Source organism: Neomonachus schauinslandi, chromosome X (genome assembly GCF_002201575.2).
Source record: "Neomonachus schauinslandi chromosome X, ASM220157v2, whole genome shotgun sequence".
Classification (NCBI taxonomy): domain Eukaryota; kingdom Metazoa; phylum Chordata; class Mammalia; order Carnivora; family Phocidae; genus Neomonachus; species Neomonachus schauinslandi.
In genome coordinates, this window is record NC_058419.1 from 33,732,315 (window position 1) to 33,876,493 (window position 144,179).

A 144,179-nucleotide genomic window follows, 5' to 3' on the forward strand; every position below is an offset into this window, starting at 1 on the left:
ACTGTTGAAAATGCAATTTCCACAGGGCTGGCTTCTTGTCATTTAGCTTGGAAGTGTCCTCCTCAGACTTTCCCCCTATTCTGTAACATGGCACCCTGTTGATTTCTTCATAGTTCATCTCAATGTGACATTTTAGTTTGTGTTTATAATACTTCTAGACTAGTTTGTAAGATTTCCTTATGTCGGGGATCTTAATATAGCTCATTACTTTACCTTCTTTAGGTAACACAGTACCTAGCATCTAGTAGGGGCTCAATAAAAATTTGAGTTATGAGTAAATCAATTTAATTAATATCTCCAGCTAGCTAAATTAAATGACTCCCTGAACCTCTACTTCCTATTCACTGAGCTTGACCAATTTCAACTCATCATTCAAATACAGGATTTCTCAGGTTTCTCTTTGCCACACCACCCCATTAGTTTACGCTCCCTCCTATACATTCTCATACTGTGTTTTTTTTTTAAGTTTTTATTAAAATTCCAGTTAACATGGGGCAGCTGGGTGGCACAGTCGGTTAAGCCACTGCCTTCGGCTCAGGTCATGATCCCAGGGTCCTGGGATCGAACCCCACATCGGGCTCCCAGCACAGCGGGGAGCCTGCTTCTCTCTCTCCCTCTGCCTGCTGCTCTCCCTGCTTGTGCTCTCTCTCTGTGTCAAATAAATATAATCTTTTAAAAAAAAATTCCAGTTAACATGCACTATAATATTAGTTTCAGGTGTATAATATGATTCAGCAATTCCATACACACTGTGCTTATCACAGCAAGTGCACTCTTTATTCCCCATCGCCTTTTAACCCATCCCCCCCCCCACCTCCCCTCTGGTAACCATCAGTTTGTTCTCTATATTCTGTTTTGTGGTTTCTCTCTCTTTTTTCCCCTTTGCTCATTTGTTTTGTTTCCTAAATTCCACATATGAATGAAGTCATAAGGTATTTGTATTTTTATGACTGACTTATTTTGCTTAGCATAATTCTTGCTCCATGCACGTTGTTGCAAATGGCAAGATTTCATTCTTTTTTATGGTTGAGTAATATTCCATTGTATATATACCATATCTTCCTTACCCATTCATCAGTTGATGGACACATGGACTGTTTCTGTAACGTGACTATTGCAGATAATGCTGCTATAAATATCAGGGTGCATGTATTCCTTTGAATTAGTTTTTGTATTCTTTGGATAAGAACCTAATAGTACAATTGCTGGATTATAGGGTAGTTCTATTTTTAACTTTTTGAGGAACTTCCATACTTTTTCCAGACTGGGTGCACCAGTTTGCATTCCCACCAACAGTGCAAGAGGGCTTTCCTTTTTACACATCCTCACCAGCACCTGTTTTTTTCTTGTGTTGTTGATTTTAGATTCTGAGAGGTGTGAGGTGGTATCTGATTGTAGTATTGATTTGTATTTCACTGATGATGATAGATGTTGAGCATCTTTTCATGTGTCTGTTAGCCATCTAGATGTCTTCTTTTGGAAAAATGTCTATTCATGTTTTCGGCCTATTTATTTTTTTATTTCAGAGAGGGACAGAGGGAGAGGGACAGAGAGAGAATCTTAAGCAAGCTCCACACCCAGCAGAGAGCTCAATGTGGGGCTCGATCTCACAACCCTGAATTCATAACCTGAGCCAAAATCAAAAGTTGTATGCTTAACTGACTGAGCCATCCAGGCACCCCTTCTGCCTATTTTTTAATTGGATTATTCATTTTTTTAGATATTGAGTTTTATAAGTTCTTTGTATGTTCTTTTAAAAAGGATTGTTTTGTTCTTCTGAATGTCTTTAAGTTTATGTATGTATGTATGTATGTATGTATGTAATCTCTACACCCAACATGGGGCTTGAACTCATGACCTTGAGATCAAGAGTCACATGCTCTTCTGACTGAGCCAGCCAAGAGACCCAGTTGTTTTTGTTTTTTTTTTAAAGATTTTTATTTGTTTATTTGACAGAGAGAGAGAACAAGCAGGGGAAGCTGCAGGCAGAGGGAGAGGGAGAAGCAGGCTTCCCGCGGAGCAGGGAGCCTGATGCGGGGCTCGATCCCAAGACCCTGGGATCCTGACCTGAGCTGAAGTCAGATGCTTAACCGACTAAGCCACCCAGGTGCCCCAAGACCCAGTTTTTTATATATTTTGGATACTAACCCTTTATCAGATAAGTCATTTGCAAATATCTTCTCCCATTCCAGAGATTGCTATTTAGTTTTGTTGATTGTTACCTTCACTGTGCAGAAGCTTTTTATCTTGATAAACTCCCAATAGTTCATTTTTGCTTTTCTTTCCCTTGCCTCAGAGTACATATTTAGAAAGAAGTTCTTATGGCCGATGTCAAAGAGGTTACTGCCTCTGTTCTCCTATAAGATTTTTATGATTTCACGTCTCCCATTTAGGTCTTTATTATATTTTGAATTTCTTTTTGTTTATGGTGTAAGAAAGTGGTCAGTTTCATTCTTTTGCATGTTGCTGTCCAGTTTTCTCAACACCATTTGTTGAAGAGACTTTTTCCCATTGGATATTCTTTCCTGCTTTGTCAGTGATTAATTGACCATATAATTTTGGGTTCATTTCTGGGTTTTCTATATTGTTCTATTGATCTATATGTCCATATTTGTGCCAGCACCATACTGTTTTGAAAACTACAGGTTTGTAATATAACTTGAAGTTCGGAATTGTGATGCCTCCAGCTTTGGTTTTCTTTTTCAACATTCCTCTGGCTCTTCAGGGTCTTTTTTGATTCCATACAAATTTTAAGATTGTTCTCCCTCTGTGTAAAATGCTGGTGGTGATTTCACAGGGATTGCATTATTGCTTTGGGTAGAATACATAATATAGTAAAACAATATTTGTTCTTCCAATCCATGAGCATGGAATGTCTTTCCATTTCTTTGTGTCATCTTCAATTCCTTTTTTTTTTTTTTTTTAAGAATTTTTGATTCATTCATTTGAGACAGAGAGATAGAGAGAGAGTAGGAGCAGTGGGGAGAGACAGAGGAAGAGGGAGAAGCCGACTCCCTGCTCAGCAGGGAGCCCAACATGGGGCTCAATCCCAGGACCTGGAGATCATGACCTGAGTCGAAGGCAGACGCTTAACCGTCTGAGCCACCCAGGCGCCCCGACACCTTATGTGTTTTGATTGGAATGTTTAGTCCATTTACCTTCAAAGTAATTATTGATAGAAATGTATTTATTGCCATCTTAGTACTTGTTTTGTGATCGTTTCTGGAGATTTTCTCTGGTCCTTTCTTTTATTTATTTATTTATTTATTTATTTATTCTTATGTTAATCCCCATACATTACATCATTAGTTTTAGATGAAGTGTTCCATGATTCATTGTTTGTGCCTAACACCCAGTGCTCCATGCAGAATGTGCCCTCCTCAATACCCACCACCAGGCTCACCCATCCTCCCACCCCCCTCCCCTCTAGAACCCTCAGTTTGTTTTTCAGAGTCCATCGTCTCTCATGGTTCGTCTACCCCTCCGATTTCCCCCGCTTCATTCTTCCCCTCCCGCTACCTTCTTCTTCTTCTTTTTTTTTCTTAACATATATTGCATTATTTGTTGCAGAGGTACAGATCTAAGATTCAACAGTCTTGCACAATTCACAGCGCTTACCAGAGCACATACCCTCCCCAGTGTCTATCACCCAGTCACACCATCCCTCCCACCCCACCCCCCACTCCAGCAACCCTCAGTTTGTTTCCTGCGATTAAGAATTCCTCATATCAGTGAGATCATATGATACATGTCTTTCTCTGTTTGACTTATTTCACTCAACATAATACCCTCCAGTTCCATCCACGTCGTTGCAAATGGCAAGATCTCATTCCTTTTGATGGCTGCATAATATTCCATTGTATATATGTACCACATCTTCTTTATCCATTCATCTGTTGATGGACATCTTGGCTCTTTCCACAGTTTGGCTATTGTGGACATTGCTGCTATAAACATCGGGGTGCACGTACCCCTTCGGATCCCTACTTTTGTATCTTTGGGGTAAACACCCAGTAGTGCAATTGCTGGATCATATGGTAGCTCCATTTTCAAATTTTTGAGGAACCTCCATACAGTTTTCCAGAGTGGCTGCACCAGCTTGCATTCCCACCAACAGTGTAGGAGGGTTCCCCTTTCTCCGCATCCCCGCCAACATCTGTCGTTTCCTGACTTGTTAATTTTAGCCATTCTGACTGGTGGAGGTGGTATCTCATTGAGGTTTTGATTTGGATTTCCCTGTCTCTGGTCCTTTCTTGTCTGTCACTGTTGGTCTTTCCTTTGCTCTCAAAGAGTCCCCTTTAATATTACTTAGGGGGCTGGTTTAAATGATTTTTTTTTTTAAAGATTTTATTTATTTATTTGAGAGAGAGAGAATGAGAGAGAGCAAGCACATGAGAGGGGGGAGGGTCAGAGGGAGAAGCTGACTCCCTGCCGAGCAGGGAGCCCGATGCGGGACTCGATCCAGGGACTCCAGGATCATGACCTGAGCCGAAGGCAGTCGCTTAACCAACTGAGCCACCCAGGCGCCCGGGGGCTGGTTTAATGGTCACAAACTCGTTTTAGTTTTTGTTTGTCTAGGAAACTCTTCATCTCTCCTATTCTGAATGATAGCCTTGCTAGATAGAGGATTCCTGGCTGCAGATTTTTCCTATTTAGCACTTGGAATATATCATGCCACTTTCTTCTGACTTGCCAAGTTTCTGTTGAATTTACTCCTGCTAGCCTTACGGGTTGTTCCTTGTAATTTAAGGACTTCTTTTGTCTTGGTGCTTTTGAGATTTTTTTTTCTTTATCACTATTTTGCAAATTTAATCACAGTATGTCTTTTTTTTTTTTTTTTTTTTTTTGGCCTGCTTTTATTGATTTTGGTGGGAGTTCTCTGTGCCTCCTGGATCTGGATGTCTGTTTCCTTCCCCATATAAGGGACATTTTCAGGTATTGTTTTTGCAATAAATTTTTGTCCCCTTTTCTCTCCTTCTTCTGGACTCCTATAATATGAATGTTATTACATTTGAAAGAGTCACTGAGTTCCCTAAATCTATTCTCATGTTGCATAATTGTTCTTTCTCTCTTTAGTTCGTGTCATTATTTTCCATTATTTTGTTTTCTATGTCACTATGAGACCTGTCACCACCTCCACTGGAACTGAGGCCCTGCAAAACTCTCTGGTTGGGAGATGTGGTATGGGCAGGAGTTTGTGCTGGTCTTCTGGGAGATGGGTCTGTTCAGGTGAGATTGAGGCAAGTGTGACTGAGAAAGACAGTGTTTTGTTCCCCCCTCCAGAGTGCAAGGAGGTGGGGCTTAGAGTAAGCAAGTTCAGCAGCCAGTGTCTGTGCTTTGCTGCCTCCCACAGGTGGCTCTGTATTTATGCTAAGGGGTGGGGGAGGGAAATGGCACCAGCCAACTCCTTTGTTCTGGGAGAGGTTTCTCTGTGAACACTGCCTGTCAGGGATATGCTCAGAGAAGAGGAAATAATCTCCCCACTGTGTGCTACCAGGTTGTTTCCCTGCCTTCTTTCCAAGAGCAGCACAGTACCCTCTGGGCTCTATCCCAGCCAACCCCCTTGACCTTTAAAACTCCAGATGTTGGGGTGCCTGGGTGGCTCAGTCGTTAAGCATCTGCCTTCAGCTCGGGTCATGATCCCAGGGTCCTGGGATCGAGCCCCGCATCAGGCTCCCTGCTCCGCGGGAAGCCTGTTTCTCCCTCTCCCCCTGCTTGTGTTCTCTCTCTCGCTGTGTTTCCCTGTCAAATAAATAAAATCTTAAAAAAAAAAAAAACAAAAAAAACCCCCTCCAGATGTTAAGCCCCACTGGTTGCAAGCACTCAGGAAGTTTAGTCTCTCTTGTTTTCCTAGCCAATGGCTTTGGGGGAATGTTCTTGTGTGTTGCCCTGTGTGCTCCTCTCTCTCTGTCCCTTCTCAGCGACCACACTCTCTCCCCTCCACAACACCCTCAATCTGTTTCTCCCCTAAACCAGGTCTCTGCACTTCCCATCTTCTTCATTGTGGCCTCTCCTTTCCCTTTAGTTATGAAGTTTGTTCTGTCAGTCTTCAGGTCAATTTCTGTATTATTTAGGATGATTTGATAGTTACCTAGTTGTGATTGTGGGACAATATGAGCCTAGGCTGTGAAAAAATAGTGAATCTTGGGAACTATACCTAGATCATTTATCATACTTCATAGATGGATCCACTTTATATATTCACAGGTCAAAAGTTTTTCATTAAGTTCTATAAAATTTTTAGGTAGTTGTTAACTTTTTACTTGTGTGAAAATAAAGAACTAACTCATAGTCAAATGGAGAGCATTTTTGAGAGGGATGGAGGAAGAAAAGAGGGAGCAACGGAAGAGAAGAGGGGAGAGAGGATGGAATTCTGAGGAGATATTTAGAAAATTGATGAACTGTAATCTTGGACAAAGAATATTAATTTGTTTCCATCCTGCCTAAATTATTTCTGAAAATTTTGAACAAAGTGTTTTCTGAAGATTGGCATTTCCAATGATTTAAATAATTATGACAGCAGATTTTTCTTGATTTTTTTTTAAACTTTTACACAAAATTTTAATGTATGCCCACTTTGAACTTAAAGTAGTTAATAAAATGAACTGTAACTGGTGGAATTTGTTTTCTGGTAGAGAGAATTCTGGAATCTGTAAAACATGGGGCTGGAACGTCAGGAGAAATAGCTCCAAGCTTCCAGTGAGCATTGATGTCTGTCACTGAGTGAGATGAAGGAAAATATAATCACAGAATGATAAGTAGAAAAGGAGTAATTACTAATAATTTTTGTCATTTGATTAAAAACGTGAGTAAGTTTCTCTTTTGACCTATTTGACAGATTATCGTTTAACAAGATTAAGTTGTGATTAAATAGATATGATCAAGCATGTATCTACATTTGATTTTAACTTGGAAGCTTGGTGAACCATCAGCGAAGTTGTGTTTTGTTCACTTCCTCTTCATTAAAATAGTGCATTCTATAAGCAATTGAATGTAGATATTCTATTCAAAAATATTAACCAGTGGTGATATAGTTTGCAGGTGATGTGATAAAAGTTGTTTGATTGCAAAGGGGCAAATTTATTTTCTTACTGCAAAATAGTGGTGCCAGAGCAGAAATATTACTTAGCTTTGTCCTGTAGTTATGTTTAAAATGCCTTATATTTATCATGTTTTTAAATGTGTTGTGATTGGGGAAATATTGTGTTTTTATAAAGACACATTCTTTCTTAAAGATTTATTTATTTATTTTAGGTAGAGAGAGAGAACGGGGGGAGGGGCAGAGGGAGAGGGAGAGAGAAACTTAAGCAGACTCTGCCTTGAGCACAGAGCCTGACGTGGGGGTTGATCTCATGATCCTGAGATCACAACCTGAGCTGAAACCAAGAGTCAGCTGGTTAACTGACTGCACCACCCAGGTGCTACAAAACAAATTCTTTAGAAAAGGAAGGATTATTAGCCAAAATGGAATTCTCAGACCTGCTTTTGATTACAGGGACAAACTTGGAAGGCAGAGAATTTATCATTGTAACACAATGACAATAATCATTTATTTTTCTTCATATAGAGAGGATATTTTTTCAACACCATGTACTAAGTCATCCGTTATTTTTCCTTTGGTTTGTGGTGCCATCTTTATTTTTTTTAATTCTCATATAAAGGTGTGTCCAGCTCTGAGCTATTTTGTTATATAGGGTTTATTTGACTGTTGCAACAATATTATGGTTTTTTAAAAAGTAAAAATAGTTATTATGGCTCTTTGTTCATCTTTTGTTAAGGTTGAAATATCAGTTTGTGGATTTATTATAATGTGTAAATTTTTAGTACATTTATTTACTTTCTTAAAAAATAAACTACCATTTTAGTTGAGATTACATGGAATTGAAATATTAGAATGGTATTTTTTTTAAATTATATTTTTACTTGGTTATTGCTGACATGGTAAAATGCTATTCATTTTGTATCTGGAAATTTTGCTTAAGTCTTCTTAGTCTCAATGACTTGCTTATTCTACTGATTATCTTATGAAAATGATCGTATCATTTTCAAATAATAGTTTTTAGGTCTGTCCCTAATCCTTAAACCTCTTATTTCTTTGTAACATTGGCCAGAAGCTGCAATACTATGTTATACTATGGTGATAGCTGGATACTTCGTCCTCATTTTCGTCTTACCAGAAATGAATTAATGTTATTCCATTAAGTCTAATATTTTCTGTAAGTTTTTGAACATTTATCAAGTATTCTAGTTTTCTAGACTTTTAATAATAATCATAAATAGATGTCCGACCATACTGAATATTTTTTGCATCGATTGTAATTTAATCCAATAGTCTATTATATGGCAATTTACATTAATAGATTTTCTGATGTTGATTCAATCATGTATTGGTGAGATAAGTCCTTTTTGATAACAATTGTTTTAATACCTCATATTTCATTTGGCTGCCCTGGTATTAACCCATGGTCATATATACCTGCTCTCATTACTATAATATTATTGTCTCAAGGAAATGCAGAGTAGAGGCAAAACCAAAACATAAATCTCTTTTTTTCCCTAACTATTCCTTTTACTGCTGCATCCAGGTAACTTTTGTACTAGACTTCAACTCCATGTACCCTCCCACATATATCAGTTTCTGTCTTCACAGGGGGTTTTCAAGGACTTTTATTATTTATTTATTTTTAAAGATTTTATTTATTTGTCTGACACAGAGAGAGAGCACAAGCACGGGGAGAAGCAGAGGTAGGGGAAGAAGCAGGCTCCCTCCTGAGCAGGGAGCCTGATGCGGGGCCCAGTCCCAGGACCCTGGGATCATGACCTGGGCCGAAGGCAGACGCTTAACTGACTGAGCCACCATCTCAAGGATTTTTAAATTACTTTCTTGGGCCTGTGTTTTCCTCTCTAGTTTCTCTAGAATTAATTTCAGGGAAGAAGTTAGTAATTGTGCTAATTCTCCATCATTGACAGAATCTTTAGAAATCTTGCTTAGGTATTTATATATAAACTGCTATTGAGCCAGATTCTCTTTCTCCGTATTTGTACAATTTAGTTTTTGAACCTTTATAGTTTTTCTCCACATATTTAATCTTGTTAGTTGTCAGACGTTTCCAAAATATTTTTGAGTCTTTATTCTGCAATCTAGCATATTAGCAGTTATCCCCTCCAAATTTCATAAGCATACCATTTATGTCTCCACCTAAGTCTTTACTCTAAAGATTGTGTTCTTCAGTATTTTATCAATGTATTCTGGTTGAGACCTTATTCACTAATGATAACACTATCAAAGTAGTTTGTGAACTAGCTATGAACAGTTCCAAAATCATCTAGGCCAGTGCTTCTCAAACTTTAATGTGCATACAAATTACCTAGGAATCTTGATAAAATGCAGATTCTGATTCACTAGGTCTGGGGAGGAGCCTGAAATTTTGCATTTCTAACAAGCTTTTATGTGAGGTTGATGCTTTGAACAGTGAGGACCTAGGACCATTTTTCAATCTCAGTGAAAATAGTCATAAACAGGTCTATAAATAACTTTTTCAGGAATAACATATATTATGAATAAGGTTTTTTTCCTGATTTCCCTACCTGGTAAGACCAATAAAAATAAATTTTCCATAAACCACCAGAAGAAGCTGCCTGTTAGTCTCTGTATGTTGCCCGGTCTTCTTTCTTTCTTTTTTTTTTTTTAAAGATTTTATTTATTTGAGAGAGAGCAAGAACATGAGAGGGGGGAGGGTCAGAGGGAGAAGCAGACTCCCCGCCGAGCAGGGAGCCCGATGCGGGACTCGATCCAGGGACTCCAGGATCATGACCTGAGCTGAAGGCAGTCGCTTAACCAACTGAGCCACCCAGGTGCCCTGCCCGGTGTTTTGAAAACACTGTTTTGAAGATGCAGTGTTTGGTAACAATGATAGTAGTAATGAGTCTTATTTTGGACCAGCAAGGTTTCTGCCAGGTTTTTAACATACTCTCAACTTAGAACAAAATACTTAGAAACTCTCATTCACTTTCCATCTATTTACCTGCATGTTTCTAGGCTCCTGGTTATGATGGAAATGTGGAGGAATGCTTGATATACAGATAAGATTTATTAAAAATCTTCTAGATAGGGCGCCTGGGTGGCTCAGATGGTTAAGCGTCTGCCTTCGGCTCAGGTCATGATCTCAGGGTCCTGGGATCGAGTCCCGCATTGGGCTCCCTGCTCCTTGGGAGCCTGCTTCTCCCTCTGCCTCTCTCTCTCTCTCTCTCTCTCTCTGTCTGTCATGAATAAATAAAAAAAAAAAATCTTCTAGATAATGGTAAGTAGGTGCTTCTAATGTGTTTTAGGGTACTTATAAGCAGTTTCCACATATTTTAGACATCCCATGCAGGGCTATTTTTACTTAGCTTAATTTATTTCAATTATTTATGATAAAATATTTGTTAAGAAAATAATAGAACAAGCAAAATTTTGTCTGGCATGTTAGTATCAGTGCGATCCAGATATTTTATTGAGATTTAAATGTTTAGATCAGTACTTCAGGATATGTGTTTCTGGGGCACCTGGGTGGCTCTGTCGGTTAAGCATTCCACTCTTAATTTTGGCTCAAGTCATGATCCCAGGGTTGTGAGATTGAGCCCCATGTTGGGCTCTGCACTAGGTGTGGAGCCTGCTTAAGATTCTCTCTCTCCCTCTCCCTCTGCCCCTGCCCGCCTCTGAAAAAAGATATCTGTTTCCTATGTTATTATAAATGAAATGACATGAGAACCACCCACCTCCTGAAAGTAATTAAGAGTGCTGGGTTAAAATATATATATATTGCTGCAGACATTACTGAGCTGATAATTAGGAAGCTATAAGTACTAATCAGCCTGAGGGTTTCTGACAAAATTTGTTTTGACAGTTGCATAGGGCTTGGGGACAGGAGATAAAACCTGAGATTTTCCCACGTTTGCATTTGAAAAAGATAATGTGACATGAAACTAGGACTTCAGAGGGTTTTTTGATGTACAAAAGAGTACAAGGAAACTTGCCTTGCTTGACTTTGACATTGAGTGAAAAGCAAAAAAAAAAAAAAAAAAAAATCTCCCCTAAGTATAGCGTTACATTAACTATCCCCAGCATGGGTTTATTACTTACTACATATTTTTTGTGTGTGTGTATATTTCACAAACCTCACACATAGAATTTAATGAAAGTGTACCCAGATTGGTAGTGTTTCCAGCTGACCGACCAAAGCATAAGCGAATCTCCTCTGGAGGAGTGCATCTTCAACCTCAAATTCCCATAGGCAGGATTCTGTAGAATATGAGCTCACCATTAAATTTCAGAACATCCCACAAAAAACCAAAGGCTCAGCAGAGATAATAGAAAAAAGACTAAGACATGAAAAGACCTTATTGGGTGACTCAGTCGTTACGCATCTGCATTTGGCTCAGGTCATGATCCTGGGGTCCTGGGATGGAGCCCTGTACTGGGCTCCCTGCTCTGTGGGAAGCCTGCTTCTCCGTCTCCCACTCCCCCTGCTTGTGTTGCCTCTTTCGCTGTGTCTCTCTCTGTCAAATAAATAAATAAATAAATAAGATCTTTTTAAAAAAGACTTTTTTTAAAAAAGATCTTATTTATTTATTTATTTTAGAGAGGGGTGGGTGAGGTGCACAGGTCGAGGGAAAGAGAGAATCCAAAGCAGACTCCCTGGTTAGCATGGGTCTCACATGGGGCGCGATCTCATGACCCTGAGTTCACGACCTGAGTCGAAACCAAGAGTCAGACACTCAACCAACAGAGCCACCCAGGCGCTCTAAGGAAATGAAAAGGCTTTATACATAGACTAAAAATAAAACGTTCGAAAATGTTTAAAAAGTTAAAAACGAAATGGACAGGGTAAAAGACAAGAGGCTATGAGATGAAGCATACTTTTTAAGATAAAATTATCTAGAAATTAAACTTATAATAACCAAATTTAAAGACTTAGTGATCAGATTTTGGAGCATATTGGAGGCATCTGAAGAGAGAATTAATGAAGAAATTACTGGAAATTCATCATAGTGAGACAAAGAGAAATTAAGAAATGGAAGATAAAAGGGAGAAGATCTGATATTAGTGTAATGGGCCTTCCAAAAGGAGACGTAAAAGAAAGTGGGTGAGAGGAAGAAACATTTGAATAGATGAAACCTGAAATTTTGCAAAATGGAAGAAAGACAACAATTCTTAAAGAGCCCAGCGCATCTCAGTTAAAATAAAATGGATCAGGGATGCCTGGGTGGCTCAGTCAGTTAAGCGTCTGCCTTTGGCTCGGGTTATGGTCTCAGGGTCCTGGGAACCAGCCCCTGCATTGCGCTCCCTGCTCAGCAGAGCGTCTGCTTCTCCCTCTCCCTCTGTTCCTCCCCCTGCTTGTGCTCTCTCTCTCTCAAATAAATAAAATCTTTTTAAAAAATTCCATAAAGTAGAAGTAAAAAGGGGGAAAAACATGGGGCTAGAGATCAGGTTATTTTCCTTCTGCCAAAAGTACTTCCTTTAAAATTTCCATTGACATGACTCAATGGATAGTAAATAATCTTAGTTGTTATGTGTTTATAAATACTATTTTGTCCTAGCCTTTTAAAAGATGGTCTCACTGACTGTACAGTTCTTAGTTGATAATGATTTTCTATCAGATACTGAAGATATTATTCTACTGCCTTCTAGCTTTCATTGTTGTATTACGGAAAAAAGCAATAAACCTAATCACTGATGCTTTGTAGCTCTTTTCACTCTAGGTGTTTTCTCTTTTGCTCTTCCTCCGATGTTCTATATATTACCACAAGGTTTGTAAGTGTAGATCTCTTTTTATTTTTTTAATTTTTTAAAAGATTTTATTTTTTTATTTGTCAGAGAGAGTGTACAAGGACGGGGAGCGGCAGGCAGAGCAGGCAGAGCTGGGAGAGGGACAAGCACGCTCCCTACTGAGCAGGGAGCCCAACGTGGACAAGAGCTTGAATCCATGTGAAAAGTACCCTTAAAGGTAACTACATGGATATGTAAAATTTAGTGTAAATGCAATTTTGTTTGTAATTCTTCTATCTGATTTTAAAGACTCCTGCCTTTATTAAAGCAATAATTATAAACCTACACTGATGGGTTTATAATCTGTAAAGATATAATTAGTATTACAACAATAGAACAAAGGATGGGGGGAAGAAAGAATATTGGAGCAATGTTTTTGAATACTATTGAAATTAAGTTGGTATTAATCTGAACTAGATTGTTTAAAGGTTTGATGTCGCTAACTCCCATGACAACCACTAAGAAAATAATTTAAATAGATGAACAGAAACAAGGGAATTAAAATGATACACTAGAAAATATGGAACAGGAAGAAAAAAGTGAAGAATAGAAGAACCAAAAATACATAAGGCATGGAAAGAATTTCATTTATATTCATAAATACAAAAGCACAAGAAGATTTCCCTTCATACCCACTAGGATGGCTATAACCTAAAGGACAGACAGTAACAAGTATTGGTGCAGATATGGAGAAATTAGAACCCTTGTATATTGCTGGCTGGAATGTAAAGTACTGCAGATGCTTTGGAAAACAGTCTGATAGTTCTTCAAATGGCTAAACATAGAATTAGTATATGACCTAGAAATTCCACTCTTAAATATATACCCAAGAAAAATGAAAACATGTCCACACAAAACCTTGCACATGGATGTTTATAGCAACATTATTTATAATAACACCAAAGCAGAAGCAATCCAGAGGTCCATTCAAAGATGAATGATTGAGCAAAAGGTTGTATATTCATACAATGTGATGTTATTAGGCAATGAAAAGAAATGAACTGATCTATCCCACGACATGGGATAAATCTTGAAAACATGCCAAGAAGGCAGTCACAAAAGATCAAACATTATATGATTCCAATTATATGAAATAGGCAGAATAGGCATATGTTTTTTTCTCCAAGTTTTTATTTAAATTCCAGTTAGTTAACATACAGTGTAATATTGGTTTGAGGTGTAGATTTAGCAATTCATCACTTACATAAAACACCCATTACTCATCACAACAAACACCCTCCTTAATCCCCATCACCTATTTAACCCATGCCCCCACCCATCTACCCTCAGGTAACCCTCAGTTTGTTCTCTACAGTTAAGTCTGTTTCCTGCTTTGCCTCTCTTTCCCACCCCCCTGCTATGTTCATCTGTTTTGTTTCTTAAGTTACACATATTATTGAAATTTTATGGTATTTGTTTTTCTCTGATTGACTTATTTCACTTAGCATTATATTCTCTTGCTCCATCCTTGTTGTTGCAAAGGGCAAGATTTCATTCTTTTTGATGGCCGAGTAATATTCCATCGTGTATATATCTTCATTATCCATTCATCAGTGGATGGACCTTTGGGCTATTTCCATAACTTGGCTATTGTTGATAATGCTGCTGTGAACATAAGGGTACATGTATTTCTTTGAATTAGCATTCCTGTATTCTTTGGGTAAGTACCTAGTAATGCAATTGCTGGATCATAAGGTAGCTCTATTTTTAACTTCTTGAGGAACCTCCATACTGTTTCCCAGAGTAGCTGCACCAGTTTTTATGTTCACCAACAGTGTAAGAGGATTCCCCTTTTTCCACATCCTCAGGAACAGCTGTTGTTTCTTGTGTTTTTGATTTTAGATTCTGAGAGGTGTGAGGTGGTATCTCATTGTAGTATTGATTTGCATTTCCCCGGTGATGAGTCATGTTGAGCATCTTTTTGTGTGTCTGCTGGCCATCTGGATGTCTTCTTTGGAAAAATGTCTATTCATGCCTTCTGCCCATTTTTAACTGGATTATTTGTTTTTTGGGTGTTGAGTTTGATAAGTTCTTTATAGATTTTGGATACTAACCCTTTATCAGATATGTCATTTGCAAATATCTTCTCCCATTCCATAGGTTGTCCTTTAGTTTTGTTGATTGTTTTCTTCACTGTGCAGAACTTTTTATCTTGATGAAGTCCCAATAGTTCATTTCTGCTTTTGTTTCTCTTGCCTCAGGAAGCATATCTCGAGAGACGTTACTATGGCCAGTGTCAGAGAAATTACTGCCTGTGTTCTCTAGGATTTTGATGGTTTCTTATCTCACATTTAGATCTTTAATCCATTTTGAATTTCTTTTTGTGTATGGTTTAAGAAAGCGGTCCAGTTTTCCCTACACTATTTGTTGAAGGGATTTTTTTTTTCATTGTCTTGCTTTTTTTAAGATTAGTTGACCATATAGTTGTGGGTTCATTTCTGGATTTTCTGTTCTGTTCCATTGATCTACATGTCTGTTTTTGTGCCAGTACCATATTGTCTTGATCACTACAGGTTTATAATATAACTTGAAGTCTGGAATTGTGATGCCGTCAGCTTTGCTTTTCTTTTTTCTTTCTTTCTTTCTTTCTTTCTTTCTTTCTTTCTTTCTCTCTCTCTCTCTCTCTCTCTCTCTCTTTCTTTTTTAAAATTTTATTTATTCATTTCACAGAGAGAGCACACACAAGCGGGAGAGGGAGAGGGAGAAGCAGGCTCCCCACTGAGTAGGGAGCCCGATGCGGGCTCAATCCCAGTTCCCCAGGATCATGACCTGACCCAAAGACAGATGCTTAATCAATTGAGCCACCCAGGCACCCTGCTTTTCTTTTTCAAGAATGCTTTGGTTATTCAGGGTCTTTTGTGGTTTCATACAGATTTTAGGATTGTTTTTGCTCTGTGAAAAAATGCTGGTGGTATTTTGATAGGGATTACATTCACTGTGTAGATTGCTTTGGGTAATATAGACATTTTAAAAATATTTGTTCTTCCCATCCATGAGTACAGAATATTTTTCATTTCTTTGTGTCATCTTCAATTTCTTTCATCAGTGTTTTATAGTTGTCAGAATATAGGTCTTTTACCTCTTTGATTAAGTTTATTCTTAGATATCTTACAGTTTTTGGTGTAATCGTAAATAGGATTGTTTTCCTAATTTCTCTTTCTGCTGCTTCATTATTGGTATATAGAAATGCAACAGACTTCTGTACATTGATTTTGTATCCTGCAACTTTACTGAATTCGTGTATCTGTTGTATGGATTTTTTTGGTGGAGTCCTTTGGGTTTTTTATACAGAGTATCATGTTGTTTACAAATAGTGAATGTTTGACTTCTTCCTTGCTGATTTGGATGCCTTTTATTTCTTTTTGTTGCCTGATTGATGAGGCTAGGCCTTCCAGTACTATGTTAAATACCAGTGGTGAGAGTGCACATCCCTGTCTTGTTCCTGACCATAGAGGAAAAGCTCTCAGTGTTTCCCCAGTGAGGTTGATATTAACTGTGACTTTTTCATAGATGGCCTTTATGATGTTTAGTTATGTTCCCTCTATCCCTACTTTGTTGAGGGTTTTTATCATGAATGGATGTTGTACGTTGTCAAATGCTTTTTCTGTATCAGAATAGGCAAATCTATATAGAGATAACATAGATTAGTAGTTCCTTTTTTTAAAAAAAAGATCTAATTTTTAAAAATTAATTAATTAATTAATTAATTTATTTGAGACAGAGAGAATGAGAGAGAGCATGAGAGGGAGGAGGGTCAGAGGGAGAAGCAGACTCCCCGCCGAGCAGGGAGCCCGATGCGGGACTCGATCCCGGGACTCCAGGATCATGACCTGAGCCGAAGGCAGTCGCTTAACCAACTGAGCCACCCAGGCGCCCCGATTTAATTTTTTAAAAAAACATTTTATTTATTTGCCAGAGAGATAGAGAGATCACAAGCAAGGGGAGTGGCAAGCAGAGGGAGAGGGAGAATCAGACTCCTTGCTGAGCAAGAAGCTGGATGTGGAACTCCATCCCAGGACCCTGGGATCCTGACCCGAGCTGAAGGCAGACACTTAACAGACGGAGCCACTCAGGCTCCCCAGATCATCATTGATATTTTAACATGTCTTTCTCAGTGTTTAATTCATCAAGAAAACCAAAAATCAGCAAGGGTAAAGATTATAACAGCACAATTAATATATTTGATTAAATACACTTTTATGTAAAAACTAAATATATTGCCCTAAGCACGTGTTAGCCCAGAAAACATGGGAGTTGATACTGACAACAGAGGATTGAGGTGATAGACCATGAAATCTAAATTTAATAGGGAATAAAAGCAAAGAGACAATGGAAAGTTTATATGGATGAAGCAGATGGGCTTGTGAGACAGTGGTTAAAGAACTGCTATCTTGAGATTGGTAGAGTGAGAATTCTGAAACCATCATCAAGTGGCATGGTGACCAAATTTAATTAAGAGGTAATTAGTCCTGTGTGACTACAAGGTCCAGAGTGTTGCCGTGGAAGTGTCCAGCTGAAATGAGGTAGAAGTCATGGGAGATGGAGATTAAGGTATTAAAAGTCCAGAATGATGGGTATATCATTAACATAGATGTGAAATACCTTAGGATGTCAGGACATGAATGGAAAAGAATAGTGAATTGTGAGTCAGATCTCTTGAATGGAGGAACATTAGTAGGATTTGGTAGTTCCTCTACCAAGGAAGGTATGGTTAGAGCTGGATGGCATAAACCAATGTTTTCATAGGCAATAAAATAAGATTTTTACAGATGTGTGCGGCTCTAAAAGTAGTATGGAATGAAGAGGACAGTGATCCCATTACTTGATCCAAAGCTACATTTAATGTGGGAGAAATAGCAGCTTCTACTTGATGGTATGGCAAGAGAAGCGTTTTCCAGAGATAAAGCTGTTTAAATTAAGGTTAGAGAAAGTTACAGGCAGTGAAAGGAGCTTAAATTATAGCACAGTTTGTTAAAATGTAGTGGAGGTTTAAAAGATATAATGTAGAGGTAAGAGATAAGGAGATCAGTGGTAGATTTAACTGGGGGAAAGAAACAATAGAAGGAGAACAGACAGATGAATGAATTTACATTCTGGGAGCTGATAAGGATGTGTAGATTAAGCTGCTTGACAGTTATAAGAAATGCTGGTTTTTCTCTAGTGGCTGGCAGTGAACAGGTGTAGGTCCACTATACTTCTGAGAAGATTTGAGTATTTGCTGGATTCAAGGGAAGAAGTTATTATCTGCCTTGAATTCTTGGGGATCTGGCTCATAGCTCCAAAGATTCCCAGAGTAGATATGAGGTTCCCATTACCAACCTACTTGTCATTTCATTAAGTCTTTTGAAGAGTCCAGGCTAGACGTTCTACAGAATGGCCCACATTCTGGATTTATTTGCATGTTAACTTATGATTAGTTTCAGGTAAAATATCTAGCAAGACGATCACATGAGTGGTGTGTATAATTCCCACAGCAGCACATCAGGAGGCACATCATATCAAGCCATTCCACTATTGTTGTGCTCAAGCTTGACCACTTGGTTAATGTGGTAGCCACCAGATCTCCATTGCAAAGTACTGTTTTCCCTTTGATCCAATCAGCCATAGCTTGAGGGTGAAGAGGATCATATGGTATAGACCTTGGTGATACATACTCAGGAGAGATGTGAGAAACGGATAATAAGCAAGGACTAGTATACACATATAATCCACGTATGATATAAATTGTTAAGAGCTGTAAGAGAAGTGCTTATAGGAACATAAAAGAGGGTGCACTTATTTCTGTGTTTTTAGAGTGGGGATGGTGGTTATGGAGGAAATGAAGGGAAAGCTGTGGGGCAAAGTTGGTATTTGAGAGTTTGATCTTTAAAGATGAGTCAATTGGTGGGTGAAGGTGGTGAGGGCATCCCAGGCAGAGAGAATAAATACAAGGGAACAAAAACTGAAAACAGGGACCTGAATTACATGGTTCAGCTGGGAGAAAGGTAAACAAAATAAAAATATCAATCAATCAATAAAATAAATCTATCCATCCATCTATACTGTTAGCATATAAGATGTATGGAAATGAGTGGCTGGAGATGAGGTTAGAAAGGTAGACGAGGGGCGCCTGGGTGTCTCAGTCATTAAGCGTCTGCCTTCGGCTCAGGTCATGATCCCAGGGTCCTGGGATCGAGCCCCGCATCGGGCTCCCTGCTCCGTGGGAAGCCTGCTTTGCTTCTCCCTCTCCCATTCCCCCTGCTTGTGTTCCCTCTCGCTGTCTCTCTCTCTGTCAAATAAATAAATAAAATCTTAAAAAAAAAAAAACATTTCCCTCATTATGGTCATGATCTGTGCCTTCCAAGAATAATATGTGCAGCATTTTAACAAGGGCAGAGAAGACGTTGGTAACATCTCTATTTTCATTAATTTTTAAGTCATGACATGTAAACAAAGATGTTTGTCTTATATATTCCTAGGAAAGTATGATAAGAAATCTTTAAACCCTTTATCAAAAGGTTGATAATTTTGAAAGTATTTTTAAACAAAATGATAAATTTATGACACTTGAAATAAAGCATCAAGATTTCTAGGATGCTCAGGAGTTTCAAGGCGTGGGTGTTGTTTTCCCCTCTAATCCAAAGCAAGTTCTTTCTTTTGGAAATAACACTGCCAATTTCCTCTTTGTTTAATTTAGGTTATATTGTGTAATGATCAGGGTTTTTAACTTAGTCTTCCCAGATGTATTTTGTTTTAGTGTTCTCTCTCTGGACTGTCTCCTCATTTTTTCTGGTGTAAAGATTGTCTGATATAATTTTGATGCTGAATGTTACTTGAGGTGAAAAAAAACCCTGAAAATCAAAGCACTCTGATGGGAAAAAGAGAAAGCCATCTACCTATTTGCCTGTACTTCACATTTTCTTTTCTTCTTTAAAGATTTTATTTATTTATTTGACAGAGACACAGCGAGAGAGGGAACACAAGCAGGGGCAGATGGAGAGGGAGAAGCAGGCTTCCCGCTGAGCAGGGAGCCTGATGCGGGGCTCGATTCCAGGACCCTGGGATCATGACCTGAGCTGAAGGCAGATGCTTAACGACTGAGCCAACCAGGCGCCCCTTCACATTTTCTTTTTACTTGACTTTCTACTCTGGACTACCTCCTCTATTTTGTGGAATTCAGAAATTTCACACTCTTTATCTTCCAATCTGCTAGATCAACTGTGTCTGAATTAGGAATTAAAGAACAGAGATTAGGAAAGGAAGTATAAAATAGAATGGAATCTGCAGGAAAAGAAAAACAAAGGGAACCAGAACACCTGGAAAGGGACTTAATAAAATTTATGAAGCAAACATTTACCTTCTATTATTCTTGTTCAGCCTTTCTCCCCACCTCTATCATCCTTCTTTTTGTTCTTTCATCCTCTTCCTTCCTAGCCTCATTTTCCTTTCTATACAGCCTTGCCCTTTGCTACCTTTATTTCCTCGAAGATTAATGGACACATCTAAAAGTATTCTCACAGGCATTTGCATTTTACTAAAAGGCTGTTACAAACTAGAATTAATTCTAGGCCCAAGAATGAATTCCTAATGGTTTAATGGAATTGGCTTCACCATTTGTTTAAGTGTGTTCTTTGTGGCACTACTTCCATACTTCTCACTTATATATCTGCTTCCCTCCCAAATCTCATTCTCCTAGCTACCCTAGTCTGGCCAGGTTTTCTACGTGTTCAGTTCCCAGAAAATATTAGTACTTTCACCAGGATGCTATTGGATATGTGTATGAGGAGGAGAGTGGACAATCTCTAAATGTACACATACATACAAATATATGTTATAATTCCAGTCTATGAGGAATGAAGACTGTCAATGCAAACAGCAACATAGGAAGTTCTCTCACAGGGGACATCTGCTTGACCACTGCCTTCAGGAAAAGAGGATTTTACCTATTTTAGGAAACTCTTCTACCTATGATCACTTAGTTGCTAGCTTATTGGATTGTCTTCCAGTGAAATACAATTATTAGATCTGTGATACAGGCTTGAAAATAAGCTTTTTTTCTTTTTCTTTTTAGTTCAGAAACTAGTAAGTCTCCATTTCTCTCTCTCTCTTTATATCTGTGTGTGTGCGTGTGCGTGTGTGTGTGTGTTTGTATTCCCTTTGAATTGGCTTTTCTCCTCTTTCAGGGGAGCAGTGTGTGTAGGGGCCGATACTTACGCTTTATTGTTCTAGGGAACTGTAGGAGGCAGCCAAGATGATCTTGGGAAATATGGGAGGGAAAAGAGGACACATAGAAGCTTAATTCGTTTAAGACCATCCTGATCTTAAATATGGACTGGAAAAAAAAAGGGAAAAAAGAAAATATAAACCTTGCCAATTCGTGAGGAAATCATCTCTTTTAGTATGATACTCTACGATCCCTTTGGAAAAGAACAGGTTGTGTGAAAAAAAGTACAGATGGGACTATAATAAATTTGAAGATATGTAAACACAGTCATCTGGTTGTGAATCTTTTCTCTGATAGCAGGAGTGTGAATATGTTCCCCCAGCCTTTCTTAAACTTGATTCCCTATGCATTACGATATTGTTGTCTTTCTTATGTCTCTTTAAAAATCAACTGCAGGCTGATAGCTATTTACCAGTTTCTGTTCTCCACCTTCTTCCTGTGTACACAGCTACATTATATTTCCTAGCTTTTCTTGCAGTTAGGTTAGGCCATCTGGGTAAGTTCTCTCCAATGGAATGGGAGTAGAAGTTACAGGTGTCAATTCCAGGACTTTTCCATAGAATATCCACACATGTACTTCGAAGCTTCATTTGCTTCCCCATAAGAAGGAATGATGGTAACCAAAGCAACACTGGAATCTACATGTTGGGAAAATGAAAAGTCTGGGGCGCCTGGGTGGCTCAGTTGGTTGAACATCTGCCTTTGGCTCAAGTCATGATCCCAGGGTCCTGGAATGGATCCCGAGGCCTGCATTAGGTTCCCTGCTCAGTGGAGAGCCTGTCTCTCTCTTTCCCTCTGCCTGACACTCCCCTTATTTGTGTGCTCTCTCTGTCAAATTAAAATAAACATCTTTAAAAAAAAAATGAAAAGGTTCTCTGATGACCTGAATACCCACTCTGTATTGTTACATGAACAAGAATTAAGCCTTTGTTGCATTTGAACCATTACATGTATGTATTTACAGTTCAATCAACTCTACTACATTGTAGTAGGAGAGTACTGTATCTCCCCAAAATCCAGCACAATGCTGAGTAGGTACTCAATAAATAATGGTTGAATGAATGAACCCCTACACTAGCCCATTCATGAAAGATCTCCCAGGAGGTATAATTATCATGGAACACTAAGCTGCAAAATTCCCCCATCTGTATGTAATTTCATCCATTTTATGTGATAATTGATATTCAGCTATTAAGCACTTACTGAATGCCATGTTTTAACTCTCAAAACATCCTGATGAGATGATATTACTTCCATTTAACACATGACGGAACAAGTTCAGAGAATTAAGCCACTTTCCCAAGACCATACAGCTCCTAAATGGCTCAGCTCAGATTCAAATTTAAGCCTATTTGACTTCAAAGCTCTTTCCATTAAATCATGCTTCCTTAAATATGTTTCATTTAATACACCATATTTGTTGTTTAGATTTGTAATCTTGAGAATATAATATGATTCAGAGCCAAGTGTAATCACTTGGAATTTAGTAAATCTCTGAATAAAATAATAACACATGAGCTATGTAATCTTAGCCAATTAATAGAACCATTTGATTAGTCTGGTAATCAGCTTATGACCACCTCTTATACTCTTTCTCCCTAAGTGATCTTTAAAATTACGGAGTTGGGGCACCTAGTTGGCTCAGATGTTTGTGTTTGCCTTCAGCTCAGGTCATGATCCCAGGGTCCAGAGATCAAGCCCGGCATCGGGCCCGGGCTCCTTGCTCCACAGGGAGCCTGCTTCTCCCTCTCTCTCTCTGCCTGCCGCTCCTCCTGCTTGTGCTCTCTCTCTCTCTGTCTAATAAATAAATTAAAAAAATAAAATTACGGAGTAAATATAGTAAAAGGTCAGCTACAACAAGTGAAGATTGAATTTGAGACACCATGGTTAAATGATTTTCTGGTTAGGGATCAGAAAGCAACAGAAAGCATTTTTCATTTTAGTCCTTTCTGGAAAATCTTTCAAAATTTAGAAATTAAAAAAAAAAAAATTAGAAATTCAGTATGTTGGATAGACTGGTGCAGTGGTATCCCAAACTAGAGAGATGTACTCTAGGGATTGTCTCAGATGGATATTCGGGTTGAGTATACATATAAGAATGTCTGTGTTTTATTAATCAAAAATAAAAAGGGTGTCTGGGTGGCTCAGTCATTTGGGTGTCTGACTCTTTTTTTTTTTTAAAGATTCTATTTATTGGGGCGCCTGGGTGGTTCAGTTGGTTAAGCGGCTGCCTTTAGCTCAGGTCATGATCCCAGGGTCCTGGGATCGAGCCCCGCATCGGGCTCCCTGCTCTGCGGGAAGCCTGCTTCTCCCTCTCCCACTCCCCCGGCTTGTGTTCCCTCTCTCGCTCTCTCTCTCTCTGTCAAATAAATAAAATAAATCTTAAAAAAAAAGAAATTGACAGTATTCTTTTTCAACCACACTATTAGTTTAAATACAAAACAAAAGAAAAATAAATACAAACAAAACAAATTCAAAAACCATGATGATCTAGTCAGACCTGCTAAAATGTCCTACAAAGTTCAAAATTAACAAGAAGACTTTGACATACCAATTTATATCCTGTAGAGTATCAGTAAACTTCACCCTAAACATGTTTCGTGCCTTAAGATATTAGCTAATTATGACACTACACATGTATAATTTGTAAATAAACACTTCTACCAAGAGCGTACATTCAAAATAAGAAAACCCCATAGAATTTATTATCTACAATGTTGGGAGACCAATGTCTTAACATAATCCCTTATATTACTGTGTTGGCAATATTTACATATCTGTTTTCTAAACTAAATACTAATTCCCTTGAGGGAAGAGGGGCTGTGTATTATGTTTGTATCTACAGTATGTAGCTCTTGGTTTTGCAGTGGTAGGTGCTCAGAATCTGCTAAATGGAAATAGAGATTTGTAACCAACATTAAATGAGTTCTTTTACTAAATACATAGTTTTTGGTCATACGATCTTAAAATATGCTATTTTATTTTTCTCCCCTAGAAAATGGGGTGAATACTTCCTGTTCTACCTATTTCAGTGGTTTCTTATGAAACTCACATACAAAAATAAAGATAAGGATGCCTGGATGGCTCAGTGGGTTAAGCATCTGCCTTTTGGCTCAGGTCATTATCCCAGGGTCCTGGGATGGAGTTCTGCATTAGGCTCCTTGCTCAGCCTGCTTCTCCCTCTTCCATGCTGCTCCCCCTGCTTGTGCTCTCTCTCTTTCTCTCTCTGACAAATAAATAAATAAAATCTTTTAACTAATAAAGATAAATTTTAAAGCCATGTATACCTTTGATGTGTTCATATTATTTTTCAAATATAAACTACTTTGGAAGCTTAGTATTATAAAAAAGCTAAGAAAAGGAAATGACAGAAGAGAAAAATGTTAACGAGGTCTTGACAATTAAAACAAATGCCTTTTAATGTGTTTAGCCCTTGGAATGCTGACACTTTCCTCCAATTGTTCAAAGTAATTGTTTCGATGAACATGCTGTAAAAGTTACAGAAGTTTCAGAAAGGAGAAAAGGAGATGTAAGCATTGCTTTGCCTACCATTTCCAAATGCCTCCTATAATAGTGTCAGCATTACCTTTGTTTTTTTTTCATCAATTCTACTTAAAAATAACTCATTTCAAGATAAGAAATGAAAGTGGAAAGCACAAAAGACAAATCAGTGGGGCAGCTTCCCTGTTCTGTTTGAGAACTCATTTCCTGAGAATGTGAAGGTACAATCACAGAAGGCAAGTCTAATATTTCAGTTCTATTTTGTTAAGTAAGGTAACCAAATACCTTTCTGTGCATGTGTGAGAAAATGCACTATAGCCGTTTAATGAAACCAGGGAGATGTGGCACCTTGGGAGAAAGATCTCAGGTTTTTGGGGGGCGCCTGGGTGGCTCAGTTGTTAAGCGTCTGCCTTCGGCTCAGGTCATGATCCCAGGGTCCTGGGTTCGAGCCCCGCATCGGGCTCCCCGCTCCACGGGAAACCTGCTTCTCCCTCTCCCACTCCCCCTGCTTGTGTTCCCTGTCACTCTGTCTCCCTCTCTGTCAAATAAATAAATAAAATCTTAAAAAAATAAATAAAATCTTAGGTTTTTAATAGGTGGGGATCCCCAAACCAGGAATAAAAGGAGTGAGGCTTATATGGAGTGAGGCTGACTTATCCTGTCTGATCAACGTTAAGGTTCATGAGGGGCCCCTGGGTGGCTCAGTGGGTTAAGCATCTGCCTTTGGCTCAGGTCATGATCCCAGAGTCCTTGGAATGGAGCCCCATGTTGGGCTCCCTGCTCAGCAGGGAGTCTACTTCTCCCTCTCTGCCCCTCTCCCTGCTCCTCTCTCTTGCTCACTCTCTGTCTCAAATAAATAAAATCTTTAAAAAAAAAAAAGTTAAGGTTCATGACAGATCCAGTTGAAATATTTCCTAATTATGCTCTGACATCACCTTTTGACTTTTTCCTGAACATTTTTGTATTCTCTTCAGTTCTGCACAAACCACTTGCTGTCCTACCACCTCACAAATCAGTCCATGGTTGTCTTCATTTTATTTTCGCATTCATTCTGCTGTTCTCCTTTACTCTTTTTGCTTCTTGCATGTGTGCCCTTGTCTATGTGTTTATAAACAATACATGTAATTTGTATATGATTATATATCTCTATATAAATGATGATAAAGTACAACTTCTGAGCACTGAATAAATGTTTTGAAGTAGGTAAACAAAAGCAGTATCTAATAATTGCAGTTGGATGAATGATACTGGCTATTTTCAACTTAGTGATTTAGCTGATGATTGATGTCTTCATTACTCTACTAAAATAGCATGTCAGAGTGCCAGTGTGTATACTAGCTATCCCTCATATGGATTATTCAACACATTCATTCATTTAAAATATATTTATTAAGCACTTAAAGTGTGTCAGGTACTGTTTCAGTACTTTGGTGTCATCAGTGAATGAAATAGACAAAAATATATTCTGCATAGAGCTTACAGTCTAGAGGAGAGAGACAAGCAATAAATGACAGAATAACCAACTATGTAACTAAATAAGTACATGATACAGTATATTAGGATTAGAAGGAAATACATGCTTTGTAAAATACAGAAATAGTAGGTGTACTGGGGGGTATGGATTGGTACAGGTTGAAATTCTAAATGGAGTGACCACAGTATAGGTCTTATTGAGGAGATATTGGAGAACCTGAAGGAGCAAGTCACCTACTGAACCAGACTGATTTAGGGCTCCTCAAATCTTATTACAAAGGTGATTCATATTCTGCCTATGTATAGGGTTGGTCCCAATTGTAAGCCACACCAGGGTTAAATTCAGAGGGCACCATTCCCTTCTTTTGTCAGGAGTCTGATTCAGTAATAGAAGACAGAAACCTTAGAGAGGCATTTGTTCTCATGCTATTGTGTAATATATAGGAAGACAGCTCTTAAATTGGCAATACCTTCATACATACCAAGGGTTCAAGTTTCAGATATATAGCATATGGCAATTAGACCATAAAAATGCACCTTGGTATGCACTATGTAAAACTTCACTAAATGAAGTGGTCTGGAAATGAGGAGTCTCTAGTGCTCAGCCAAAATATTTCTCTGGTGACATAAGAATTGGGGAGCCAAGAACCGCATCACTCACTCCAGATTTCTGGCTTCCTCCCAGGAGTCTAAACATTTGTTTCCTGAGAAATACCACTTGAATAATTTCTTGGCTTCTGGACAGGAATACCACAAAGCTAAAATTGCATTGCCCTTATTTTATTTTGTGAGCTAGAGTCAGGACTTTAAAATTTTTTAAAATTTGTATTTGTACTGTGATAATAAAGTTATATTTTGGATAATCTGGGTAATATTTCTTAATATTATTCTGGGAGATAAAAAATTTAGGGAGGAAGCAGATTCCATAGGCCCCATGGGAATTCTGAATACATTCTAAAGAGTTTCAGAGTAGAAAACAAAAAGAGAAACTCATGGTCACCTGGGTGGCTCAGTTAGTTGGGTGCCTGCCTTTGGCTTGGGTCTGGTCCTGGGGTCCTGGGATCAAGCCCCTGCTGAGCAGGGAGCCTGCTTCTCGCTCTCCCCTGCTCGTGCTCTCTCCCTCACTATCTCTCTCTCAAATAAATAAAATCTTTAAAAAGAAAAAAAGAAACTCAAATCCAGGCAAACTTTACCAGAATCCTGAAGAAACAAATACATCACAGGTTATAAGAAATGTGCTCTGAGGGGAATGTTGAAGGAATAGTATGCATTAAGAGAAGCCTTGTGGATAATTTAATAATTGTCTTAAAATGTCAATGACTCAGATGCAGAGGATAGTCAATAAATATTCTCTTTATTCTTAGATGACTAAGTAGACTTAAGAGAGGCCATGGGAGATCTTAGTTAGCCGTGAGGAGGAATCATGATTGTGAAACACTGGAAATGGTTCCTAAGGAAAGTTGTGGAATCTTTTCTAGAGAGGTTTATAAATAGGAAAAATTCTCATCTGTCTCATGGTTTGAGTGTAGCAGCAAGACCTAGCGATCCTAAGGTTTCTTCTGTAGTATTACATTTGGTACATCAGCTTTATTGGAATCATGTTGTCTGTATATAATGTTGGAATGTACTGGCATGATTTGCATTTAAACTATTGGTTAAATAATATTAAAAATATATATGTTCTATAAACAAATTATAACCTTTAGTAGTTTCCTCTCATTTCCAAATATTATATCATGACAGTCTGAGTAATATCTCAGTATGTTTCTTTCTCCTGAGTAATAATTATTTCAGTGATGATTGGTATTAATATTACCCATTCTTCTTAAAAAGAGGGAAAATAATGTGAACTATGCCAGTCTACTCAAGTTCTGTTACCTTAAACATTTTGTAAAATGATAGAGCATTTATTTGAATAATTTCCTTTCCACAGGTATCATCAGGAGGTTACCACATTTAGTTTTCTTTTCCTATAAGTTCATTTGCTTTTAACCCATATTACTCTCCTTACATAGGGCTTGTAAGACAATTCACAAGAAGTGGCTGGATCTCACACACATTTGGGAAGGTAAGTTTTAATTTTCTTAAAACTTGTTTTAAAAAGTTGTATAAAATAAATTTATTTGTAATGAAGAAAATTTTATTTCAAACTATTTTTCAGACTAGTTAGAGCTGGATATATCTTTGAAGGTCATCAAGCTTATTTTACTGTTGAGGGAACAAATCCTGAGAAAAGGAAGTTTGTATCCAATGTAAGAGTGATAGCATCAAGGCTAAATCTCAGGTCCCCTAACTAATAGTCTAGTGCTTTTTGCAACACACATCACTAAATCTTTCTCTGTTTTGGTGGTTATTTAGTGGTTATTTGGTGAAATGAGTATGTACATGTCTGTTAGGGTTAAGAATCTGTTGGTCCATAGAAGTGTGACAGCCATGTGAAAGTGTAGGAGCGGAAAAAATTTCCCTTCTTCCTTTGGCTGGTCTAATAATCAAATTGACATAAGGCAGGTTAACAGGAGAAAAATAAATTTCATTTGTTCCATTTAATGGAGCCCCATTAAAATCTGAAGCCCAGAAGGTAGTGAGGTTATTGAAGCTTCTATATAACATGCTATGAAGAGGCAGGGTTCTGGGGACACGCAGGTAAGGAAGACCACTCACAGGAAGGCAGATGAGATGTTTGGAAAACAAAGGTTGCCCTGTTATGCAAAGTTTCTTGGGTATCTCTGTTAATAGCACTCTTCCTGGTATAGGCTCCCTTTCCAGTGTAAATTAAGGCAGTTGATGGGGGTGGTAAGAGCTTCACCTGCATCTGCTGGGTTTTGATTGTCTTCAGCTCAAAATAATCCTCATGCCAAAGTGACATATTTTGGGGTGGTAAATTCTGCTCCCCTTCAGTCCAGTGTTTGAAACTTCAAATAAGAAATTTCACAATCTAGTAGTTCAGTTGATAGATTCTTGCACGTCTCATTATACCAGTCTCAGTCTTGAGAATAGTTCGGTTCAGTTAAAAGGTTTTGTCTCATTTCAGGAGGTGGTCTTGCAGGTGGGCTCTCAAGGTTAGGCTTATATTGTGCAAGCAGTCAGGTAATAGGAGGAATTTCTGTGGAAAGAAAAGAAAAAGGTTAATGGTTTGAGCCAATTATAAACCCAGTGTCAGTCCTGAAAGCTGCCAGGCCAGATTTCTAGACGTCCGGCTCAAAGCATTTTCAGAATGAGTGAGTGCAGACAGTGCCAATCTGACAGATTTTCCTGGTTTGCAGTTTGAATGTCTTTAATGATGTCATCTGGTAAACTTTCTGAGTCGTGCACACAGCAACAGGCATAAGGAAGATTGTCTAAACATGAGCTATTGTGGTGATTTCTCTGAAGTTTACATCAAGTCATCTAGTTTCAGTTTGAGGGCTTCAGGAAAAGGGGCAGTACTGGGTACCAATGGTTCCAGGTCAAAAGGATGAGAAAAAATTGCAAATGTTAGTTAGCATATTTGTAACCAGATATTTAAAGAAACATTCAGGATCCAGTCCAGTTTAAAGATAAATAATAAAATTTCAAAGACAATTAATAGAACTAGAATCTGTTATCTACACGTATGTACTATAGTTTCTACTGAAACAAAATATTTCTCTCTACAGTTACCCCCATTTCTACCCAAGATAATTATGGTATAACTAATTTGCTAAAATAAGTCTAGTCTTTTTAAATTTGGCCTGATTATTTATATAAGTACAGGAAGAATAGTGATTGATCATTATAGGCCCTTTTAAATCTGCTCTGCTGGAACTTTTCATAAGGACTCTCAGATTGAACTTTTAAAAGCCTCTTGAGATGGGGCGCCTGGGTGGCTCAGTCCTTAAGTGTCTGCCTTCAGCTCAGGTCATCATCCCAGGGTCCTGGGATGGAGCCCCGCGTCTGGCTCCCTGCTCAGTGGGAAGCCTGCTTCTCCCTCTCTCACTCCCCCTGCTTAAGTTCCTTCTCTCGCTGTGTTTCTCTCCGTCAAATAAATAAATAAAATCTTTAAAAAACAACAAAACAAAAAAAGCCTCTTGAGGCTAGTAAGCCAAGCCAAGGACTTGCCATCAGAATTCACCTGCAATACCTATAGATTTGGGTAATTTCCTCTCTTTTTTGAGGTCCCCAAAATATCCTGAGGTTCCTGTAGCTGCCAGAAAGTGACTTTCCTTACTTCCCTGGTTAGGCCTATGGGAACCCTGTAAGCAAGTACCAGGCTGTTTTTCAAGGGGCTTTGTTGACTCCATGAAGTCAAGCTTAGTTCCTTAAAGCTGTCTAGAATATCTGATTCCTTATATTCTCAAATCTGACATTGCAGTCAAAGCCTTGGTAATATAACCAATGTTTACAGTTGTGTCCTGTCACAAAGAGTACAGATTCTTACTGAACTTTTGCAGATAAATATATTAACATGAAAATAAGAAGACTCACTAAGAGTTTCCAAATTCTGGAGGGATCAGGTAGGGAGAAAAAGTAACTGTTTCATTTTTGTTTACAAAGGTACACTTTACCAAGTTGCTCTAAGTCGTAGGTACCTTAGGAGAAAAAGTTTCCTTAAATCTGGAAAAACAAAACATTAAAGAACCAGCAGTATTTCAAATAAAAAGTCATACAAATTGTAATCATCATCAGTTCATTCGGGCCCATGTAATTAATTCTTGTTTTGCTTGGATCCACTTTTTTCCATTAGTTTTGCAAGATTCTTACCCTGTTCAGTTTTATGACCTAAAAATTATCAGAAACATGTGCTTGCCAGAGTCCTTTCCATAAATTTCCATGAAGATGAAGCACTTAAGCTGATGTGTAGGGGACATGAATTCTTTGTGGTGGGTGTCCAGGATGCATTCATAAAGGACATTGCATAGGAAGGTCTAAAGCTGGCAGCACCTGATTACGGTGTCCTGGAAAGTAGGAGGAATTATAAAGGGCAACAAAGCAAGTCTTAGCTCTTGTTTCAGGTGCTTCTGCTAGATACATTTCCTGGCTTTTAGTATTTACATGAGTGATCTTTGTACTTTGGGCTTGGAGATCAGGTTGGAGTGCTCTCTGTAAATCTTATGAAGACAGGGGAGTTTAAGAGGCAGCTAAGAGTTTAAGGAATTTGCTGAGGCAATGAGGCTGGATTTTGATAGGGGGGGATTTTAGACCAGGGGTCCAGAGATACAAAAGATCTTCTGGAGTGTCAGGGACAGGGAGTAGGGGATTTTAAAAGTTTATATAAGAGGGCAGCCACTGAGGATTCCTTTGTTGTTGCCAGCTGTAGGGTGGAATAATTTTCTTTCATCCCTTCTAGTTTCTTTGATTGGTCTAATAATCAAATTGACCAGTGGCTCAGTCGGTTAAAGGTCTGACTTCGACTCAGGCCATGATTCCAAGAGTCCTGGGATTGAGCCCCTCGTAATGCTCCCTGCTCTTTGGGGAGTCTGCTTCTCCCTCTGCTCCTCCCCCCACTCGTGCTCTTTCTTTCACTCTCTCTCTCTCTCAAATAAATAAATAAAATATATATAAAAAAAGAGATTAACAGGAGAAAAACAAATTTCATATGTATGGGAGCCCCATAAAAATATAAGACCTAAAGGGCAGCCAGATAATTGAGGCTTATAAGACATCCTGAGCCAAGGAAAGGGATAGGGGCCTGGGGATACAAAACGAAGGCAGGCCATTCACCAGAAGATGAGAGATTTTTGGAAAACAAAGGTTGCCCTGTTATGCAGATAAGTTTCTTAGGAAAAAAGGTATCTCTGCTAATAGTTCTCTTCCTGGTTCAGGCTCCCTTTCAAATGTAAAGTTAGGCAGTTGATGGGGAGTAAAAGGCTTTTTCTAAATCTGCAGTTAAAAAAAAAAATCAGCCTAAAATAAATCCTTATGCCAAAGAAGCATATTTTAGGGTGGCAAATTGTTTCACCTCAAAAGTGGGAGACGATTCAAAAGAATTTGTTCTTTTTTTAAAAGCTTTTATTTAAATTCCAGTTAGTTAACATACAGTGTACTATTAGTTTCACATTTACAATATAGTACAGTATCATAATTCAACACTTCCATACAACACCCAGTGCTCATCACAAGTGCACTCCTTAATCCCCATCACCCATTTCCCCCCATCCCTCACCCACCTCCCCTCTGGTGACCATCATTTTCTTCTCTATAGTTAAGAATCTGTTTCCTGGTTTGCCTTTCTCTCTCTTTTTTTCCCATTGCTCCTTTGTTTTGTTTCTTAAATTCCACATATGAGTGAGATCATATGGTATTTGCCTTTCTCTGACTGACTTATTTCACTTAGCATTATACTGTCTAGCACTATCATGTCTTTACAAATGTCGAGATTTCATTCTTTTTTTTATGGCTGAGTAATATTCATATATATATCTTCTTTATCCATTGATCAATTGATGGATACTTAGGCTGTTTCCATGATTTGGCTAATGTTAATAATGCTGCTATAAACATCGGGGTGCATGTATTCCTTTGAATTAATATTTTTGTATTCTTTGGATAAATAACTAGTAGTGCAATTGCTAGATCATAGGGTAGTTCTACTTTTAACCTTCATATTGTTTTCCACACTGGTTGCACCAGTTTGCATTGTACCACCAGCAGTACAAGAGAGTTCCCGTTTCTATACATTCTTGCCAACACGTCTTGTTTCTTGCGTTGTTGATTTTAGACATTCTGACAGGTGTGAAGGGATATCTCATTGTAGTTTTGATTTGCATTTCCCTGATGATGAGTGATGTTGAGCATCTTTTCATGTGTCTGTTGGCCATCTGTATATCTTCTTTGGAGAAATGTCTCTTTATGTCTTCCGCCCATTTTTTAATTGGATTATTTGTTTTTGGGTTATTGAGTTGTATCAATTCTTTTTTCTTCTTTTTTTAAGGCTTTTATTTATTTGAGAGAGAGAGACAGAGAGCGAGCAAGAATGAGTGGGGAGAGGGGCAAAGGGAGAGGGAAAAGCAGACTCCCCACTGAGCATGGAGCCCAACATGAGGCTCGGTCCCTTGACCCCGAGATCATGACCGGAGCTGAAGTCAGATGCTAATCCACTGAGCCACCCAGGCGCCCCTCAGTTCTTTATGTATTTTGGATACTAACCCTTTATCAGCTATGTCCTTTGCAAATATCTTCTCCCATTCTGTAGGTTGCCTTTTAGGTTTGTTGAGTGTTTCCTTCTCTGTGCAGGAGATTTTTATTTTGATGTAGTCCCAATAGTTCATTTTTGCTTTTGTTTCCCTTGCCTCAGGAGACATATCTAGAAAGAAGTTGCTATGGCCAAAGTCAAAGAAGTTACTGCCTGTGTTCTCTTCTATGAGTTTTATGGCTTCAGGTCTCACATTTAGGTCTTTAATCCATTTTGAGTTTATTTTTCTGTATGGTGTAAGAAAGTGGTCTAGTTTCATTCTTTTGCATGTTGCTGTCCAGTTTTCCCAACACCATTTGTTGAAGAGACTATCTTTTTCCTATTGGATATTCTTTCCTGCTTTGTTGAAGATCAATTGACTACATAATTTGGGGGTTATTTCTGGGTTTTCTGTTCTGTTCCATTGATCTATGGGTCTATTTTTTTTTGCCGGTACCATACTGTTTTGTTTACTACAGCTTTGTAATATAACTTGAAGTCTGGAATTGTGATGCCTCTAGCTTTGCTTTTCTTTTTCAAGATTGCTTTGGCTATTTGGTGTCTTTGTGGTTCCATACAAATGTTAGGATTGTTTGTTCTAGCTCTGCAAAGAATGTTGTTGGTATTTTGATGCAGATTGCAGTAAATGTGTAGTTTGCTTTAGGTGGTATAGATATTTTGACGATATTTGTTCTTCCAATCCATGAGCATAGAATATCTTTCCATTTCTTTGTGTTATCTTCAATTTTTTCATTAGTGTTTTATAGTTTTTGGAGTGTACGTTTTTCACCTCTTTAGTGATATGTTTGGATTTCTTTCTCTTTATTCTTTGTATATTTATTAGTGGTTATTAATATATGGTTACAATTAGGTTTGTATGTAACCTGTTATGCATGTAGCAGTCTGTATTAAGTTGATGGTCTTTCAGCTTGAACCCATTCTTCTCTCCTCCCTATGTTTTAGATATATATTTTTATATTTTATATCCTTTTTTGTGAGTTCTTTGGCTGATTTTTTTACAGAAATATTCATTTTTACTGCTTTTGTGTTTCCTGCATTTATACTGTCACTTTTGGTCTTTCTTTTCCACTCAGAGTCCCTTTTAATATTTCTTGCAGGACTGGTTTAGTGGTAATGAACTCCTTTAGTTCTTGTTTTTCTGGGAAACTCTTTCTCTCTTCTTCTATTCTGAGTGACAGTCTTGCTGGATAGAGTATTCTTGGCTGTAGATTTTTTCCATTCAGCACATTGAATATTCATGTCACTTCCTTCGGGTTTGGAAAGTTTCTGTTTAAAAATGTCCTGCTTGGGGGTGCCTGGGTGGATCAGTCGGTTAAATGTCTGCCTTCGGCTCAGGTCATGACCTCAGGGTCCTAGGATGGAGCCTTACGTTGGGTTCCCTGTTCAGTGGGGAGTCTGCTTGTCCTTCTCCCTCTGCCCCTTACCCCCCGCTCATGCTCTCTCTCTTAAATAAATAAGTAAAATCTTTATTTATTTATTTTTTAAGAATTCCCCTTTATTTATTTATTTTTAAGATTTTATTTATTTATTTGACAGAGAGAGACAGCAAGAGAGGGAACACGAGCAGGGGGAGTGGGAGAGGAGAAGCAAGACTCCTGCTGAGCAGGGAGCCCGATGTGGGGCTCAATTTCAGGAGCCCGGGATCATGACCTGAGCCGAAGGCAGACGCTTAACAACTGAGCCACCCAGGCGCCCCATAAATAAAATCTTAAGAAAAAAAATGTCCTGCTAGCTTTATGGGTTTTTCCTTTATAATTTAAGGACTTTTTTTGTTTTGCAGCTTTTGAGATTTTTTTTTTCTTTATCAGTATACTTGGCAAATTTAATTGCAATATGTCTTGCTATGGGCCTACTTTTGTTGATTTTGATGGGAGTTCTCTGTGCCTCCTGAATCTGGATGTCTGTTTCCTTCCCCAGATTAGGGAAGTTTTCAGCTATTGTTTCTTCAAATAAATATTCTGCCTTCTATTCTCTCTTCTTCTTCTGGGACTCCTATACGTGAATGTTATTACACTTGATGGAGTCACTGAGTTCCCCAAGTCTATTTTCATTTTGCATAATTCTTTTTTCTCTCTTTTGTTCATCTTCATTGTTTTCCATTACCTTGTCATCTAGGTCATTAATTCGTTCCTCTGTTTCTTCCAGCCTGCTGTTCGTTACATCAAGCCTGTTTCTAATATCATTTATTTCACTCTTCATCTCTGATTGATTCTTTTTAAACTTTTTTATCTCTGTGGTAAGGGTTTCACTGATGTCTTCTATTCTTTTCTGAAGCCCAGTGTGTATCCTTATGATAGTTGCCTTAAATTCTCCATCAGGCATGTTACTTATATCTATTTTGCTTAGATCTCTGGCTTGACCTTACCTTGTTCTTTCATTTGGGATAAACTTCTTTGTTTTCTCTTTTTGTCTACGTCTCTGCCTTCTTCTCTGTTAGAAAAGCTAGTTATATTAAAAAAAAAAAAAAAGAAAAGAAAAGCCAGTTATGTCTCTTGTTCCTGAAAGTAATGGCCTTATGAAGAAGAGGTCATGTAGTGCCCAGGGCCCAGCACTTCAGGCATTATCTTCAGTGTGTCTGCATGAGCTCTGCTGTTGTGTTCTGGCTGCTCTACCCTTCAGGCCAGTCATCTGCAGAGGCTCTCCTTACCTGATGGGGCAGTGTTTGTTCCCTGGCCTGCATGTGGCGAGTTTTAACTAGGTGTGCTCTGGTCTGCTTGTGAAATGAGACCTGACACCACCTGCACCAGAACTAAGGCCCTGCAGAACTCTCTGGTTGGGAGATGTGTTGTAGGCAGGAATTTGCACTGGTCTTCTGGGTGAAGGGCCTGGCCCGCTGGGACTGAGGCAAGTGTAACTGAGAAAGGCAGTTCCCCTGGAGCACAAGAAGGTGGGGCTTAGTGTAAGCGATTTCGGCAGCCAGTGTCTGTGCTTTGCTGCTTCCCACAGGTAGCTCTGTGTTTATGCTGAGGAGTGGGGAAGGGAAATGGCACCACTTAGCTCCTTTGTTCTGGGAGAGGGGTCTCCATGTGAATGCTGCCTTTTAGGGACATGCTCAGAAAAGAGCAAATAATCTCCCCACTGTGTTCCCTAGACACTCCTCAGATTGCTGTTTCCACGCTGTGTGCCCCTGGCTTGTTTTTCCTGCCTTCTCTCCAAGAGCAGCATTGTGCCCTGTGGGCTCTATCCTGGTCAACCCCACTGAACTTTAAAACACCAGGCTTTAAGCCCTGCTGGTTGGAAGAACTCATGAAATTCAACCCCTCTCATTTTCCAAGCCAATAGCTATGTGGAAATGTTCTCCTTGTGTGATCCCCTGTGTGCTCCTCTCTCTCTCTCTCTCTCTCTCACCCTTCTCTGTGACCATGGTTCCCTCCCTTCCACAGCAGCCAGAATCCATTTGTCCCCTAAATCACCTCTCTGCCTTTCCTACCTTGTCTGATGTGGCCTTTTCTCTCCCTTTAGTTGTGGAGTTTGTTCTGTAGTCTTCAGGTTGATTTCTGAGGTATTTAGGATGATTTGATAGTTATCTAGTTATATTCACGGGACAAGGTAAGCCTAGGGTCCTCCTACTCCACTGCCATCTTCCTCCTCCCAAAAGAGTATGTTCTTTAAAGAGGAGGGACACAGGAAGGGTGCCATCGTAGAGGGAGACTCATACAGAAGGTATGTTTTGTGATTTTAGAGATGATATTTTTCTTCTTGGGCTCTTCCAGAATAAAGGGTGAGGAGAAAGGAGAAGTACTAATTTGCCACTTATGGAAATAGAAACAAATGGTTAGTATTATGGGAATTTTCCTCATGTTATATATCATAGACAATAGTTAAGAAATTAAATGTGGCATGTATTGGTCACAACAAAATCCCACTAAACTTTATGTAACAGAATGTTAATAGCTATCAAATTTTTTTTCCCTAAAGTGTCCATAGTAAGCAGTATCTATGTAGCTTTGAATTAGATTCTGTCTGTGTCATTAAGTATTTGAGTGACATAGCAAATAAGCATTGTCAAGCAGTGTGGCAGTGTAAAAGATTCATGGCTATGTGGAAGGCCAATATCACTGATCCATTAAATGAAGGAAAAAGCAGCCCAAATTTATACACAATCAAGCTACTTTGTCCAAAATAAAAACCATGTTTGCTGGACCCATATCAAGTTTTGCTTTCCCAGATCTCAAGTCCTCCCTCATAGTTTTCCTCCTTCTGACCCATCTTTCTGGCCCCACCAGATATGCATTGTATGTTAGATAAATAAAAATATATTTTATTTCCTCAAGAAGCTCACAGTCCAGGTCAGGGAAGTAGAGAAATAGAGACAATTATGATGCATTCTACTTAATACTATGATAGCAGAAAGAATTTTTCTGTATGTGTCTATGGAAACTCAGGCTATGTGTTTCAGTGAGGGGATGATGTCTGAGTGGAGTTTTGAATGATAAATAGGAAGATCTCATTATCTCCTCTTTGGATTATTGAAAGTTTTACTAACTGAACGTCTTGCCATCATGCTTGCCCTACTACATTTTGATGGAGCTCCCAGTTGAAAGGCAGTGAAGCATAAGAAATTCTTTGTGTATTTGGGGAAATGCCAAATGTTTGGGATGGCTATACTGAGGGGTGAAAAGATCCAAGTCAAGAAGATAAGCAGAGGCTCAACCCTGAGGTGCCTTGTATACCATGAACCCTATAGTGTTGAAATTGAAGTGCAGTAGAATATGTTGCAAGTGGAAGAATAACTACGTCCAACCTGCATTTTGATCTTGTGACTGCTAAGTAAAGAATGGGTTGGAGGGAGGGTAAGCATGGTGGCAGGAAGCCCAGTTCAGCGTCATCATGAAGATGATGACATCCTCAGCTAGGGCAATGGTGGTGGGAATAGAGGGAGATGGACAGATTGAGAAGTAGTTAGGAATTACTGTTGACAGAATTTGGTGTTAGATTGATTGTGGTGGATGAAATGTGGGGAGAGAACTAGGATTATCTTTTTTTTTTTTAAGATTTTATTTATTTCAACTGAGAGAGACAGCGAGAGAGGGAACACAAGCAGGGGGAGTGGGAGAGGGAGAAGCAGGCTTCCCGCCGAGCAGGGAGCCCGATGCAAAGCTCGATCCCAGGACCCCGGGATCATGACCTGAACTGAAGGCAGATGCTTAACCAATTGAGCTCCCCAGGCGTCCCAGAAAACAGATTGTTATATAGGCTTATAAATGACCTTGATTAGATCATCTCTTCATTCAGGTCCTTGATTTTCTTGGCTATAAAAAGAGGGTGTTAGACTAGAGTTTTTAGATTTGTTTCAGCATTACCAGTTTCAGTTCCTGTGAACATACTTATTGATGTCTGAGAATAGGAATATCAGTTCTCATGATATGATTAATAAATATGTTATCTTGATAGTTGTTGAATCTGAATAATGGATACATTTGATGTCATTTAGCTATTTCTACTTTTATGTAGGTTTGAATATTTTTATAAAATAGCAAATTTAGGGGGCGGCTGGGTGGCTTAGTCGTTAAGCATCTGCCTTCAGCTCAGGTCATGATCCCAGCGTCCTGGGATCGAGCCCCGCATCGGGCTCCCTGCTCCGCGGGAAGCCTGCTTCTCCCTCTCCCACTCCCCCTGCTTGTGTTCCCTCTCTCGCTGTGTCTCTCTCTGTCAAATAAATAAAATCTTTAAAAATAAATAAATAAATAAAATGGCAAATTTAGAAATATAATTGATTAACAAAATGCTTGATAGCAGATACTACATTCAAATTGGTCTTGTGAAGTCTATTTTCTGTCTATGCTGTTTTCTTCCATTGTTCTCTGAAATATTTACACAAAATAGCCGTCCTTATGAATATTCCAGGGCAGTTTTCTTCAGCTTTTAGATAACTGTGCTGAGTTAGACCAGATTAAAAAAATTCCCCATCAGATTTTCGAGGTAAAGATATTCATTGATCAGGAAACTAGCAAAAGTTTTTTACAAGTATGATATAATTTATATTGATTTGGCTCTCTCATAAGATGTAATTTATTTTTATTTTTATTTTTTTATTTTTTTTTTAAAGATTTTATTTATTTGACAGAGAGAGACACAGCGAGAGAGGGAACACAAGCAGGAGGAGTGGAAGGAGGAGAAGCAGGCTTCCTGCAGAGCAGGGAGCCCGATGCAGGGCTTGATCCCAGGACCCTGGGATCATGCCCCGAGCCAAAGGCAGACGCTTAACGACTGAGCCACCCAGGTGCCCCCATAACATGTAATTTAGATCAGCTTAATTATCTGTAACTCATTCTTAAACCAGGCTGATTTTTTTCCCTTGCCACTCTACACATTACCATGCCATTTCTGGAGGTTAGTATGGTAGACTACATTGTAGCTAAGAAAGTGTCTTTTAATGTTAAACAATCCTGGGTTCGAATCCCTATTTCAGGGGCACCTGGGTGGCTCAGTCAGTTAAGTGTCTGCCTTCAGCTCGGGTCATGATCTCCAGGTCCTGGGATCGAGCCCCTAGTTGGGCTTCCTGCTCAGTGGGGAGTCTGCTTCTCTCTCTCCCTCTGCCCCTCCCCACTGCTCATTCTCTCTCAAATAAATAAAAAAACCTTTAAAAAAAATCCCTATTTTTAGCTGTTCCTCAAATGTGAGATATTGAGAAAGGTAAAAGAATAAAACATTAAGTAATATCACTGGCACTTTAATGAAAATTTATTTCTATATTATTTAGGGTACAAGGTAAGTTGCTGTAATCAAGAGACATCAAAATATTATGGCTCAAAGGTGGGCAGGCAGCACTGCTGCAGGTCATCCACGGCCCAGAATCCTTCTACCTTGTTGCTTTGCCATCTCTTAGTATGTTGACTTTGTCTCTGTGGTCAGATATGGTCCCTACTGTCATGTCTGTGGGATAGCCTACTGGTTGAGTGAGGGGACAGAAGGAAGAGGACAAGAAATTTTCTTGTCAAAACATGATCCAAAGGTTGCACATATCACTGTACTTGCATATCATCCTCTAAATTTCTGTCATATCTTCATATCAAACTGCAAAGGAGTCTGGAAAATGCAGTCTTTGATTGGGAGGCTGTGTATACAGCTAAATTTCATACGTTTCAGTTACTAAAAGGAAGAATAGGAGAATGGATCCTGAGGAAAAATTAGCAATCTCTGCCACAGTGTATCAGACAACTTTATCTTGATAAGCTTCCTGAAAGACCTAGGCCTTTCCAAATAGGTGGGCTAGTTAATGCATAAAGAAACAGTTATAAAGAAGGTTGACTTGTCAGGGGTGTTTTCTGACATCAAGCAATTATCCAGTCTCAGATTCTGTGACACCAACTGGGTATCCTACCATTCAATTCAATTCTGACATTATACATGTAGTTATATTACACGTGCTATACTACATTATACATGTAGTTAACAAATACCCCACAGGATAAGGGCCCAGTCCCACAAGACTATCCCTAATTCAGATGCCAACTAAAAGTCCTCGTACTTCTGACTAACCAGTGATAAATTCAGTAGTTCCCATGACCCCTCTCAAGTTTGATAATTCACTAGAACAACTCAGGAAAATACTTTACTTACTGTTACATGTTTATTATAAAGGATACAACTCAGGCATAGCCAAACGGAAAAGATGCTTAGGGCAAGGTGTGTGTGTGTGTGTGTGTGTGTGTGTGTGTGTATAGGAGTGATGCATCTTGAGGAGCTTCCATGCTTCCATTCTCTCTCCAGTCATGTCACCTTCCTAGTACGTCCATGTGTTAACCAATGTGAAAGCTCTGTGCACCTGGCTGTTTAGGCATTTTTATGGAAGCTTTATTCTAAGGCATGGACCTGGTCCACCTAGCTTTTATTTCTCTTGAATTTTTGACTTCTGGAAAGTAACTTAACCTATTGAAACCTGAATGATATCCATTTATAAAACTGAAATAGTATCTACTTAGCTATCTCAGGGAGATAAATGGATAAAATAAAGTAATACCTATGTTCCTGCTAGAGAGGCCGGGGATAGCACTTGTCTACCTAGGTCCATCCTAGCTGATTAAATCATTGACCATTGGTGATTGAACTCATCTTCCAGTTCCTCTCCCCTCCCAGGAGGTCGGGGATGGGGAGAGGAGGGGTTGGGGCTGATAGTTCCTACCCTCTAATCACATGATGGATTCCTCTGCCAACTGACCCCCATCCTGAAGCTATCTAGGAGCTCGTCAATAGTTACCTCATTAGCATAAACTCAGGTATGGGTTGAAAGGGGCTCATTTTGAATAACAAAAGATACTTCTGTCACTCAGGAATTTCTAAGGGTTTTAGGAGCTCTGTGCCAGGAACTGGAGACAAAGACCAAATATATTTTTTTATTATACCACAATTTGACATCAGGAGCAAGAGTGACCCCCAAAACCATGTCTGCCTGAAGATACCCTTCTCATCCCAAAGCAGATAGAATGAGTGTTCTCTTATCTGAGCTCCTTAGCTGCCAATGATTCTGTAGATTCTGTCATGGTATGCTGTTCTTATCACACTGTACTATAATTATTCAGTAGCTTCTAGTTTCTATAGCTCTAACTAGAATTGAGCTACATGAGATAGTATTAAACTCACCTTTGTACCCCCAGCATCTAGCACAGTGCTTGGCACATCGTTGCTCTGTAAACGGTTGAATGAATGTGAGTGAATAGAAAGCAGAGTCTGGCACTGCTAACCCCGGTGTTCTGTAGGTCTGTGTTTAAGCCTCTTTGGTGTTAATCTGGGGACTGGATCATGATGTTGCTAATTGCATTTTTCAGCTCTTGTGGGTTTCCTGAGAATCTCAGCCCTGGTATTCTGCTGTTGAATCCATGGTAGTCTGGAGGGGAATTTAGGATTCATAAATTACTTGGTTTCAGAATAAAAAGACTGGAATTCAGGGAAAGCAAGCAGTCAAGATGACTTTTGTCTCACAGAGTGTGTTCTTTATTAAACACTCCTTTTCTGTACAATATGCGAAGCCTACCAGATTTTTAGGTCAGTTTTCCAGGGGTATCATGTGAAAAGAAAAGCTCTCGGGACATTATAAGTTTGACATTTGCCTGAATGTTTAAAAACTGTTCTCAAATCCAATAATTTTGTTAAGAGCCCTGTGTGTGTGTGTGTGTGTGTGTGTGTGCATATAAACTAAATAGTCAGCAGTTATTTTATTTTTATTTTTTTAATATTTATTTTTCTTGTTTTTGCTTATTTAGTGTCCTTTAAACTTACAAAGGAAATAACACTTTGGGGCACTAAATACTGACTTTGCTGATTGCTTCATTTGTGCAGCAGTTTAGGAATACCCATTTCCTGTTTTGATGGCCTACAGAATAGGAGTTAATATAGCTTTACACAGAGATATCATGATCCCTGCTAGTCAACTAGTTCAGCTACTGAGGTATCAGAGAGAATTCTAGCAGTAGTGTGACTCTGTAGGAAAAGCACTGGGCTAGGTGTCAGGCCCACCTACATTTTATTTCTCTTGAATTTTTGACTTCTGGAAGGTAACAACCTATTGAAACTTGAGGGATATCCATTTGTAAAACTAAATAGTATTTACTTAGCTATCTCAGGGGGATAATGGATAAAATACAGTACTATGTTCCTGCTGGAAAAGCCAGGGATAGTACTTGTGTACCTGAGGTCTGTCCAAGTTTCACTTCATGGTGTCAGGCTAGGAAGTCTCAGTTCTTACACAACTGTAGCCCAGTGAGAGCCATTCTCTTTTAGCAGGTAGAAGTCTGGAAATAGCCTAGTGTGTGCTATGCCTCTGGAATTGATTTGGGCCGCCGGGAAACTTTGTAACCATCAGGTTTTAGCCTTTGTTTCTTACCCCACCATCTGCTGTTGGCTGTTTAATTAGACTTTGGCTCCCATATGGAAGCTCAATTCTCTGTATCTCTGTTGAAATTAGGGCCCAGGCGTAAATCTTTTTGCCTAGTTTCTGTGGGCCCCCTTCCAGAACTGAGTGTTGATTGCTTGCAGAATCGTTTGTATTATCTTGCCCAATTCTCCCATAAGAGTGACTTGATCCCCACCATCCTGAAGAACTTCCCCACCCTGAGGCTTTGATATAACTCTTCATTTCATGCCCCCTGGGTGACACTGACCCTGGCCTGCATCGAATGTTGGTTTATATTGTTTTGATTTTGGACTAACTTCCAGCTAGTGAGGGACTGCTCCAATTAGTCTTATCTAGCCTCCTTTCTCTGCACCAATCAGGTTTACTCCAAAATTCTCTTTATTAGGAGTTGCAACATGCCTTGTATCTGGAACAGAGTAATGGATGCTAAGGTACAAGCACACAATTATCATTGGCAACTTCTATTGGTATCAGTGGAAAGCCATCAAATAGGACTTTTAGTATATTAAAATAAATTGTCTTTTTTAAAAAAGATTATTTATTTGAGAGAGAGAGAGAATATGGCAAGCAGGGGGAGGGGCAGAGAGGGAGGGAGAGGGACAAGTAGATTCCTCACTGAGTGCAGAGCCTAACTCCGGGCTCAATCTCATAACCCTGAAATTATGACCTGAGCTGACATCAAGAGTCAGACGCTTAACCAACTGAGCCACCCAGGTGCCCCGGGTTGTCTTTTTAATGTCGTTATCTTTTTAATGTCGTTATCTTCACACCATGAAACAAAGCTTAGCCTATGTTTTCACTGATTAAGCTATAAAATCAGGGTAGAAGTTCAAATTTAATGAAATTTAACATCGGAGATATGGTGCATTATTGCTTCCAACTGTATTTTGTTTTATTTTTAAAAATTTTTCCCAAATGTATTTTATTAACAATATTTAGCTTATAGTTTGCAAGCCATGAATAAATGCACTGTATCATTCCAAGATATGATTATACTTGTATTTCTTTGAATTGTACCTCTCCATTAAAACTATATAATGTAATGAAATGTTTGCAAGGGCCAGGAGATTTCGGGAAAACAGGAAGCTTGAAGAAAACTTGATGGAGAGTTTTTTTAATGGAAGAAGATAAGTAAGTTGAAATTGCAATCACAGGAAAAGGAAAGAAGATTTTGAATCTTGGTCTTTTTCTTACCATCATGTCAGCAAATTCTGATTATGATATTCCTCATGTAGGTCTGATAAATGCTTTTTGAAAAAATGATTGTGAAATAGACAAACTAGCTGACATCTGAAAAACAGATACCAAACTCCCTAAACAATGCTCAATTTCTTCCCACCTTCAAATTTCAGTTTAGAGTGAAGCATCAACTATGCAGTGAATAAAAAAGAAAAAAATGTCTTAGAGTAAAAGATAAAGTTAGTAATGGAGAGAAGGCTATATCCACAGTCTTCTCTTCATTCAGACTCCTTGCCTTTTATTTGTTTGTTCACGTATTTATTGTAAAATGTATCTTTGGTATCTGAGAGAATTTATCAAGTCTGAACCTGTGTTCCAAACCAAGGAAGACACTTTTTAACCAGTGGAATATTAGGTGATATATGGACTGGATTCAATCTCAATTTACTTGTATTTTGGAATAAGTACCTGACATCATGTCATATACTTAGGAAAGCATCCAAAGTGTCCCAGCTTCTTATGGCTTTGCATGGTTCTTGGACATGGAGATTACTCTGTGGAGACTTGAAGGTTGAGGGGCAATTTGGTGGCAATCTAAGTTTCTTTACTTACTTTTACCTGGGCTGAAATAAAATCTTGTTTGGTTATATAAAGGTATATTTGATATACTTTCAATGGGAAAAAAATATATATGACAATGACTGAATTTTAATTACAGCACCAAGGATTTTAGAAATCAGAAACTTAAGACATCATTTAGTTTCAACTGCTAATTTTACATACAAGAAACTGACCACCTCTTTGGTGAAATGCAGAGGCAATTTTTGCTTGGAATAGAAGGTAAACTAGATGACTTCTGAGGTTCCATTTAATAAATTTTTTTGAAACTGAGTCCTAAAGAATTTAAGGAAATTGCCCAAGGTCACCTACACCTAGCTGAATGTGGGAGGGAGAGCTAGAGTAGAACCTAGGTTTCCCGATTCCTTGTCCATTTAAGACTCTTTTTCATATTTAAGGTATTTGAAACTCAAAACAGTGAAGTACTTTGGATAGTACACTCTGAGGAAACAGCATAGACCTGGAAATCACATACTTATGGTTGGATTATCTTTTAATTCCCAATGTGGTGAGTCACATAGTAAAATAACATTGGCATACTGAAATGCCATATCAGGAACTAATTAAAAGGGAAAGAAAATCACTCAGATGAACTTTGTGATTTCCTCTGAATCTTTTGACAAAGGTAACCTTGAATGCTGACCTGCTTTGAATGCATATTTTCTCATGACAATACATTCAGTGGATAAACCAGAGCTCCTCCTACATTAAGACTTCATTTCTTAGGTCATTTAAAATCCATTAAGCTAAGAAGCTGTTCATTGAGACAGATTTCAGTGGTATTTCAGAAGAATTTGATTATAACTGGATACATTATTCACTCACAGTAAGTCTGAAACTGAAGTTTGGGAGAGGGAGTGTGGGGATGAAAGGTAACTTATTTTAAAATTTAATTATTTCTTTAAAAAGAAATAATTTAAAACAATTTAATAAAAATGGGCTCATAAATCTTTTTATGGCAAAAATTGTTTGCCTTGGTATATATTAATTTGAGGAAATACTGCATTTTTTTGCATGCAGCTAATTAATAGGTGCTGGATAATCAGTATGAATAACATTGTTGCTTAATTTCTAGTTGTTTTCTTATTGGCCTTTATTTCCTATAAAAATCATACCTCTTATAAGCAAACCTGGTCCTTTGGAAATGGTAAGGATAATGCATTTTAGAGTTAAGAAGTTTTCTGAAATTATTTTCTGTGTGATTTTTTTTCCCCCCTATAAATGAGAATTCTCTACTTTGCAGCAATTTTCTCTCTTAAGCTCAGAAATAACCATAGAGCTCCTCTAAAATAGATGACTTAATATATTTTATATGATGTTTTGATTTAATTTATGGAACATGCATATCTTCTATATGTGATTATTTCATTTATTTGTGTAGTATGGTTAAACACATATATAGTAGAGTTATTAAAATAAAAATTCCAATTTTCACTGCTTTTGCTCTGAAATGGACTAGCATCTTATATATTTAATGCTTGTTTTCTTCTGAAAAAAATACATAGTTAACACTTAAATCTGACCATCACTTTTACACACTGTACTCACTTTGGATATTTCCAGATTCATTTTCTTTGTTTAATATGTAAGAGGGTATATGAAACCATGACATGAATACAGGGGATTTACCAGCTGTTTTTGATACAAATTTTATTAAAGTATGAAACGTTTTAGAGAGTTTAAGACTTAAGTAAATTGCATAAAATTATTATTATTATTTGGAGCAGAGAATAATAAAGTAAGGACTAAGCAATCCTCATCTTAGTTTCTTTATCTGTAAAATGAGCCAAGTGTCCTGATGACGACTAATGTTGTGAAAGGCAATAGAAATGTTAAGAACAGGGGCACCTGGGTGGCTCAGTTGGTTAAGCGGCCGACTTTTGATTTCGGCTCAGGTTATGATCCTGGGTCCTGAGATCGAGCCCTGCATAGGTCTCTGTGCTCAGCAGGGAATCTGCTTGAGCTTCTCTCTCCCTCTCCCTCTGCCCCTCCTCCCACTCACATGCTTTCTGTCTCTCAAATAAATAAATCTTTTTTTTTAAAGAAATGTTAAAAACCATTATTTAAATGGTAGGATTAAACAAAAGGAGTGGGGGTGGAGTGGGTTGCTTGTTCATTTTGATGTATTTTTCTGGGTATCTTTGAGGAATTGATAGGAGGTGACTCTTGGATGTGGAAGAAGTAGAAGGCAACTAATAACAATTGAGTTATGCCCACTATGCTGCAGACACTTATATGCACTATCTCATTTATTTTTTTTTTTAAGATTTTATTTATTTATTTGACAGAGAGAGACACAGCGAGAGAGGGAACGCAAGCAGGGGGAGTGGGAGAGGGAGAAGCAGGCTTTCCACTGAGCAGAGAGCCCGATGCGGGGCTCAATCCCAGGACCCTGGGATCATGACCAGAGCCGAAGGCAGATGCTTAATGACTGAGCCACCCAGGCACCCCTGCACTATCTCATTTAATCATTTCCTAAACCCTCTGGTGGCAAGTATTGTTGCCTTCATTTTATAGATAAGAAAATTGAGGCATAGAGAGCTGAAGTGTCTTGCCCAGATCTGTGAAGCTGCAATATCCATGCCATTTCCATCATTCCATGCTGCTTCTAGTCTAGGGTCACTGAGGCAATGCTGAGAAGATAAGCTCTTTGGAATTTATTTCTTCCATTCTCTCTGTATAATCAAGACTTATGCTGAGGAGATGGAAAATGTACAGGGTCATAGGGTATGACCAGTCATACTACAAGTGCCTACCTGGTATGACTTAGGAGACTGCTGACAGGTGCCTACCCACAAATATTCTCTTCATTGACCTCTCTCAGTCACTTTGCCTAAGATTTTACCACTAAAGTCATTACTTTGGATGTGGAAGTGTTTTGTTTGTTTTGTTTTTCTTTGCCAGTGGGGATATTAGGGGGACTTTCAAATGCACATATCCCTAGGAAGGTTCATAGATTAAGTCTTTTATCACTTAATACTGTAGCAGGCAGCATGGAATAGAAGAAAGAACTCAGATTTTGGAGCCAGGAAGACTTGCAGTTGAATTCTGATTCTACCACATCCTAGCTATTTAACTTGCATAAGATACTGCATCTTTTCAGAGCTTCATTTTCTTCTTGAGTAAAACAGAGATAGGGGTGCCTGGGTGGTGCAGTCTGTTAAGCGTCCAACTCTTAGTTGCAGCTCAGTTTGTGATTTCATGGGTTGTGAGACTGAGCCCTGTGTCGGGCTCCATGCTGCTTGTGGAGCCTGCTTAAGACTCTCTCCCTCTCCCTCTGCTCCAACCCCACCACCCGCTCTCTCTCTTACATCTTTAAAAAAAAAAAACAGATAATAATGCATATGCATAGGCCCTTATTACAGTAATCAATATATTGAACATCTCGTATGGGTTGCTGTGGTAGAGTGGGAAGAGCGCTGGAATGGAATTCAGGAGACTTGGTGTTTTGCCATATCTGTTTCATTTATTCAGGTAAGTATTTATTGAGTATCTACTATGGTCTTGCACTGTGCTAGGCACTGAGGATACAACATAAACCATTTGAAGTCCCTGCTTCCTTATATCTTAAATTCTAATTTGTTGCTAACCTAACTATATGCATATTCTGGTCATGCAGAGCAGTATTAATATTCTTCACATTTTAGGGATGGGAAACTAAGGGTTAAATTATGAGCAAAATACATATAGTGGTGAGCAAAATGAACATGATCCCTGACCTCACTGAGTTTATAGTCTAATGGAGTAGAAATTAATTTGATAATCCTACAAATTAGTATAAGATTAAAACCATTACAAGTCTTTAAAGGAAATATAGTGCTCATAAAGCACATAACAGGAGCCTCATTTCAGCTTCTCTCAGCAAGTGACATCTGAGCTGAAATCTGAAGAATGAATAGGTACTAACCAGGTCATCCTTCTACATGTCTTTACTCAGAGTCTTCTGGATTTTCCTCCGTTTTTTACACCCTCTTTGGTGGGTATTGCAAACTTTCTCCTCTGCTTTTGAGCCCTCTACTCAGCTACTACATATTTTTCTCAGGAGGTAGGCTTATCTCCTATTTCACACAGAAAATAAATGCCATCAGGTTTGACTGAACCTCTTATCCACCAACCTCACTGTCTTTTATAAACACATCAATTTTTGTCTTCATCCATGCTTTTGTCTTGTCTCAGAGCCCTCTGTCAGTCCAAATTCAATCTTTCCACTTTTGTTTTAGATTACATGCTGGCCTCTTGCTTTTTCAGGGATCTTTTTATGTAATTATTCCCTTTCTCTTCTGTCTTTTAGTCTCTTCCTCTGTATGAGTTCTTTTCTCAGCAAAGAAAAAGATACCTTTTCTTAACCCTTCTCTGTACAACAAAGACCAGCACAACCCATACAACTAAACTTCAAAAAAAAAAACTGGTCCATACATATAACTGCCTTTACCAAGTCACTAATTACTTATTTCCTTTTTTCTTTTTAAATATTTTATTCATTTATTTGAGAGAGAGTGAGAGAGAGAGCACAAGCAGGGAGGAGGGAGAGGGAGAAGCAGACTCCCTGCTGAGCAGGGAGCCTGATGTGGGGTTCCATCCCAGGACCCTGGTATTATGACCTGAGCTGAAGGCAGACGCTAACCAACCAAGCCACCCAGCACCCCTTACTTATTTCCAAGTACAACAGATACATTGCAGTTCTTGTCTTTTTTTTTTTTTTTTAAGATTTTTATTTATGTATTTGAGAGAGAGAGCACGAGAAGGGGGGAGGGTCAGAGGGAGAAGCAGACTCCCTGCTGAGCAGGGAGCCCAATGCGGGACTCGATCCCGCGACTCCAGGATCATGACCTGAGCTGAAGGCAGTCGCTTAACCAACTGAGCCACCCAGGCCCCCTTTTGCAGTTCTTGTCTTACTTTCCCCTATGCCATCCCTGTTGGTATCTGAGGCACTTGGCTTTTTAATACCTTTTCCTTGAACTCTTCTACTTCAGTAGTTTTCCTTGATACCGTTTCCTGTCAATACCACTTATTACCATCAGTATTACATCCAGAGTCTTTTAACATGGCTCAGAAAGCACGCCTGTGTACATCTGATACTGCAACCAAATCAAATCCCTTGTAGATGCCTGAATTCATTAAGCTTTCTCACTTCCCTGCTTTTGCCTAATCAATTTCCATTGAGGAGGAATCCTTCCCTCATCCCCTGCCCCTGCAAACACTTACTCCTTTTATATGAGATAGTTTAGGTACTACTTCTCTAAGGACTCTTACTTGACCACTTTCATCTCCCCAGACCAGATTAGGTACCTGTCCTCTGTGTTTCTAAGTGCTTGCCTCTCTCTTAGAATTTACCACACCTTATTATAACTGAAGTTAGTATGAAGTTAGTCTGCAACTTTGGTATCCAAGAAATTTCACATTTTATCCTTTTTTTTTTTTTAAGGATTTATTTATTTATTTGACAGAGAGAGACACAGCGAGAGAGGGAACACAAGCAGGGGGAGTGGGAGAGGGAGAAGCAGGCTTCCTGCAGAGCGGGGCTCGATCCCAGGACCCTGGGATCATGACCTGAGCCAAAGGCAGACGCTTAACGACTGAGCCACCAGGCGCCCTGAAATTTCACATTTTAATATGTTCTTTAATCTACCTTGTATTCAGCATTCTGCCAGGAAAGTAAGATACGCAATTTCAGTTAATACTTGAGCCTCCTGCCAGGTTATGCAAATATTTCTGAGGCCTTAGGCAACACCAAAATACCAGAGAGGCCCTTTTGGTCACTGATCTTTACTTTTCTGTCAACTCTCTGATATAGTCTTTGAGATACCATTTTGTCTCAACCAGGGATGGCCCTTTCAGGTTTGCCCCTTCCTAGGCTGCTACCATCAAATGTTGAGCTGTTCTCCCTGCTACCTCTAACCCCTGCCAGACCCCTGACTTCCTTTTGTCTAAAGTATTTGTTCCTTTCCCTCCTGAATACCCTAAAAGGAATTTCATCTGTCTTCTTGAGACCGGCATTGGCACTCCTAAGCATAATCTCTCCTATGAGCTTGATTTTTGGCAATACAAAAGAAGGTAAGTCTGTGTGCACAATTTCTGCTTTTAGTTTTGGCAACAGGGGAGGAGGAAACCCCTTGGGCAAGGTAAGGAAAATAAAAAAGCCTGGTTATCTTCTTGAAATGGGAGGGAGAAGAAAAAAAGCTTTGAGCAAAACACAAATAATTATCTCAAAATATGTTGCCCTATACTTGTCTGTTTATGAGTCTTTTCCCTTCATTAAATTGTGAGTGCCTTTTAATGTATCGTGGAATTTCATTTCCTAATATTTCAATAGAGAGTGCAGATATAACTCACAGTTTAGTCTGGGAGAAGGTATACTCAGAAAGCATATAGAGGAAAGTGCTGCTACATGAGCTAAATCTCAGTGACTAGGAGTAATCCATGACTAGGCTAGGTAAAACAATATTAGTATCAGGGGACCTGCATAGATAAAAGTTTAGAGATAAAACAAGACCCTACTTTTTAAGATCTACATGTAGAAAATGAGACTGAAAGTGTTGGTAAGGTCCAGATAATGAAAAGTATTGATTGCCATGCTAAAGAGTTTGTACTTTATTTTATGAGAGGCAATACAGCATAGAGATTAGGACACAAATTCTGGAATGACATTTGCCTGGCATTGAATCTGGCTCCATCACTTACCAGCTATGAGACCCTGTGATAATCATTTAGCTTTTCTGTGCCTCAGTTTCCTTACTGGTAAAATGGGATGACATCAGTACCTATCTCATAATGCTGTGATGAGGATTAAGTGAATTAATACAGTAAAATGCTTTCAGAAGCACTGGCACACTATGAGCATATTGAATTATGAGCTGTTATTACAAATTATTCTGTAGGGCAATGGGAAGTTAGTGAAGAAGTTTGAATGGACATATTTGTGTTTTGAAAAGGTCACATTGACTACAGCATGGAAAATGACAAGAATCTGTCTTGTTAGAAGATGGAAATGCTTCAGGAGGTTATTGGAATTGATCAGTCAAGAGATGTTAAGGGCTAGGATTAGGGTCGTGGCAGTGAAGATGGAGTGATTATGGATGGACCCCTGAGGTATTTAGAGAATGGAATCTTTATGATATTGTGTGTATGAAATGGTGATTGAAGATAAATGAGAAAAAGGAATCTAGGATGACTCCTTTGTTTCTATCTTAGGACACTGCTTGAGAAGTCATGCTACCGTTCGGTACTGGAAATAGAGGAAAGGAAAGTGATGATAAGTTACATTAATATTTTGAGTATTCATGTTCTTTGAAATAGAGAAAACTATTTCAAAACTGTTACATTGTCTATCAGTGTTTTGAAATCATGTATGGAAGGATTATCTGGATATTTTAAGATCATCTGCATAAGTGGAATTTATCACCATTCTAGGGAAGATATACTTTCTTCATGCTGTTCTTTGACAAGTACTGGTTTGTTATTTGCATAGCTCAAAAATATTATTGAGAAGAATCCTTTGGTGACTAATGTAGAAGTATCAAGGTACCATGATAGAGCACTGGTAAATTTATTTTGGATCAGGAGTCTGTCAGCTTTCCAAAATAAGAGGACCTTTGGAAATAACTAGTTTAAAGGCTTAAAACCATATCAGTTCAACCAAAAACTTATTGCCTACCGGGTAATAGGCATTATGCTAATGTAAAAGCAGAAGCAGTTCCTACTCTCATGGGCCTTACGATTAACCTTAAGTGATAGAGAGAGATGAATATTTCAGGCAGATGAAGCAGCATGTGCACACGCCCTGTGGTGAGAGCACAGAGCACAAAATAGGAGAGTGTATAAAAAGTGTCTATAGAAGTAGTCAGATGCCACAATATTTAGGACCTTGAGGACCAAGTAAACAATTTTTTTTTTAAAAGATTTTATTTATTTATTTGACAGAGAGATAGAGAGCACAAGTAGGCAGAGAGAGAGGGAGAAGCAGACTCTCCACTGAGCAGGGAGCCTGACGCGGGGCTCGATCCCAGGACCCCGGGATCATGACCTGAGCTGAGGGCAGCCGCTTAACTGACTGAGCTACCCAGGCGCCCCCAAGTAAACAATTTTTATCTTTATCCCAAGATAAAGAGGAAGCCATGAAGAATTTATAGCAGGGCAGTTGTATAATCAGATTTGCACTTGGAAAACAGAAGAAAGGCACTCTGCCTGTAATGTAGAAATAGAGTGGGGCCAGAGTAAATTCAAGGAGATGTATTAAGAAGCTATTGTAGGGGCCCCTGGCTGGCTTGGTCTGTACAGCATGTGACTCTTGATCTCAGGGTCATGAGTTTAAGCCCCATGTTGGGCATAGAGATTACTTTAAAAAAATGATTGTTATTGCCCACTGGTGATGGTTAAAAGTCGAATACAGATTTTTTTTTTTTTTAAAGAAGCTATTGTAATAGTCCAGGCAAATTATGATGGTGATTTTGTTTGGACTAGCATGGTAGGGGTATAGATGGATATAAGTAGTTTCAAGGGATGTTTGAAAACTGAATTGAATTTGATTATGGATTGGACATGGGAGATGTAATGTCAGGTGTCTAGGGTGCCTGGTTTCCGGCTTGTACTGTTGAATGGATACCACTGATAACTAGTAACTTGGAACTACTACACCTTGAAACTACATCTCTGACAAGAGGACCCATTTTCAGATGGAAGATCATGATTTTGGTGTTTGGCATTTTGCATTTGAGGTATGTTTGAGACTTCCAAGTGAAGATCTTAAGAAAGCAATTAGATATACAAGTCTGGAGCTTAGAGCACTAGTTTGGATGAGAGATACATGTTTGAAAGTCATTGTCATATTGATGGTAATGGAAGGTGTAGGAGTGGATAAAAATACCTAGGGAGAACATAAAGTCAGAAGAAATGAGGCCAAAGAACTCTGATGTATAATACTAGGATAAGTAAAGGATAAGCCTATAAACGAAATAAAAAGAGTAGCCAGAGAGACAGAAGGAAAACTGGGAAGCTGTTGTCAGAAAAGCCAAAGGATTAGTGTTTCAAGGATGGTGGTAAACAGGTGAATGCCGCTATGAGAGAAACAAGATTGGAATGAAAAATATTGAATCAGTAACATGAAGTCATTAGTTATTCTAGTGGGTCCTGTTTTAAGAAGAGTCATGGATTGGTGGTGGGATGAAGAAAAAAAAACTAGAAGAAAATGGAGTGATAAAGAGTGAGTGGGGGCATGTGGGGAAAATAGCAAATATAGACAACTCTTTCTAGAAGTTTGGCTGTAAAGAAGTGTTGGAGCAGTAGCTGGAGGCAAATATGTGGGCAAGCTAATTTATGTTTTTTAAGCTTAGGGAGAGATGAGCATGTTTGAATGCTAATGGGATGTATCTGGCTGAGACATTTATCCGTACATACATCTTATGTATGTTAAAGATATTAAAGAGATGAAAAAAATTAAATTGTAAGATTTCTGATAATCTGAGCAGGATGGGAATGCAAAACACACAAGAGATATTTTATCTTAGATAGTAGGAAATATACTTCCTTTATTATAGCAGGAGGGAAGGAAGAGAGGATGTGGGGAAAACATGGAATCAGGAAGATGAGGGAATTTCCAACTGATGGCTTAATTTTGTTTTTAAAGAGGTAAAGTCATGTGCTGAGGTTGGAGGAGAAGGAATGAAAGGATTGAAGATACTAGAAAAAAGCCTTAATTGTTGTCAATAATGGAATAAAGTTGAACGGAGACATGTAATAGTGTTTTTGAGTAGTACGGTGGATTTATATAAAATGAATGTTAGGAATTTATCATGGAACCAATCTATTGTGGGACTTGTTCCATCAGCACTCACCTGCTCAGTGACAGGCACAGGGGAGACCTGAGAGTTGAATTCATTTAGGGTTGGAGTTTTGTTAGGAAGTTATGATAAAAAAGCAGAGAGGAAAGTTTAGTTTGGGGTATGGAAGCCAATCTAGATGGCATAAAGAAAGGAAACAAGGCCAAATCTGATGGATGAATTTGGGAAAAAACAGTCAAGTCTTTGCAAAGCAGAAAAAATGATCAGAGTGGCAGTACTTAAAGACCTAAGCTAGAAGGAAATGAGATTATGGGAAAATCATTTAATTTCTCTGGCCTCTGTTTTCTCATTTATTTTTAAGCCATGGTGATAGATGGTGGAAGCTAAGTATGTGTTTGTGTGTGTAAATTTGTACACATATCTCGTCTTTTTGTAGTAAGTATCAGTAGAATCAGATGGGCCTAGGAGCTCCTGAAGAGCATCCCACCCACTTCTAAGGAATGAAGTGGAGTTAGGGGGTAAGAGGTATTAGTCATTCTAACTTTCCCATGGATGCTAGGGCAAAGGAAGACAAAGCCATGTTCTAAAGGCGTGATTCTATTACAAGTAGTGTTCTTTCCCCTGGGCATGTTTGACTTTGCTCATCCAGCAGTGATTAATCACTAATTATGGAATCAGCCATTTGCTTTATCTACCACTTTTGCAGGAAGAACAGTGTGCATTGTTGACAGAATTAGTACTGATTTATTGAGAGGAAACTTGAACTCCAGGGTATCCTGATAATAGCCAAAACATGTGGGGTGACATGACAACCCAAACTGTCAATATCTGGAAAAGGAGAAGTTACGTATGATTAAAGATATGTGAGTGCATCATCACAACGTCAATCAGAACACTGTGGCAGCAGCTTGTGGTAGGAAGAAGTGCTGTGGTACATGAGAGTAGTTATTATGAGCCGAACCTCCAGAGGGCCATAGAGAGTCCTCCAGCACTTGTATCCTCTTGTTTACCACCATAAGGACTTCGAAGGCCTCAGAGGGGTAAATTGAAATGTTTTTTTGGTCACTGTAAAAAGTTTCTACTTCAGCATTTTGTGATTATATTATTTGCAAGTGGGGTGGTTCAAGTTTGTTCCCTCCTCCCAGCCCCAGGTATCTGGTTGCAGATTTTAGCCAAAGGAAGTACTACATAGTTTAAATGTGGCCCTTTACAGGAATGAGCTTCTGACTCAGGCTATGTAGAAAATGAGGGGTTGGACAGTGTAAGTGCAAACTTCTTTTATTTCTTGGAAATTTGTGCTTGAAAGGTTATGAACTTTCAAAGTATTTTATTTTATTTATTTTATTTTTTTAAAGATTTTATTTATTTGAGAGAGAGAGAGAGAGAGAGAGCACATGAGAGGGGGAGGGCCAGAGGGAGAAGCAGACTCCCTGCTGAGCAGGGAGCCCGATGCGGGACTCGATCCTAGGACTCCAGGATCATGACCTGAGCCGAAGGCAGTCGCTTAACCAACTGAGCCACCCAGGCGCCCTCAAAGTATTTTAATACACAATGCTAAATACTCATCTAATTAGGTTACAGGTTCTGCTTAAATAAGAAAGTGGTTTATTTTGCTCTTACTTGAGTGTCTTGAGGTAGCAAGCTGCAGGAAGAATATACAGCTTTATTGCATGAGGTCAAGAGCCCTGGGCTACTCCAAACTCATTGTTCGACCACACCTAGGGTGTTTCCCTCATCTACTTGATCAAAGGTGGCTCACTACCAAGACCATATTCTTTTTTTTTTTTTTTTAAAGATTTTATGTATTTATTTGAGAGAGAGAAAGCATGAACAGGGGGAGGGGCAGAGGTCGAAGCAGACTCCCCTATGAGTGCATAGCCTGATACTGACACTGGGGCTCCATCTCAGGACCCTGAGATCATGACCTGAGCCAAAGGCAGACATTTAACTGGTTGAACCACCCAGGTGCCCCTACCAAAACCATATTCTAAGCAGCAGGATAGAGAAAGGAGGAAAGGAGGAGGGGCGAAAACATCCATTCTTTTTAAAGGTAAGACCCAGAGAGGTGAGTGGGAGGATGGCGTAACTGGGTGATGGGCATTAAGGAGGGCACTTGATGGAATGAACACTGGGTGTTAAACGCAACTGATGAATCACTAAATTCTACCCCTGAAACTAATAATACAGTATATGTTAACTAAATTGAATTTATTTATTTATTTATTTGTTTATTTACTTTTTAAAGATTTTATTTATTGGAGAGAGAGAGACAGAGATAGCAACAGAGATAGCAAGAGAGAGCACGAACGGGGAGGAGAGGGTGAAGCGGGCTCCCCACTGAGCAGGGAGCCCGATGTGGGGCTCGATCCCAGGACCCTGGGATCCTGACCTGAGCCGAAGGCAGACACTTAACCGACTGAGCCATCCCGGTGCCCCACTAAATTGAATTTAAATTAAAAAAAAAAAAAAAAAAGTATGACCCAGAGATTGGAGATGACACTTCCATTTACATCTCTTGGGCCAGACCTTAAGCACATGTCACATGTAGCTGAGATGTTCAGAAATGTAGTCTTCATTTTGTGTGGCCATGTGTCCTGCTAAACCTTGGGGGCTCCAGTACTACTGAAGGAGATGAATATTATGAGACAGCTAGTAATCTTAGCTGCACCACCTCCAAAAAAGGATTGTACCAATTTATATTTCTACCAGTAGCCTGAGAGAAGGCTCACACTTTATTAATTTTGCTTGTATTATAATTTATTTAACTCTAAGTTTATATAATTTATTTTTTAAAAGACTAATTTTGGAACAATTTTAGGTTCATGGGAAAATACAGAGGAAGTTACAGAAATTTCCCATATGCCCCCTGCTCCCACACATGCATAGCCTTCCCATTTTCAATATCCCACACTAGAGTGGTTCATTTTTAGCAGTTGATGAACCTACGTTGACCCATCCTTATCACTCAAAGTCCATAGTTTACATTAGGGTTTACTCTTGATGGTTGTACATTCTATGTGTTTGAACAAATGTATAATGGCATGTATACACTATTATAGTATCATATAGAGTATTTTCTCTGCCCTAAATATCCTCTGTGCTCTGCTTATTTATCCCTCTCCCTCACTCCAGTCCCTGGCAACCATTGATCTTTTTATTGTCTTCATACTTTTGGCTTTTCCAGAATGTCATATAATTAGAATCAGATAGTATGTAGCCTTTTCAGATTGGCTTCTTTCACTCACTAAGTAATAGGCATTTAAAGTTCCTCCATGTCTTTTCATGCCTTGATAACTCATTTCTTCTTAGCACTGAATAATATTCCATTGTCTGGATATACCATAGTTTGTTTATCCTTTCACCTACTTGAAAGACATCTTGGGTTGCTTCTAAGTTTTAGCAGTTATGAATAAAACTGCTAGAAACATCCATGCTCAGATTTTTGTGTAGACCTAAGTTTTCAACTTCTTTGGGTAAATACCAATGAGTATGATTGCTGGGTGTTATAGTAAGAATATGTTTAGCTTTTAAGAAATCACCCAGCTGTCGTCCAAAGTGGCTGTACTACTTTGCATTCCCACTAGCAATGAATGGTTGTTCCTGTTGCTCCACATCCTCTTTATCACTTGTTGTTGTCAGTGTTCCAGATTTTGGCCATTCTAATAGATATGTAGTGAGGTTTTTGTTTTTGGTTTTTTGGGTTTTTTTTTTGACTCCTCCTTCAGTAGACTTTAGGGAACACTATGTCTTGGTTGTTTTCATATCTATAGCCTTGAATGCAAAATGGATGCTCAGGAAATGTCTGTGAAATGAAGATCTGGATGGATGCCTATGACTGTGTCAGCACCAATACAGCAATCAAAGGACAGGCTGGAAAAATAGAGACTCTGAGGTTGCATTTTGATGAGAGTGCTCTAAAGTCACTTAGGAAATACTGTCTCACCCAGGCTCAAAAGCAGCTATCAAAAACAGTGAGAAACTGGGTAGGTAGGCAGACCTATCACTTAGGATTATGAAGTGGATTTTGAACTTTTAAGCAGATATGATTATAAAAACCAGTTCTCTTAAAGCAGGAAATTCATTTTTATGAAGGGCAGTAAGTCCACTGAAGAACAATAAATCTCTGCCCACATACAAGTAAAAAAAAAATAACTCTTTTTTTGGTCACTTTAGAAAAGCACTTTTCTAAAAAAGATTTATTTATTTATTTTGGTGGGGGAGGGGCAAAGGGAGAGGGAGAGAGAATCTCAAGCAGACTCCCTGCTGAGCACAGAGCCTGACGCTGGGCTCAATCTCAACCCTGAGATCTTGACCTGAGCTGAAACCAAGAGTTGGTACTCAACTGAATGAGCCACCCAGGTACTCCTGTCATAAGCACTTTTAAAAAGTAAACTTACAAGGTTACAAAACTGGTTTAATCTTTAAGTGATCAAGTGATTATTCTGAAGCCAAAGAACTAATGAAAATGTATTGAGAAGAGAGAATGCTCCAGTGTTTTAAAAATTAGGACAGCCAGTGATCCAAAAATATATTAATTTCTACTTAATGGAAAAGAGAAACATCAGTAAGAAAGAGGAAGACGGAGAAAACAGAAACGAGAAAAGAAAAGAAAGTGGGGGCAGGAAGGAGAAGGGCACGAGGGAGAAGAAACAAACAGCCTGAAATGATGGATTAGCTACCCTCCATGGTCTGAGTCTCAGATATTGTTAGCCAGAATACAAATCCTCTTGCCTAGAGAGATGCACTTACTGGAACTCTGGGAGTATGTCCAGTTGTATTGTTTGATCCCTCAGTTTCAAAGTTTTCAACGTATAATAAAGGCGATATGTTCCTATTTTGCATTTTGAAATCAGGACAAGAACCAGAATCTCTGATATTCCTCAATTCAGATCTTCAATTATGTTTCTAGACTAACAGCTGAATTTTTTATATGCCTTATAAAAATAAAATTGTTTCTGATGACTTTTGCTGCAAAAGACAAATTTAGATGGAAAAAAATGAAATCTCAGATTGCACATAGAAAGTAAAGATGTTCAATAGTCTGGAGAAATGATAAGTTTTTTAAAATATTATTTCATTAGAAATGCAAGAAGTTGGAGATAGCGTTGCAAAACAATTTGAGCAGATGGAAAGTATTTGTTAAAGTAATCACTGGTGAAACTAAACTTTGATAGTTTCTAGTTGCCCTAGAAAAAATGTTCTGTCTTGGTATGGTACTCTTTAATAGTATAATTCTAAAATACTCGGGCCTGCGTCCCTCAAATAAGAACACCTGCCGTTACTAAACAGGTATGGCAAAAATCCAAGGAGGTGCGCCTGGGTGGTGCAGCAGGTTGTGCGTCTGACTCTTGGTTTTGGCTCGGGGTGTGATGTCGGGGTTGTGAGATTGAGCCCCAAGTTGGGCTCCACACTTAGCATGGAGTCTGCTTAAGGATTCTCTCTCCCTCAGGGCGCCTGGGTGGCCCAGTTGGTTGAGTGTCCTACTCTTGGTTTCCTCTCAGGTTGTGATCTCAGGGTCCAGAGATTGAGCCCCACCTCAGGCTCCCCACTCAGCGGGAAGCCCGCTTCCCTTTTCCGTCTGCCCATCCCCGTGGCTCGTGCACACACACTCTCTCTCTGAAATAAATAAATCTTTTTTTTTTTAAAGGATTCTCTCTCCCTCTGCCCCACCCTCTGCACACTCTCTCTCTCTCTCATATAAATAAGTAAATCTTTAAAAAAAAAATAAATCCAGGGGCGCCTGGGTGGCTCAGTCATTAAGCGTCTGCCTTCAGCTCAGGTCGTGATCCTGGGGTCCTGGGATCAAGCCCCGCATTGGGCTCCCTGCTCCGCGGGAAGCCTGCTTCTCCCTCTCCCACTCCCCCTGCTTGTGTTCCCTCTCTCGGTGTCTCTCTCTCTGTCAAATAAATAAATAAGATTAAAGAAAAAAATAATAAATCCTAGGAAGAGTAGGATCAAACCTTCATGTGAGATGTTCTCCATTTATGTTTTCAAGAGGAAAGAAATGTGTGATTGCCTCCCAGCAGGAGCACCTATGACCCTTTATAGCAAACTTCTCAGCAGAGTTAACTGTAGTCATTGTCTCCACTGGCCCATCCATTCTTTCCTGAACCCACTTTAATCTGAGTTTTGCTTCAGATATTCCACATGTTCCCTTATCAACGTCACCAATTATTTCCCATTTGCCAAATCCATTAGATCTTTTTCAGGTCTCATCTTACTTGTCCTATCAGCAGCTTTTGACATTATCTATCACTCCTTGAAACATTTTCTTTACTTGGTTTCTGGGGCACCACAAACTCTAGATTTTTCTCTCACCTCCCTGGCTTCTCCTTAGTCTCCCTTGTTGGTACATCCTCATTTCTTTGACCTCTATAGATTGGAGGGTCCCAGATCTCAGTTCTTGGTCCTCTTTTCTTTATTTCATCTATTTTATACCCTAGGGAACTTCAATTGTTTCTGTGGCTTTAAATACTATCTATATACTGGTGACTGCCAAATATATATCTATAGCTCTGGTCTTTCCTCTAATCTCCAGAGTCAAATATCCAACTGCCTATTCATCTTCCTCCCTTGGATGTTTAGTTAGGCAGCTTAAACTGAACCATACAAAGCTGATCCCTTGTCCATCATCCCCAGGCCACATAAATAATTACCCAGTTGCCCATGACAAAAATAGAGGCATCATCCTCTGATGCTCTGCACTCAATCCATCAGTAGATCCTATCAGCATCTCCACTGCTATCAACTTGTTCCCCGTCACCATCAGCTCTAGCCTGCATTATTGCTTCTACCCTTTCCTTCCATACATCGTGTCGCTATACTCACAACTGTCCAGTTGCCTCCCATTTTACTAAAATAATTGAGAAATTCATTACCATGGTCCACAGCCTGCCTATCTTTATGAGATCAGATAAACTTTTCTCTTTCCTATCCTGCTGGTCTTGCTAGTTCTAGAACTACTAAGCTGATTCCCACCTCAGGGCTTTTGAATGTGCTGTTCCTTCTACCTGGAAGATTCTTCTCCTGTGTCTTTACCTGATTCATTTCTTCACTTCACTGAGGTCCTTAATGCCACTTTTTCAGAGAGGCATTTCCTGACCACCCTATCTAAAAGGAGCCCTCATTACTCTCTTTCACATTATCTTGCTTTATTTTTCTTTTTAAAAATCAAAATTAGAAATTATAATTATCTGATATGTTTATTGTCTGTCTCCCACACCAGAAAGTTCCAGGGGAGCAGGTTTTTTGTCTTGTTCACTGTTGTATCCCTCATGCCTGGAAGAAGGCCTGGCATGTAGTAGGCTTTCAGAACTAATTGTTAAATAATGAATACGTGATAGAAATATTTATATGTTTTTGTTAGCATTCCTTTCTATAATTGATGGTACTATATATGATATAATACTATATTTTCATGTATTTACGGTTTATATACCTCATGGACCTGAAGGAATATACTGGTAGAATAACACTGAAGTCATATAATCTCTGCTATGGTGGGGGCACCTGGGTGGCTCAGTCGGTTAAGCGTTTGCCTTCAGCTCAGGTCATGATACCAGAGGGAGCCTGCTTCTCCCTCTCCCTCTCCCTGCTGTTCCCCCTGCTTGTGCTCTCTCTGTCAAATAAATAAATAAAATCTTAAAAAAATTAAAACCTACTATGATACATTTTGTATTCTGTTTTTACTTAATTTGAGGGGGTGGGGCACACTCTATTATTTACTTTTGAAGTTGTTAACGCGAAGTGAATGTTTTTAGTACACAGTGTTTGCTTGCTGACAAGTATTTGGGAGCATCTGGTAGTGGGGAGAAGGGTGGTGAACAAGAGATTGTTTTGCTAGTTCCAGAGAAGTGGTGCCTTCCAAGATACTGCATTGCTCTACAGCTGTGACTTCACTTGAATAGGATATAAGGTATATTTCACAATAACAATTTGACCTGTTCTAAGAAGTGGATGAAGTGGGGGCTTTTTTCAAAGGGTTGTAGAAGTCTGTTGGTGTTTTTTTGGGTGGGATTATAACCTAATAAAGCTCTGATCGGCTCAGATTAGGGACTGATTCTGAAATGTGTGAACAGCTTCATGAATTAACACTGTAAACCTGGCAGTTGCTGTTGTAGCTCAAAACTGAATTCACTTTGTGTGTGCTTTAGGAAACTTGTTAGCTGGATGAACTCAGGATGTCATACAGGAAAGCATCTACAGAATGGTTTTTTTTTTTTTTTTGTATACAATGTTAGAATGTAATGTTGTCAAGGACACAAATATAATCATATTATAGATAACCCGTTGTTAAAGTAGTATTTGTTGAAAAGAGATCCTACCTGTATTTCATTGGTCTACGGTGATTTTTATCATTCAGCTTGTGCCTAACGTTTTTGTGTATTTTTGTGGGAGGTGTCTTAACACTTGACTAGTGGCAAGAATGATGAATCTGTCTGATTCAAAGTTCTTTGTGTGTGTTTGAAAGTACACAGTCATCTTCAGCATTCTTTTTTTTTTTTTTTAAAGATTTTATTTATTTATTCATGAGAGACAGAGAGAGAGAGAGAGGCAGAGGGAGAAGCAGGCTCCCAAGGAGCAGGAAGCCCGATGCGGGACTCGATCCCAGGACCCTGAGATCGTGACCTGAGCCGAAGGCAGACGCTTAACCATCTGAGCCACCCAGGCGCCCCCATCTTCAGCATTCTTTATGAATTACTCCACTGCAGGACAAATTATTCGCTAGTTATTATCTAAATTAAATTTGACTCACCACTAGTTCATATGCTGATTGAGCCACGTATTGATCTCAGCATGTTGTCAGACCTCAGGATCTGGCAGGTTCCAGAGGTGCTGATTATGATGCTGAGTCATGGCCATAGGCCAGAAGCTATGAATAGACATTTGTGCATGTTGGATGGTCTCCTTGAAACGAGATTAGTTATTCAGGAAGTTAGTGCTTTTGAGTCACATCCTGAAACCATGCATGGATACACAGCAGATTAACTGATGAAACAGAGTGATATCCCAGGGATAACTTGTATGAGAGGAAATTTAGCTTCACTAAAGTGAGATTAGTTGAAAGACAATATTATATTATATTATATGTTAAAAGGAACATAGTCTTTAAGAATCAGATATACACATCTTCTCTTGCTTAAGTTATATGACCTTGAGTAATTGAGCCTCAAATGACTCATTTGTAATATTGGGATAATAATATAGTAACTATCAATGTTTGTGAGCTAATCCATATTGATGTGGTTTTAGAATATAGGTGAGGTTCAGTGGGGTCAAGTCCGGAGCCAATGACCAAGAATGAATTCTTGAGATGTCTTTGGTGCAAAAAGGTGATTAACGTAACATAATAAAATAAAATTTTAAAAAAGTGGTTTATTGGGCGCCTGGGTGGCTCAGTTGGTTAAGCGACTGCCTTCAGCTCAGGTCATGATCCCAGGGTCCTGGGATCGAGTCCCGCATCGGGCTCCCTGCTCTGCGGGGAGCCTGCTTCTCCCTCTCCCACTCCCCCTGCTTGTGTTCCCTCTCTCGCTGTGTCTCTCTCTGTCAAATAAATAAATAAAATCTTTAAAAAAATAAAAAATAAAAAATAAAAAAGTGGTTTATTAAAGCATGGGTACAGGATCAGTGGGCAGAAAGAACTGCTGCACCGGGGTCTTGAGGAGTGGCTGATGATATTTTCTGGAATTGGGGGAAGTAAGGAAAAGGGAGGTTTCAAAAGGATTTTCATATTTAAAGAAGACCCTCAGGATACTGGAAGCCTGGCTTTTATCAAGCTAGGGTTGTTTTTCCCCCTGGCAAGGCATTAACATTAAGACAGTTGGGAGATTCCTGGGCACCTGGGTGGCTCAGTTGGTTAAGTGACTGCCTTCGGCTCAGGTCATGATCCCGGAGTCCTGGGATCAAGTCCCACATCGGGCTCCCAGCTCAGCGGGGAGCCTGCTTCTCCCTCAGACCCTCTCCCCTCTCATGCTGTTTCTCTCTCTCTCTTTCTCTCAAATACATAAATAAATAAAATCTTTATAAAAAAAAAGATAGTTGGGAGATTCCTGGAAGAACGTCACACATGTCCCACTCAGGAGTGGGGGTGGGGGTAAGCTGCAGGGTGTCCACTCATGCTTTTCTCTTCGGCTAGCCTTCTGCTCCCTCATCGCATATCAAGCATCTGGCACAGAGCTTGACACCTGGTAAGAGCTTAAAAAACTGTAGTCCCTGTTAGTATTACTTTCTAAATCCCCTGGCAAAGTTGGTGCTAGAGCCCAGATCTCCTAGTCAGTGTGCCTTCTCACTTAAGACCATATAAATTGTTTCACCCACAGATGACATTTAAGCCTTTGCAATCACCCCACTTTTCCATTTTTCTCTCCTCAAGCTCTACTTCTCTATTTTCCCTTTTTTTTTTTTTTTCCTCTAAGCCCTATTCTTAATGCTTTGGCTGATTTTTTAGATACTTTAAGTAATGTGAATGGATAGGATCAAATTTTGTAACACCGGTTTTTTTTCCAGTCTAATGGCAACATAAATGACATGGCCATACTTTATGTGTTTTTTTTAGAAGTCACCTTAGTGGTATTGCAAAACTCTATTCATTATTTAAAAAATAAAATAATTATTTGTCTCTGCAACTTGCTCCCTGCCTTTATAAATGAAATAAGAACCTGTGATCATTTCAGATACTTTGGAATAGACTTTTTGTATTTCTTTGTCAGGGTAGAAAAGGAGCTTTTTCCACAAAGCCGTATTATTTAAGTGACTGCATTCTTAGGCTTGTAGCATTTTTCTGCCCCTTACTTCTTTTACCTTGCCTTTCCATACAGATTGTATCAGTTGTGAGATCTTGGGCAAGTCACATCACTTCTCCAAGCTGCAATATTACTGATTGTAAATATGTAATACCAACGTTATACACCTGCAGATTTGTTAAAATAATTCACTAAGTTCTTTGTAAACTGTAAAAGATAAGCAAAATTCATGAAGTTATTGTTAAGACAAATATCAGTAAAGGCAACTGATGGATCAGTAAGGGTGGTGAAAGTTTGAAGTTAATAATAATTGTCTACTTATCAACTATGGACAGGTCAATTTTGCTGAATTAGTAGGAGCAAATGTGTAGGGTTGCAGCAAGTTATTTTCAAATTTTTGATTAGTAGCAAGGTACTCAGAAGCAAACTCCTAAGCATACAGAGCAAGTTAACTCTTACAGTACTTTCACATACATTGTCTCATTTAATCTTCAGCACAAATCTGTCAGGCTGGTGTCATTATCTCCATTTTATAGATGGAAATTGAATTATAATTTACTTCCAGGAAAATTAGTGGTTGAGGCAGACCTGAAATCCAAGTTGATACTTACACCACTGTGCCTTTTGTTATAACAAGTTCCTCAGCTGTATATGTATTTGTTTATCCAAAGATTAATTAGTCCTGTCAGCTTTTACATACCTTGCTGTAATTCTTAATTTGCTTTAGATGCTTTTAGCCCAACCCATAACCTCCCCTGTCTTGTGATTTGTATAATCTGTATCCTGGCCTGCTGGCTATTTCAGGAACACCTATCTTCTTCTTTTTTTTTTTTTTTCCAGTGTGCTTGATCATCAGACAGGAAGGGAAGTATTAGAGATTCTAATTAATATCTCCAAAGTGAAGAAGAGAAAAAAAGGAGGACCTGTGATAATTGCCTATGATAATTAATTTCTTGGGAAACTATATTATTGGTAAGTACCTGGAGTTTCTCCAGTCATGCAAGGTTTATCCCTGTCCAACTCCTAGAACAAGGGGATTGTGTAGCATGGCTTTGAAGAGGTGGGGAAGTGAGGCTGAAAACAGGAAATAGTTTAGGCTTGCCATTCCAAAGGAGATTCTCAGTGGGAAACTGTTTAAGCAATAGTGTGTGAAACTGAGTGGGTAGAAACAGGAAGCTGCCCTCGACATTGATCTTAGCAGTGGAAAATGCCTAGCCTAGTGGTTGTCATCAAGGGCTCTGGTACTAGACTATCTGGATTCAAATCCAAGCTTCACCATTTATAGTCTGCATGACTTACAGGAAGTTGTTTAATTTCTCTGTGTTTCAGCTTCTGGTCTTTAAAATGGGAATGAAAATAGTATATCCATCCAAGGTTGACTATGAGTATTATATGATATAATGTATGTAGAGTGTTTAGCATGGGGCAGTGCCTGGAATGCTGTGAATGCTGAATAAATAGGAGGAGGGTTGCTACTATTACGGATATTATGACTTGTCACTTGCACCTTGTATCTTGGACAAGATTTACCTGGAATAGTGTCTGGCAAACAAAACAAAACACACAAACAAAAAACAACAACAACAAACAAAACGTGCTCAGTGAAAGCTTATTGAATTATTACTCTGCCAAAAATGTCATGATGGTAAAACTGTGTGCTGGGTTGATGGTTTGGGTGGTGAGAGTAGGTTGACCAAGGTTCAGGGGAGGCTTCTGGTAAAATAGGTTCAGGACAGACTCCTTATAACAAGAAAATTTATTGTTTAGTCAACGGAAAGGGCTCATGAGAGCTGGTTTTCAGTCCTAGCTTTACAACCAATAAGTTGTGTGAGTTTGGACAATTCATCTACGTCTCTTGGTATTTCCTCATTTTTAAAAATAAGGAGTTAAGGCCAGATGAGGTTTGTTGTTAACTGTGGTTGTTAGGGGACTGGGGGTGGAGAGTATGAGTGGTTGTTAACTGTGGGGTGGGGGTGGAGAGTATATCAGAAACTGTTTTAAATTTTGTATGTCTGTGTTTTCATCCCCCATCTTCCCTTTGTCTTCAGGTCCCTTCCCCTCTTGTGAAAAATCCTGTCTTTCCTGGTAACCATATAGTATGTAAAGCACCTCATTGCTCAAGTGGCAATCTTGTAACCCAGAAGCCAAGGAAAGAGTTGTCTTCACATTCATTTGTATGAGAAGGTCTAGGTGGGACCCTAAGTGTATTGTAATTCAGGGAACTCCTTTCATAGGTTTATAGAAAAGTGACTCAGGAAGTGACTATTCCATTTCCTACCTTTGCTTAAATGTTTTGGGCTGATCTAGGAAATACGCCATTTGATAGCCTGAATCAAATTTCAGTAGCCTATAAAAGGAGTAGAAGCAAGGGATTTTTAACTCTCACCATTTGTGCTGCACATGCGACACAGGGCTATGAAAATATATAAGGACAGATTGATAGGGGAGAGAGAACTTTAAGATCTCTCTGGGAGCAGTTTAAGGGAGTTCTGATTGGCTTCATCCTTATTAGTAATAAGAAAGGATTTCTCTTTGTCAGATCTATTTGCTGTCTTAGATCCAAAGTAACCAGTGTGTTCATCTCAATCTAAGAGAGCAGGTCTGTGGAAAATCTGTTGACAGACCTACCTACTACTTACAGATGCTTTAGAGGACAGCAATGAGTTTGCATGTGGGCAGAGAGGAATTGAGGAGAGAGATTTATTGGACCTCAGTAAGAGAAACGCTATTCTCTTACGATTTTATGAGACATAGAAAAAAATAGCATGGTGTGGATTCAACCTGGCTAGCTAATTGAAGGAAGACTTAAATGCTGGAGTCCCAGAGGAAGAGCTTTCATAATCCTCAAATGTGTGGGATCCAGCATAATAGGGTGGAAGTACACTGGGTTAAGAATCATATTTCTGTCCTACTTCCAGCTCTGTTACTAACTTGCTGTGTAATCTTGGGCAAGTCTGAGTTTTACTTCCCAGTATATAAATGAGGCTGGGCTAACATGGTCTCCAAAATACATGCTGGCTTTAACAGTTTGATCTCAAGATTCTATGATGTAATAATTAAAACCTACCAATGTTAGAACATTACAGATGGACCAGGTAGGTTGAAAAGGGTGGTGCAGGGAGAGAGGGTCTCCCCTGCTTAATGAATTTATATAGGAGAAAAGAAAGGTAATCACTGAATATTGGAATAATGACCTTTACTCCTTAACTTCCTGTGAAATTGTTGGTTCCAGGAATATAGACTCAAAGAGAAGTATAGAACTGGGAGTAGTGATTTTTCTTTGAAAGAAGAGTGGTTGTTGATTAAGTAGGTATGTGGAGACATGAATCCTTTAAATTTTGATCATACAATCAATATTCTTCAAGAATGTAAAGACTATTAAGTTGTATTCTATGACAGTGAAGTGTTGTTTTAAGAAACAGGTGAAAAGTAAGATTTGCCCTTTAGAGAGGTCATTCTTGCTGTATGTGGTATGGAGGATGGCTTGGAGGCAGTAAAGACTGGATAATGAAATCCTGATGATAAATTCCTCATCTTGGAAGGGGTCGTGATAATGGAGAGGTTGTATGGGAGAGGGAGAAGTTGAAGAAAACTCCCAGGTTTCTGGTTTGGGCAACTGGGAAGGTGAGAATGCTATTTACTGATACAGCAAACAGGAAAGAGTGGAACAGATAAAGAGTAGAGAACGGTGGTTTAATATTTATGGAGCAAAAAAATTTCTGAGGTATATGAGGCTTTGGTGTAGGTTCTGTGCTAAGTAATCAGATAACTTTCAAATACTTTTTAATCTCAGAAAAGAGTATATGTATCAATGTTTTGACTTTGCTGCTAGGGGAGAGGGTTGCTATAGAGATTAATGATACCATAACTCCCACTGTGAACCAATAAGGACACTGGTGGGTCTGACTCAGTCTTCAGGCTGAAGGCTATTTGAAGTTATCCTAGGCATGTGATGTATGAAAAAGTCTCTGTGTGGGCGGGGGGGGGGGGGGGGGGGGGGAGGGGGGGGGGGGGGGCGGGTATGAAGGGATACAGGCAGTTGTATGTTTGTATGTTTGTTTTGCCTTTTTTTTTACTCTTATAGAAAAATGAGCCTAGAATCCGCCCTTTCCAGGTTATTGGTTCCAAACCTGGTTTTTTCTGTTTCCATGGTTCAAAGGGGCACAGTTTTCCCAATTCCTGGTAGAAAGCACACAGAGTTTCCAAATGTGTTTTTAATCACTTTAGTCTTGGTTATTTGAAGTAAGATAAAGTTAAAATGTTGTATTTTTCCTTCTTAGAGTGGATATTTCAAAGTATTGAATCTTGGAGAAATGGCTTTCATTCATTTGGATGTCAGACACCTCTACACCCTGATTATTTGCACAGCATTTGGCTCTATGCCTTCAAATGCTGAGATACAAGGTAAACCAACAATGGAATAGTTTTAAAATTTGGGATATTAACTGTCTTTTCAACCTACCCTGGGAAAGTTCATAACAAGTAGATAGATTGTTACTGGAAATATTTCAGGAAGTCCATACACAAAAGATGTATTCTTACTAGTCAGCTTCACACATAAGGTAACTAATGATAACATTTTGCAGGATAAAAGCCAAACTAAAAGACACTTTCCATACCTTTTTGTATAGTCTTCTAAGAAATAGGTTAATTATCTGAAACCTCATTGCCTGGTACTCAGCTAACTGGAAACTTTCCTTATTTGTGGTCCTTGAGCTTTGAGACAATTAGATAAATAAGGAAAAATATACAGAGATTTAAAGTAAAATTTAAAAATACAGAATTATTAAATCATGTCTAATGAATTTTTCTTATTGCAGAAGGTAATCAGAACAATGCATTTCACAAAGATTTGTAACCCTAAGAGTTGAAACAATAGGACTGTCATTTCATTCTCAAAAGAGACCTTTATTGGTACCTGGTGGGGGTCCCATGTCAGATCATAATTTGTGCCACAATTTCTTTTGGTAGATTCTTTTCTTCACCTCAGTAAGTATTATGAAGTTAGGCATTAAAATGAGCAAATGGGCAGAAATGAAAGGAAAATTATTAGCAGAAAGGCAACATGAGGGCAGTACTATAGTAGTATTAGATTTGCTAGTAGGAAAATTTATAGAATTATTTGTTTGTTTGCTTTTTAAAACCACCAGTTGGGGGAGCCACTGCTGTGCACTGCTCCCTCCCCACAAATAAAGTGGGCTTTTTCCTGATGTCACTTTGCTCAGCTGCCTGATACTTTTTCTTATGTCCTTCCAAAGAGTGGCCCTGGTTGGCCCTGGGATAGCTCTGAACTTTAGTTGGCAGATTCAGTTAACCAGAATGGAATGACAAGATCGGCTTGTTCTAATCCTTAAGGTGTTTAGCCATAGTAGTCATATTTTACACTTTCTATCCCTTTTGTAAATTACATGCATATAGTAAACACTGAATTAATACTGATTGGTTCTTGGCTATTAGAGTGGTTTATGTAATAAAGTGTTCCCATCCTAGGCCAAATTCTGGTCTTTATAACCACAGAGATAATTCCATGTTGAATTGCCTGTTTCTATGAAAACTTAGTACCTAGGTAGGCAAAGTCATATTTGCATATAGCAGTATTCTAGACTTTTTAACAGCTTTATTGATATGATTTCCATAACATAAAACACAGCCTTATAAAGTGTACTGTTCAGTGGTCTATAGTATCTTCACAATATACTTGTGTAACAGCCCCAACTACTCAATTCCAGAATATTTATATCCCCTCCCCCAAAGAAATCGAATATTTATACAGCAGTCATGTGTTATTCTTCCTTTCCTCCAGCCTCTGGCAACCACTAATTGACTTTTGTCTCTATGGATTTGCCTATTCTGAATATTTCATATAAATTGGTCTTATGTGATCTTTTGTGATTGGCTTCTTTCAAATTAGCTTAATGTTTTCAGGGCTCTTGCATGTTGTAGCATGGATCAGTACTTCATTCTTTCTTATGGCTGAATAATATTCCAATGTATAGATGTACTACAGTTTATCCATTCACCACCTGATGGACATATGGAAGTAATCTAGGTTTAGCAAGTTTTGTCATAAGATATAGGAAAAAAGTAAAAATATTTTATTGATTTTATTTCAGTTAATCCTCCTCAGGATTTTGAGATAGTGGACCCTGGATATTTAGGTTATCTCTCTTTGCAATGGCAACCTCCACTGTTTCTGGATAATTTTAAGGAATGCACAATAGAATATGAGTTAAAATACCGAAACATTGATAGCAAGCACTGGAAGGTAAGTAAAGCATGCACTTGAAATATCGGTGTGATTATTAGGACCTTTCTTGTAATTTTCGATGTCAGTGTCCACTCTGATTCCTGTATCTCAATAGCTATTTTTTTTTAAAGATTTATTTGATAGAGAGAACACAAGCAGGCAGAGCGGCGGCAGAGGGAGAGGGAGAAGCAGGTTTCCTGCTGAGCAGAGAGCCCATACAGGGCTCCATTCCAGGACCCTGAGATCATGACCTGAGCCAAAGGCAGATGCTTAACCGACTGAGCCACCCAGGCGCCCCCTCAATAGCTATTATTAAGAAATAACAAGCTGCCATGCCTGCTGCTATCTCCTGTGTATCCTGCCACATCTATTTTTACCCCACCCAGTATTAAGACTACCATTAGAAGTACAGGAAAAAAAAATTGATCCATGGAATATGGACTTGAAGAATACTTACACATTTTACTGTATTTTACAGTTACTTACATACCTGTATAAGGGTCTTATATATGCTATTGGACCATAAGCTTTTTCTTTGTAGGAATTAAGCCTTATTTTTCTTTGTACTTATCCCACAGAACACAGCATAGTTCTTTGCATATATTATAGTAAGTGTTCAATGAAAGTTTATTGACTTATTAACGACATAGTCAAGCGTGTTCATTCAAAGATTTCTGTTGTATGAGGCATACTGTTAACCTTCCTCATTCAGTTTAGATAGTTTCAAGAGACAATTCAAATACAACATTTATTGAGCAACATTTTGGGCTAGGCACTTGGCTAGATATTGGGAATACAAGGATAAATGACATGAGTGTAGTCCTCTCGGAGCTCACAATTTGTCTGGCTTTCTCCAGTTACCTCCAAGATTTTACTGTATATGATTCCTGAAGAGTTCAAGTGATATTTGAAATGTGATTAGATCATTTGTCATGTAATATGCATATGGTATCTGAAAATTATCTCTTGATTTCAAGTTCATTATAGCTCAAGTTCTTGCCATAGAGACTCTTCTCTTTTCCAAAGTTTTTTGGGGTTATTTTTGGTTTTCTTTTGTTTTGTTTGTTGTTGTTGTTGTCATCGTTGTTTCTTTGTTTTTAAGTAGGCTCTATACCCAACATGGGGCTCGAACTCACAACCCCAAGATCAAGAGTCGCATGCTCTACCGACTAGGCCAGCCAGGCACCCCTGGGGTTATTTTGAATAATAAGTTCAGATTCAGATGATCTCATCAGATGATATAGTATGCAGAAAGGAGCCTGCCAGGAATATATCTAGGACACTGTATCAGATAATCATTAGGAATTTCTTAGATATTGGGAACACTCCAGGGACTTCTTAGCCCTAATAATGTGGCTCATGATGCTGTTACTGTTTATAAGTTTGGCTTTGTCTTATCTCCTTATCAAACAGACCATCATTACCAAGAATCTACATTACAAAGACGGGTTTGATCTTAACAAAGCTATTGAAGCAAAGATACACACGCTTCTGCCAGCGCAATGCACCAATGGATCAGAAGTTCGAAGTTCATGGTCAGAAACTACTTATTGGACATCACCACGAGGTTAAAATAAAATTCTCTTTTCATATTTAATGCTGTCAGAACAATCCATATAGGGCATAAAGCCCTTAACCTGTGTTTAGCAGATTGTATGTATAAGTGAAAGTGTGGCAACAAATAGAATTCTTCTTAGGAGTGGGTGACTGGCCTTTTTGAATCCTTTAAATCAGCAAACAAATTTGGCAAAACCTGCATCTTATTAGGTTAATATAGTCCCCAGTTTTGAGGCCATATTAGTAAATATGTATGTGAATATTTGCTCAACTGCTCAGAGCGTCCTAGAATTATTAATTTAGTACCTTTGCATATGCTTACACTAGTACCACTAAATGAGCCCTCAAAGTTTTTTGACTTTTACATGCCCCATTACAGTAAAGTGATTTCTAACAATTTCCTTTTGGAATATTCCTGATTATATTGATTGCTAAATGAAATGGAGAGATCAAAAGAAATGAATTAAAATTGCATAGTGATTTCGCAAATGATTCATCACCATGCCTTTCAAGCATTCACAGTTCATTCATTCCTTAGGAAATCTGGAAACTAAAATTCAGGATATGGACTGTGTATATTACAACTGGCAATATTTACTCTGCTCTTGGAAATCTGGCATGGGTGTCCATTTTGATACCAATTACCAATTGTTTTACTGGTAAGTATTTTTATAATAAGAATTCCACATTAAGAAAATATCTATAAAAATTATAGTATGAGTAACTGTATTTTTACTAAATTAAATTTATTATTTTTCAGAGATGTATTTATGATGAAGGTTGCTTACAATTATTTGGGGTTTTTCGATGGAAGGAAGTAGGTTTAGGCTGTAGCTACTGGAAGTCACTCTATGGGTGATATAAGGAATACAACACTGTTCCTGTACTGGATTAAATTTTGTATCCTTTAGATATATAGGATTATACCCTAAAAAGTTTTGGCATATTTTATAATCTCTCCTTTTAAAAAAAACAGGTACCTATTAACACTGGATCCTTTTCCTGACTTCCCTATCATTTTTAACAATCACTGAGGCTTTTAAACTTAGAGCCATCTGAATCTTCTATCTCCTTCATTCCTTCATTGTTTCATGATAACATTGATCACTGCATTCTGACACTCCTTTCCAAGGTTGCACATCTGTTCTTTACTTCTCATCTCTACTATAAGAACACTACTGGAGGCTCACCTCATTCCACACCTGGATGACTGCCATAGTTTCCCAAATGATGGTCTGCTTCTAGTCTCTTCCCTTCCTGTTCATTCTGCACACTGTAGCCAGATTTATCTTCCTATATTGCTATTTTCATATATCAAAAACTTCCAGTGGCTATTCATTGCCTCCAGGATAAAAATCGAGTCTGACATTCAAATTTCTGCCTCACTGTATCACTGCTTTTCCAATATTACCTTCTACTGTCACCAGTGAGTGTTCCACTCCATTTAGACCCATCTCTACATTTTTTTTCTCACCCATGTTATGATCTTTTATGTCTTTGTGTGAATTACTATCTGGAATGCCTTTGGCCTTCTCACTAACTCTTACCCATCTTTCAAGGCCCATTTGGTATTCAGTTTCATTAACTCTTTACTGATCACATCGGCTTCTGTTCAGTTTTTCTCTGAACTATTGCTTATTTTGGCTCTTAATTCCTAGTCTGGATGGCATTTAAATTTTTGTCATATATGTGTGCTTTGTCTGCTCCCTTAAATTTTTAAGAGATTGGTGGGCATGAACTGTTTCTTACATTTCTCTTCACTATCTATGCTGTGCGATGCCTACATCGCACAGTAGATCATCACAAAATATTCCTTAAATGAATGAAACAAATGAGAGTATTGGTACATTGATAAATATGTAACAGAATTTATTCATTTATTAAATAACATAAAAAAGCAAGGAGGACAAAGTGTTACTCTTTGTGTTTCAAGCCCAAATTATCATGGCTTTTTTCTTTAGACAAATCATAAGATATAAGTGATAAGGCATAAGCTATTGGGAATACTGAGAACTGGGTTCTAATGCCTACTCTGGCATCATTGAGTTTGGTGGTCTTGGGCAAGCAGTTTTCCTTTCTGGGGTCTCAGTTTCTTCATCTGGAATTGGCTGGGTCAATGTCTACAGTCTAATTTATTTGTTCCTTAATTCAACAAATATTAAGCAATTATTAAATGCCAGGCACTGTTCTAGATAAAAAGGCCAAAAGTATGAATAAGACAAAGTCTCTGCCCTTTTATACATTGTAGTTCATATTTAACATATCTTTTTCCTCATCTTAGTAGTGAGGGATAAATACTGACATCTTAGAAACTGGAAGATAAGGGTGCCATGAGGCTTCACATTGGCACATAGTAAATCTGGGGTAAAGTTAAGCCTAGAACTCAAGTCTCCCAAACATAATCAGGGAAACTAACCAAGAGACTATAACTTTGCAAACTCTGCCCAAAATAAATACTTCGCTACTTGAAAAGGGAAATTAAACTTATTATAGAATGCTTGTATTTTCTTCCCTGTCTCTAGCTGCTGGCAGCTATTGTGTTAAAAAATAAAGTATATTTTCACTATCATAAAGTTCTTTTATTACCCCCCTCATGCAAATAAATAACAACTTGGGGTAAAAAACAAACAACAACAGAAACAAACTAAATACTTGGCATAAAGTGAATTCAAGAAAGTCTGGCTATTTGTATCAGCACCTGATCAGCTGCTAGATTGGCCTAATTTCAAAAGGGATTTTGGCTGCTTTTACAGATGTCACATTTTGCATTGCAAAGTATAATTTAGGAAAACAAACCAGGCATTTGTGCTTTGAAAATCAGTAGGGAAATCCACCCTAATTCCCACTAGCTTTATTACTGGAAAGAGGTTAACTTTCAATGATATGGCAACATTTCTTGTCTAGGAGAATGGGAAATTAGATATTTACTTGCCAGACAGCTCTTTTTCTTTTTGACCCCTCTGTTGGCTTTTCTGAGGCTTATCTCTTGATGTGTATTATATCTTCAGAGGACTTTCATTCATTTTATTAGACATAACAGTATTTTGTAAGTCTGCTTATTAGATGTGCTTTCTTCTAAGTTCTCCAGTACAATATAAAAAAGGCAGTATCACCCAGCATTATCTATATAAACCCCAGGTTTTCTTAATAGAAATCTTACTCTTTGATTCACAAATCCTGTGGGCAAGGCAACATAACCTAAGTACATGAGTAAGAACCCTTGCCTTATCTTTGATATTTTGTAAAGACTCCCACCAGATTGTAATCTCCATGAAATTATGGACTATGTCTGCTTTCTTTACTATTGTATCTCTAGCACATAGCATAGGATGTTGAGCAACATCAATAAATACTGGTGCTCAATAAATATTGCATGTTATTAAATGACTTTTTTATTCACTTGGCATCTGAAGATAATTGAAAACTGAATACCATGATACTTTAAGATATTGGTAAGCACAATTCTTACAATACCTCTTTTTACAGGTATGAGGGCTTGGACCATGCAATACAGTGCACTGATTACATCAATGTTAATGGAAAAAATATGGGATGCAGGTTTCCCTATTTGGAGTCATCAGACTATAAAGATTTCTACATCTGTGTTAATGGATCATCAGAATCCCATCCTATCAGACCCAGCTATTTTATTTTTCAGCTTCAAAATATAGGTGAGTTAAACAACTTTGAAATGTTTCTAGTTTAGGCCATTTACAACCACATGGAAGAGAAGAGATGGAGACAAAGATATAGAGAAACTTACGGAAATACAAAGCCAGGAAAATGAGGGCCAAGAGAGCATATGAAGAAGCTCTTATTAAATATAAAATATAAAAGTACAGGAATAAGGAATTGAATGAAGAATAATTTTTTTTTAGATTTTTATTTAGAATTTACAATTTATTCCCCAGCTTCAAAGAGTTGGTCTGCTGTAAAGTATTTTTGTCTAGTGTTAATGATGGAGTAATTATAGAATCCCTTATTCCCACATCTCAATAGGCAAATGGTTGGATATTCTGACTCTGAGTTCTTAGTTTTAAGAGTTACAATAATAACAGATTTTAGAGTCAGCCATACCTGGATCTGAATCTTAGATTGACCACTTTCTAGCTGTATGACTTTGGGCCAGATACTTTTAATGTCTGTTTCAATTTCCTTATCAGTAAAATGAGGATAATAGAGGACACTTCATAGGTTTATTGTGACATGAGTGAGTTTTTTTTTTTTTTTTTTAAGATTTTATTTATTAGAGAGAGAGCGAGCAAGAGAGCATGAGCAGGGTGGTGGGGGGAGGGAGGAAAGGGAAACAGACTCCCTTGCTGAACAAGGAGCCCAGTGAGGGGCTCGATCCCAGTACCCTGGGATCATGATCTGAGCTGAAGGCTGACACCTAACCAAATGAGCCATCTAGACACCCCCATGAGTGAGTTTATGATGTGACATCCCTGGTTCAGTGCCTGACATATCATAAGGTATAAATGAGAGTTAGCTATTGATAAAAATAGTAGTAGTAATGGTTGTGGCAGTTGTTCCTAATGCTACCAAATGGAAAAATGACTGTAATGATTTGGCTCTTCTAACCTTTCTTTTGGGCTTAAATATTTGTCAATATGTGACTTATCAAAATTTAGTTTCCAAAATAACCAAGTTTCTCAATAAACCAATCTTGGTTGGCAAGCAACTTTGATTTTAATTCACATTATAGAGATTAGTCTTAACCCATCCGATTGATTTGTCCTAGAGGCTTCTCTTACTAGGTGTCCCTAGCTTTTGATAAGAGCTACTGCTAAGGGCGCCTGGGTGGCTCAGTCGTTAAGCATCTGCCTTCGGCTCAGGTCATGATCCCAGGGTCCTGGAATTGGGCCCGCATTGGGCTCCCTGCTCAGCAGGAAGCCTGCTTCTCCCTTTCCCACTCGCCCTGCTTGTGTTCCCTCTCTCGCTGTCTCTCTGTCAAATAAATAAATAAAATCTTTAAAAAAAAAAAAAGAGCTACTGCTAAACTTAATGACCTCCATGTTGAAATGGCTTCCTTTTGCTTTTCAGTTAAACCTTTGCCACCAGACTACCTTAGTCTTACTGTGAAGAATTCAGAGGAAATTAACCTGAAATGGAGCATGCCTAAAGGACCCATTCCAGCAAAGTGTTTCATTTATGAAATTGAATTCACAGAAGATGATACTACCTGGGTGGTATGAACATTGCATTTATTTGGGAAAATCATAAACATAGCCTTTTATTTTTTTTTAACATAGCCTTTTGAATAAAATAAGCAAACATGAGAATCAGAATCAGTTGCTATCCATATGAGGAATAGAGTATGACATGTATCTTTGTATAATTTCCAGAAAACAATATAATGTAGGGGACAAAAGAAAGATGCTTGCTTGTGGTCTGAAAGCATAACCAGTCATACCAATTTTAAAGCTACATTAGGAATTTAGAGATAATGTAGTCATTTGTTTCTAATATTGTGCCAATGAATTAAAGTTGCCAAGTACAAGTATGTGATGGGTTATGATGAGGCGTCAGGTGAAAAGAAAAGAAAGGAAAACAACACAAATGTAAAAACCACTTCTTGAGGAACAAGCATCAGGTCAGAATTAGACTGACAGGGCTACCTGAATTTCTTGTAGTGCAGAAGAGGGGCTGACGGAGGAAGTAGACTGATTGCAAGACTCATTACCCCCCAGCAACAACAATGTGATGATGCCTTTAGCCCTACATTGTTTTTTTTTTTTTTTTTTTTTTTTTTAATATGACAGAGAGAGACACAGCGAGAGAGGGAACACAAGCAGGGGGAGTAGAGGAGGGAGAAGCAGGCTTCCTGAGGAGCAGGGAGCCCAATGCGGGGCTCGATCCCAGGACCCTGGGATCATGACCTAAGCCGAAGGCAGACGCTTAACCATCTGAGCCACCCAGGCGCCCCTAGCCCTACATTGTTATATGTTAATTTTATTCATTGGTTTCCAACTTAGAAAGTGGTGGAGACACGTAGGTGAGCCATTAGTTCTAATCTATTAATTTCATATACCGATGAGAAAACTGGGAGTTGAATTGATTTACATGTTGCAAGGAAGTGAAATGATTTACAAATTACTCAGCTATTCCCAGTCCATTACATTATGCTGGTTCCCAAGAAAAGTTACAACAAAAGAGAAGCTGTTATTTTAGATGAGAGATACTGTTCAGTTCTTTGAAATGCAAAACTGAAGCAATTTCTTCAGTGATTTTTTTTTCCCTTTGAGATCATCCAGCCTTGTGTATTCTCATCTCTGAAGAAGTTTCATGCTAAGCCCTGAGCACTGCTACACAGCTTTTATATGAGTTAACCAAAATAAGGAGAAAAAAAAGACTTTATGTGTATGAACTCTGTAGTTTCCATAGAAATAACATTCACATGATGGCTCCTTTTGCTAACTCAGTATATGTAGCATTTTCCAGTTTATGTAATCTGAGAAATTTGACACTAATCCAAATACTGGGTATCATAAACACGAAAGCTATCTAGGCATTTTGCTCTGTCACACATGCCTTTGCTACAGGTGATCCATTATCAATATAGAAAAATTTTATAATATAGGTAAGGAAGGGAAGGAAAAAATGAAAAAAAAAAAACCCCACCATACAGAGAGATAATCATTGTTAAGATTTGGTATATAGCTTTCTAGTCATTTGATATTTATATTTTATGTAACAAAATCCACTACAAAAGTGACAAATCAAATGGGATCTATCTAGCTGCAATTAGATCAAATAATAGCATCTTATTTTTTACTTGGCTTTCAGACTACCACAGTTGGAAATGAGATACAAATCACAAGAACATCAAATGAAAGCCAAAAATTATGCTTTTTGGTAAGAAGTAAAGTGAATATGTATTGCTCAGATGATGGAATCTGGAGTGAGTGGAGTGATGAACAGTGCTGGAAAGGTATGAGATAAGAGCAGTAACTAAATAGCTATTTGCTAGCAGATTTATTTTCTTTCAGTGAATTTTGTAATTATGGAAATCAAAACGCTCTTGCATATAGTCTATAAAGAAGATAAATTAGCAAGCACCTTAAACATAAACTTACGGAAAATCTAATATTCAGTTTTAACTAGGAGTAAACTAGTTTCCGTAAGAATCTTGTTATAGTTCTGTCATCAACATTCTTGTTTTTCTGGCTGTTGGTAAAGAGAATATGCTAGTTCTTTTCTTAGGAAGCCCTATTTTAATCAGTATTTTTCTAGGCTCTCAATTTTCAAGAGAACAGAAATCTTAAAGCAAGGATAGGTCAGCTTACACTTGTTTTTGAGTGTCTAGTATTGTACCTAATGAGTATTTTTTCTAATTAATATATCATCATTAGTAAAAGCAATTTGATTTACTTCCAATTCTGATTTAAAGTGACTTATGATAAAAAAGACATTTAAATTAAATAACAATATAAACTAAAAAGCCTCGAGAGTGAGGCAAAATATTATTGTGCTTTACAGTACACTAGTTTTATCAACAGAAATTACTAATAATTGTTCAAAAGTGAAGGAAATTAACTCAGCATTACTTTTTCAGGTATATAGATATGTAAATACATATATAGATGTAGATACAGACAGATACTGGCATCTATCAATCATTCATCTCTTTTCCTATTGTTCCATTATAATAGAATCCCTGTTTGACTTATCTCACAATTTTTTTTTTTAAGATTTTATTTATTTATTTGACAGAGACACAGCGATAGAGGGAACACAAGCAGGGGGGTGGGAGAGGGAGAAGCAGGCTTCCCGCTGAGTAGGGAGCCTGATGCGGGGCTGGATCCCAGGACCCTGGGATCATGACCTGAGCCGAAGGCAGACGCTTAACGACTGAGCCACCTAAGCACCCCTATTATCTCACTATTATATTGATATTGTTCTCTTTCATTCATCAGATATTTAAAAAGCACCTAATATGTGTCAGATTTTTTCAGGCATCAGAGATACAACAGTAAAAAAAAAAATCCCTCTCCTCACAGAATTGATAGTTTATTCTCATATTGAATAGAGATAAGCAATAAACAAAGAAGCCAACTGTATCATATAATCACTAAGGGCTATGAAGAAAACACAGGTAGAAAGGGAGAACTCAATTAACCAAGAGATGTATGGAATCAGAAAGAACACTTACTGGTTCTGTTATTCATTTTTGTCACTGCTATAAGAAATCTGGAGATTCTATGGAACTGACATTGAGAAAATCGTATCCTGAATTATATCTTATCATTAATCTATGCAGAGTTTAAAGTGGATATGGTGAGTTTTTAGCCACATTCTCAAAATAATACATCCTTTATATATATTACATACAATCTTAACTGTGATATTGTTGTTTGAGATTTCTTTTGCCCTGATGGGTATCTTTTGGTAGAATCTTAATAACTTTGAGATTAGGAACAAAGAATTTCCTGAGACACATGTGGTCTTAACTCTTTAGATTTCTTTTTTTATTTTATTTTATTTTATTTTATTTTATTTTATTTTATATGTTATGTTAATCACCATACATTACATCATTAGTTTTTGATGTAGTGTTCCATGATTCATTGTTTGCATCTAACGCCCAGTGCTCCATTCAATATGTGCCCTCTTTAATACCCATCACCAGGCTAACCCATCCCCCATCCCCCTCCCCTCTAGAACCCTCAGTTTGTTTCTCAGAGTCCACAATCTCTTGTGGTTCATCTCCCCCTCCGATTTCCCCCCTTTCCTTTTTCCCTTCCTACATATCTTCTTCTTCTTTTTTGGGGGGGGGAGGAGATTTCTTATTGAATGTTTCTTTTTTTTTTTTTTTAAAGATTTTATTTATTTATTTGAGAGAGAGAATGAGATAGAGAGAGAGCATGAGAGGGGGGATGGTCAGAGAGAGAAGCAGACTCCCTGCTGAGCAGGGAGCCCGATGTGGGACTCGATCCCGGGACTCCAGGATCATGACCTGAGCCGAAGGCAGTCGCTTAACCAACTGAGCCACCCAGGCGCCCTGAATGTTTCAAGTAATAGAAGTATAGGACAATACTTTCTTTTGGAAATGAAAATACATCTTCTTTAGGATTGACTCTGTATGTAGGGAAAGCAACTGGAACCTCAAAGAAGCCTGCTTCCCACTGTTAATTTTGTATGCCAAAAAGCTTAGATTATTAGTCATTTTTCTGGATTATATCTTGCAGATCTTAACTGAGCTGAACATATGAATTTGGTAATTTTTTAGTAGAAAATAAGACCGTAAGGGAACAGGACAAAGAAAATGGTGGGGTTGAGGGTAGGTTTCAGTGTAGGTATGGGCCTAGGATTCAAGATGCTCTGTAGTACTTCAAAATAAGTAGAAGATACTGGTTTTGGAAGGATAAGTTTTGTACTTTTTCAGTTTGTCTAGTGATTGCTCATTTCTTGCTATGCAGAGGAACCATTAAAACATTATCCTAAAAAGAAAAGAAAAACAACCTCATCTCATTTAGTCTCTAAAATATGAGACAACTTTAAAAACATGACCTTTAAAGACTAGCTCCATTATTCACACAGGGACTTTTATGAAGACCAGTGTAGGGGAGGAAAAATTTTACTTCTACCCTCCTATGTTCTTTGGCTGGTCTAATAGTTAACTTGACATAAGACAGACTAACAGGAGAAAAACAAATTTAATTTTGTTTGTATAGGATCCCATAAAAATATGAGACTCAAGGGTAAGTAGAGCAGTCAGGGCTTATTATATACCATCATGAGCTAAGGAATGGGATAGGGGCCTAGAGCTTCAAAGGGGAATAGGACTCACAGGACAATAAGAAGAGCAGATGGTTGGTAATTAGATGTTTGCCCTACCATGCAGATAGGTAATTCAGATAAAAGTTATCTTTGATAATAGTTCGCTCTCTGAGGCAAGCCCACTATCTAAATTCTTTAGATGGTTAAGAGAGAGGTAAGTGTTTTTCTAAAGACTGCTGGGTCTTGATTGTCTTCAGCTCAAAATAATCCACATGCCAAAGTGACACATTTTGGTTCATGTATTCTGCTCCTCTACAGTCTTGCCTTTGAAACTTCAAGTTTCGCAGCCCAGAAACAGTTTAGTTAAACAGTTGTGTCTCATTTCAGGAGTTGGTGATGCAGGTGGGCTCCAAAAGTTAGGTCTATAATGCAAGCAATCAGGTTATTTAAGAAGAGGCACTTCTTTGGAAACAAAAAATGGTGATTTCTTTGAGGTTTATATCGAGTTGTTTAGCTTTAGCTTGCATGGCTTCAGGAAAAGGGATTTTTTCTTCTCATTGATTCCAAATCAGAAGGATGAGAGAACATTGGAAATGTCAGTTTGGAGGGTTGTAGCCATATATGGAAGGAAAGTAGAAGAGTTCAAGATATAGTCCATTTTATAGGTAGAAAACAAAACCTCAAAGATAATTAACAGTACTAGAATTTGATATCCACAAAGGTGTATTACTAAAACATAGGTTTTGGGGTGCCTGGGTGGCTCAGTGTCTTCAGCTTGGGTCGTGATTCTGGGGTCCTGGGATCGAGCCCTGCATTGGGCTCCCTGCTAGGTGAGCCTGCTTCTCCCTCTCCCTCTGCCTGCCGCTCCCCCTGCTGTGCTCTCTCTCTCTCAAATAAATAAATAAAATCTTTAAAAAAATTTAAAAAAGACATTAAGAAAATAAAATAAAACATAAGTTTCCTCCCTATAGTCAACTCCATTTTTATCGAGAACCACAGTAAGACAAATGTGTTTGCAAAGTCTAGTTTCAATACACTTGGTCTGATTATTTACATAAGTGCAACAAGAATAATGATTGATCATATAGGCTCCTCTAAATCTGCTTTGCTGGAACTTTTCATAAGGAATCTCAGATTGGATTTTTAAAAGCCTCTGGAGGCTATGAAGCCAAGCTGAATTTTCATCATTAGACTTTGCTTGCACTAACTATAGATTTGGATGAATTCCTCTCTTCTTGAGGTTCCTCAAATTTTCTGAGGTTCCCAAACCTGCCAGGAAGTGACCTTCCTTACTTACCTGGTAATGCTGCCAGGAACCCTGTAAATAAGGCACCAGGCTGATTTTTTTTTCCAAAGGGCTTTGATTGCCAGAAAGACCACTTTAGTTCCTTAAAACTGTCTGGTGATATCTGAGTCTATGTAGATCTCTCTCAAATATGACTTGTAGTCAAAGCTTTAGTAATATAACCAATGTTTTCAATTGTGTCCTCTTAACAAGGCAACAGCTTCTCATTCAACTTACACAAAGATTGCCATGAAATAAGAATACTCACTCCAAGTTCTGGAGGGATCAGGTAGGGAGAAAAGTTGTTTCATCTTTGTTCACAAAGATACACTTTACCAAGTTGCTCTAAGATGTAGGTAGCTCAAGAGAAAAAAGTTTCTTTAAATCTGGAAAAAGAAGCCATTAAAAAAACAGCAAAGTTTCAAACAAAAGGTTTTAAAAATTATAATTATCCTCATCAGTTCATTGAGTCCCATGTAATTCTTGTTCGGCTTTAATCCAGTTTTATCATTAGTTCTGGAAATTCTTACCTAGTTCAGTTTTATGATCTTAAAGTTATCAGAAACCTGTGCTTGTCAAAAGTGCTTTCCTTGAATCTCCTTGAAGATGAAGTACTTTTGAAGGAATACTTTTGCAAAAGTATATGAGTAAAACAGTAACTCTGTAAATGAAAAAAGTTTTTAAAAATGCTTATTGGGTTAAAGATCTGATGAAAGTTCTTTACAATGGAATTGACAAGGAAATTTGGTTATTTATGTAACATATAACATTTTAAGATAATAACTGGAATTATGACTGACAATCATTATACCAAACATGCCACATTTCTAGGAATTTCACATAATTCTGGAACACTTATAATACTAACATATATCCACACAAATAAAATCTAGGAAGTTTAAGCCTCACTTATTTGACAATGCTTCCCATGTAATGTAACATAGCAAATAAGCCTAATTAGTTTAACATCTCACTTTTTATAAGAAGAGAGAACATATCTTTTGGGATGTTCCAGGGACTCTCTAGAAAATTCCCAAGTTCTGAGTCAGAAGGACTTCATTTCGAATTTGATTTTAAGAAGTTTGTCAAAAATATCAAAAGGTTTGGACACTTGATGAAATACGATCACGTATCATTATGAAACAATATTTAATTATTTATTTGACCAAAGTGACAATAAAAGATTTCAAAGGAAAGTATAGAAGGTTACATAGTTATTATCAAAACTTTGCTCTTTCAATATTGAGGAGATTCAGTTTTCTTAACTGTCAAAGACCAGACATGAAGCACAGGAAATTACTTTGATAAAACACAAAATCTTTACTTTCTAGGCAGACTACTTAAAAGTTAAAAAACCTTTTACAGTCTCTTATCAAGAGCAGGCCAATAGTCCAAGAAAATTTGTCCTTTTAACAGATAAAAGAAAATCAAGTTCCAGTTTTATGTAAGTGCATTACTTAATTTAAAGCTTAATTTTATAACCCCTGTAATAAATTAATTCTATTTTAGCTAACGAGCACACAAGGTATGATTCTCTCTCTCTCTCTTCCCAGTTTTCTATATTATTTGCCCTTTATTTTCTTCTTTCTCCTTCTGAAACAACCAGTTTTGCTTTAGGATAAAATTACTTTCTTTTCCCTCAACAAAAAAATGCATCTCCATTCCTCATAACTTCTCTTACCAAAAATACATATCCTACTTTCCTTGTATACAGAGATGTTTTCTTTATTATTTCTAGCAGCTTTAATTACATATATTAATTAAAATTCTTAATCCTTAGAAATCTTAATTTATAGTGAAACTAAGAAGCAATTGTGAACTGTATGTTATGCAAACATTCTTAGATTGGAAAATTTATGAATACATTTCATAATTTCTAGAAACATGTTTCTTCACAATATAGTCTTTCAGTATAACACAAGGCATGCTTACCAACAGACCCAAATATCTTAGTTTCTTTGTAATAGTGTTTAAAAAACAAAATTCAGCTGTGTAAATTTGAAGATCTAATTGGCTTTATGTAAGATTTATAAATTAAGCAGCATCCCATTTAGCAAATAGAAAGGAGCTCTGAGGAGCTGTATGAAATGGAAGGCTTTTATGAGCAGAAGGGGGAAAATCATGGATTTTAGGAAAGGTCACCTTCCTTTATGGGATGAAAGGGGTCAGGAGCCTACCAGGCAGATTACCTCACTAGTACTGATCAGGTAATGCCAGACACTCGATAAAGGTCATGTCCCTGGCAGAATGCTGAAACTGTAATTAAGTTAGATATTAAGTCTTAGTTTGCTGGTGTGGAGCTTAGCACAAGTGACTCCGTTTTGAGCCTATTGTCTTTTTGTTCTAGCAATAGGAAGAAAAAAGTAGATAAACCTATGTTCAGTAATCAATGTTTTAGTATTTTATCTTATTTAAAAATGATTTTTTCTTTTATTTATTTATTTATTTTAAATATTTTATTTATTTATTTGACAGAGAGAGACACAGCGAGAGAGGGAACACAAGCAGGGGGAGTGGGAGAGGGAGAAGCAGGCCTTCCGCTGAGCAGAGAGCCTGACGTGGGGCTCAATCCCAGGACTCTGGGATCATGACCTGAGCCAAAGGCAGACGCTTAACGACTGAGCCACCCAGGCGCCCCTCTTTTTTTTTTTTTTTTAAAGATTTTATTTATTTGAGAGAGAGTGAGAGAAGGAGAGAGCATGAGCAGGGGGAGGGGCAGAGGGAGAAACAGACTCCCCACTGAGTGGGGAGCCAGATGTGGGGCTAGATGCAGGGCTAGATGCAGGGCTCAGTCCTGGGACTCTGGATCATGACCTGAGCTGAAGGCAGACACTTAACAACTGAGCCACCCAGACACCCCTAAAATGATCTTTATTTATGACTATATATTATGGATATTTAGAGTTATCCCTCATTTAACTTAATTAACTTAGCAAAACTTTAAGGTTTTAGGTTACCAAAAAGATTTGGGGAAACTAAAAATTTCACCTAAAAACTCTTATTTCATAAACATATATCTAATTCACTTGTTTTCAACAATTATGTTTAGATTACTCACAAAAACTTGATGAGACATTAAACAAAGTCAGCCATCATCTCAATCTATTTTTTCATGCTGATAAATTTTGTAAGAGATAAAACATGATCTCTTTTGACCTTTAATAAGCCTTGGTAGAATAAAAGAATTATGTTTAATCCTGGTAACTCTAAAGACATGCCTGTTTTAATGAAACCAATAAACTTAAAGTAGTTTTAATACCCAATATTTTCGCAGATCATGTAAACCTGAAATTCATTTGGGTTAGTTTCTATTATATTTCTGAGAATTCAGTTTATATAAATGCTTAATTTTCTTTAAGTCACTTAAATAGAATTCTTTTACAAATTAATTTTGGCAGTACTATCCATAGGAAGAAAAATACCTTACAGTACATATATATAAACACACACAAACAGGGGTGCCTGGGTGGCTCAGTTGGTTAAGCATCTGACTTCTGCTCAGGTCATGATCTCAGGGCCCTGGGATAGAGCTCCAGTAGGGCTCCAAGCTCAGCAGGGAGTCTGCTTGTCCCTTTCCCTCTGCCCTTCCCCCTGCATGTGTGCCTGTGCCCCAAATAAATAAATAAAATCTTAAAAAAATAAACACCTATAAATATACAGACAGATAAACAGAGAACTTATAGCTTCCATTTTAAAAATCACTGCCATTGAATCAAGTACAATAATACAAATTAGTATTTGTGAGAAGCATTCCTGTAAGTTTCAAATGACCTTTTCCTTTTTGTGTTCTTCTGATAAGAATTACCTCCCTGAAGTTTGTACTTTAAAGAGATGACCTAGATAAAAGTTAACATTTGCATCTCAAAGACACAGGGAAAGAATTCACGTTCCTCCAACAAGGACTTTGGTGTCCTAAGGCCAGAATTTTTACAATACTTACAAGCCTTTAGAAATAAAGAGGGGAGGTTTGGGGAGTGATAAAAAATAATAAGTGAACTTTAAACTACCTCTACAGCTACATTTCTAGTTCTGTAAAGATTTGTAAGATAAAGACAGTTACTCTCAATTTCTCCAAGAATTGGATTGTAGCCTAAATGATATCATAGATTGATCCACCCATTCAAGTACCTTACCTTCAATTTGCTTTTTTATAGCAGGGATCTTTAGAATGTTTTAGTAAATCCTTTTACAAAGGCTTCGGAAGGTTTTTCTTTCTGGGTGCATAATTTCATTTTAGTTTAGGGAAGGAGGCCTAAAATAATTTCTTTCAGGCTCCATATATCAGCTTTCAATTTCTGACCAACTTCTGACCATAGAACTACTAAAAAATCCTTTAGAGTATCTTGTCAGTTTTCAGCTAGGACAAACAGTTATTTCTGGCAGTACTTAACAACCCCACTTGGGTGTAAGAAGGGCCCCATAGAGGATGCAAAGGATATTATCTTCCCAAGATCCAGAGTCACTCCCAAAGATAGCCAAAGGGAAGAATCAACCACCTGCATGTCCCAGGCAGGCAGGAATCCAAGCCTGGTTTGTAGGACACAAAATGAGAAAAGCAAGAAGGCATATAGCTATCTCTGGGAGAGAAAGGATCAATAACTAATGGGTCTGGATTTGGAAAGGAAGGGACAGTATGAAATTTTATTTTCTGCTCTTGATTGAGCACTATGGACAGTGATTTGTGAGAGCTGACTCTGGTAAGAATTCTCACCCTTTGCTGGCTTCTACCAGTTTTCCCAAGATGCCCTTTGCAGGCTCCAGAATTTGGCAAGGTTTTTAATTAATTTTAGTTTTAGTTTCCCTTGGCTGTTTAAGGGAATAAGTAGCAGTTTACCAGAAAATCCCTCAGGGTCTCATCAACTCTGGGAGAGGCCCATACGGGAATCTTCCTTCAAGGATAGATATGAGGGCATTTGAGTTGATGTTGAAGAATTTGCATAGGGCCTTTGTAAAGTCTGTATAAAACTTTAAGCAAAGGCCTTCTTTCTGAGTGTACAATTTAAACTTGGACCAATTCACCTTTGTTGCGGGGTTGGAGGGAAGCATCTCCTGTTGCTTCTATCAGCCCCTGAACATTGGCCGTCAGCTGATCGTTTGTAGGAGGGCCTAGGAGAAATTCTGGTCATCTGTTTCCTCTGGGGGGGTGGGCAGTTCTCTCAGGGAGCCATATGATTTGTCTCTTAACTGCAATATACTTATGGGTGGGAAGGACACCCCTTAGCATCTAGTAAGGTCCTTGTGAGTGGGGGGTTGAATGGCCACTAATCTTTCCAACTCCTCTCTAAATTGGTACGATCTTCTGAAAGTGAAGATAAAGGGGCTTTATAATTTAAAAGATTGGCTGCTGTCCATGGGACATGAATTCTTTGCAGAGGGGGTCCAGGATATACCTGAAAAGGACATTGTATGGGAAGACCTGAAGCTGGTAGAGCCTGATTAAAGAGCCCTGGAAAGTAGGAATTATAAGGGATAGCAAATTGAGCCCCACCACCCTTCTTGGGTGCTTCTACTAAAATCACTTCCTAGCTTTCAGCATTTACACAAGTAACCCATATACCCTGGACCTAGAGATCAGGCAAGGGTGTTCTCTGTAAATGTTAGAGGAAAAGGGAAGCTGAACTAAGCAAATGGAGCCAGATTTTGAAAAGGAGAATTTACATGGGATGTAGACTTTAGTTTTTTTTTCTAATTTTTGTTCCTTCATTTTGTTAAGGGAGTCCCTAAGGCTAGCCATTATATTCCTTTGTGTCCCAGTTTTAATTTAGTTTTTCCACAGGTGTCAATAGGATGAGTGCTCTCTAAAAATTTCAGTGTAGAAGTCCAATTCAAAAATCCATTGTCTGGCCATTGATAAGTAAGATCTATTAATCTCAATAGTGACTCAAACCAATAAGCCTCTCTATGGACACAAAAGGTATCCCAAAGGAGAGTGCAAAAGATGCAGCCCCACAAGATCCAGCATAAGAAAACAAAGACATTTATTATCACAATGAGACAACGAAGGTTGAGATGACAAAGGCCCCTTATGGACTGGCATCCCTTAAGACAAAATCCCCCTGACAGCTGGCAGAGTCAGATGAAGAAACCTCACTCTAGACCTAGTTTAGCCCAAGTTCTGGTTTTTAAGTTGGACCCAGGCCTAACTCCAGTCAGCTCAGATCCACAGCCTGTTCAGCTGTCTGCCAAATGCACACTGGTACATGTACCCTTTGGTTGGCAGAATATTCTCACTGGTCATAAAACCAAGCTCTCAAGTTGTAGAAAGTGACAAAGGGAAACAGAGGAAAATGATCAATAGAAAACAAAAGTACTAATACCAAATCTTTATCAGACGTACTATACCCAAAGAACTTGTTCCATAGATATTTTCTCCTGCTAATCTAAATTCAGAAAAGAAAAGGACTCTCACCACTCTTGCTTTCATGAGACTCTGTAGGCAGAGATCCAGGAGACTGACATAGTAAGAATTCTTGCCATCCAGTTAAAATTTATCTTGCTGAATATGCTAACTGTTGTGGAGGAAAAATGTTCCTTCTAGCCTTCTAGGTTCTTTGGCTGCTGTAATAATTAAAATGACATAAGACAGATTAACAATAAAAAAATTAATTTCATAGGTACAGGGGCCCCATGGAAATATGAGACCCAAGGGCAAGTAGGGCAGTTGAGGCTTATATGCCATCACGAGCTAAGGAATGGGATTGGGGCCTGGGACTTCAAAGGGGGAGAAGGGTAATTCACAGGACAATAAGGAGAGATGTTTGATACAATAGACCCCCCTCTTATCCACAGGGGATATAGTCCAAGACCCCCAGTGGATGCCTAAAACCATGGAAAGTACTGAACCCTATATAAACTGTTTTTTCCTATATAATCTATGGTAAAGTTTAATTTATAAGTAGGCACAGTAAGAGATTAACAGCAATAACTAATAAAATAACTAATAAAATAGAACAGTTATATTGTTATATGTTATACTGTGATAAAAGCTATATGAATGTGGTCTTATATGAACGTGGTCTTTCAAAATACCTTATACTCACTCTTCTCCTCCTTGTGATGATGTGAGATGATAAAATGCCTAAATGATGAGATGAAGTGAGATGAATAATGTAGGCATTATGACATAGCATTAGGCTACTATTGATCTTCTGATGATACATCAGAAGGAGGATCATCTGCTTCTGGACTGCAGTTGATCGCGCGTAATTGAAACCATAGAAAGCAAAACCGTGAATAAGGATGTGGGGGAGGGGGAGCCTACTGTAATTAGATGTTTGCCCTGCCATACAGATAGGTCATTCAAATAAAAGTTGTTTCTGGCAATAACTCTCTCTCAGACCAGGCCTCCTAATCTATAAATTCTTTTATGTAGTTAAGGGAGAGGTAAATGTTTTTCTTGAGTCTGCTGAGTCTTGATTGCCTTCAGCTCAAAATAATCCCCATGCCAACATGGCATATTTTCCAGTCATGTATTCTGCACCCTGTCACCAGCTCTTGCTCACTAAAGCATTAGGTGATATAATATAAACCTTTGACTTAGTAAGAGTTAAGAGATACACAAGACCTGTTTCTCTAATCACTTAGCTATATTTTATCATTTTGTTATGAAATTTCACAAGGTAAAATTTTAAATAAAATCATATCAGAAAATAAGAATTGAGCTTTGGGGAGTGTTTTTCTAAATGAAATGAAGAGATGTTACATTTAGTAAAGTAATTGTTCTATATACAAAGTGCACAAATGAAAGGAATGCTATCCTCAAACATAGCTGTGGTATCTATGCACTAGCAAATATGGCAGAAGTTGCCAAGTTTAACTCAGTTCTTCATCAGTTACTGGTTTATTTATAAACTAATTTAGTTTCAAAAATAATTGTAAACATCTAATCCTTCCCCCTTTTGTGTGATTTTTAATCCTAGGTGACATATGGAAGGAGACCTTAGTATTTTTCTTGATACCATTTGCTTTTGTCTCATTATTTGTTTTGGTAATAACTTGTCTGCTTTTGTATAAGCAAAGGGCTTTACTGAAAATGGTAAGTTGTATAACATAATGTTTAATCTGAGATAGTAGCTAACAAATAAATGTTCTGCATTTAGAACTGATGGACCTATGTTTTATAATTTTTCCTGTAAACTGTGGGTGTACAATTGATGTTGTATGGATTATGATGATGTCTTCAGAAAATACAATAATTTAAAAAATTAACCCTATAAAGCTAAATTTGGAGGTGGATTTACTTTTGTTGAAATATAGGAATAATGCTTTAGAATATGAAACACTATTTACCTCTAGATTAGGGAACAATATAAGGAAAGAGTTACAGGAGAAAAGCAGGATTGGGAGGAAGGAAAGACTGACTTAAACTGGATGCAGACTGAAATATATTACTAGTGTGTCACAAGCAAAAATCACAAAAATTGAAAAAGATAGTGTCTGCCCTCCAAGAGCTTATACTCTATTTGGGGGAGATAGAATCCATAAAAAATATAACCTGTACCGTGAGCTGTTTTTAGATGATTCCTATTTGAGCTGTACAGATGTTATAGAATTTCAGAAGATGAAGGTCACTACAGATTGGTGAGCTTTAAGAAGAAATTGTGACTTGGAGAAAGATATCTTAATGCCAAGTCTTTTAAAGATAAAGGGAAATTTGAATGTGTATGAAATGTTTCACTTTATTTCCGTGCTGAATGCTTTTTTAAGATCTATTTCTCTGAGTTACTAATGTGAGTTGAAATAGTTTGTGTTATTATTGACTATTTGTTAATAATGGAGCTCTTTTTTTTTAAATTTCAGATCTTTCATACAAAAAAAGACGTCTTTTCTCATCAAGAGACATTCTGTTGACTCATTAACTTTCAGTCTTATGGCCAAATGTTAAATATGAGTCTTATTAAACTGAAGCTTTTCTCCAAATATTGAATAAATCTTATTTTAAAAGCATTGTTGTATTTAAATAGGCTTTAGAATACTCAAACCCTCAACTAGTAGTACATTTTCTGGATTCTATTAATAGGTTTTTTCCTCATTCATACATGGTCAGAGTGCTACACATAGAGAAGTCAAGGGTTGGGTCAAATTCTATTCACTGATGTGTTAATAAAACAATGTGATTTTATAACTTGCACTAAGCCAGAAATATTGTTGAATTCTGGAAGATGAGATTCTCATTTTTTAAAAAAAATTGTCCTTGGGATGAATGTATTCACCATAAGAAAAGTTGTTTGGCTTTAAAAGTAACCTGTGGAGAGGATTAATAAGAAGCAAGAAGTTTTCAATACATTCATAGTGTAAATACGTGCTTTATATTTTGTGAAAAAGGTGGAAGAAATGCAATGCATAGAAGGCTGAAAATAATGAAATGAGTAGAGAGATCATATTTGAAAAATTCAGATGTCACAAATATGCAGTAAAAGCTTGGGAGTTTCCTGTACTAGTTGGCAGGCAGCATCTCCTACTTTCTGACGGTGTGATTTTTTTTTTTTTTTTTTAAAGTTCAGGAACCAAAAGGCAGAAGCCTTTGAAATTACTGAGAAGCCTTTTAAAAGTACATCCAACTTTCAGACTAATTGACAACTTCTGGAAGAGAACATGACAACCTAAGTGTAGAGAGTTGCTTTAAAACTTAGGGAATAATGACCTATAGATTACAATCAAGAGCCAAGTTTTAGTTTGGACCAATTTCTGTTTAATATTATTCCGAGTGTTTCTTCTCTGTGGTCCACAGACCAATAGAGTAAGGATTTCCTGGGAGCTTATTAGAAATGCAGAATCTCAGATCTTAACCCAAATCTACTTAATTAGCAATCTGCATTTTAAGAACATCCCCAGGTGATTCATTTGCACATTCAATTTGAAAAGCACTGATATATAGGAGCATTTTAGAATGGAAAGGATTAAAATAATGGAGAGATAAGCCCATGAGGAGGATAACTGCAGCTTTGACTATTATTGGTAGTGACCCTTTATCTCTAAAAAGGGGAAAAGAGCTAAAACTGAGGTATAAACCAGAATACCATCCTCTACTGTCACTTGTAATCAATGACAGGATGCACTACCACTTCCCTAAGTAGACCTATCCTTGTTAAACATTAAAAGCCCCATGGTAATATATAATATGATTAGCAAATTAGTCACAAACCAGGTCTTGCTGAAGATGTTTTTGAGGTATTGGGGAAGAAGGAGGAATGTGGAGGGAAAAGGTCAAGGCTAGACAGGGAAATGGCAGTCAACCACATGAGTGGGTCTAGGGGAACTAGTATTTCAATTCCTCTCTTCAGAGCTGCATAACAAGTTCTACTAATCAAAAGATTTCTGGAATTCCTTCCATAAACCTAGAAGTCCCTGTCAGAATTGCCCTAATAAACTGGATATGACAATAAAATGACAACAAATCTTTACAAAAGGACAAAAAGTCCTTGCAAAAGGACCCCTGGAACTCCTGGCCTGCTAGCTATATAGATTTATTAACCTTTCAATAATGTGACTCCAAATTTTCTGAAATTGAATTTTTTAAAGTCCTTTTTTTTTTTTTTGGCATTCTGATAGAATTTTAAGACACCAAATATTTCCCAAATGCTTGGTATACAGACAGAACCCTCAGTCACATCCCTCCTCTCTCCCATCTGTCTCCTGTCACCGAGGGCTGCCCTATGATCTCACTTAGAAGCCTCTCCCCTAGGACCTCCCAGAAACACCTTTAATAACCTTTAAATACCACCTTTCGGGGTGCCTGGGTGCCTCAGTCAGTTAAGCGGCTGCCTTTGGCTCAGGTCATGATCCCAGAGTCCTGGGATCGAGCCCCGCATCAGGCTCCCTGCTCGGCGGAAAGCCTGCTTTTCCCTCTCCCACTCCCTCTGCTTGTGTTCCCTCTCTCGCTGTGTCTCTCTCTGTCAAATAAATAAAATATTAAAAATAAATAAATAAAATAAATAAATAAATACCACCTTTCATAGCAGGAGTTCTCCAGGATCCTACTCTAGGGCAAAAATGAGTGAGGATGACTTCATGAGTATATGCCCTGTGCAATTAACAGGTCCCTATGCTTGGGGGCTTGGGAGGGCCTCAAACACGATTTAATGATCTGCTGTCACCATCTTGAAATTCCTAATGAGTTTTGAAGGAGGAGCCCCATATTTTATTCTTCACTGTGCCTGTTAATTATATTTCCACTCCTGAGAGCCAGCATCAGTTCTGATTAGACTGCTCAGGCTGTACCATAAAAACATCTATATCCCAGTTTATGACTATGATTTTGCCCCAGGAGGGGTTGGCCACCAGCATTACTTATCCTTCCCAGTTCTGTGTTGCAGAAGCTCTGTCCTTGGCAAGGGATGTTTGAGGCTCCCCCCTCCACCTAGCTCCCATTCCCAGGCACAGCAAGCTGAGAATACTCAGTTCCAGTAATCTTTTACCCCAGCTTCCATGTAGGGCTGAGGTCCTATGCTGGAAGGGACAAATAAGAAGACCAGAGATTCCCCTTCCCCTCCTGCCCCGCAGTCCAGAGTCTTGCTTGTAATGAGTGGTACTGCAAGAGTAAAAATTCCTGCCCCATCTCTGGAGCAGTGGCACAGAGCTTCAAATATGGGGAGAGTCAGGCCATAAGAACAGAGAGGTTGGTAGCTCTCCCTAAAGGGGTTGACTTTATTTGGAATAGAGACTGGAAAGGTTCGTTTATGGATGCTGTCAAAAAATGCAGATTTGGGGTGCCTGGGTGGCTTATTCGGTTAAGCATCTGCCTTTGGCTCGGGTCATGATTCCAGTGTCCTAGGATTGAGTCCTGCATCAGGCTCCCTGCTCCGCGGGGCGTCTGCTTCTCCCTCTGTCCCTCCCCCCCTTCACACACACACTCTCTCTCACAAAAATAAATCAATAAAATCTTTAAAAAATGCAGATTTTGCTGGTGAGCAAACATCATACAAAAAGGCAGAGGAGAATAGAGCTACAAAGGTAGGAGTAACATTTCCCTATCACTGTCCTTAAGTTGGTATAAATTTGAAGTAGATCTGAGAAGTTAAGATGTATACTGAAAGCCCTAGTGTAATCAAGAAAATAAATTCTAAAAATAGTGAACAATTGTTAAAATAATTGAAATACTACACTAAAAATGTTCACTTACACATGAAGGCAATAAAGAGGAAAAGAATGAGAAAATAGCATGAATCATAGGAAAAACATAAAGTAAAATGACAGTTGTGAAACCAGTCATATTAATAACAGTAAAACTGTGAATTAGTTAATCTATGCAAGAAGCAGACATTTTGAGACTGGATTTTAAAAAAAGATCCAACTATATACTATAAACAGGAGACAGATTTTGGACTTAAAGATACAGGGTTTTAAGTGAAATGACTGAAAAAATATACCACATAAGCATCACCCAAAGACAGCAGAATTGGCTACACTAATATCAAACAAAAAGGATTTTAATTTAAAAAAGTCACTAGGGATAGAGACATTTTATAATGATAAAAGAGTGACTCCATCTGGAAGACAACAATTATATATGCATGTAACAAGACTGTCCAAAAATACATGGGGAAAAAAACTGAAGGAATTGGAGAAATAGACAACCCAGAAATAATAGTTACACTTTAATAACTCACTTTCTTTTTTAAAAAATATTTATTTATTTGAGAGAGAGAAAGCACAAGCAGGGGGAGAGGGAGAAGCAGATTCCCCACTGAGCGCAGAGCCTGATGTGGGGATCGATCCCAGGACCTTGGGGCTCAATCCCAGGACCCTGAGATCATGACCGGAGCCAAAGGCAGACACTTAACCAACTGAGCCACCCAGGCACCCCAATAACTCACTTCCAATGATAGAACAAGTAGGCAGAAGATCAACTGGGAAACAGAGAACTTGAACATAATATAAACCTGCTAGGCCTAACACATCTATAGAGCAATTTATCCAACAGCATCAGCATACACATTCTTCTTAAGAGTACATGGAACATTATCCAGGATACACCATATGCTAGGACATAAAACAAAACAAATTTTAAAGGATATAAGTCATTTGAGGTATGTTCTCTGACTATAAAGTAATGAAATTAGAAAATAATAAAAAATAAATATTTAGAAATAGACAAATGTGGAAATTAAATAACACACTCCTAAATAACCAGTGGGTCAAAGAAGGAATCACAAGGGAAGGTAGAAAATACATCAATACTGGGAGTGCCTGGGTGGCTCAGTTGTTAAGCATCTGCCTTCAGCTCAGGTCATGACCCCAGGGTCCTGGGATCGAGCCCCCCATGGGGCTCCCTGCTCAGCCGGGAGTCTGCTTCTCCCTCTCCCACTCCCCCTGCTTGTGTTCCCTCTCTCGCTGTGTCTCTCTGTCAAATAAATAAATAAAATCTTTTTAAAAAAAAGGTAAAAGAAAATACATCAAGACTGAAAAAAAAAAGAACACAACATACCTAACTTATGGGATCCAGCCAAAGCAGTGTTTAGCAGGAAATTTATAGCTACAAATTCATATATTAAAAAGGAAGAAAAAAATCAATAATGTAACCTTCCACTAAAGACACTGGAAAAGGAGAGCAAACTCAACCCAAAGTAAACAGAAGATAGTATGTAATACAAATTAGAGCAAAATAAATGAAATAGAGAATAGAAAAACAGATAATCAATAAACCAAAACATGGCTACTTGAAAAGATCAATAAATTGACAAACCTTTAGCTATATTGATAAAAGGGAGAGAGAAGATTCATATTATTAAAATTAGGAATGAAAAAGAAATTACTACTAACCTTAGAGAAATAAAAATGTTTATAAGGGAATATTATGCCACAAAGTAAAAAACTTAGATGAAATGGACAATTTCCTAGAAAGACACAAATGACTGAAATTTACTCAAGAGGAAATAAAAGATCTGAATAGTAAAGAAAAGAGATAGAATTAGTGACTTTTAAACTTCTCCACACAACAGCCTAGGTCCAGATGGCCTCACTGGTGAATTCTACCAAATATTTAAACAAGAATTCATGTCAGTTCTCCACAAACTCATTCTAAACGTAGATGGAGAAGAAACATTGCCCAACTCATTCTCTGAGGCCAGTATTACCTGGATGCCAAAACCAGAAGGCACTTATTTTGTAGGAATCTCTTCAATTTTGGTTCACTGAGGTTTTCCTCATGATTAGATTCATGGCGTACATCTTTGACAGAAACATCACAGAAACATTGCTGTGTTCATCTCATTGCATTTTATCAGGTAGTGCATGATATCAGTGTGTCCCATTATTGATGATATTCACTTTGGTAACTTCATTAAAGTGGTTGCTATCAAGCTTTTCCCTGTAAAGTTACTCTCTCCCCACCTTGTAATAAGTATTTTGTATTTTAAAGAATGTAAATATTCTGTTCCTCATCAAACTTTAGACTTAATTAATTTATATCTGTTAAATTAGTGGTTTATTCTTTTATTCACTGAATTATAATCCATCACTATTATTTATTTTGGTGTTAACGTTGTTCCAGATGTGTTGGGCAATGGGAACTTTTTAAGCTGGCTTCTCTGTCCTTTTGACATGTCCCCATCGTTCTTTAAGCAATTCCATGCTTTTGGTACAATTATTCTGGGCCCATTTGTACTATTCCTGCCCTAGCCATGAAATTAACTATTTCTCCAAGAAATCCCAATTCCTGTCAGTGGAAAATGGAATTTAGAAGCCAGTATATAAGAGAAATATGTACTCATTATTTTCTAACTCTTCTCATTGGACTCTGCCATGTGCAGATACCTTCCTTACTTCAGTCAGTCTCTGACTGACCGCATAGGGCAGCCCCACCCCATGCGTGGATGTGTTTCTTGTCTTGCTTAACTTCTGACTTTCCATGCCAGCCTGCCACATTGTGAATTTCTTCCTCTCCCCACTCAAGCTATGACTCTATACACCAGGCCAGCCTCCTATTTGGATACTGAGCTGCTTCCCTGTACAGATGCCTTCCTAATTCCACTTAGGCACTGACTGCCAATATCTGGACAGGTCCTAGCATGGACATTCTATTTACACTAATCAGACTCTGACATCTCATACTACTCCCCCCTCCACCTTTGTGGGTCTCATCTTCTCACTCTATTTGAGTTCTGACACCCCATACTAGGTTACTCTGACTGCATGGGTATCCTCTTCACCCCCCTTCACCTCTACCAACTCACTCTTGAACACCACAGTTCTACTCCTCTACATCATGGATGCCTACCTAGATCTATCCCAGCTGCTCAGCAAGAGGAAAAAGGGGAAGAGGGGAGGGTGTGTTTGAGTTGAATTTTGTAGGAAAAGCGGGCATTGCCAATCAAAGATAAAGGGAATTTCAGTAGGGAACTTATATGTGAATTATGGGGTATAGAAAAATAATTTTTCAAGTTTATAGTTTTTTCCAGAAAGTTACCCAATAATTACATCACAATTCGGTGAACAAACTATTTTCTCCCAATGTAAAATGACACTTTCCACATTTACCATATATTTAATTTGTGTGTGTGTATGTCTTAGTCTGTTCAGGCTGCTATAACAAAAGACCACACAGTGGGTGGCTTGTAAATAACAGAAATTTATTTCTCATAGTTCTGAAGGCTAGAAGTCCAAGATCAGTGTACGAGCATGGCCAAATGAGGGCTCTCTTCCAGATTGCAGACTTCCCTAATATCCTCACATGGTGAAAGGGGCTAGGGACCTCTGTGGGTCTCTTTCATAAGGGCACTAATTCCAATCATGTGGGCTCTCCCCTTTATGGCCTAAGCATCTCCCAAAGGCCCCACCTCATATATCTTCACATTGAGCATTAGGATTTCAACATTAATTTTGGGGGGACAAAAACATTCAGACAAAATTAGTGTGTATGTGTAGTTGAGTTTATTTCTGGACTCTCTTTTCTTTCCATTGAGCTAAGTCTAATCATGTCCCACTACTAGTCATGCACCAGTACCTCTGTTTAATTATGTAGCCTAATAATATGCTTTCAGATCCAGTAAGGACAGCACTGCCCCCTCATCAGTCTTCTTTTTCAGAAAATTCCTGGCTCTTCTTACATCTTTGTTTTTCCCTATACATTTTGGAATTAGCTTGCTTTATTCTCCACTTCAGTCATATTGGTATTTTTTTTTAAACCAAGTACTTTTAATTTATTTTTTATTTTTAAAGATTTTATTCATTTATTTGACAGAGAGACCCAGCAAGAGAGGGAACACAAGCAGGGGGAGTGGAGAGGGAGAAGCAGGCTTCCCGCTGAGCAGAGAGCCTGATGCTGGGCTCAATCCCAGGACCCTGGGATCATGACTTGAGCCAAAGGCAGACGCTTAACGACTGAGCCACCCAGGTGCCCTGGTGGTTTTTTTTTTTTTAATTGAGATCACATCATAATTATAGAATAATTAGGGGAGAATTGTTAACTATACAAGATTGGGTTTTCCTGTTAAAGAAAATGGATGCCTTTCCATGTTGTCAAGTAATATATTGTGTTTTTCAATAGCATTACAAAATTGTTTTCAAATAGATGTTGAATGTTTCCTGTTAAATATCTTTTTTTTATATTTTCTTTTATTGGCTTTTTATTTTAATTCCAGTTGGTTAACATACAGTGTTATATTAGTTTCAGGTGCACAATATAGTGTTCTGACGATTCCATGCATCACTCTATGCTCCCATCATGACAAGTGCACTCCTTAATCCCCATCACCTATTTCACCCATCCCCCGCTACGATCTTCCATCTGGTAACCATCAGTTTGTTCTCTAGAGTTAAGAGTCTGTTTCTTCATTTGTCTCTCTCTCTTCTTTCTCTTTCTCACGACAGGTTTGTAATATAACTTGAAGTTCGGAATTGTGATGCCTCCAGCTTTTCTTTTTCAAGGCTGCTCTGGCTATTCGGGGAATTTTGTGGTTCCATACAAATTTTAAGATTGTTCTCCCTCTGTGTAAAATGCTGGTGGTAAATGCATAGGGATTGCATTATTGCTTTGGGTAATATAGACAATATAGTAAAACAATATTTGTTCTTCCAATCCATGAGCATAGAATGTCTTTCCATTTCTTTGTGTTGTCTTCAATTTCTTTCATCAGTGTTTTATAGTTTTCAGAGCACAGATCTTTTACCTCTTTGGTTAGATTTATTCCTAGGTATCTTATGCTTTTTGGTGCAGTGGTAAATGGGATTAATTCCTTCCTTTCTTCTTCTGCTGCTTCATTATTGGTGTATAGAAATGCAACAGATTTCTCTACGCTGATTTTATATCCTGCAACTTTACTGAATTTGTGTATCAGTTGTAGCAATTTTTTGGTGGAGTCCTCTGGGTTTTCTACATATAGTATCATGTTGTCTGCAAATAGTGAAGGTTTGACTTCTTCCTTGCTGATTTGGATGCCTCTTATTTCTTTTTGTTGTCTGATTGATGAGGCTAGGACTTCCAGGACTATGTTGAATAAAAGTGGGGAGAGTAAATATCCTTGTCTTGTTCCTGACCTTCTGGAGGTTTTTTCCCCATTATGGATGATGTTAGCTGTGGGTTTTTCATATATGGCCTTTATTATGTTGAGGTATGTTCCCTCTGAACCTACCTTATTGAGGGTTTTTATCATGAATGGATGTTGTACTTTGTTAAATGCTTTTTATATATCTATTAAAATGATCATATGGTTTCTCTTATTGATGTGATGTATCTCATTGATTGATTTGTGAATATTGAATCACCCTGGCAACCCAGGAATAAATCCCACTTCATTGTGGTGAATTATTTTTTTTAATGGATTTTTGGATTCAGTTTGCTAGTATATATATTTTTTAAGATTTTATTTATTTATTTGTCAGAAAGAGAGAGAGAGAGAGCACAGGAAGGGGAGCAGCAGAGGGAAAAGACGGCTCCCCACTGAGCAGGGAGCCTGATGCGGGGCTCCATCCTAGGACCCTGGGATCATGACTTGAGCCAAAGTCAGATGCTTAATTGACTGAACCCCCTGGGTGTCCCTCAGTGATCGGTTCTATTGTTTTTTGTTTTTAGTTTCTATATCATTTATTTCTGCTCTAATCTTTATTTTTTCCTTCCTTTTGCTGGGTTTGGGTTTTGTTTGTTGTTCTTTTTCTAGTTCCTTTACGTGTAAGGTTAGGTTGTTTATTTGAGATTCTTTTTCTTTCTTGAGGTAGGCCTATATTGCTATAAACTTCCCTCTTAGAACCGCTTTTGCTGCATCCCAAAGATTTTGGACTGTTGTGTATTCGTTTTCATTTGTTTCCATGTAATTTTTAATTTCTTCTTTGATTTCCTGGTTGACACAGTTATTGTGTAGTAACATGTTATTTAACCTCCATGTGTTTGTGGTCTTTCCAGATGTTTTTCTTTTGGTTGACTTCTAGTCTCATAGTGTTGTTGTCAGAAGAGATACATGGCATCCTTCTTGAATTTGTTGAGGTTTGTTTTGTGGGCTAATATGTGATCTATTCTGGGGAATGTTCTGTGTGCACTTGAAAAGAATGTGTACTCTGTTGTTTTAGGATGGAATGTTCTGAATATATCTATTAAATCCATCTGTTCCAGTGTGTCATTCAAAGCCATTGTTTCCTTCTTGGTTTTCTGTTTAGATGATCTGTCCATTGATGGAAGTGAGGGTGTTAAAGTCCCCATACTATTATTGTCTTATTATCAGTTAGTTCATTTATGTTTGTTATTAACTGCTTTATGTATTTGGGTGCCTCTATGTTAGGTGCAAAAATATTTACAATTGTTATATCTTCGTGTTGTGTTGTGTCCATTGTTATTATAGTGTCCTTCTTTGTCTCTTATAGTTTTTGTATTAAAGTTCTATTTTTTCTGATATAAGTATTGCTATTCTGGCCTTCTCTTGCCATCTATTTACATGGTAGATGTTACTCCATCTATCTACATGGTAGATGTTACTCCATCCCCTCATTTTAAATCTGCAGATGTCTTTAGGTCTAAAATGAGTCTCTTGTAGACCGCATATAGATGGGTCTTGTTTTTTAATCCATTCTGACACCCTTTGCCTTTTTATTAGAGAGTTCAGTCCATTTACATTCAAAATAATTATTGATATATATTTATTGTCATTTTATTATTTGTTTTGTGGTTGTTTCTGAAGATTTTCTCTGATCCTTTCTTTTCCTTCTTCTCCCATGGTTTGCTAATTTTCTTTAGTAATGTAGTTGGATTTCTTTCTCTTTATTCTTTGCATATTTATTAGTGGTTTTTGATATATGGTTACCATTAAGTTTGTATATAATCTGTTCTGCATATAGCAATGTATATTAAGTTGATGGTCATTTAAGTTTGAACCCATTCTTTACTCCTCTCCTCCCAACATTTTAGGTATGTGTTTTTATATTTCTGATCTTTGATTTTGTGAGTTCCTTGACTTCTTACAGAAATATTCATTTTAACTGCTTTTGTATTTCCTACCTTTAGAGTGTCACTTTTGGTCTTTCCTTTCTACTCAGAGGCCCCTTTAGGATTTCTTGCAGGGCTGGTTTAGTGTTCATGAACTCCTTTAGTTTTTGTTTGTCTGGGAAACTCTTTATCTCTCCTATTCTGAATGATAGCCTTGCTTGATAGAGTATTCTTGCCTACAGATTTTTCCCATTTATCACTTGGAATATATATAATGCCACTCCCTTCTGGCTTAGAAAACTTTTGCTGAAAACCCCCCTGCTAGCCTTATGGGTTTGCCCTTGTAAGTTACTGTTTTCTTTTGTCTTACTGCTTTTAAAATGTTTTATCACTATATTTTGCCAATTTAATTACAATATGTCTTTGTGTGGATCTGCTTTTGTTGATTTTGATGGGAGTTTCCTGTGCCTCCTGGATCTGGATATTTGTTTCCTGCCCCAGATTAGGGACGTTTTCAGCTATTATTTCTTCAAATAAATTTTTTTGCCCCCTTTTCTCTCTCTTCTGGAACTCCTATAATACAAATGTTATTACGTTTGATGGTCACTGAGTTTTTTTTTTTTAATTGGTCACTGAGTTTTCTAAGTCTATTCTTGTTTTGCATAATTCTTTTTTCTCTCTTGTTCAGCTTGATAACTTTCTGTTACTGTGTCTTCTAGGTCATTAATTCCTTCCTCTGCTTCTTCCATCCTGCTGCTCATTCCATCACATGTGTTTCTTATTTTGTTTATTGAGCCCTTTATCTCTGCTATGTTATTTTTTATCTCTGTGTTAAGAGTCTCACTCATGTGTTCCACTCTTTTCTCAAGTCCAGTGAGTATCTTTATGATCATTACCTTAAATTCTCTATCAGCCATGTTACTTATATCCGTTTTACTTAAATCTCTGGCTGTGGCCTTGTCCTGTACTTTCATTTGAGATAAATTTCTCTGTCTTCTCATTTTGTCCAAGTCAATGTGCCTGTCTCTGTATGTTAGGAAAGTCAGCTATGTCTCCTGTTCTTGAGGGTAATGGCCTTATGAAGAAGAGGTCCTGTAGTGCTCCGCCATGTAGTGTCCCCTATTTCCCAGGGCCTGGTGCTTCAGGAGGTGTCTCCCATGTGTGTTGTGTGTGCTCTGCTGTTGTGTTCTGGCCACTTTATCCTTCAGGCGAGTCATCTGCAAAGGTTCTCTTTGCCTGTTTTGGGCAGTGTTTGGTCCCTGGCCTGACTGTGGCACATTTTAACTAGGTGTGCTCTGGTCTGCTTGTGAAATAAGACCTGTCACCACCGCCTCTGCAACTGAGATGCCACAAAGCTCCCACATGGTATGATATTGTGTTAGCAGGGGTATGGGCTGGTCTTCTGGGAGCAGGGGCCCACTGCACTGGGACTGAGGGAAGCATGGCTAAGTGGGGTGTTTCCACTGGAGCATGGGGGTGGACAGGGCTTAGTGTAAGCAAGTTAGGTAGCAAGTTTTGGTGCTGTGCTGGTTCCCACAGGTTGTCCTGTGCTTATGCTGAGGGGTTGGGAAGGAAATGTTGCTGGCCAATTCTTTTATCCCTGGAGTGGTTTCTCCATGAATGCTGTCTCTCTGGAATGTGCTGTGACATGAGCAAATAACCTCCCCACTGTGTGCCTCATGCACTCTTCAGATTTCTGTTTCCACACTGTATGACCCCAGAGCATTTTCCTGTCTTCTCTCCAAGGGCAGCACAGTGCCCCGCATGCTGTATTGCATCCAAGCCTGCTGACCTTTAAAATTCCAGGCTCTAAGCCCCACTGGTTGCAAGAACTCACAAAATTCAGCCTATCTCACTTTCCATGCCAGTGGGTTTGAGGATTCATTTTTTCCATGTGCTCCCCTCTATGCTCATCTGTCACTTCCCCTTCTCCATAACTGTGGCTCCCTCCCAACTTCAGTAGCCACAGTTGTTTCTCTCCCAAACTGTATCTCTGCACTCCCTACCTCCTACAATGTGGCCTCTTCTCTCCCTTTAGTTGTGGAGTTTGTTCTGCCAGTCTTCAGGTCAACTTCTGGGGTATTTAGGATAATTTAATAGCTATATAGTTGTATTCATGGGACAAGGTGAGCCTAGGGTCCTTCTACTTCGCCACCATCTTCCAACTTCTCCAGTACAAAGTGCACCAGGACATCGTAGGAGAGCCAGGGAAGCACCCTGGGGTCTACTGCTCCTCACCAATAGCCCAGGAGCAGGTCCAGTGTGCAGCCCATGACCAACAGTGTGACACACAGGGAGTAGCCCTGTTAAATTTATTTCTAAGTTATCTGTTTATAACTATTGTAAATGGTATCTTCCATTATAAATGCAACTGGTTGTTACTACATAGGAATACTGTTTGTTTTATATATTATTTTTATCATTTAAAGTATATAGTAATTTTCTCTGGGGTCTCCATATATACAACGTCATCAACAAATAATGCTAATACTACATCCATCATTCTTTTTAAAAAATAAACTTTAAAAAAATTTAAAACAGTTTGAGATTTACAAAAAAATGTGAAGATACTACAGAGAGTTCCCATATATCACACACATTATTATTTATTATTATTATTATTTTTTTTTTTTAGAGAGAGAGCGGGGCAGGGGGCAGTGGGAGGCAGAAGGAAAGAGAGACAGAATCTTAAGCAGGCTCCATGCCCAGCATGAAGCCTGATGTGGGGTTCAATCTCATGACCCTGAGATCACGAATGACCTGAGCTGAAATCAGGAGTCAAATGTTTAACCGACTGAGCCACCAGGGGCCCCTCACACACATTATTATTAACTAAAGTCCATGTTTCATTTAGATTTCTTTAGTTTTTACCTAATGCCCTTTTTCTGTTCCAGGAACCCAACCAGGATACCACATGGTATTTAGTAATCATGTCTCCTTGGACTCCTCTGGCTGTGACAATTTCTCAGACTTTCCTTATTTTTGATGACCTTGACAGTTTTGAGGAATACTAGTCAGGTATTTTATAGAATTTCCCTCAACTGTGGATATTTTTCTCATGATTATATTGAGGCTATGGGTTTTTGATGAGGAAGACAACAGAAGTTAAGTGCCATTTTCATCACATTTATGTATTATCAACATAACTTGTCCCTATTGTTCTTAACCTTGACCGCTTGGCTGAGGTAGAGTTTGTCAGGTTATTCTACTGTAAAATTCCTCTTTTTCTCTCTTTCTGTATTTTACTCTTTGGAAGGAGGTCACACTGTATAGCTCACACTTAAGGAATAGAGAGTTATACTCCACCTCCTTTAAAGCAGAGTTATCTACATAAATTATTTGGAATTCTCCTACATGGGAGATTGATCTATTTTCCCACATTTATTTATTTATTCAATAATTTATTTGTATCTGTATAGACTCATGGATACTTTTATTTTTTTAATTTTTAAATTTTTAAAATATTTATTTATTTATTTTAGAGAGAGAGCACAAGTGGGAGGGGCAATGAGAGGGAGAGAGAATCTCAAGCAGGCTCTGCACTGAGTGTGGAGCCTGACTTGGGGCTCGATCCCATGACCCTGAGATCACGAACTGAGCCGAAACCAGGAGTTGGACATTCAGCCAACTGTGCCATGTAGGCACCCCACGGATACTTCTTTTATACTTTGGGTTTTATTTATTTATTTATTTTTATTTATTTATTTATTAACGATTTTATTTATTTATTTGACAGAAAGAGAGACAGTGAGAGAGGGAACACAAGCAGGGGGAGCGGGAGAGGGAGAAGCAGGCTTCCTGCCGAGCAGGGAACCCGATGTGGGGCTCAATCCCAGGACTCTGGGATCATGACCTGAGCCGAAGGCAGATGCCCAACCGACTGAGCCACTCAGGTGCCCCTATTTTTTTTTTTTTAAAGATTTTATTTATTTATTTGACAGAGAAATTCACAGTGAGAGAGGGAACACAAGCAGGGGGAGTGGGAGAGGGAGAAGCAGGCTTCCTGCTGAGCAGGGAGCCTGATGCGGGGCTCGATCCCAGAACCCTGGGATCATGACCTGAGCCGAAGGCAGACGCTTAACGACTGAGCCACCCGGGTGCCCCCAGGCGCCCCTATTTTTATTTATTTATACAGATTTTACTTATTTATTTGAGACAGAGAAAGACAGACAAAGAGAGCATGAGCAGGGGGGAGAGGCAGAGGGAGAAGGATAAGCAGACTCCCCTCTGAGCCAGGAGCCCGAAGTGGGGCTCGATCCCAGGATCCGGAGATCATGACCTGAGCTGAAGGCAGACGCTTAACCATCTGAGTCACCCAGGTGTCCCTATACTTTGGGTTTTAATCCAGTACTATTGTATTTATTTTATTGCTCATATTTTTACAGTTCTGGCCATTGGGAGCTCTTTCCTGTCTCCCTTTGACATACCTCCATCATTGTGAGGCTTTTATGTTTTAGCACTTCCTTACTTTTTGGCATTATAAGACCCTCTAGGCTCATCTTTTATTTTCCCTCTCTGAGCCCTAGAGTGAGTCATTTCTCCAAAGAGCCTGGTCCTTTTATTGGAAAATGCTATTAGAAACCAGAATCTGGGCACACGATGTGCTTATTGCTACCTAGTAGTTTCTTTTATATTTCCGAATTGTCATGTCTTTTGGGTCTTTTCAGCTAATAGAGCAAAGAAATATATGTGTGTATACTCATATCTTATAATTATATCATATACGCATATTATATTAGTGTATATACACATATATATGAGTATTTTTATATGTAACCATTTGTATCTATAAAAGTTAAATATTGGAGCGCCTGGGTGACTCAGTTGGTTAAGCGTCTTTCTTCGGCTCAGGTCACGATCTCCAGGTCGTGGGATCGAGTCCTGCGTCGGGCTCCCTGCTGAGCAGGGAGCCTGGTTCTCCTTCTCCCTCTGGGGTGCCTGGGTGGCTCAGATGGTTAAGTGTCTGCCTTCCACTCTGGTCATGATCCCAGGGTCCTGGGATCGAGCCCTACTTCGGGCTCCTGGCTCAGCAAGGAGCCTGCTTCTCCCTCTCCCTCTGCCTCTCCCCTTGCTCATGCTTTCTCTCTGTATCTCTGTGTCTCAAATGAATAAATAAAAAATCTTTAAAAAAAAGTTAAATATGAATTTATACTGATGTATCCAGCAGTAATCCATTGCCACACAAATAAATAATTCTAGCCTTCTCCTGTTCTTATCTATAACCTCCCACTCCAGCAGTGAGAAACCTGTCTCCCACCATCTGCTATCTATTTAATTAATTGTTCAATTTAAGTATACATGTATAGTGGTATCAGGATTTTTTTTTTCTTATAAGATTTTATTTATTTATTCATGAGAGACAGAGAGAGAGAGAGAGAGAGGCAGACGGAGAAGCAGGCTCCCAAGGAGCAGGAAGCCCGATGCGGGACTTGATCCCAGGACCCTGAGATCATGACCTGAGCCGAAGGCAGACGCCCAACCATCATTGTTTGTGTATAACACCCAGTGCTCCATGCAGAACGTGCCCTCCTCAATACCCATCACCAGGCTAACCCATCCTCCCACACCCCCCTCCCCTCTAGAACCCTTAGTTTGTTTTTCAGAGTCCATCGTCTCTCATGGTTCGTCTACCCGTCCGATTTCCCTCCCTTCAATTATATCTTAATAAAGCTAGAAAAAAAAGCTGTGGTTTAAAAAAAAAGTAGTTTCTCAAACAAATTTAGAAATGATGAATGCTATGATGAATGCTATGACACAGAGTCACAATGCATAGTAAAATAAAGGCTCTACCAAGTCTTCCAGTTTAAAAAAACTTAGATTTAGCTTTGCTTAACCCAGAATTTCCCCAACTGTTTGATTCCAGAATCCTTTTTCCATGGAACACTTACTAACATCCAGTGGACCAAAGTTCCACAGAGCACATGTAGGTGTTTTATTAATTCAAAGAATCTTTTTGAACACTAGCCACAAAATACATTTACAACTGGGGAAACTGATCTGCACTTAAAAGTGTTCTAATTTTTTTTTTACATAATAAAATAAAATTTTAAAAGTGTTCTAATTTTCATGGAAATCACTATATATTATATCCCCCTTCAGTCATGTGGTTTCACACATTTGTGATATAGTTAGGTTGTTTAATTAAATTCTGCATTCCACTCCTGATGTCCTAAATGATTTTTGAAAAATTTGCATGCATTAATGTTCACTCTTTGTGCCATAAAGTTCCACAGGTCTTGACAAATGTATAGTGTCATGTATTCAGCATACTAACACATACAGAACAGTTCATTGCCCTAAAAAATCCCCTAGGATGCACCTATTCAACTTTCACCTCTTCCCTCTGATCCTCTAACAACCACTGATATTTTTACTCCATAGTTTTACCTTTTCTAGAATGTCATATAATTGATTATGCAGTGTATAGCTCTTTTCGGACTAGCTTATCTCATTTAGCAATATGCATTCAAATTTCATTCATATCTTTCCATGGTTTGATAGGTCATTTATTTTTACTGCAGAATAATATTCCATTATGTTGATGTACCACAAGTGTTTTTGGATAAATTAACTCCAGTACGCTTTTTTTTTTAATATTTAATTTTATTTATTTTTTGTCTAGTTAGCTATTGAAGGACATCTTGTTCGCTTCCAGGTGTGTGTGCTTGTGTGATTATGAATAAAGTTGCTATAAAATTTATGTGCAGGTTTTTGTGGGGGCATAAGCTTTCAAATCAGTTGGTTAAATACCTAGAAGCATGATTGATAGATCATATGGTAAGAAGGGGGTAGGGGAAAAACAGTACTGACTTAAGTAACTTTGGAAACAAGGAGAGTCTGTAACACTAAAGGAAACAAGTAGACTCTGTAACACTAAAGGCAAAAAAAAGCACTGTACTCTAGTTGATGATGTTCTTCACCACAGGGGTATCAGGATTTAGTGTTACAGACTCTCCTTGTTTCCAAAGTTACTTAAGTCAGTACTGTTTTTCCCCTACCCCCTTCTTACCATATGATCTATCAATCATGCTTCTAGGTATTTAACCAACTGATTTGAAAGCTTATGCCCCCACAAAAACCTGCACATAAATTTTATAGCAACTTTATTCATAATCACACAAGCACACACACCTGGAAGCGAACAAGATGTCCTTCAATAGCTAACTAGACAAAAAATAAATAAAATTAAATATTAAAAAAAAAAGCGTACTGGAGTTAATTTATCCAAAAACACTTGTGGTACATCAACATAATGGAATATTATTCTGCAGTAAAAATAAATGACCTATCAAACCATGGAAAGATATGAATGAAATTTGAATGCATATTGCTAAATGAGATAAGCTAGTCCGAAAAGAGCTATACACTGCATAATCAATTATATGACATTCTAGAAAAGGTAAAACTATGGAGTAAAAATATCAGTGGTTGTTAGAGGATCAGAGGGAAGAGGTGAAAGTTGAATAGGTGCATCCTAGGGGATTTTTTAGGGCAATGAACTGTTCTGTATGTGTTAGTATGCTGAATACATGACACTATACATTTGTCAAGACCTGTGGAACTTTATGGCACAAAGAGTGAACATTAATGCATGCAAATTTTTCAAAAATCATTTAGGACATCAGGAGTGGAATGCAGAATTTAATTAAACAACCTAACTATATCACAAATGTGTGAAACCACATGACTGAAGGGGGATATAATATATAGTGATTTCCATGAAAATTAGAACACTTTTAAAATTTTATTTTATTATGTAAAAAAAAAATTAGAACACTTTTAAGTGCAGATCAGTTTCCCCAGTTGTAAATGTATTTTGTGGCTAGTGTTCAAAAAGATTCTTTGAATTAATAAAACACCTACATGTGCTCTGTGGAACTTTGGTCCACTGGATGTTAGTAAGTGTTCCATGGAAAAAGGATTCTGGAATCAAACAGTTGGGGAAATTCTGGGTTAAGCAAAGCTAAATCTAAGTTTTTTTAAACTGGAAGACTTGGTAGAGCCTTTATTTTACTATGCATTGTGACTCTGTGTCATAGCATTCATCATAGCATTCATCATTTCTAAATTTGTTTGAGAAACTACTTTTTTTTTAAACCACAGCTTTTTTTTCTAGCTTTATTAAGATATAATTGAAGGGAGGGAAATCGGACGGGTAGACGAACCATGAGAGACGATGGACTCTGAAAAACAAACTAAGGGTTCTAGAGGGGAGGGGGGTGTGGGAGGATGGGTTAGCCTGGTGATGGGTATTGAGGAGGGCACGTTCTGCATGGAGCACTGGGTGTTATACGCAAACAATGAATCATGGAACACTACATCTAAAACTAATGATGTAATGCATGGGGATTAACATAACAATAAAAAAATTAAAAAAAAAGATATAATTGACATGTACCATTGTCTAAGTTTGAGGTGTACAATGTGTTGATTTGATGCACTTGTATATTGCAAAATGATGACCACTGTAATATTAGCATTAGCTTATCACCACCTTCATCATGTCATATAATTACCCTTTCTTTTTAAAAATTATAACCACCATACAGTACATTAGATTCCCAGAACCTATTCATCTTATAACTAGAAGTTTGTACCCTTTGACCAACATCTCTCCATTTCCCCCACCTTCCCATCCCGCCCCCTGTCCTAGCCCCTGGCAACCACCATTCTACTCTCTGAATCTATGGGTTCAGTTATTTTATTTTATTTTTTTAAAAGATTATTTATTCATTTCAGAGAGAGAAGGAGCAGAGTGGGGGGGGAGAGAGAGAACATGAGTGGGGGGGGAGGGGCAGAAGGAGAGGGAGAAGCAGGCTCCCCACTGAGCAGGAAGCCTGACATGGGGCTTGATCCCAAGACCCTGGGATCACAACCTGAGTGAAGACAGACACTTAACAGACTGAGCCATCCAGGTACCCCGAGTTCAGCTTTTTTACTTTCCACGTCTAAGTAGACAGCTATTTACATCTCCCAGGAGAGTATTCCAGAGATAAAACAGTTTGAGCCATGTTAAAAATATCAGTGGTATTTTCTCCCTGCCTGAAAAGTGAGGTGAAGCTAAGTCCAAGGACTGGGATATCAATCGGGAGGAGATAGGCATTAAAGGAGGCATTTGTGTATCTTGGGCTCATGGAGGTTTAGATTTAATTACTGCCTACTTAACCAAAATCTGTGATTCAATCTGATGCTGAATGAGAAACAAGTTGTCCTTCAGAGTCTTTAAGGTTGGGAAAAAAATGTTTAGAAGTAAGATGACAGCCAGTAAATAAGACAATACTGATAGTGGAGTTCTTACACCTGCTTCAAGTGCTGCCCAGCCAACAACTAATGGGACTGAGGACGGAGTAAGATAGATGTTCAGTCTGTCCTCTGCTCACTTCCTTACCAAGTCTTCCTCCTCTCACCCCTGCCACTGCCATGTAGTCAGGACCCAGATTTCTGTTTTGAACACTCTCTCTTTCCTCCCTTCCCTTCGGTTTTCCTTCATTTTCTCCTTGCATAACCTTGTCCATTCTCTTGGCTTTGGGTACCACGTCCATTTCTGGGTCTTCAACCCAGATTTCTTTTTTTTTTTTTTAAAGATTTTATTTATTTATTTGACAGAGAGAGACACAGAGAGAGCAGGAACACAAGCAGAGGGAGTGGGAGAGGGAGAAGCAGGCTTCCCGCGGAGCAGGGAGCCTGATGTCGGGCTTGATCCCAGGACCCTGGGATCATGACCTGAGCCGAAGGCAGACACTTAACGACTGAGCCACCCAGGCGCCCCTCAACCCAGATTTCTGACCTGAGCCTTAGATCTACATCTTTACTCAAATGTCTCACAATCACCTCAAAGTCATCCTTTTCAAAATCCAACTTCTCCCTCCTTCCCACTTCAAACCCATAGTTTCTTCTTCTGCTTGGAGCTGTGTGAAAGTGATGTTCCCAGGCAGAAGATGGGATGCATTGGTGCTGAGGACATGATCTGAGTGGTAGTGTGAAGGAAGCCATCTCCAGGCCCCCTTCTACATGCTGGTTTAAAACAGAGAAGTGGTGGGGCGCCTGGGTGGCTCAGCTGGTTGAGCATCTGTCTCTTGATTTCAGCTCAGGTCTTGAGTTCAAGCCCTACACTGAGCTCCTCGCTCAGTGTGGAGCCTACTTAAAAAAAAAATTAAAAATTAAAAAATAAAATAAAAAAAGAAGTGGAGAATTAGAAGTCCCTGAGCTGCTATAGCTCAGGGTCAGAGATCCTGTGACTTCTTGTCTTGACGGAGTAGTTGGAGAGAAAAGGGGTGAAGGGTGAGAAATCTGGCTGAGATAAAGACATAGTTTTTGTTAATAGATGTGCCCTCCTGGCAGGAAGGAGCTCAGGCAGGCAGCCCTTTTATTCTCCCTGGATGTAAAGAAATAAGGATTAGGGGAGGCAAAGAGAATAGCAAGAATGTTCTTTTATTTACTTTTGAGAATCCAATAGTTGTGATAAAGTGTTTATTACAAAGCAAAGTTATTGGCAAAGGCAAAAATCACTTTATAAAGTCCTTAGATTTCAAAATATTTTGAAACAGTGACCACATACTGTGGTGTGGAAAAAATGTTTTTTTTTCCTTTTTTTCCTCTAGATTAAGAGATGTGGTTGTGGTGAGGCGGTTGTGGCTGAAGTGGGTTTTGTGGTGTTCTATCCAAACTAAGGGATAAAGTTAGGATTGATTAACATCTCCGAGACCAAGATTCCAAATGGGAGAATAATACAACTTCATAGCATTTTCTTTAGGATTAAACGACCATAGTATGTATCACTTCACTGATCACAAAGTAAGAGCTCAATAAACTTTATGTTTGTTTTTATTTCTCTCAAAAGATGTAAAATGACATCCTTCCCCCCAAAATACAGCTTATCAATAGTGTCTGAGCCAATTTACTGCTTGAGGACTCTTGCATTATGAATGTCCAAGTAAAAAAGGGAACACATATGCCCAGGCAAAGTGGACCTTACTTCAAGACACAGGATTTGAGTTTTGAGTTTGTGTTTTTCAAAAAATATTTTTACACTAATATTAATAATGTTATATTTTATTATAATATTATCCATATAGGACAAGAAAAAGTGTTATTTGTTATCTTTTTCTGCCCTTTAAGGAGGGGCGCTACTAACAACTGGAGGGTTCTTGGCTTGCTAAGTAGGTTTTTCAGTTTGGAAGTCCTTAGGACAGAGATAATGTAATCTCCTAATAAGAAAGAGAAGAATAATGTTGCTGGAATGGAGAAACTAAAGCTGGGGAGGCTAAGCATAACAGAAGAGAGTGTAGGAAAGGAGACCCACTGGAAAGATTTAACAAATGAGGATTTTTGAAGAAAAATATTTTGTTTTGTGAACCTACTCCAGTTTGCCTCTGAAATCTTTAGTATGATATGCATTTGACAAAAAGGGCTTCTTTACATAGAATGAAAAAAACTTCTGAGTCCTGTTTCACAGTTGGTGCAGGGGCAAAAGGAGATGTTGTCTGTGGACACTGCCAACATGTGGATTATACTAGTCCACAAACAAAGGTACTGATAGCAACGTTCAGAGAGGTTAAGAAATGTGTTCAAGGTCAATAGCTAGGAAATGAAGGAGCCAAGATTTAACCCTTGCTCTATAAAGTCCTAATACGTATGATCTTAACCTTTAAAATAGACTACCTCTCTGAATATTTTAGTTTTAAATACTTTTATCAGTTTATAATCTCAGACCCTAACTTTTAATCTGGGGCCCACTGTATTCTTCTGGCTCACTGGAGCACTACAATGTGTCCTTGGCCAGAGTGTAAGGGATTCCTTTGCTCTTCCGCCTTTCACAGTGGCTTTGAGGAAGGTAAGCAAAGCGTGACCTTCTCTGGAATACATTTTTGAGGGCTGCCTGTCAAATGTATGGCTTCTGACTTTCAACTGAAGAGCTGAGTAGGGTAAAATGTTCACCATGAAATGAATAACACAATGTAAAAAAATATGGCAGGAGCTTAACCTTTAAACACTGTTTCTTTGCTTAAAAACACTTTTTAAATGGCTTCTTTTCCCTCCTGAATAGAAAATGTGCAAACACTTCCTACATTTTTCCTCTCAAGTTCCCCTCTTCAGCTCCCCCTCCACCTTTGCCTCCCTCTTCTTCACTGAAATTTTCAAAGGAACTTTATAAGGCTTTAGTGTTTCAAATTCCCATTGAAATCGAATCCCCCCCCTCCAAGGTATTTTCTCTGGGGTTATTGAGCTAAGTTTAAACCCAGATTTATCAAGAGCTACCTGAGAGCCCAGGCCTCAATTCAGTGGCAAGGGTCTTGGGTAGGGTTTATCTGTTGGAGCTGGTTGTAAATCCAGGACCTGAAAGTGCCAAATCTTCTGCCTTCCAAATGCTTCCACAACTAAGTGATTAGAATCATCTGTAGCTGGTCAATTGGTCAGGAAAGTGTGAATAGAACAAGTCTCCACCTTCTTTTAGAACTCCAGAACCAGCCTCACTGTGTCTCTTCGATATGCCAGAATCATTTGGGCAGTGCCCCCTCCTCAGAAATCTGAGGCCTGACCTGGGCATTGTGTTGCCTCAGTGCTCCCTTTTTGCTTTTTCAATCTTTTACTGCCTGTTTACCCAATTCCTTATGTTAGAATTCACGTTGAAATACCTAATACAGTTTCTGTTTTTCTGTGGAAGTGGGTTTTTTTTTTTTCAATGTCTTGATGGATAGATTGAGTCAGTCAAGAGATTTGTTGCATTTCCCATAATTTTCAAGATTTTTGACACTTACCCAAATCCTAAGCAACAAGATAGGCCAGGAGGCTAAAAGAGCAAAATTTTTTTGTAACTCCTTCATTGCCTTCTTTTAACTTAATCATCTGCTGTTGGTCTTCAAGGAAGAAAAACACACAGAGGTCATTTGTGGGTGTGTTTTAGTCTGTTCAGAGCTTCATGACCTATATGCTTGATTTCTATATGTATCAGAGGATTACAAGAGTGCTGAGGTACTAATCCCCTCAAATACCCCACTTCCCTGGCCAGTCTTTTCTAGTTATAAGGAGCCTCGTTCATTTCCCTTTTTATCTACAAATATATTAACACTTTAACACAAATATATTAAGTAACAATGCCCGAGGTGGGCATTGACAAGAAATGATTGGGAAGCATTGGATCAATTGCATTTCAAGCAGACTTTTTATTTTTATTTTTTTTAAGATTTTATTTATTTGACAGAGAGAGACACAGCGAGAGAGGGAACACAAGCAGGGGGAGTGGGAGAGGGAGAAGCAGGCTTCCCGCGGAGCAGGGAGCCCAATGCGGGGCTCGATCCCAGGACCCTGGGATCATGACCTGAGCTGAAGGCAGACGCCTAATGACTGAGCCACCCAGGCGCCCCAAGAAATGAAAATTTTGAATTTTATTTCATAATTTATTCTAACTCATCATTGTTTTAGAATCAATTATCCACCAGGTAATTGTCTCAACTGCCCTTATCTCAGGAATTACATTGAAGCTCTTTACCACAATTTTTGAGATCCTATAATAGCTGCAATGCAGTGATTCTCATGACCAGTCTACCTGAACCAGCATTCATTTTGCAAGGAGTTATTTCAATGAAAGTGGCCAACTATATTAGAGCCCTTGTCCCACTTAACTGTCATTGGACCTACATAATTCCAATGTCATACAACCATTCTCTGGTGCCTTAAATTTTTTGTCATCTTCAAGTCCCCATAGAAACACAAATAATAATTATAAGAGAACCATAAATAAAAATAGAAACAAAAATGATACTAATAATGCAGTACTTTTCTATATCCCAGGTACTGTGCTAGAAACTACATGCATTATCTCATACATGTACAAAATCCCATGAGTTAGATACTGTTAATATCCCAATTTGACAGATGAATAAACTAATCCTTAGAGAGATTAAGTAAACTGCCCCTGGTCAGACAGCTTGTGATCAAAATCAGAATTCAAATCCAGGTCTGTATGAGTGTAAAACCTAACTCAACTCTGCATTTTGTAATATTTCTAGTTACCTGTTATATAGCATTTAATGTATACTTGGAACTGTGCCAGTCAATGTATAAGCATTACATCACTTAACCTTCAAACAAATCTACCAAAAGGTAATGTTATCCATATTTTACAGATGAAGCAATCAAAGCTCAGAATATTTAATTGCCAATGGTTATAAAGATAGAAAGAAGCAGAGGATTCAGATCTAGATTTGTCTGATTCTTTTTTTTATAAAGATTTTATTTATCGTCAGAGAGAGAGAGGGAGAGAGAGAGCACAAGAAGGGTAGGAGCAGAAGGAGGGGAGAAGCAGACTTCCTGCTGGGCAGGGAGCCTGATGCGGGGCTCCATCCCAGGACCCTGATATCATGATGACCTGAGCCAAAGGCAGACGCTTCACCGACTGAGCCACCCAGGCGCCCCTAGATTTTTCTGATTCTTAAATCTGTGCGTTTAACCACAATCTATACCATTAGAATATGGTAACATAAACCAGTAGTTCCCTGTTCCCCATGGAACTCCATGGCTCTGAGATTTCAAAAGAAGACAGCCATTCATGGTTTCTAAGGTAGAGGTCCAGTGCTTCAAGTTCTTAACCACTACCACCTTCACAGAGATTGGTTGATGGTCATCTGAGAGCTGAGGGAATGGAACTCCAGAATGACACTGGGATCAGCACAGCTGTGAAGACCTGGTACAGAATCCAGCAGGGAAATCTAGGGAATAGAGATCATATATGAAGCACAGGGATCTTCTTTTCTCTCTCTTCTCCTGCGGTGGTTCAAGTCTCTGATTCCAAGAATATAGAAAGAATGGGGAATTATTCTAAAGAAAACAGCTGCAACATCAAGTTCCCCACCTCCTAACATCTCAGTTGACTTCAGACTCCAAGCCATGAAAGCCTGCCCAGGGTAAAACTTGTGGATTATAAAGTCACATTTCCTCTGTTCTGCCCAGAAGCAAGGGGATGGGCTTCATGAAACTAAATACCCTTTACTCTGCTACAAGATACTTACAGTCATAAAGATCAAATAAATACAAATACAATATTTCCTAAAAATATTCCATGGAGCATGTAAGACACTCCTTGAAAAAAGTTCCACAGTGTTGGAAATGCTGCAGTAAGCTCTGTGTCTCAAAGATACGGTGACCTATAATTAATCACCCAAACTAGGCCACTTCTGAGTGCCAAAGGGGATGTTGTTAATAATTACACCGAGACAGCAAGCACATACTGGAAATGTCCTGGGTAAATTGAGACCTATGGTTAGTCTGCTATTTAACCCAGAACTTTCCAAATGAGTTTGGCCACAGAACATCTTTTCCCCCTTGCAACACCTGCAAACCTCATGAGAGACCATTATTCCACAGAATATACTTTGGGGAACACTAAACTTAGAGGTCTTAAGAAAGTCTGCTTGAGGGGCACCTGGGTGGCTCAGTTTTTTATATTTGCCATGTTATCCTTCCTGAGGGATTTGGAGACACTGAAGGCAGAGCAGAGGAATGTTCCAGACTTGTAAGCTGAGTTGTAGTCCTGGCTCTGCAACTAAGCAGTTTTGTTGACTTGAACATTTGCAAACTTTTCTGGGTCTTTCCTCCATCATTTTTAAAATGGAAGAAAAATTAACTAGGTTAGTATTTCTTGGAGTACATTTGAGGTGCACTATTATTTTGATAGGTGTTACTAAAAAAGTTTAGTTGCTGTTAGATATATTTGAGACACACTAAATTAAGCAAAGTTAAATAGTTTTGTTTTTTTTTTTTTTTGAAATCAAGATCCTGTAACATGCTAATGTCTTTTAGAGTCCTCTAGAGGGACTTTAAAGTTTTGTTATGTTTTGTTGTTTACATATTTTAACTATGAAATCCTTCTGATTCAGAATCTCTTGTAGAACTTGTGTTCTGTGTAATACAGCTGGAAAAATGATCTCTTGTGGTCTTTCCTATTTCGGACATATTTTGATTCTTTAATGAAATTGTTTGACACTCAGCCTCTAGGTCTTGTTTAGTCTCTTTTCCAAAGCAAACTAAAGCATTTATCTCTGATTCATTGATAATCTGAATATTGACACACTCTATGGAGCTCCTGGTGTATAATTTTCATGGTTCAATTTCTTCTGCCTTTTCAAATGACTCAACATTTCTGGAATGCAAAATATAGAAGATGGTGACTAGCTTCAACTAGTTGCTTTTCTATATACAAGAGGCTTTGGGGCATTCTGTGTTTGTCATTAGTTATGCAATCCAGGGGGTCAAGTTGAAAAACTTTCTGGAGAAAATATCTTGGGAAACCACCTACGGAAATATGGAAATTTTGACAATACACACAAGCTCTTATTGCCTGAGGGCTGTCTGTTCCTTTTTTAGATTTAGAATAACTAGTTAGGACAAAACAAAATGGAACAGACTTTCCTCTGAAGCCGTGAGCTTCTTGTCACGAGAAATGTATTTTCTGAAGGATTACAGCTGAGTTAGTTCATGAAAAATGCCAGCAATGTGAAAGGAGAAATTATCACATTGCAAGGGGAATTAGACCAGATTACCCATGGGAAGGTCTTTTCCAGATCTAAGACTGGTCTGCAGTGGCATAGTCCTCTCATTCTGAATTGTTAGTTGCACCCTTAAAATCTCTTTTCTGAAGGTTAGCCTCCAGATATCCAATTTAGAACTGAACAAATAATACCTGGGAAGGGTCTCCTATAGATTTTTCTTTTAGTTATTAATAGGGCTTTATTCTTCACTTAATTGTTCCCTTTGAAAGCTCAGAAATTCAGGACATGAAGGAATGGATAATGGACCAAAAATATACAAATAAGTAGATGATCAAGACTAGGTAGTGGAAATATGACTTGGATGAGGAGGACGGTGTTATAGATGTGTGAGTGTCACTTCATGTATCTGACAGAGAAAAAAAAAAAGGGTAATTGTTAGGAAATTGTTAGGAAGGGAAACCACTGGAGTGCCAAATCAAGGGAAGAGTAAAACATCTTTCCTAAAACTCTTCTCTCATGTGTTATAGAGATACAATTAACATATACCAGGGTGAAGGGGAAGATAAAATTAATAGGATTTAGTCCCTATCTTCAAGTAGTTATCAGTTCAAAAGAGTAGACAATAAAATAAGCAGTTATGATCCCATGTAAAATTAGACAATACAATTTTGGAAATAAGGAATAGGTGCTATGGGAATGTTTCCATGGTTAGTCCTTATGTTCTCCTATTTAAGAAATTATTTCCTATTCTAAGGTCCTATAAATATTTTTTATATTTCCTTTTAGAAGTTTTAACATTTTCTCTTTCACATTTAAGTCTTTAATCCATCTTAAATTAAATGTTGTGTATAATGTAATATAAGCCTCCAACTTCATTTTTTTCTAACTGGATAACCAATTTATCTCAGTACATCTTATTGTACCATCTTTCCTTTCCCCATGATTTACACTGAGCTCTAACATACATTATTTCCATATGTGAATGAGTATTTCTGATCTCCCTATTCTGTTCCATTGATTGTTGTCTATTTCTGTGGCAAAACCACAGAAATGTGGCAAAACCACTGTCTTTATTTCTATAGCATTGCAATCAGTCTTGAGATCTGCTAGGGCAAGTTTTCATCCATATCTCTCAGCCTTCTCCTCCTCTTCTTCCTCCTTTTTTCTCCTCCTCCTCCTCCTTCACTTCCTCTTTGTTCTTCTTCAGGAGTGTCTTAGTTATTCTTGACTCTTTTCTGTTACATATAAATTTTAGAATCAGCTTGTCAAGTTCCCGGAAAAACTCTGTTGGGATTTTTATTAGAATATTGTTGAATCTCTATATGAATTTTGGTAGAATTGGCATATTTATAATGTCAAGACTTCTATCCACAAGCAGATATGTTTCATTTACTTGGATCTTCTTGATTATTTTTCAATAACATTAATAATTTTCTATATGTATAGACCTTTCACAACTTTATTAGCTTTATTCCTATGTACCTTGATATTTTGTTATTGAAAGAAGTTTTAAAATTTATATTTTCTGTTGCTGGTATATAAAATTGATTTTTGTATATTGATTTTTACATTCACCGACTTTGCTAAATGATTATTATTTCTATTAAGTTGTAGATTCTTTGCATTTTTCTCTATAAATAATATCTTCTATGAATATATTTGTTAAGGTAAAAGTTGCTCTCTGACAAATACACCATAAATACCAGTGTCTTTTTTTTTTTTTTAAATATCAGTGTCTTAAATCAATAGTAGTTTGTCATTCACATAGAGTGCAGTTTTGGGTGTTAGTCTTCCATTGGTGACTCAAGGACAGAGACACCTTTCCTCTTGATGCTTTGCATAGTAGTTACCAGCAGTATTATTTTTTCTTTCTTAACCTCATACCTTTTGTTTCTTGCTCTTGCCTTTCAGTGTCATCTAGTTAACTACAGTGCATTATTAAATGGAAGTGTAATAATGGATGGCAATAATGGCTATCATTTTTTTCTTGATTTTAAGTGAAGAGCTTCTAACCTTTAACTATTAAGAATGATATTTACTGGGACACCTGGGTGGCTCTGTCGGTTAAGCGGCTGCCTTCAACTCAGGTCATGATCTCAGGGTCCTGGGATCGAGTCCTGCATCGGGCTCCTTGCTCAGCGGGGAGCCTGCCTCTCCCTCTGCCTGCTGCTCTCCCTGCTTTACTCTCTCTCTGACAAATAAATAGAATCTAAAAAAAAAGAATGACATTTACTATATTTTTCAGTTGATAACCTTTAACAGGTTAGCAAAATTACATCTTATTCATCATTGGTAAGATTTAATTTTTTATTTTGAATTTTATTAAAAAATCTATTTTTTTAAAGATTTATTCATTTATTTGAGAGAGAGAGAGAGAATGCAAGTGGAGTAGGGGCAGAGGGAGAGGGTGCAAGAATCTTCAAGCAGACTCTCCGCTGAGCATGGAGCCCAACATGGGGCTCAATCCCAGGACCCTGAGATCATGACCTGAGCTGAAACCAAGAGTCGGAGGCTTAACCAACTGAGCCACCCAGGCGCCCCCAAAATTTTATCTATTGAGATTGTTATATATATTTGCTCTTTTAATGTGTTAAAAAGTTGAAATACATTTATGTAATTCTTTTCCTGAGATCAACCTAACATTAATAAAGTATTATTATTTTTACATGCTACTGGTTTCTGTTTGCTTTTTTTTTAGATTTTATTTATTTATTTGAGAGAGAGAGAATGAGAGACAGAGAGCGTGAGAGGGAAGAGGGTCAGAGGGAGAAGCAGACCCCCCAGCTGAGCAGGGAGCCCGATGCGGGACTCGATCCCGGGACTCCAGGATCATGACCTGAGCCGAAGGCTCAGGTGTTGCATGCTCAGCATGTTGCTCTCTCTCGCTATCTCTCCCTCTGTGTCAAATAAATAAATAAAATCTTTAAAAGAAAAAAAACAATTTTATTTATTCATTTAACAGAGAGAGAGAGAGAGCCCAAGTAAGGGGAGTGGCAGGCAGAGGGAGAGGGAGAAGCAGGCTCCCCAGTGAGCAGGGAGCCCAACGTGGGGCTCAATCCCAGGACCCTGGATCATGACCTGAGCCGAAGGTAACGCTTAACCGACTGAGCCATCCTGGCGCCCTGCAAATAAATAAAATCTTAAAAACAAAAAGGATCTTTGTATTTATGATTTATGGGTAAGATTTGTCTATAAATTCCCTTACTCATACTGTTATTTTAAAATAAAAAATAAAGTAACACTGTTGTTTATCGTCTGGTCTCTGGAAGATGTCAAGTAATATTTGAATTGGTTCTCAATTGGAAAGGTATGACACACATAAATCATCTAAGACTAGCATTTACTTTGTGAGAAGAATTTAAACTACTATTTAAAATGGTTAGAATTATGAATTATTCAGTCTTTCTATATCATCATTAGTCAGTTTTTAGTGGGTTATATTTTTCTAGGTAATTAACCACTCAGTCTAGAATGTCAAGATTTTGGCATAAAGTTGTTCATACTACTCTTTTATATTTTAAGTCTATGCTGTTTCTATAGATATGAACTTCTTTAATTATTTTAAAACAAGTTTTAAATATGTCAAACACTTAAGTTATATTAAGATATAATTTATTCAGGACTTAAGTACACCCATTTAAAATGTACAATTCAGTGTTTCTTAGTATATTTACAGTGTGTAACCATCATGTAATCTAACTTTAGAACATTTTCATCACTCCAAAAATAATCTTGTACCTATTAGCAGTCAATCCCTATTCTTTCTCCAACCCTTCTCTCAGCCCCAGGCAACCATTAGTCTATATTCTGTCTCCATAGGTTTGCTTATCATAGACATTTCATATAAATGGAATCATCTAACAAATGGCCTTTTGTATCTGGCTTCCTTTACTTGGTATAATGTTTTCAAGGTTTATTTGTGTTGTGGCATGAATCAGTATTCATTCCTTTTTATGGCTGAATAGTATTCCATTGTATGACTATACCACATTTTGTTTATCCATTCTTTAGTCCATGGGTGTTATTTCCACTATTTTTTTTTAAGATTTTATTTATTTATGAGAGAGAGAGAGAAAGAAGGAGAGGGGTAGGGAGAGGGAGAGCACAAGCAGGGGGAGCAGGAGAGTGAGAAGCAGACTCCCCACCGCACAGGGAGCCAGATTCGCGGCTCCATCCCAGGACCCTGGGATCATGACCTGAGCCGACCATGATCAGATGCTTAACTAACTGAGCCACCCAGGCGCCCCTCCGCTATTTCTTTATTATGAATAATGAGGCTATGAACATTCATCAACATGTTTTTGTTTGAATGCCTGTTTTCAATTCTCTTGGTTATATACTTGGGAGTAAAATTGCTCAGTCATATGGTAATGTTATGACCTTTTTGAGGAACTGCCAAACTCTTTTCCAAAGTTACTACACTACTTTATATTCCTCCTGCAATGTATGAGGGTTTTAATTTCTCCACATTCTCAACAATAATTGTTATTGTTTGTCCTTTTGAGTCTAACCGTCTTAGTGGTTGTGGAGTGGTATTTCATTGTAGTTTTGATTTGCATTTTCCCAATGGCTGATAATTTTGAACATTTCTTCAAGCACTTGCTGGCCATTTGTATATCTTCTTTAGAGAAATGTCTATTTGAGTCTTTTGCTGATTTTATTTTATTTTATTATTTTTTAAAGATTTTATTTATTTATTTGACAGAGAGAGAGACAGTGAGAGAGGGAATACAAGCAGGGGAAGTGGGAGAGGGAGAAGCAGGTTTCCCGCTGAGCAGGGAGCCTGATTCGGGGTTCAATCCCAGGACCCTGTGATCATGACCTGAACCGAAGGCAGACGCTTTAACAACTGAGCCACCCAGGCACCCCTCTTTTGCTGATTTTAAAATTGAATTATCATTTTATGATGGAGTTATAAGTGCCTTTTATATATTAGTATATGCCCAAAAGAATTGAAAATAGGTGTTCAAACAAAAACTTATAAGGTATATGATTTGTGAATTTTTCCCCATTCTGTGGGTTATCTTGTCACTTTCTTGGCAGTCCTTTGAAACACAGATTTTATGTTGATGAAGTCAAAACATCAGTCACTTCTCACTTGTAATTTTGGTGTCACATCTAAGGTCATAAAGTTTCAGTCTAATGTTTCTACTAAGATTTTTATAATTTTAGCTCTTACATTTACATCTAATGATTAATTCTGAATTAATTTTTATATATGCTGTTTTAACTTCATTTTTTGCATGTTGACATCCATTTGTTCCGGCATCATTTGTTGACAAGATTATTCTTTCCCCATTGCATTATTTTGACTTCTTTATTGAAATTCAGTTGACCTTCAATGTAAGGTTTATTTCTGTACTCTCAATTCTGTTCCATGGATCTGTATGTCTGTCCCTATGCCAGGAACACGTTATCTTGATTTGCATAGATTTACAGCAAGTTTCAAAATCAGGAAGTGTGAGTCCTCCTACTTTCTTCTTGAAGTTCACTGATTCTTGCTTTTAACAGCTCAAATCTGCTGTTGAGACGCTTTAGTGAATTTTTCATTCCAGTGATTGTATTTTTCAACTCCTAAATTTCTTTCGATGCTTTTTAAAAAAATAATCTCCAATATTGGTAGTATCTGTTTGATGGCATAATATTCTCATACTTTTTCTTTAGTTTTTAAAACATAGTTTTCTTTAGTTCTTTGGTCATACTTAAAATAGCTGAGTTAAAGTTTTTGTCTAGTAAGTTCAATGTTTAGCTTCCTCAGGGATAGTTGCTATGATTTCTTCTCTTCCTATATATGTGCTATGCTTTCTTGTTTCTTAACATATCTCATAATTTTTTTTCAAAATTAGACATTTTAATTAATATAATGTATTAACTCTAGAAATCAGATTCTTGCCCCTGCCTAATGTTTGTTTTTGTTGTGACTTTAATATTATTGCTGATTGTTTCTTAGTTATTTTACAGAGTTAATTCTGTAAAGTCTTTGTTCTTTGTTGTGTATAGTCACTGAAATCTCAGTTCACTTAGCCCCTAATTCATAAGCTGATGAATCAATTGAGATTTCCTCCAACACCTAGAACCAAGCAGTCTCCTAATATTTGCTGAAGGTGTGTGTGTGTTGGGGTATACCTATAACACTTAGCCAGGTAATTGACAACTGTACCTGAGCCTTCACTTGTTGCTTGTGTAGAGCTTCAAGGTCAACCAGAGAGTTTAGGTCTCTGGATGTGTGCATAGTCCTATACATGCTTGTGGCATTCTGAATTCATAGAGCTTTTCAAATCCTCTATGGATGTCTCATTCCCCAGCTTTTCCTTTTCAGGTTTTTGATTAGTCTATTTGCCCCAACTCTTATTAACTTCTTCAGGAAGACTGAAATTCAAACAACTACCTCTAAATGATTTCATCAAAATTCCCTGGAGTAAAGGTTTTTTGCATTAAGTGAGCTCTGAATTAGGTGATAGTCTGAAACTGTGGTGTTCTGGGGAACTACGAGTTATATAAAATGGTAACACATCTGTGAGAATGAGGTTATGAAGAAACTTTAATCCCCTTCTGCCCCTGTGTTGGCTGCCAGGCTGCTGATTTCCACCATGATAGCTAGCTGTTAATTTTCTAGGGTATCATGGAGGTTGAGAGAGGGGCATAGGAATAGTGCAAGTCAACAAACACCAAAACTCATTGTTTTTATCAAGGTTTCTTGAATAAATTCTCCCTGGATTGCTGCAAGCCTTTAGTTAATTTGCAGAGTTCTAAAAATATTGATTCTAAGAATTTTTGCAAGTTTTCTAATTGTTTCTACATAGGAGAGAATTTTTTGTTAGGTCACCCTGACAGTTATATTTTGTAACTATTTTCTCCCACACTATATCTTTGTCTTTTTAAATCTTAATTTTGTCTTTGATGAACAGGTATGATTACCTTTTTTCTCTTTCAAGATACATTTTTATTTACTTAAAATGAATGCTTCATTGCTAATTAAATAGCATTTGATATCAGAATTTTTTTATTTAGTTTTATCTTTTCTAGCATTTTTTGTTTGTTTAAAAATAAACTTTAAAAATGAACTAGTTTTTACTGTTAGTGGGAATGCAAACTGGTGCAGTCACTGTGGAAAACAGTATGGAGGCTCCTCAAAAAGTTAAAAATAGAACTACCCTAAGATTCAGTAATCACACTACTGGGCATTTACCCAAATAATACAAAAACACTAATTCAGAGGGATACATGTACCCCTATGTTTATTGCAGCATTATTTACAATAGCCAAGATATGGAAGCAGCCCATTCCATTGATAGATGAATGGATAAATAAGATATTATATATATATATATGCATGCACACACACACAGTGGAATATTATTCAGCCATAAAAAAGAATGAAATCTTGCCATCTGCAACAACATGGATAAAACTAAAGAGCATAATGCTAAGCAAAATAAGTCAGTCAGAGAAAGACAAACACCATATGATTTCACTCATATGTGGAATTTAAGAAACAAAACAAATAAGCAAAGAAAAAAGAGAGAGACAAACCAAGAAACAGACTCCTAACTATAGAAAACAAACTGATGGTTACCAGAGAAGAGGGGTGTGGGGGGATGGGTGAAATAGGTGATGGGGATAAAAGAGTACACTTACCATGATGAGCACTGGGTAATATATAGAATTGTTGAATCACTATATTGTACATCCGAAACTAATACAACATTGTATGTTAACTATACTGGAATTAAAATAAAAAACTTAATAAAAATTAAAAAAATAAAACATAATACAAAATAAACTAGTTTTATCTTCTTTAGCACTTTTTGTTTGTTTAAAAATAAAATTTATTGAAGTTTAATTCACATAGAATAAAATGCATCCATTTACAGTGTACATTTAGCTAAGACCTGAAAATATTTCCATCCATGTAAATTCCATCACAGTTAAGATATGGAATACTTTCATTACCACAAGAATTTTCCTCATGACCATTTGTACTTAAACTCCTTTCTCCACCACTAACCTTTGGCATCCACCCATTGTTTCTTGTCCCTATAGTTTTATCTTTTCCATAATGTCATCTTAATGGAATAATTGAGCATGTAGTCTTTTACATCTGGTATCTTTCACTTAGTTTAATGGTTTTGAGATTTGTCCATGTAGTTGTATGTATAAGCATTTCGTTCCTTTTTATTTTTAAGTACTCTTCCATTGTTTGCATGTACATTTTGTTTATCCATTCATTGATCAATGGACATTTGAGTTGTTTCCTGCATTTGGCTATTATAGATAAAGTTGCAATGAACATAAATTCATATGCAATTATTTGTGTGGAGACATGTTTTCTTTTCTCCTCAATAAATTTCTGGGAGTAGTCTTTGTGTCATATGGTAAATGTTTTATGAAAACATGCAGTCTTTTTTTTCTGAAGTGTTTGTAACATTTAACATTCCCACCAGCAATATATGAATTCTAGTTACTCTACATAAACACCCACACTTGACATTGTCAGTTTGTATAATTCTTCTTATTCTGATGTTTATGTAATGGTATGTCATTTTTTAAAATTTTGCACTTCCACTATTAGTAATGAGGTTGAGGACTTTTTAATATAATTTCTGGCTATACTGTTTTATAAAATGAAGTCTTCTGCCTAATATTATATTGGGTTGTCTGTCATTTCTTCTTGATTTTTATGAATTCTTTATGCCTTAGGGATATGAATTATTTCCCATTATGTCTTGCAAATTATCTTTTACCATTCCATGACTTGCTTTTTTAGTCTGTTGTGACATCAATGAACAGATGTCCCTAATTTTAATGTGGTTTGTCACTCACTTCCTTTATGGTTAGTCTTTAAGTGTCCTATTTAAGAAAGCTTTTCTTACTCCAAGGGGATCAAGATATTTTAAAGATTTTATTTATTTATTTATTTATTTATTTATTTATTTATTTATTTATTTGAGACAGAGAGAATGAGAGAGACAGAGAGCACATGAGAGGGGGGAGGGTCAGAGGCAGAAGCAGGCTCCCTGCCGAGCAGGGAGCCCGATGCCGGACTCGATCCCGGGACTCCAGGATCATGACCTGAGCCGAAGGCAGTCGCTTAACCAACTGAGCCACCCAGGCGCCCGGGATCAAGATATTTTAAATGTTATTCCTTCTATAAGCTTTCTTTTTTAAATGTTTATATTTAGACCTACAGTCTACCTAGAATTGATTTGTGTGTCTAGTGAAGCCATTTTTTTCTCTTTCTCATGTGCATATTCAATTTATCTAATGCCATTTATTGAAAAAGTATTTTCCTTACTTTTTTTCAGTAGCATCATTGTTGTAATTTAAGTGATTGAATAATTGTGAATCTATTTTGGACTCTTCTATTCCATTGGTCTATTTTGCTATCCTTGTGCAATACCACACTACCTTATTTACTGTAGTGGTTTTTTTTTTTTTTTAAGATTTTTATTTATTTGACAGAGAGAGACACAGCGAGAGAGGGAACACAAGCAGGGGGAGTGGGAGAGGGAGAAACAGGCTTCCCGCCGAGCAGGGAGCCCGATGCGGGGCTCGATCCCAGGACCCTGGGATCATGACCTGAGCCGAAGGCAGACGCTTAACGACTGAGCCACCTAGGCGCCCCTTATTTACTGTAGTTTTATGAGTTTTGATATCTGGTTGTGTAAGTCCTCTGGCTTTGTTCTAGTTCTTCCACAAAATTATCTGGATATTCTTGGTCTTGCATTTCCATAAATATTTTGCTAAGAATTTGCCAATTTCTACAAAAAACGTTCTGGGATGTTTATTGAGATTGTACTGAATATCTATATTACCTTGGGGGAGAAGTGTAATCATTACAATACTGTGTCTTCTAATTCATTAACATAGTATGAGAGTCCATTTATTTAGGGTTTTTTTTCATTTATTTCCAAAATGTTTTATAGTTTTCTGTATAGAATTCTTTCTTATTGTTCATTAGACTTATTAATAGGAATGTGTTAACATTTAATGACATTATATATATATGTCATATATTATACATATATATCTTCATCTTTTGTTTGTTGCTGGTATATAAAAATGCATTTTAAAAATATTGATTTTGTATACAGCTGTGGTATAAGGCCTAAAATTAAGGCCAAATATTATGTGCTACCTTGACTTCTGGTAAAACTGGAAGGACCTCTAATGCACTAACTGCCAAGTTCTCTTCCCCATTCTGCCTCTGTAGATAAGGTCCTCTAGTAGCTAAAATATCCTCCTCATCAAGGGGGCCAGGCATAGTTTCTGCTTATCCTGAAGGAATGAGTTTCAGTTCCCTGATAGCCCACAGAATTATTCAAATAAGCCAAATACATTCTCCCCCAGAAACCAGGGTCACTCCATCCTCTTGCTATAAGGCCTCCTACAGATCTTGGTTGTTCACTCTGTTCCTGTGTGGTGTGCAGTACCCTCCTCCTGTGGGCTATGAATATATATGACTAATAAACTCTATTGATCTCTTCTGTGCAGTGTTTTCATGTGTTTGCCAGCTCCATAATCCTAGAGCAGGAATCCCTCCTTATCAACACAGTTAATAGGAGACAATTAAAACACCTGTATTTTTGCTAAACTCACTTAACTTTATTTGAATATTCTTTGAATTTTCTGAAAACATAATCATGTGTTTGGAAGTAATGTCAGTTTTATTTCTCCCTTTTAAATTCTTGTATCTGTTATTTACTTTTCTTGCCTTACTGAACTAGCTAAGACTTCCAGTACGATGTTGACTATAAGTAGAGATGGTAGACATTTTTGGTCTTTCCCAACCTCAGAAGGAAAGTTTCAAAATTTTGTCCCTAAGTTTTTTCTTTGTGATAGTATTTTTTTGTAGATACCATTTATCAGATTAAGTGTATTCCCTTCTATTTTTAATTTTTTTAAAAAGATTTTATTTATTTATTTGAGAGAGAGAATGAGAGAGAGTGAGAGAGCACATGAGAGGGGGGAGGGTCAGAGGGAGAAGCAGACTCCCTGCTGAGCAGGGAGCCCGACGTGGGACTCGATCCTTGGACTCCAGGATCATGACCTGAGCCAAAGGCAGTCGCTCAACCAACTGAGCCACCCAGGCGCCCTCTATTTCTAATTTTCTAATAGTTTTCACCATAAAAGTTAATCAAATCTTCTTAGGTAGTTTTTCTGCTTCTATTGAGATAATTTTTTTCTCCTTTGTTCTACTAATGTAATGAATTACATTAATTGATTTCTCATATATTAAACCAACCTTGTATTACTGGATTAAACTTAACTTGATTATTTATTTATTTTTCTTTTCTTTTTTTTAAAGATTTTATTTATTTATTTGACAGAGAGAGAGAGATAGTGCGAGCAGGAACACAAGCAGGGGGAGTGGGAAGGAGAAGCACGCTTCCTGCAGAATAGGGAGCCCGATATGGGGCTTGATCCCAGGAGCCTGGGGTCATGACCTGAGCCGAAGGCAGATGCTTAACCGACTGAGCCACCCAGGTGTCCTTTATTTATTTTTCTAATTTAGAATTTTTGCTACCGTGTTAATGAGTGAGTTAAACTTTTTTATTATGAAATATAACTTTTTATATCTAATGATGACTTAACTTAAAATCTACTTTTTGTTATATAAATTTAGTTATGGCAGCATTATTTTGATTAGTGTCTGCCTGCTATGTTGTATTCCACCTTTTTACTTTTATCTTTACATTTAAAATGATTTTTCAAAAAACAACATGTAGTTGTCGGAAATAATTATCTTTTAATTGTAGCATTTAATCCATTTTTGTGGGATGTATTTATTAATATATTTTACCTTAAATTTAATACCTTGCTGTTCACTTTCTTTTTGTGCTACAATTGTATGTCCTCCTTTCTTTCTCGCCTTCTTCTGTATTATTTTATTATACTTCTTTATATTAACTTTATACTTAAATATTCTTATTTTTTAGTCCTCCACATTTCCGTCTTTAATATGACATTTTGCACTATGTACATTAATGAAAATTTGAAACAAACAGAAAGAACTTTAGTCAAACTCCCCTCCCTCCTCCAGCTTTATTGGATAGTTTAAAATTACATTTCTAGGGCGCCTGGGTGGCTCAGTTGGTTAAGCGACTGCCTTCGGCTCAGGTCATGAGCAGGGGGTCTGCTTCTCCCTCTGGCCCTCCCCCCTCTCATGTGCTCTCTCTCAAATAAATGAATGGAATCTTTAAAAAAAAAATTACATTTCTATTTTCTAGGACTTCAGTTGCTTTTCCCATCTGACTTAAAAATTGATTACAGCAAATGAATCAGTTGTCTAAGTGATAGAAGTACACAAAAATAACATCTTGATTTCTGTAAAATGCATTTCTCTGCAATTCCTGAATAACTCCAAATTATGCTATCTCTGAGCATAGATGTTTACTCTGGGTTTTAGATAGAGTCTTTGAAAAAATTTGTTCTAAACCTTTGCCATCACCTTATATATATCTAACATCAAAGCTGTGATGAAGTTTTTCCTGTTTAGGCCTTTATCCCGATTTCTCTTGCACAGCCATTAACACACATTTGTCTTTTATTTTGTTTATTCCCACTTAACTGTATGTTCTATGTAGGGCCTAATACAGATGTTACTTGATGTTATTTAATAGCTACTGAGGTCAGACAACCCAAAGCCATCATTATGCTAAAATTAAAGTTATTTATGAAAACTCATAGATACTTCCAGAATTGGTTTTACCTCCTACATGAGAACATATCCAAGAAACCCAGAACAGGCTTACTGGTTTGACTCAACTCTTCTTATTCATCAATCCCTATTCACCAGTGGCATGGAAAGGGGGTTCTTTAACAAAGCTTTATATATAACACTTCTACCAAACTCGACATAAACTTTACTTTTTAGTAAATGGAGAAAGTTGACTTTTTTCCCCCACCCCTCCTCCTTTTACATGGCAAGTGAAACTCACTGGCCTGGAGTAGCCTCTATCTGCCAACCTTTGGCCAGTGAAGAGGATTCAGAGAAAATAATACAACCATCAATCAGAAAAATGAGGGGCAACAAAGGAAAATAATCAAACTATGGCCTCAGTTGTGCATTCCCGTGCAGGGTGCCCTGTCTTGCGGCAGTTGATGGCTATGTGACTAGTTTCACCACACCCATAGCATTTTGCTCTGGTGCAGTCTTTCTGAATGTGTTCAAATTCTCCACAAGAAGAGCACTCTGCTCATCCACATGGTCACAGTCACGAGTCACATGACCTGTAGCAGCATTGCTCTTGCTCTCTCTTGGGCTCCTGGCAGTCCTTGGCCCTGTGGCCACCTCTACCACACTTATAGCAGGCATCGTCCTGAAGATCACAATCCTTGGCAAGATGACCAGACTCACCACAACAATAATAGATGTCTGGAAGAGGTGAGGAAAAACTGGAAACTTCTATCTGAGGTAAAATCACCTCTGCCACAGCTTCTCATTCCATGACCAGGGCACTCCAATGGCTAGATGATCCACATTTGAAGCACTCATTGGTGCTCAAGGCTGCAGTAAGACCTTTGGCGTCTGGGTGGGCTTGCAGTGGCAGAGACTCTGACGCAGGCCAGTGGAAGGAGGCTTACAAGGTAGTGGCTGTTTACTTTTAGGGTCCTTGCCTGTGCCACACGTGGGTCTGCACTTATACTTAAATATTCTTGTAATAGTCATAGTAGCTACATAAATATCTTAATGTGTATTCCTGATATCAAAGTACTATAAATTAGTACTTTTACCTCTTCCTGGACAATTTAATAACATAAAATTTTTGAAATCCATTTACCCTCTGTTTATCTTATATATTATCTTTGTTATGAATATTAATTTTGCATTTTTAAACTACTCAATACAGTATTATTAGTAATAACCAGTACTAATTTTTGTGTGGTCACATATTTACCCTTTTGCCACTCTTTGTTTTTTCCCCATCTTCAAATTTGTTCTCATTTCTTTTCTGTCTGAATATCATTCTTTAGTAATTCTTCAACTGTGAATTTGCTGTTGGCAAATTTTCTCAGGTTTTATTTTTTTGGTCTAAAAATGTCTTTCCTTTTTAATGGGTATTTTTATTATGTAGAGATCTATAGTCTGGTCAGTTTATTTTTTACTAACTTGAAATTATGCCCATGTTTTCTGGCTTCCATTATTTAGCGAAATAAGTCAATCAGAGAAAGACATGTATCATATGACCTCACTGATATGAGGAATTCTTAAACTCAGGAAACAAACTGAGGGCTCCTGGAGTGGTGGGGTGTGGGAAGGATGGGGTGGCTGAGTGATAGACATTGGGGAGGGTATGTGCTATGGTGAGCGCTGTGAATTGTGCAAGACTGTTGAATCACAGATCTGTACCTCTGAAACAAATAATACATTATATGTTAAAAAAAAAAAAAGAAGAAGATAGCAGGAGGGGAAGAATGAAGGGGGGGAATCGGAGGGGGAGATGAACCATGAGAGACAATGGACTCTGAAAAACAAACTGAGGGTTCTAGAGGGGAGGGGGGTGGGAGGATGGGTTACCCTGGTGATGGGTATTAAAGAGGGCTCGTTTTGCATGGAGCACTGGGTGTTATACACAAACAATGAATCATGGAACACTACATCAAAAAATAATGATGTAATGTATGGTAATTAACATAACATAATAAAAAAAATCACTTGTCATATCGCAATACATGCCTATCTCAAGAAGCAAGAAAAATCTCAAACAAACAACTTAACCTTACACCTAAAGGAGCTAGTAAAAGAACAACAAATGAAGCTTAAAGCCAGCAGAAGAAAGGAGATAGTAAAGATTAGAACAGAAATAAATGATATAGAAACTAAAAAAACATAGAATAGGTTAATGAAAGCAGGAGCTCATTCTTTGAAAAAAATAATAAAATTGATAAACCTCTAGCCAGCCTAATCAAAAAGAAAACAGAAAAGACTCAAATAAATAAAATCACAAACGAGAGAGGAGAAATAACAACAGAAATACAAACAATTATAAAAGAATATTATGAAAAACTATATGCCAACAAATTGGACAATCTGGAAGAAATGGATAAATTCCTAGAAACATATAAACAACCAAAACTGAAAAAGAAGAAATAGAAAACTGGAACAGACTGATAACCAGCAAAGAAATTGAATCAGTAATCAAAAAACCCACAACAAACAAAAGTCCAGGGCCAGATGGCTTCACAGGCTAATTCTACCAAACATTTACAGAAGAGTTAACATCTGTTATTCTCAAATTATTAAAAAAAATAGAAAAGGAAGGAAACTTCCAAATTCATTCTATGAGGTCAGCATAACCTTGATACCAAACCAGATAAAGCTCCACTGAGAAAGAGAATTACAGGCCAATATCCCTGATGAACATAGAGGCAAAAATTCTCAATAAAAAACAAGCAAATTAAATCCAACAATACATTTAAAAAAAATCATTCATCATGATCAAGTGGGCTTTATTCCTGGGTTGCAAGTGTGGTTCAATATTTGCAAATCAATTAATGTGATACACTACAATAATAAAAGAAAGGATAAGAACTATGTGATCATTTCAATAGATGTGGAAAAAGCATTCAACAAAGTACAACATCTATTCATGATGAAAACCCTCAACAAAGTAAGTTTAGAGGGACCATACCTCAACATGATAAAGTCCATATATGAAAAACTCACAACTAATATCATCCTCAATGGGGAAAAACTGAGAGATTTTCCTCTACAGTCAGGAAAAAGACAGGGATGTCCATTCTCACCACTTCTATTTAACATAGTACTGGAAGTCCTAGCCACAACAATCAGAGAACAAAAAGAAATAAAATGCATCCAAATTAGCAAAGAAGAAGTAAAACTTTCACTATTTGCAGATGACACTGATACTGTATATAAAAAATGTGAAAGACTCCACCAAAAACTGCTAAAACTGATATATGAGTTCAGTAAGGTTGCAGGATACAAAATCAATGTACAGAAATTTGTTGCATTTCTTTACACCAATAATGAAGCAGCAGAAGGAGAAATTAAGGAATCAATCCTATGTACAATTGCACCAGAAAATAAAGATAACTAGGAATAAACCTAACCAAAGAGGTGAAAGACCTGTATTCTGAAAACTATAAAATACTGATAAGTTGAAAATGACACAAAGAAATGGAAAAACATTCTATGCCTATAGATTGGAAGAACAAATATTAACATGTCTATACTACAAAGCAACCTACACATTTAATGCAATCCCTATCAAAACACCCACAACACTTTTCACAGAGCTAGAACAAATAATCCTAAAATTTGCATGCAACCACAAAAGACCCTGAATAGCCAAAGCAACCTTGAAAAAGAAAAAGCTGGAGGCATCACAATTCTGGACTTCAAGTTATATTACAAAGCTATAGTGATCAAAACAGTATGGTACTGGCCCAAAAAATAGACACAGAGATCAGTGGAACAGAATAGGAAACCCAAAGATGAACCTACAACTATATGATCAATAAATCTTTGACAAAGCAGGAAAGAATATCCAATGTAAAAAAGACAGTCTCTTCAACAAATGATGTTGGGAAATCTAGACAGCAACATGCAAAAGAAAAAACTGGACCACTTTCTTATACCATACACAAAAATAAACTCAAAATGGGTGAAATACCATTTTGGTATTTGGGAGACCTGAAACCATCAGAATCCTAGAGGAGAACACAGGCAGTAACCTATGTGGCATTGGCCATAGCAACTTCTTTCTAGATATGCCTCCTGAGGCAGGGGAAACAAAAGCAAAAATAAACTATTGGGACCTCATCAAAATGAAAAGCTTCTGCACAGCAAAGGAAACAATCAACAAAACTAAAAGTCAACCTTCAGAATGGGAGAAGATATTTGCAAATCACATATCTGATAAAGGGTTAGTATCCAAAATCTATAAAGAATTTTTACAACTCAACACCCCAAGAACAAATAATCCAGTTAAAAATGGGCAGAAGGCATGAGTAGACATTTTTCCAAAGAAGACATCCAGATGGCCAGCAGACACATGAAAAGATGCTCGACATCACTGATCATCAGGGAAATGTAAATCAAACTACAATGAGATATCACCTCACACCTGTCAGAATGGCCAAAATCAACAACACAACAAACAACAGGTGTTGGTGAAGCTATGGAGAAAGGGGAACCCTCTTGCATTGTTGGTGGGAATACAAACAGGTGCAGCCACTATGGAAAACAATATGGAGGTTCTTCAAAAAGTTAAAAATAGAACTACCTTATGATCCAGCAATTGCATAGGTAGTTACCCAAAGAATACAAAAATACTAATTCAAGGGATACATTCACCCTAATGTTTATAGCACTTTATCTTCAATAGCCAAATTATAGAAGCGATCCAAATGTCCATGGACTGATGAATGGATAAAGAAGATGTAGTATAATACATACAATGGAATATTACTTTACCATTAAAAAGAATGAAATCTTTCCATTTGCAATGACATGGATGGAGCTAGAAGTATTATGCTAAGCAGAGTTAAGTCAGAGCAAGAGAAATACTTCATGGTTTCACTCATATGTGGAATTTAAGAAATTAAAACAAATGAGCAAAGAAAAAGAGAGAGAGAGACAAATGAAGAAACAGACTCTGAACTATAGAGCACAAACTGACAGTTACCAGAGGGGAGGTCGGTGGGGGGATGGGTGAAATAGGTGATAGGGATTAAGGAGGGCACTTGCGATGAACACAAGGTGTTGGTTGTATGCAAGTGCTGATTCACTATATTGTACACCTGAAACTAATATTACATTGCATGTTAACTAACTGGAATTTAAATGAAAAGTTTAAAAGAAATCAGGAATCACTCCTATTTGCTGCTTTGTAGAAGAAGAAAATAAAATTTTAAAAATCTGGCTGCTTTTAACTTTTTCTTCATTTTTGGTTTTTAGAAGTTTTACTGTAATGTGCATAGGAGTGGTATGGTTATTATTTATCCTGCCCAAAGTTTGTAGGTCTTCTTGAATCTGTAGCTTGATGTGTTTATTCAGTTTGGGGAAATTATCTTCCATTATCTCTACCAATATTTTGCTTTTTTCATTCTTTCTCTTCTCCCCTTTGGAGACTCAAATTACATTTATGTGATGTTTTCACTACATTCTCAATGGTCACTTAGGATACAAAATTGCCTGATGATAAAGTTCTCTGAACTACATTAAATTAAAGAATGACACAGTCAGATTCTAATATTGAAAATATCACTCCAGTAGTTCATGTAGAAGATGGACATGAAGCACAGACTGGAGGCAGGGAGTTGACTTATAAAACTATAACTATAATCAATTTTGACCATTTGTAATGTGTTTCTTTCACTGGCTTCCCTTTCTCCTCCCATTTTCTAAATTTGGGTATTCCTCAAAGTTCTGTTTTTGTCTTTCTTATCTTCTTTTCTTTTTATACACTTATAGTCAAGAACCCGTGCTGCATTTGAAACTGCCCACTATATATCTGCAAACCAGGGCCCTTAAAAACAAATTTTCTTCTGCCTCATTTTAGTTCTGTTCTCTGACTTATAGTTTCTGTTAATGGTATGATCATACATCAGCCAGTGGGCTCATATCTCTCATCTCTGGCTCTTTCCTCTCTTGATTCCAACATTTCACAAGTGACAAAACTCCTAGCATTTTTATCCAATTTATCTTCCCTATCCTTTCCATTGCCAAAATTCAATATCAACTCTCATCTCCTGGACTACTATAAATTTTTAACTGGTCTCTCTGTACAGTCTCTTTCCATTCTATCCACCTAATAAAAAGTTTCCAGGTTATTTTCCTAAAGACTCATCATATGTTGGTATATGTATATGTGTATATAATGGAATATTACTCAGCCATTAAAAAGAATGAAACCTTGCTATTTGCAACCACGTGGATGGAACTAAAAGGTATTATGCTAAGTGAAATAAGTCAGTCAGAGAAAGACAAGTATCAGATGATTTCACTCATATGTGGAATTTAAGAAACAAAACAAATGAGTAAAGGAAGAAAGAAAAAAGAGAGACACAAAGTAAGAAACAGACTCCTAGCTATAGAGAACAAACTGATGGTTACCAGGTGAACATAGAGGAAGGAAGGAAAAAATAGGGAGACAAACCAAAAGAGACTTTTAACGATAAGAAACAAACCGAGGGTTGCTGGAAGGGAGGTGGGTAGGGGGATGGGGTAACTGGCTGATGGGCAATAAGGAGGGCACTTGATGTAATGAGCATTGTGTATTACATGCAACTGATGAATCACTAAATTCTACCTCTGAAACAAACAATACACTATATGTTAATTAAATTGAATTTAAATTAAAAAATTTAAAAGACTCATCATATGTTATTTGCCTGCTCAAAACATTCAATGAGTTCCTTTTGTCTACTGAGTAAAGTACAATTCCTTAGCCAAGCATTCAAATCCCCCACAAAAGTTCCCTACCCAATCTCCATATTTATCTACCATCATAGTTCAACAGAGACCTTTTGCTTCAATCATATTGGACTAATTGTCATTCTCTATACATGTTCCAAACATTCCTTCCTTAGAATCTTTGTTTGGTGTTTTTTACCTTTCACCACAAAAGCATGTGACAGTGAATAAAAACTATCTTTAAGGACATGAAAGATATTTTGCACTCAAGCCAGATCACAACATGTATTATTTTACTTTTATCCATCAAATTGTTTACCTTTAAAATTAGGTCAAAATTTATAGAGACACTCCTTGGAAACGTAAGTCACTTAATAATGACTTGAAATTTGGCAGAGAAAAGTAACAAAGAGGAGGGGCAGTTATGCATGTACATTTTAACTGGATGGAAATAGAATGAAAAGACCTGAAGTTCATTTATTATCATAGTGTACAATTTTGTAAAGCCTTTACTAAGGAGGCGTTAGACTTATTTCACTAACAGACTTAATTGATTCATTTTTATATGGTAATTTCTAGTATTAGTAACTTTTTACCTCATATTTTAAGTCCATAGGCTTTCTTCCCAAGTAGAAATTATAAGGGCATGGATGTTAAAAACATATATTGAGTGGGTAATAATAACTTTTATACATGGTGCTTAGTGTTTGCCAGGGACTAGTCTAACAGTATTACTTGTATTACCTCATTTAAACCTCACAAGTACCCTAAGAAGCAAATAATAATTATCATTTTTATTTTACCAAAGAGCAAACTGAGGCATACAGAGATTAAGTAATTTGCTCAGAGTCATGCACATAGCTATTATGTAAATGTGAGCCTAAGAAATCTGGCTCCAGAATTCATGTTCTTGTCTATTATACCATACTGTGTAAACTTCATTTTTCTAATATATTCAGTCTATGGAGAGAGTAACATTCTATGGTAAGGAAGGTAAGATCTCCCTTAAGAATTTAATAAACATTCAGATTCTACTGAATCTGTCTACTATGGGATTATTCTATTTGCCCTTCATGATCTATAGGCCTCCTCCCTCCTTTAGCTCTCAATAGTAACCAACTGTCTCCTGCCAAGCTGATGACCAATATTCATCTTTACCACATCATCTCTGCATCTATTGTCTCTAATCTCTGCAACCTTATAAGTAAAGCCCATCTACTACTAATTTCTGAGAAGACTGGACTTCTGTTTTTTTTTTTTTAAGATTTTATTTATTTAAGACAGAGAGAGAGAAAGAGAGAGCATGAGCTGGGGGGAGGGGGCAGAAGCAGTCTCCCTGCTGAGCAGGGAGCCCAATGTAGGGCTCCAACATGAACCAAAGGCAGATACTTAACCAACTGAGCCACCCAGGCATCCCAATGGACTTCTGGTTTTACACTTTCATGCACTTTTAGCATATATTTCTCCTCCATTTTGATTATGTATCCTCTGCTCAGAAAAGCAAAACCCCAGTGCTTCCCAATTTCCCTCCATAGTACCCTAGTTAATAGGTGTTATAATAGTTAATAGATATTATATGAAATAAAAGGATTTTTCTGGGAAAATAAGTTTGGGAAATATTGGCTTGAAATCTTGAATCTGCCCCTTACTAATTGAATTAACTTGCTAAAATGATTTCATCTATCTGCATCTATTTTTGTCCTTCAATAAAATAAAACTAAATGTATTATCTGCCTCACTGATTTGTTGCAAGTATTATACAGGGTGATGCATGTAAATCACTTTGTACTGTCCTTTACTCATAATTTGTATTCAACACATGTCAGCCGCTATTATTAAATTATGACTATTACTATTATAAGCCAGGACAGAGCTACTAAGTTTGAATTGTGTCCAAGTCTGCAATCTCCTGGTAGAGTATTGTAGTTCAGGTTTACACGCAGTGGATCCCAAATTCTGCTTTGTGGATGGCTGATTCAGAATCTCTGCAAATACTTTTTAAAAATACAAATACCCATGTTCTGTTCCTGGAAATAATGATTTAGTACATTTTGTAAATTATTTTTTTATAAAATTCCATGTTCAATAGAACCAACTTACAGTAAGGTTTGGGAACCACTAATTTAGAAAATAATATTCATCTTCCCTAGCACAGCATTCAAGGCTTTGCTTGACCTAGCTCTATCCTGCCTTTACATTCTCAGCTTCTGCTGTAGTAGTAGGGAATACTTTTGAAATGAAAGTTTTGGAACCCCACATAATATTTAGAAAAGAAGAGTTGTAACTGACGGGCAAAAATCTTCCAGTCACTACAAAGTTTGCCCATGTTCTACAGCAGAGGTTTAAAATCTGGATATATGAAGAATCACTTGGGGTACTTGTTAAATATACATATCCCTGGGCTACACTCTGAGAATTTCTGGTGGAGCAAATCTGAGATGGGACTTGTGGAAATATACATTTTTTAAAAGACCTCTAGGTGATTCCAATGAGGACCCAGTCTTGGAAACTATGGTGTATTTTTCTCTTGGTCTATATTTATCGAGAGCGGAGACCAGATATTTTTTACTCTTTCTTTTGTCCAAAAATCAATAGCCCAATGCTCACCCAAAGTAGGTGCTCATTTATTGATCTAAGTAAGGGAGAAGATTGGCTGGGTGAGAATGGGAGATAAATTTTTGCTGTGCCACTACAGTGACTTAATTTGTATCAGGCATATTCTCCTCTGGAATGAAGAAGAAGAAACAAGGCAATGAACTATTCTATTGTGACTTCCTTGATACCACTTTTAAGGTCACTAGAGATGTAGACCTTTTGCTCTCTGATGGAAAGTCCAAATGTAGCCTATTTAGCCTAGCAGTATCCAATTGAAATTGATTTGATTTTTTCTATTTGTTGTCTCCTATCTATGAAAACAAGGCAAATAGACTATTTCAATCCAAAGTGACATAGCATTTTGATTAACAGCTCAGGCTCTGGATTCATACTTCTTGTAGTCAAATACTTTCTTCACATTTTGCCAGCTGTATAACCTCAGGAATGTCACTTAAACTTTTTGTGTCTCAGTTTTCTCAACTATAATATGGGGACAATTAGTACTTATTTCATATGATTGTGAGAATTCAATGAGATAATAAATATAACAATTCTTGACATACAGATGTACTAAGTATTTCCTTATTTGTATATTTCCTTGTAACTAATGAAGAAGTTTGTACATACACATACCAGAATTTCCATAGAATTCTAATCCATTTCCCTAAAGTGCATGCTTTTGTGAATTAAGCAACCTCTCACGTGGAAGCGGTATTGTCCAAATAGTGACAAAGGGCAAGATTTAACAATGTGTTCTGGAAGTGGGGTTTCTAATTATCGGTACTTGATCATGTTTTCACCGGTCTGTGAAAGGCAGGAAAAATAAAATGGTATAATTGTCAAATGTCATTCTTAAGAAGGATTATCCTTTAGACACCGATTTATTTTATTCCTACATTATTTTTTTTTGGACCAAAATGCCCTCTCTAAGGGAATGACATACCATGGCTTATTGCATTTTTTTTTAAACTTCCCATACTTAAAAATTTTCTTTTAATAACAAATTTATGTCAGACCATGATACAAAGGCCTGTGATCACTATGCGATCCACTTAAAGCTAAACGATCAAAGCAGAAGTTCTCCCTTCCTTTGGTTATCTACGAGTTCAAATACCCATTTCTTCCAGATGTCTTTGAATGTGGTTTTGTTTTTCAATTGACAAATTCCAAGAGTAGCTGCCACCTTGACATTAAACACAGCAATAGACTTTGTTCAAACCTTGGATAAGAGGCAAGATGCATGATGATGGTGGCAGTGTGCTTTTATCAGTTAAGCAATTAAGACATGAGAATATTAGAAGGGACTATTAATTCTGTTATTTAATGCTTTCACATTAGCTTTATCAGGAAAGCGATAACTTCTTATGTTGCACTGAGTTACTATATAAAGCATTTAAAATGCTTTGCAAAGATTAAAGCACTAGAGAAATGCAAAACGTTATCAGATGAAACTCTCTTGAAAACTACTTCCTTCGCTTTTTTATTTGCCTCCCTCATAGTTTTAATTACATGGATAGGACTTTTCATGTGCTAGAGGAAAGACCTAGGCTATGTGTTTGGATACTCCTAAAACACTATTGTTAAGACCTCAGTTATGTTTAAAATTGCCTTAAAAGAATAGAATTGTTGTTTTTTGATATGCTAGTAAGCCATATTCTTTGAAATTCCTTTACTTTTCAATTTTTTTCAAATAAGTATTATGTATATAAAAAAATAAAATATAAAGATAGTAAGACCATTCAATGTAGTTGGAAATGAAAATCATATAAACCAAGCTTGTTTTATATCTGATTACCACTGGGTGTCAGCAACATATGACTTTCAACTGACAAACTCTAAATATAAAGTTGTATAATAATTGAAGTTTATTTCATGTTAGTATTTGACTTAATATTTGTTTTCATTTGAGATTTTTATTACTGAACCAATCTTTAACTATACATTAGTAATAATTTTAGTCCCTGGATGACGCTTCATTATGCCCACAATATTACAGAATACATACTAAATGACACTTCCTTGTAATTTTTAAACTATAGAAATTAAAGACATCAAGATAGTAAAAATGTAACTGTTAGCTTACCGTTTGTGTCGTGTGTGTGTGTTTGTGTGTGTGTATCTACGTGTGTGTTTTGTAGATTCAAATCATTTAAATACTAAATAGGTCAAGATTGCTCAGAAAACACATTAAAGAAGACATTCATTGATTCAACCCTATAGTCATACACTCAGCACACGTTTACAGAATGC

General features: G+C 37.8%; 1 protein-coding gene across 1 annotated transcript; it reads left to right on the plus strand.

The window, feature by feature from the left end:
* The first annotated feature begins 66,143 nt into the window (after positions 1-66,143).
* On the plus strand, positions 66,144-93,055 carry IL13RA2 (interleukin 13 receptor subunit alpha 2). The gene is made up of 10 exons (XM_021686441.1): positions 66,144-66,275; positions 69,584-69,707; positions 71,417-71,568; positions 72,964-73,117; positions 73,646-73,766; positions 76,594-76,778; positions 78,151-78,296; positions 79,894-80,038; positions 92,032-92,147; positions 92,912-93,055. Exons 2-10 carry the CDS (start codon positions 69,617-69,619, stop codon positions 92,960-92,962), a joined length of 1,161 nt encoding a protein of 386 aa, XP_021542116.1. The 5' UTR covers positions 66,144-66,275; positions 69,584-69,616; the 3' UTR covers positions 92,963-93,055.
* The last annotated feature ends 51,124 nt before the right edge of the window (positions 93,056-144,179 follow it).

Bases quoted from the DNA above. Each gene is read 5' to 3' on its own strand.
- IL13RA2 (XM_021686441.1), top strand. From the start codon at position 69,617: ATGGCTTTCATTCATTTGGATGTCAGACACCTCTACACCCTGATTATT. The intron at 71,569-72,963 runs GTAAGTAAAGCA...CTTATCAAACAG, and splicing joins TTGATAGCAAGCACTGGAAG to ACCATCATTACCAAGAATCT. The intron at 73,767-76,593 runs GTAAGTATTTTT...CTCTTTTTACAG, and splicing joins AATTACCAATTGTTTTACTG to GTATGAGGGCTTGGACCATG.